Source organism: Hevea brasiliensis, chromosome 1 (genome assembly GCF_030052815.1).
Source record: "Hevea brasiliensis isolate MT/VB/25A 57/8 chromosome 1, ASM3005281v1, whole genome shotgun sequence".
Lineage (NCBI taxonomy): Eukaryota > Viridiplantae > Streptophyta > Magnoliopsida > Malpighiales > Euphorbiaceae > Hevea > Hevea brasiliensis.
This window is the reverse complement of record NC_079493.1, coordinates 26507669-26651847: the sequence shown is the minus strand read 5'-3', so window position 1 is coordinate 26651847 and position 144179 is coordinate 26507669. Positions and strand designations below refer to the sequence as shown.

General features: G+C 35.3%; 4 protein-coding genes, 1 long non-coding RNA gene, 1 other non-coding gene and 2 pseudogenes across 6 annotated transcripts in view; 1 reads left to right on the top strand and 7 right to left on the bottom strand.

Annotated features, from left to right (window-relative positions):
* The window catches only part of LOC110655073 (uncharacterized), a 3831-nt gene extending 2802 nt beyond the window's left edge, over positions 1–1029 (bottom strand). The window contains exon 1 of the long non-coding RNA XR_002494853.2: positions 913–1029. This is a non-coding gene — a long non-coding RNA (uncharacterized LOC110655073). The remainder of the gene's footprint in view (positions 1–912) is intronic.
* A 5313-nt stretch (positions 1030–6342) lies between these two features.
* LOC131177904 (non-specific lipid transfer protein GPI-anchored 5-like) lies at positions 6343–7430 on the bottom strand. The gene is made up of 3 exons (XM_058143092.1): positions 7035–7430; positions 6836–6946; positions 6343–6570 (listed from the first exon to the last, which is right to left on the bottom strand). Exons 1-3 carry the CDS (start codon positions 7351–7353, stop codon positions 6443–6445), a joined length of 558 nt encoding a protein of 185 aa, XP_057999075.1. The 5' UTR covers positions 7354–7430; the 3' UTR covers positions 6343–6442.
* Positions 7431–8513: 1083 nt separating this feature from the next.
* Positions 8514–10619, bottom strand: LOC110640988 (rust resistance kinase Lr10). Its single transcript, XM_058145136.1, is given in 3 exon segments — positions 8514–9551; positions 9553–9644; positions 9910–10619. Coding segments are annotated over 3 exon segments (1806 nt in total). The 5' UTR covers positions 10601–10619; the 3' UTR covers positions 8514–8528.
* A 24332-nt stretch (positions 10620–34951) lies between these two features.
* On the bottom strand, positions 34952–35058 carry LOC131169536 (small nucleolar RNA R71). The gene has a single exon (XR_009140471.1). It is a non-coding gene; the product is annotated as a small nucleolar RNA R71 (small nucleolar RNA).
* Positions 35059–42956: 7898 nt separating this feature from the next.
* On the bottom strand, positions 42957–100727 carry LOC131183111 (non-specific lipid transfer protein GPI-anchored 15-like). The gene is made up of 4 exons (XM_058153046.1): positions 100262–100727; positions 43554–43859; positions 43353–43466; positions 42957–43084 (listed from the first exon to the last, which is right to left on the bottom strand). Exons 1-4 carry the CDS (start codon positions 100725–100727, stop codon positions 42957–42959), a joined length of 1014 nt encoding a protein of 337 aa, XP_058009029.1.
* Positions 100728–104822: 4095 nt separating this feature from the next.
* LOC110670546 (rust resistance kinase Lr10-like) lies at positions 104823–105933 on the bottom strand (annotated as a pseudogene).
* Positions 105934–110914: 4981 nt separating this feature from the next.
* LOC110670545 (rust resistance kinase Lr10-like) lies at positions 110915–114723 on the bottom strand (annotated as a pseudogene).
* A 1319-nt stretch (positions 114724–116042) lies between these two features.
* LOC110670573 (rust resistance kinase Lr10) lies at positions 116043–120369 on the top strand. The gene is made up of 4 exons (XM_058145129.1): positions 116043–116800; positions 116932–116958; positions 117052–118180; positions 120151–120369. Exons 1-3 carry the CDS (start codon positions 116107–116109, stop codon positions 118164–118166), a joined length of 1836 nt encoding a protein of 611 aa, XP_058001112.1. The 5' UTR covers positions 116043–116106; the 3' UTR covers positions 118167–118180; positions 120151–120369.
* The last annotated feature ends 23810 nt before the right edge of the window (positions 120370–144179 follow it).

The window sequence follows — 144179 nt, the reverse complement described above, 5'->3', positions numbered from 1 at the left end:
GCTTTGAAATTTCCAAACTAGTGTTTAAACCCTTAATTCCACTTCACAAATTTTATAAATCCCATTGTAACCTAACTTTCAAGTGTCAGCCCCCAACAATGGTTTCATCCAACGGAGACAGATTGAAGTTCAAACTCAACACAGTAATGTTGTTAACAACTTTCCTAACCATGCACAAGTGATCTAAAAGCAGAAAGCAACAGCCTAAATATGTAGCCACAGAAATGTTTATATGTTGTGTGTGAAACTGACACGTGAATTATATAAGGCCTCTTAATTTCCCTCGTAATTGAATGCATATCTCCCTGATATAAGATGGCCAGAATCCAACAAGTGTATTGATGATAAAAATTCCACGCACAATTTTGACACAAATGATATCTTGAGCATTTGAGCTAACAATTTCAATAAAGGGAAAATCCAGCATGCAACACCACAAATCTCATATTCACAGACATACATCCAATTGCGAATTATGTCTTAAAGTCCTTATAAAATAACTTCATCAATATTGACCGGAGAAAGCCCAAAACCTCCACAGTTCAAAAAATGTACAAAGTCTAACACATGCAAATCATCATCAAAACAACTAGCTTTCTGGTAAAATCCAGATACATTTCCAAACATTCAACGGAAAAGCAAATTCCTTTCAATTAATTACAAAATCAAAACGAAATGGCACCAAATTGGAATCAGAACAAACATGCTCAACCCCAGGAACAAACACCACAACAACAAAAACCACCAAACTCAAGTTTTTTAACTTCCAACGCAAAACCCATCAGAATTCAGCACAAGTAATAATGGGTATTCAATAATTTGAAAATGTAATCAAAATTGGAAGCAATTGGCCATCAGAATTCGTGACAGCAGTCTTTCACCTTTGCCTTTGAACAGGAAGAGAGGGTTTACCTGAAACTCAAAGCAACTAGGATTAGCGGGGTTGTGTCGATAGGTAGAGTGTAGCTTAGAATTGCCCGCGAAAGAGAATTTACAGAGCTGATGGCGAAAAGGCGGTTTTGTACACTCTGTTTGGGTGGGGGTGAAGGAAGGATTAACTAAAAGAGGGCAAGTAACTATTGTAACCCTGCCCAACAACAGGTGAATTAGTAAATGGTAAGATAAGATTTATTCTTTTTTACCTCTCAAATTCTAATTTTTCTTATATCCTAAGTGTCTGTTTGGATGATCCTCTCTTACCCTTAATTAAATCCTAATTTTTCTTATACTCTAAGGGTCTGTTTAGATGAGAGTGAGGGAGAGGTAAATAAAGGTAATGAGGGATAATTAATTATTTTATCTTTATTTGAGAAGAAGTGAGTTAATGGAAGATAAGGGTAAGTAAGGGTAAGCCTTACCCTCCCTTACCCCTTAATTACGAATATTAAGGAGGGTAAGGAGGGAGAGAGTATAGTATAGTTACGAATATTTCTATTTCAACACCCCTTAATTTTGCCTCTCCTTTACCTCTTTCCAAACATAAAAAATATATATTATCTCTCCTTACCTTTCTATTAATTCACTCCTTCCTAAATATGAGTTTTTTTTTTATTGTAACTCTCTTTACTCTTCTCTTCCCCTTCCTTATCCTTTCTTATCCTTCCATTATTTACCCTTACCGCACGTCATCCAAACAGACTCTAAATTGGGATGGAGGAGGAGAGAGCTGAAAATTACTTTATTTTTTATTTTTCTATTGTATTCTTAATTTTTTATTAAAAATCTAATTATACTTATTAAAAATAAACTTAGTGTATCACTATAAATAAATATATTCTTTCTTAAGTGGCCATATATATTTTCTCCGCTATCAATTATTTATTTTTTAAATAGTTTATTGTAATTATTATACTTTAATTATTATTTTTTTATTTATTCTTTCAATAGTTTACTCCAATTATTATGTTTCAATAATTATTTTTTTTTCTAAATAATCTATTATTTATTCAATCTTTGTTAGATTTGTACATTATTATTTTGATTTATTAATTTTGTGATTTATTTATAGTGGACCATTATTATTTGTAAATTTAAGATTTATCATAATAAATTTACCATTTAATAAATTATCTAATAGAAAAGGATATTTTTGTACTTCTAATAATTATTTACCCTTTTTTCACTTCTTTTCAAACATAAAGAATACATATTACCTCTCATTGCCTTTCTATTAATTCACCTCTTTCCAAATATGAGATTTTTTTTATTGTAACCCTCCCCACTCTTTCCTTTCCTTACCCTCCCTTATCATTCCATTAGTTATTCTTCTCTCACCCCATCCAAACATAACTATAATCTCCCTCAGCCTAACACCATGCAAGGGAAAAGGAGGTTTTGTGAGGTTTTTAAATTTTCTTTTTAACTTCCTATTTTACCCCTGTCATAATTTGAAAACTGTTTAACCTGAGATTAGTGAAGGCAACGAGTAGGTATTCTTAAACGAGGCGATCAATCAAATCTAATAATTAATTAATTAATTATAAAATATATTTTTTATAATAATATTTATAAATTTTTATATATTAATTTTTAATAAATAAAAATTAAATATTTTATAAAATTATAAAATTTTTAAAATATAAATTATTAATAAAAAATATTTTTTATATAAATTATTAATTAAAATGCACAAAATTAAAAAGTTTAAATATTTTTAAATAATAATAATTAAAATCAGAAGATAGGGTTGAGCGTTTGGTTCAAATCAAACCGAATCAATAAAATCAAATTAATCAAATTATTATATTTTAAAAATTGAATTAAACCGATATAAAAAATCGAATCGAACCATTTTAATTCAGTTCGGTTCAGTTCGAATCGATTGGTTTTTAAATTTTGATTAGTTTTTTATTTAGACTTAATTTTTAAGTTATTTAATTTGATTTTAGCCTTGATTTGAACCTAATAACCATTAATCAATGAAATTAAATAATTTATATATATAATAATACATATAATACATAAATTTTCTATAAAAATAAAGTAATTTAAAAATTAATAAAATAATTTAGTTCGATTTGATTTAACTAATTTTTTTTGTCTTTAAAATCAAATCGAATCGAAATAACTGAAATTTTTAAAATTTAAAATTAAATTAAATCAAATTATTTTAAAAATCAAATTAAATTATCCAATTAAAATGATTCAATTTAATTTATTCAATTTAAACTGAAGAGTTCAGGTGATAAAGAATAAATTTCAATTAAGTGAAAGGAGTTCAGTATTATTATTATTATTTATATATATATTTTTTAGAGTTCAATATTAACCCTACCGTTTTGAAACCTAAAATCTTTCTTTGTTGCTTCCTATCTATCTTACGCTCTGCTGTCTTTATTTTCCCTCAGTCTCACTAATGAGCTTCCGCCATGAGAGAGAACTTCCACCAGGTATAAAATCTCTCTCTCTTTTACTCTCTATTTTTTTTTTCATTTTCTCCATTTTATTATTTTGCTTTTCCTTTTTTTATCTTCTTTCATAAAGTTATCGATTCTATGGCTTTGTTGAATTTAATTTCAAGATTGAATATTCCATGCATAAAAAAAATTAAAATCTATCATATTAATTAAAAACACTTTACAGCAAACATCCTTTCAGGTCTTCTGTTAGCCATTAGAATCTAAACACTAATGCCTTTGGGTTTGGATCATTCTATTCCTTATAACGTCAAAAATTCAACTCAGCCCCAACTTCAATGTGTTCCAAGAATTAATCTTTTTTTCTTAGTCTGGCCAGTGGCGAAATTTAGTAAAAAAATTTTCGGACTTAACATATAGACGAATGATATGATATATATTCATATAAAAGCAGTTAAATCTTAAATTTAGGAAGATGAGATTCATATTTTTTTAGATAAAGGTATACATACACTATAAATACACAATAATTAGTTTAATAAATACTAAAATAGGTTTTCCATTGAAAAAAAAAAGTTCAATACTTAAATTTATGAGAAGTCAATTTAAATCAATATATAAATATATAAATATATTGAAGTTCTAGTCCCACTCTCCAATATATATATATATATATATATATATATATATATATATATATATATATATATATATATATATATATATATCCCTTTATTTAACACTATCTAAGTCTATACTTATTATTATTAGTATAAGAAATTAGTGTTATATAATCATTAAGATGGTAATAAAAATAATTTAATTACAGAATTAGATGTGCAGCTACAACTCCTTGGAAGAAAACTGAAGTGCTGGCAGAATCAATATTATTGTCAGTCCAATTAGCCCAAGTAGTTAATGCAATCTTCAAAGTTTCCAAATGATCATCTCTTTAATTATGTTGTCTCCTACTTGAAAGTAGTCTCAAGTGCAACTCAAACCTATTCATATTCATCTTTTTTTTTTTTTAAAGTTTTGGTATGTAGTTTGAATTTTTATTATAGTATTGAAACTGTTAACATAATATTTTATTAGTGAAACTATATTATTATACTTATATGATTGTAGGAAATTCATTATTATTATTATTCATATCATCACATGCATAAATAACAACTACCTTATCAAACAATTTTATAAAACTACAAAGCAAACAAATTGCTTAATGATTATTAGTTTTTTTTTTCTTTTTTTATCATTTTTGTTTATGTAGTTCCATATTGAAATTTTAATTTTTTTTTAATTTTAAGGTTAAATTCGATGCTGCTAAATGGATGAACAAGTCTATTCGAAATTATGAGAAATTGTATGGTCAAGATAGGGCTATTGGAGAACATGCTGAAACTGCATCAGAAATAAGGAGAAGAAAAACAAACAAAAGGAGGGAACAATCTAATGCATTTCAATCGACAGATACCATAGATAGCATTGATTTAATGGTATCTCAACAACAGGTAAATTTAGAAAATCTTGAAAATTGTAATAATGATGTTGGAATTTTGACATCTCCTGAAGCAATTGTGAGATCTCAAGTTCATTTTGAGTCTGCAACTTCCCATATGCATAAGGCGGCCAAGAAAAAACATGTTGATGGGGCAGTATTGTTAATCAAGGAAGGACTTGATAAAATGTCTGAAGCAATTATGAATTCAGCTTCCGAGTTAGTAAAATCTAACCAACTTCCAATCCCAGAAAGTGATATGTGGAGTCTTTTAATAGAATTAGGGGTTGAACAAAATTGCATGTTCACTACTTATATTTTTCTTATTCAAAAACTTGAAATGTTGAGAGCATTGCTTGGATGTCCTTGGGAATATCGCAAAGACTTGTTGATCCACATGATTGGTGGTAATGTACTAGGAAATTAGTAAAGTTGAGAGTTGAATAAATGCAATGATATGTTTTTAGCTAATATTTTTATTTTTTGAGACATTTGTATATTTACATTATAATAATATTTTTAATTATGAATGTCATTTGGTTTAGTTAATCAATTTTACATAATATCGTAAAAAAAGAGGTTATACAAATTTGTCATGATAAATGATTTACTAATAAATAGATTCATTGTTTTATTTTGAGGTGATTAAAATTGCATTAATTTTTCTTGAATGGATGTGCTATGATCTACCGCGTGCAACCATAGAGCCAAGTGAACTTTCTAGTCCAAAAAAGGTGACTCCGAAATATTTCACACTTGTGAGTTTTGGAGACAATTGATGTATGCATCTTTATCCTGCACTGTAAAAAGGCTGTTTTGGTAACTCAAATTCGTGACTTTCATGTAACAAATAAGAGTAATTTCACCTTTATTCCAAAGCTACCTTCTAACATTCTGGTGTAAGCCATACCGAAGAGGTACCAACATTAAGGACCTCACGCCGGCACCGAGGCTGTGACCTGACCTGTTAGCTAGCTGTGTGCAACATTGTGAAGATGTGGTTGATTGATGGGTTTGTTGTTATGTACTCTAGGCATGGATACAAGCCTATGAGCACATTGGTGCACTTGATTGCGCCATAGACTCAGCCCCCCAAGTCCTTATTACAACGAAGGAAAGCATAATCTCCATTCTAATAGCTTCCATTGCCTTCTATAGCACTTTCTGGCTAATGAGGAGTATCGTTGATGTGTAACATTTTCTGCTGCTTCTAGGGAGATGAGAGGGGCTTTATTGTTCACCAACTTTTCCTATTTTATAACAGATTCGTAGTTAACCAACTCAACATTGAGTTTACACACACACACACACATATATATATATATAATTTATCATCTAACTGAATAAAGTCAGACTTCTATGACTCTCTGGTTCTGTGAGCTTTTGTTTAACTAGCCAAAAGCCACTAAATTGCATATATAACTTCACAGCTTTAAGAAAAAAAAAATGGAATAGAAGTAGCTTCTTATGCTGGCAACAATCTCACAAATCCATCAGAAACAATCCAATAACACTATTTGCACATGGTTACAAGTGATAATAGAGCTGCAAACAGCAGAATAAGCTCCAAATCTGCGAGGAAAGCTTAGAATCTAATGCCATTTGAAATACATGAAGCAATGAAAATGATAAATATGGTGAGGTGAAGTTGCATTCTTGTGAGGCTTGCAGCTGAAGTGCCACCTGCTGTTGGGACTGTCTTAGAACCGCTTCCTGGATGGAATAAATGATCATCAGAATGTTAAAATGGAGAAACAAATTTATGTATACAGTAATGCATTGATATTAATTTTTTCCTTTATCACACAGCTAATTTCTATTTTTTTTTTAATGTCAAAACTCAAAATAAGTATCCTGTCAACTTAAATTAGTGTTCTGTGAGGGGAAAATGCCATACAGAGCACTCGGAGTTTTGGAAATATTCAAATTCGATTTGCAAACTTGAAATTTGGCTTGTGCCTGAAGGGCTATTTCAAACCTGCAGGAATGCTTGGCAGTGATGGTGTATTTGGAGTTTTTGGAGAATCATCCGAAGAATCTGATGGCACTGGAGAACCTATCGGTGGAATTGCTGGACTATTATTGGCCGCTGATTGAAAAATAACCAAGTCAAATCAATATTGCTATATCAAATATTGTTATAAATTTTAAACTATGAAATGTCCAAGTTGACATACCATTGCACTGGCTAACCGGTGGTGTTTGCACATTACAAGCTCCAGGAAGTGACAGAGCTTGGGTTTGGTTAATGGTAATGCCCAGTGATGAGCCACCGCCATTAAGCATTGCGCAGAGACACTGCGGCTGAGATTGAACAACAGAAGCAAGCTGGGAGCAGCAGGAAGATGATGGGGTTGAGGAATTTCCTGTGACATAATTTAAGCATGGGGCTAAGCCCACTAACGCACTGGTGCAGCCTGATTGAGCAGTGGCTCCATGACAAAGCATCATCAAAAGGATCAGAAGTACACACATGTCAAGCCCTTTTGAAGCCATTTGGATTTGCTAGATTTTATGGCAGAAAAGAATGCTAGAAATATTGTTGGGAGAATGGGATCGCTATATGTCTGATTGTTGGCAGTTAACTCTTACTGGAGAGTTCTGTGTTCAGGAATTGAGTTGAGAGTGAAGCTCAAGAGCAGGATTTATAGTGGGAGCTAGTGAGGAAGAGAATCTAATTAGTTACGTTTGGATGGCCAACTTTTACTAATTTAGGAGGTTATATGGTAGAAATTAATATTCTGAAATAAGAAGCTCAACCATTCTTGCTACTTGGAAAGTCGAATTTCTTATTGTAGGCATAAATAAATATAAAGTTCAACATTGTCCAGCTCGTTTGTTTTAACAACCCATAATTTTATGATATAAGGGGTGATGAAGTGTTAATTTGACAATCCAACTCCAGGTTTATGAGTTTGAACTTACGATTGTTTGATTCTGACTTGAAGTCTGCAATAATTCTTATTTCTGGGTGTAACTAGTGCTTTTCTTACATTATCTATTGTCTACGATCAATTCAGAGTAGTAAAATTTTCAATTGATCATGGTGTGCTGATCATTGATCACTGAGCATGTACACATAAAGCAACGTCTATAAAATGTCAAATAGCAATGCAATATTGTATCCATCTCCCTTCTTAAAATAATAATAATAATAATAATAATAATAATCCATCTCACTTTCTTGGCATCTATATTGTAACCAAACTTTTGAGGTACCTTCACAGATAAAACACTGAGATTTATCATGAAAAATTGAATTTAATTTTCTGGGGTTAATGGAATAATTAATTCTTAAAGTAAACACAGTACAAAGGCCTTGAAATCCATTCAGCAAAATCTGAGTAACGGCCGTAGCGTCGCATATCAGTCTATTACTCAACAATTCCATAAGGTAACATCTGGGTGCAGCGCATTACCACTGAAACGTATGCATTAGCTTCATTTCAATCTATGAGCTCAGCTGGTAGACTGGTTACCAAAAATTCATTATCAACTTCCCAAAGCATGTGATGTAATTGCAATAAAGTAAGTAAAATATGTTAAATTGTTATTGTAATTTGTAAGCATTTATGATTTTGGATACTACTAGTTCTTATCATGTTACAGTACATAGGTAGATTAAGAAAGTGACAAACTAGTAAGCCAAAAGATGATCTCAATTTATGATTTTACTCTGCTTCTGAGATGACTTCCAACTCTTGGAGAAGTCGTTTCCCTGGTATTCTTGCCTTTGTTTTTGTTGGAACTGAAGAGCTAAAAGGATTGGGAGGTATTGGTAGATTCTCTCCTTCCCCCTCCAACATATGAACAGCAACTTTCATGGAGGGGCGATCTGTTGGGTTCCACTGAATGCACCAGAGTCCCACAATTGCAAGTTTCTTTGCAATTTCAGTGTCTCCCTCTTCCTCGATCTCGAACCTGAGGTCGTCTCCTTCTTCTAAAAGATTATAAATCCATTCTGGGAAGTATATTTGCTCTTCATTTTCTTCTGTTACATCAACAATTTTCCTTCCTCCAACCATTTCTAACACTAACATCCCAAAGCTATAAACATCTGACTTGTAGGAAACATTCCCAAAGTTCCTTGAGAACACTTCAGGTGCGATATAGCCAATGGTCCCTCTCGCCGTTGTCATGGACACCGCACTCTGATCCTTAGCACAGAACTTAGCCAATCCAAAATCTGAGATTTTGGGATTGAAGTCTTGATCAAGCAGGATGTTATGCGGTTTAATGTCGAAGTGGAGGATTCTCTGATCACACCCTTGATGAAGATATTCAATTCCTTTAGCGACGCCAAGAGCAATATCTTGCAGCCTTTTCCAGCCAAGGAAATGGTTCTTGGTGTCTGCTGAAGAGATGAATTTCTGTAGAGAATCATTTGGCAAGTACTCATAAACCAGAGCTCTTCTAAACCCGTCAGCACAGAATCCAATCAAGCGAACCACGTTGACATGGTGGATTTTGCCTATTGTTCCAACTTCATTGACGAACTCCTCTCCATTCCCTTTGAAGTTATTGAGGACTTTAACAGCTACCAAAATTTCATCAGATAGCTTTCCTCTGAACACAGTTCCATAAGCTCCTTCGCCCAATTCGTCTTTGAATTGGTTAGTCATCCTCTTAATATCATCATAGGAATATCTAGTAGGCTTGAAAGATTTGTAGTCATCCAAAAAATTTTTCAATCTTGGATTGATATTGTCTTTCTATTTTGTTGAACCTATACCTGCGGTGGAGTAGAATGGCTGCTACTACAAGAAGGATAGAACCTAGGATTACACCTGTGTATGTATAAAACATTCCTAGTCAGGAAAACCCATCTTCTAGATAACTAATGAATTATGTATAGAAGTGGAGATAGAGTAGACAGCTAACCTGTTTCTATAAATTTGGCTGCTATCCCTGCAAAAAATAAATAAATAATAAATAATAAAAAATATGGCATCATTAGATTTTTCCAGTTCAGAATTCATTTATAAAATAAATTCCGTGAAATTTTTTGTAATTTAATCTATATGAAGCAAAAACAAAGTAATACGTAATTACCTTTATGTGGCTTGAAAACGAGCATGCCGTAGCATTGAGTTTCAGATGCAGTGTTGTTGCTCTTCAATCTGCAGTACTTGCCTTTAACTTCACAATCTTTGCACTTGGGATTGTCCCAACTCAAACCAAGAATTCTTTGCTGGTAACGGAGATAATCATATGGAACCGGTGAAATATCACGTATCTTAGTGCAAGACAACAGGTCAAAGGCACCGATAGAACTCGCTGAATAAACGGCATAGACTTGATATTGTGGACTACTAAGGCAGAGGATTGGGTCAGAATCTCCCTTTGAAGAGCAATTGAATAAGGTGAGTTCATACGCGTAGTCCATAAAATGGAATGGAGAAACAGATAGACTGAAGTTCAAAAGCCTCCTTGGGAGGCAGCCTTCTGGATCATTAGCATAAATAACTTGAGATTTGTAGTCAATTTTTTGGATTAAGAGTTTCCATGAAGTCGTCAGCTCCAGAACAGTATCGTTCTTCTCTGAGCAAGAAAGATGAAACTCAGTTTGAGGATAGCCACAGTGGAGTGGTTGCCTGCCTTTGATTCGGAAGGGAAATCGGACGGCTGGGCCGTAGCTTCCACACGTTGATGTATTGCAATCAATAAGACATAATACATGATCTACAAGGAATATAATGAACCAAATCAAAGACATTTTCATTTCTTTTGAATTACTCACCATTGCTATCTACAATCTTATTTGCATATCCAGTAAAGTGAGCAAAGAGTATTTTTCTTTCCATTTATAATACTATATAAATATTTGGACGATAAAACTTCATTTTTTTGCTGTTTATTATTGAATATAAAACTAAATTATATAGAAACAGTAAATTGTGTCAACACCACTAGTGATAGATGATTGGAATGGCAATATAATTTTTTTTTTTGTTTTGGGCACTCAATCCCATCCTAATAAAAGATATTCAAGTAGTTTGGTATGGAGTTTGAGAGGAATGTGAATATATATATATATATATATATATAGAGAGAGAGAGAGAGAGAGAGAGAGAGAGAGAGAGAGAGAGAGAGAGAGAGAGAGAGACCCTGAATTTTAATTGACGCTACAAAAGAAAACGCAAATTTGCAACCAATTTTTGCAAACAACTAGAATTAATTGCTATTAGCAACTGATTTTGTAATCGATTTGTAATTTTGATTTTTTTTTAATAAAATAGTATGGAGCAAAATTTTAACAACAGATTCAAGATTCAATTACTATTAGCAACCAAAATATAATTGGTTGCTAAATTGACTGCAAATCGACACTATAAACAAACTTTGAATATACTATTAGCAACCGATGGCAAATTGCTATGTTTGCAACCAATTTGTCAAATCAATCGCTAATAATAACCGATTTTTAAATTGGTTATTAAATTTAGTAATCGATTTTAAAACGGTTGCTAAATTGTAGAGCCCTTTCTAACTGACTCCACAATTTAGTAACTAATTTTTGTAACTTACTAAAATCAGTTACTAATTAAGATAGGGAAAATTCCCACCAGTTTTTGAAAAAATAGCAACCGACTAAATCGATTATTAAAATCAGTTGCTAATTCGCTTATATAAACTATTACTTATTTTCTTTCATCACCTCATTTTCATTTCTTTTTCTCTCATTTCTCTCTTTCTTCTTATTTCTCTCATTTCTTCCTTATCTATTTTTTTTCATCTTTTCTTGTTTTCCATTAATCAATTTTGTTTCTCCTTTATTTTCTTCTTCATTATCTTTTTCTTTTTTATTTATTTTTTTATCATCTTTTTCTTTCACGTCTTTTTTCTTCCTCATCATCTCTTTCTTTCTTATCTTTTTTTATTTAACTTTTTTGTTAGTCATAAAATAGAAATTTTTGCACAAATGAACTTTTTGTTAGTAATTTATCTGTAGTAGTAGTTATTAGTAATAATTAATTGTTTTTATAATATATGTCCTTCAAAAATTGATATCTCAATCAGATGTTCCTCGGAAGAAATAATGAATATGTCCCAGTTATTACCCAGGTGGCGATTCTTGTCTATCTATGCCTTTGTGGTATAAATCCTTAGTACCGTGGCAGTGTTATGGGAAGACAATACTTACTAGTGGACTTGATTCTATTAAAATTATATAAATTACATGTCTAGGAAATGTTGTCTAAAGATGTGGTACTTAAGTGAGACCGATATGACTCTACCATTTTTTCTGGGTATTACCTGATGCACTTTATGCGATCCTAGTAAATGATCTTTTACCTCACGTCACGTGACCCCACAATTCCTTTGAAAAGCTTTCCAAGTATATGGTTGGGGAGGTTCTTTTTTGGGGATTAGAATTAAGATTAGACAGTTTGGATGGTTGTTAAGGGTGAGGAGCAGTGGAGGAGGAGGAGGAGGGAGGGGGGGGGGGGGGGGGGTTGTTACTCCACTGGGGAGGAGCCGAGGATGCCATCTCTATTAACCCTAACACAGTTTTTGTTAAATGTTTATTCATGTATTTGTAAAATTTTTTCATATATCAATAAGTTTATCAAATTGTCAATAAATGGTAGGATGATTGGTCATCTTTCATTTTTAAAAGGTGTATTTATCTTTAAAAGCTATAAAAATGAAGAGGTCTCGAGTTCGAATTTATTTACCTTCCAATTTGTGATTTTATCACTTTTATAATGAGAGTTGTTCAAGGGAAAAGACTACTAGCTATTGTACAATCCACTAATTATTATTTAATGCATCAAAGTTTCTATGAATAATAATAATAATAATAATAATAATAATAATAATAATAATAATAATAATAAATCAACACAATTAGCAGTGGTGGACATATATTACAATTAAATCTGAGAAATACAATTAAATTCTTTTAGTTATATAGTTGTTTTAACTTTTAACAGAATCAACCCACTTTTTCTCATGAAAAACTTAACGATTCATGGTGGTTCAACTGGTGGGTCAATTTGGGAATCACAAAAATAATTGCAACAAGTAATGAATTAATTATTAGGGCGACTTATCCTCTTGGAAAAACTGAAAATGACTTCATAGGCTCATAGCTTTCAAGACTTCATACAATGCATCCTCATCATAAAAACAAAAAAAAGAACCCACAGACTATGGGAATGAGATTGCGTATAAATTTGAAGGTAGCTAGGATGTAGACAGCAGTGATGGTAAAGAGCTTGATGACTTCTTGCAAGTGATCAGAGAGACTGCAAGTTTCCAACTGATGACTGCTGACTGAAGTTGAGTGGAGAAGAGCTTTTTTACTTTTTAGTTGTGCGCATCTAGTCGATTTATAAATATTATATCAATTAAAATTATGATAATTTCTATATATTTTTTTAATATTTAGTTTTCTAACAAGAATATTTACTAAAATTATTATAAGTTTTGTCTAGTCTAGCTTAGTCCAGTAACTGAAGACATATATTCATTTAGCAGTCTCAAATTTAAGTTCCCACTCCTCAATCCCCCAACTCAAAATAAATAAATAAACAAATAAAATTATGATAAGTTTTACATGATATAACAACTTTTTAGATTGGAACCATTATACATGCAACGGTTTTGATTATAATCGATAATCATGATCAGACTCACGTAAAACCCACTACAATCAATGACTACAATGAAATCTTTATACATACATCGATTTTATTGTATAATTTTTCCTCTCCTCCACCCTATACGAAGTCATCCCCATCCTGTAATTACTTCTCTACTCACCCTCATTTGGTGTTTAAAATTTTCAATTGCAATCTTTTGAAAAAAAAAAAAACCCATTAAGCAACAATAATACAATAGGCAGAGCCCAGAAGAATTGAAAATGAAGAATGAACACAGAGAAATGCTATCGATCTCTCTCTACTTGAATTCAATGATTGGAGAAAGGCTCATCTTTGTTTTGCTGTTTATCTCCCAAATGATTTGCAGTGCTACGAAAACAAATCAGTGCGCTCCTTCTTCATGTGGTAGTAACCACAACATTAGTTACCCTTTCCGATTACAAACTGATCCAAACCATTGCGGAAAACATGAATATGAGCTTTCTTGTGAAAATAATTTCACAGTGTTAAATCTATTCAGAGGAAGATACTGTTGATGCAGTGGGTGTAGAATAGGCTTTGAGACGTGATGAATCACTATCTTTAAGGTATTAATTGCCCCCACTAGATTGCTGCAAAGTTATGGCAATATACCTCTAGGATACAACAAAGCCTGAAATCTGCAGACAGCAACTCCTGAAGATTTCCTTTAAGAACTCTTTATACGAACTGAATTTAGAGAGACTAGAAGAAAAGAAGAAGAAGTAGAAGTAGTATGTATATCTGGATTGAAAAACTCATCCATATTTATAAAGAATGAAAAGTTATGTCACTTTTTCCAAATAGACACATCTATCTATCTCCAATAGATATAACTGTTTGTGTAAAAGACATGTCTGTTTATTAACAGACATCTATACAAATAGTTGTGACTATTTGTATAGAATAGATATGTTTGTTTATTAACAGACACCTATACAAATAGTTGTGACTGTTTATATAGAATAGACATGTCTGTTTATTAACAGACATATCTATTTGTTAATAAACACATTTATTCGTAATTTATTTATGAAAATTATAATAAGATAATTAATTTATTTCACGCATATATGTGCCAAGTACCATAATAGAATAATATATATTTATTTATATATATAATTCTATACACATTTCACTCTTGTCATTCCTTCACTTTCTTATATTTTAACAATATAGGAATTTTTTCTCTCTATACTATCTAATATACAAGCTATTTATAACAATCTCCCACTTAGCTTGTATTGTTAGATCCCATTGTTTCATGAATAATAAAAAGTATCTTTCGATTTAAACTTTTCCTTAGTGTAAATATTTCAAAGTTCTAAAGAAATCATGGTGGCCTTAGCTTAAACCTAGATTCCTATTAAATAGAACCAGAAATACTACACACACGAATCAATTAGTTCGACTTAAAAAGTTCACCAAAATTTTAGCACGAATATGGCCTTGTGCTACCTCCTGTTTTCATGGACATTTACAAAAGTTATTCTCACTTTTGTTGAAGCGGCACCACTTCCTATATTCATTTAGGTAAAGTTTCTTTTGTAATAATATTAAACTTCATTAAGAGTATAAATACTCATCCTCATTCCATTAACTTAGTACACTAAGTACTTAATTATAACATTTACTAATGACTTGTTGTTACCCTTTAAACTTTATTTAGTAATAATACTATAAAGTAGGGTTCCCATCAGTAGTAAATTTAATGGAATATTCTAAATCCTAATCAGCACATGTACTTATGATCATAACTCTCGAGAGCCCTTTTATTAAAGGATTTGCTAGATTTTTATAGGATTTAACATAAACATGGTAATAACACCATTAGAGACTAATTGTCTTACATTTTCATGTCTTAAGCTTATATGTATATACTTTCAATTGTATATTTTACTATAAGCTTTAGCCATCATGATTTGACTATCACAATATAAAGAAATAGATGGCACAGGTTGTGGTCACAACTTAATATTCGGTAACAAGTTTTTCAGCCATTCAACTTCTTTACCAACATTTGCCAAAGTTATAAATTCGGATTCCACCGTAGAATGAGTTATACAAGTTTGTTTCTTTGATGCCCAAGAAACAGAACCTCCACTTAAAGTGGACACCCAACCAAAGGTTGACTTATTATCCTTAGCACTACTTATCCAATTGACATTTGTATAACCCTAGGATCTCCACTATATTTGTTTCACTAGTCTATCATATAATCACATGTTTATAATATGAACTACATAAATAATTTACAGTCTAGATATGTACCTTATTTGCAGAAATAAATGGCTCCATAACTTGTTTAAAATGAGAGCCTCCAAAAATAAAGAACAAGACCAAACTTGCACACGCACAAATGCACACTCATTTGTCCTCTTGTCACTCCTTACAAATGACTTGTAAGGCTCTTATATTTACTACTCAAAATGTACCAACCTTTTGGCCAATAAATTCATCTCTTCATACATGTAACTATTAAGAAGAATTGCTTCTTTTCATTTAGTTACATCTTTTGGCCAAGGGACACAAATCTTTGCATGGATACAACTCTTTATATGGTTTTAGCACAATTGGAAATTTATCGCAGAATAATCTATAGTTTATAATTCTTTTTTTTTAAATATCCAAAAACCCTTGAAATTTCTTTCCAATATTCCACACTAGGATTATTAGTATATATTGACAATTTACATACTGCAAAAGCAATATCAGGAGTAGTGCAATGCATAGCATACATTAAGCTACCAATAGCACTAGCACACTCAATTTGAGCAATTATTCTATCAAAATTTCTAGTCAATTTGCAATAAATATCATATGGAGTATTTGCTTCCCTCAATATAATGAAATTGACAAAGAGTAAAACCCCCACTATGTTACAGCTAGGTAGTTTTAGGCAGATCCCTCAAGGATAATAACCAAAATATAAATCTAGACAGCAATTTTAAAATTCTCCCAAGAATAAATTAAGGAATAATAATATTGATTGTAGGTAAAAATGAAGAGAAGAGACAAAAAAGAAAAGTTAATAGATTTTTGTTCCAAACTGCTATTTATAAAGTATTTGCATCTCTTCGAACATATACAACAGTTCACTTTGTATCTATTAGAATAATTACATCTGTTCACTTACACCTTTTAGAATAAATACAATCGTTCACTTTGTATCTCTTAGAACAATTACATCTGTTCACTTATACCTTTTACAACAGATACAACCGTTCACTTTGTATCTCTTAGAATAATTACATCTGTTCACTTATGCCTCTTAGAACATATACAACCGTTCACTTATACCTCTTAGAACAGATACAACCATTCACTTATACCTCTTAGAACATATACAATCATTCACTTTGTATCTCTTAGAACAATTATATTTGTTCACTTATACTTTTTACAACAGATACAACCGTTCACTTTGTATCTCTTAGAACAATTATATCTGTTCACTTATACCTCTTAGAACATATACAACCGTTCACTTATACCTCTTAGAACAGATATAACTATCGGTAATAAATAGTTCATTTTGATGCCTTTTAATGAACATACATAACTCTTTCAAAATGAGACAAATTTTTCTATCACTAATATTTTTAACAATATCCCCACCTAGTTAGTGATAGACACAATCAATATGAATTAGGATTTATGCATACAAAAAGTGTTTTTCGACTTATGCACATAAATCTTATTACCTTCTTTAACACATTCACCATGAGTTTTAGCATCATAATATAACCTTATATTTCTTTTAATTATAAGCATGTCATCAACATAAAGACAAATTATCACATAAAAAACTTTTTAATGTGTAAGTATTTCTGAATCTGTTTAAGAGAAAAGTCGTATGTGGCATACAGTAATTTCTTCCTATAATCATTCAAACTAGAAGTATGATGTGCTATTATTCCTCTAATTGCAGTGATTTAGGAACTACCACTTTCAAATTCTTAAACTTTAAAACAAAGATACGCAACTCATGGACTTATCCATAACAGGCAGATTATCAAGTATTTAGAATTCAAAATATTTCATAATGAGAAATTTATCCATACCTTTTTTTTTATTGTATTCGAATTCTAATGAATTCCAGATTTCCTTTGGAGACTTGATAGAGGTAAACAAATCTTATAGCCTATCTGATGAGTTATTGAGAATATGACCTCTGCATGGTAATTCATATTCTTTTTCTGATCTGCTTTCACCTTCTCAGTGAGCATAATTTGTTCCTTAAAACGATCAAGTTTCACGAACTCTTGATTCATCATGGAAACAGCCTTAGACTCCATTGCGATTAATACCTTAAAATTGTTGATGCACTGGGTGTAGAATAGGCTTTAAGGCGTGATGAATCACTATCTTTAAGGTATTAATTGCCCCCACTAGATTGCTACAAGGTTATGGCAATATACCTCTAGGATACAACAAAGCCTGAAATCTGCAGACAGCAACTCCTGAAGATTTCCTTTAAGAACTCTTTATACGAACTGAATTTAGAGAGACTAGAAGAAAAGAAGAAGAAGTAGAAGTAGTATGTATATCTGGATTGAAAAACTCATCCATATTTATAAAGAATAAAAAGTTATGTCACCTTTTCCAGATAGACACATCTATCTATCTCTGATAGATACAACTGTTTGTGTAAAAGGCATGTCTATTTATTAACAGACATCTATACAAATAGTTGTGACTGTTTATATAGAATAGATATGTTTGTTTATTAACAGACACCTATACAAATAGTTGTGACTGTTTATATAGAATAGACATATCTGTTTATTAACAAACATATATATTTGTTAATAAATACATCTGTTCGTAATTTATTTACAAAAATTACAATAAGATAATTATTTTATTTCACGCATATACGTGCCAAGTACCATAATAGAATAATATATATTTATTTATATATATAATTCTATACACATTTCACTCTTGCCATTCCTTCACTTTCTTATATTTTAACAATATAGGAATTCTTTCTCTCTATACTATCTAATTTACAAGATATTTATAATAGATACTATGTGCAGGCCATCAACTACGATAACTTCATTATCCGACTGGTGGATGCCGGCGTCCATCAACATGATTGCTCCTCCTTTCCTCATTTTCCTTTAGCTTATTATGAGATTGGTCCATATAGCCAATATATGGATTAGTCAGAAAGATCACATTCCATGTTATTGGAGATGATTTTTTTCATTAAGTGCCCAACTCCAGTGTCCTCCTCTTTATGTGGACACCGATGCTTGCTTTTTACGTGGATTCAACTCTTCAGTATCCACGCACTACTCCTATGTGTATATAGGAGACATGGAGGCATTCGATTTGATGGAGATGTGCAATGTCGAGATGTTCTCTTTGTTTCCTGTTCTGGCAAAGAAGAATATGTCCTTTATTGAAATTCACAGGGAACTTGCATTTGGGTTTTAGCTTTTGTGGTTTAACATCAACTGCAAAAAATGTTATGCTGATAGTTGCTATCTGGACAGCAGCAACCACGTTTGATGCACAGGTAGCGCATGTTTTCATCGATTTTTTCATAATAATTAATTATTCATTTCATATAGTTAATGAATTTTCAACTCCATTTAATTAATTATATATTACGCATGTTTTAATTGATACAAATATTGTAATTTTAATACAAGTTTTCAACTTCACTAATTTTCAATTGAACAGGCAATATTTTAATTTAATTCTAATGCATAAATGAATTCCAAAGTAAGTAAACTATTTAAATAAAATATTTTATTTTAATAAATATGAATTTAAATAAAATGTTTTCTACCAATATGTAAGTTTCTGATGCAGTCACTAAGATTATATATATATATAGTACTAATTCATTCTTTTCTTAATGAAGGTAATCTCTTCTTGGTAATCATCTATGGAATCAGATGTAAGATCTCTCTCCACTCATATAATGTTAATTAATTTTTACTTCTTTTCTAAGAGTAGCAACATCAGTAAATTTCTCTACTTTAATTTCATGCAGGGATGCTCCCACCGATTTTGGTTATCCTTGGTAAGAACTCCTTCCATTAATGAATCTGGGGACAGAGTTGCCTATATATATATATATAGATAACAAGAAAACACATGACATATGAAACATATATAGCTAACAAAATCTTACGCTTCCGAAAGCATAACTCTTAACATTTTCTAAGTAAAATCTTAAGGGCGATAACTAATTGATGAGTTTGTCTTTGTTCCATAATTTCATCCAGGAATGTTTTTTGCTGCAAGAAACTTATGTGGGACTCCATGTGTGATAGCATTTTTCATTTATAAATGGCGAAGGAGACATTTATCAGGATACAATACCATTGAAGAATTCCTTCAGAGTCACAATAACCTTATGCCAATAAGATGTTCTTATTCAGACATTAGGAAGATTACTACAGATTTCAAGGACAAGTTAGGAGAAGGAGGCTTTGGTTTTGTGTATAAAGGAAAGCTTTGAAGTGGTCAATTTGCAGCTATAAAGATGTTGGGTAAATCTAAAGCCAATGGACAAGATTTTATCAACGACGTTGCTACTATTGGGAGGATCCACCATGCCAATATAGTACATGTTGGGAATATACAAGTGTGGAATTCCCACATTGAAAAAAGATGGGATGAGTGAGAGACATATAAGTGAGAAGGACCCATAGACTCATTACCATAAGGTTTTGAGTTGGATATGGTGTCAAGCCCATAAGTGTGTTCTTTTATAAGACTCATCAAGAAGGATTCTCTCCAGACGCTTTGGGCTCCCCAAATCTCTAACAAGTAGTATCAGAGCCTTGGTTTGGCAAGGAATGAGTATGAAAATGGTGGTCAGTGATTCTTGTGATGCTCTGACACGTGGATGAAAGAGTCAGGTTGTAACACCCCTCACTCGTCTACAGTGTAGCAGAGCAAGGAATGCACATTCGGTGCCGGAGCACCCTATCTTATGCTGTCCTGTTCACTGTTAATTTCAAAACTTTATTTGTTCAAAAATGGTTTAGGCACTAACGTTATTTATTAAAGTCTGACTAATGTGGTAAATACCATATGGTCTCAATAATCATAACCACAATCTCATTCATAATCACACTCAGCTCTTATATCGAAATTCTCAATTTCATCAATTTACATAATTTGCAACTAATTGCATAAAATCACAGTCTACATGTTATATAGTTTAATTAAATCACAGACTTATTTAATACAATTTCTTAGTTTGAATTACAACATAAGAAATAATTAAAATATACAAAATACATTATATGCTTAATGTGAGCCCTATCTACATGCATTGCTGAGGAGGTGACAACCTTGAACTCTTCTGACACTTCTGCAGATCTGGACTCCAAAAATCTCAGTCAACTGTCTACTGGTTTTACCTTCAGTACCTGTGCGAGGAAACAATTCCATCGCGCTAAGCATTTCTGCTTAGTGGTGCAATAATATAACAATGAAATAATATATACAAATAAAGAAAGAAATAAATCATAATTTGGATACTCAGGAATCAATTTAATTTGGTATGGTATTTCTAGTATCAACTATCTTATATACTAGTTTGTTCCTCTTTGGAAGTGCTAAGTTTATAACCTTTCAGTAATAATACCCAGTATACAAATTATTCTAACTGTATTGTATTTTAAGTTTCTAGGGTTCTGCAAATTGTATTTTTGTTATGTTTCTATTGCTAATCTCTTTTACTCATTTCATTCAATACTTAATTTAATTGTACTGAAATTTCATTATACTTAACTTAACTTAATTGCCTGAATGAAATAATGTTTTAATTGACTGCCTGTTTAGCCTATCCACTGACCAAACTGGATAAATGAATAAAATAGCACTGGGTACCTATTACCTCTAATCGTCACACCATCGATCACAAAGTATCTCCCAGTGTGCAAAAAGTGGATGAAATAGCACTGGGTACCTAGTACCTCGGGCGGTCACACCATCGGTCACAAAGTATCTTCCGATGTGCAAATAGTGGATGAAATAGCACTAGGTACACCGTCACACCATCGGTCACAAAGTATCTCCCGGTGTGCAAACCGTGGGGCTAAGAAGCCATATAATCAATCAAGCAATAAACCGAGTATAATAACACAATCAGTATAGCCATAGGCTATTAAAATCATAGTTCGGCATAATAAGCCATAAAACACAATATGGCATGATGCCATTTACAATACAGCTGTTAGAACCCTATTGGCATGCCAACCTATCCAAACTAGTCAACTAGGCAAACTAGAGCATATTACAAGATTACACCTTTAATTCTTTATTTTTAGGGTTTATACGTCATTATGCCTTTCACTGGTAACGAACATGTTGACCTTTTTATACATCATGGATAAGTTGATTCTAGTATCAACATATCACAATTTGCATTTCAATATGATATCAATATAGTAAATTGTACATTTCTCATAAGTTGGCATTTATTGCCAATTTATTTCTAGGCTTTATTTTATAGTATTGTCAAATTTTCAGTTTTGGTAAGCTAGATTAATCTAGCTAAATGTCCTATTTTCATTGGTTTTTAGCTTCTGGTCAAAAAAGTAAATTTGTAGCTCTATGTCTTATTAAACTTTTGGCACTAATTTCAGGTTATTCTGAGTTGTATAGACCAAGATATAGTCAATTTACTAAAGCTGGACAGATTGCATTTTCAATGCAATTTTACGTCAAATTCAATTATGGCTTTCCATTGATATAAGTTTCAGGTCATTTGGACTTGTTTACAGTGAGTTATGGCCAAATGAGTGACTACTGCTCATATGGTCAAATTCTGGGTTGTAATGGTTCTGAACAGTTTTGATATCTCAACTTATGCAAGCAAATTGACTTAGTAAATGGAATTTCTGGGTTCTATAATCTCCACCAAAATTGTAGCCCTATTTCTAAGCTTTCCATCCATATAAATTTCAAGTCATTTGGACCTGCTTTGAATGAGTTATGGTCATTTTAGTGACTACTGTTCATATGGTCAAAAATCTGGATTTCAATCTACCAATTCCGGATTAGGTCACTTTTTGAGTAACTTTCTAAATAGATTTTTAGTAAGGCTTCTACATGAAAGTTGGTTCATTATATGTCTAATTTTGCCTCCAATTGGCCTCATACCAATTGGGGTCATACATTTAGGTTTATAAGCTCAAATGTATACTGCCCTTAACAATTTCCCAAACACAAATCACATACACATTCAACTTGCTCTATATATGTTAACTTCTCTTACCTAATTCTGATTTTGTACCATACCATATTCATTCATCATTTCACATTATAGTCAATTTGGGCAGAATACAAACATCCTCAATGTACAATTACAATTCTAATTCACATAGTCCCAAAATCAACATAAAATACATAAATATACCTATCAATTACATGGAATTTTATCTAAAATTTACCATACACTTCCGTCAATCACCAATATCGTAATTCACCAATTTAATTCATGAAATCTCATACTCTTCTTAGTTCATCAAGGCTGCCAAAGATCACCACTTCCTTCAAACCCCAAATCACATGCCCAATCACCACTTATACATGAAATTAGTTCACTAACATAATCAATTACTTTAATTAACACTAATTCTCATTAAATACCATCAAATTCATGTAAGAACAATTCACTTACCTTCCCTTTCCATGGCTGCCAAATTTGCTCACATCCAATACTCAATTAATTCCTCAAATTTCTTAACCCAATTACTTACCATAACATCAATTCCAACTTTACCTAAGCAAAAGGAAGAAATTGAACACTTGCACATGAAATCAATTTACTAAACCATCTAATTACCACAATCAATGTCATTACCCATCCATTACATATCAAAATAAATTAAAACTCCTTAAATCCCATGGCTGCCGAATTTTTGACTTCCCAATACTCAACCATTTCTTCACTTTTTCTTAATCATTCAATTTGTTTCAACCTTAATACAAAGTTTAATTAAGGAAGATAAGAAAACTAGCACTAACCTTTTGTGGAGCTTGATCAAACCTCAACTATTCCTCTTCAAATTACCATCAATCTCTTCCTTGTGATGTGGGGATCAAAATTAGTGAAGTGAACCTTGGGTTTTAAGTTGAAAATGGTGGAGTTTAAGAAGGTTGCATGAAACGGCCATGGAAGGAAAGCTTGGGAGAGCATTCGGCCATGGAAGAGAATTTGAGGTTGAAGATGATGAAGTGCTGCCCTCTTTATCCTCAAGTGAGCTTTTATAGTCCACTAAATCCTCCACTAACTTAGATTAAATATTAAACTAATTCAAGGTTTCCCTTAATTGCAATTATGCCCTCATTTTTCACTATTTACATTATATGTCAATTTCTTATTTTCATGGCATTTTAAAAATTTAATACTACTTATTTTTAATAGACATTTAGGTCAAAAGCCCACTCTAGGTGTCAAATGACCAAAATGCCCCTCTTCGGGTTGCATTTCGAATTTTTCGGTGCTACCGATTAACTTATTGACCCGCCCATTTTTTTAATTTTCGTTTTTGTTTATATTGACTTACTAAATTTTCTTTGACATTTTCAATGTCAATTACACCTCTGTAGACCTTTAATTTAGTCCCAAAAATATTTTCCAGGGTTCCCTGTAGTCCAGGGCTAGTCAACGGTCTTCGCCGTAACTTCCCAGTGCGGTCACCCATCGCTACGGTGCCGGCTCGTTTAACCTAGTTTCACTTTCTCTCTTTTATTTTTCCTTAAATTTTCTTGTATTTTCTTATTATTTATTTCATCATTTTATGCCTGTTCACTATCACCGAAGTGTAGTTCCAGACATCCTGACTTGTCTGGACAGACATCAGTCGTCGAAATAGTAAAACGTATGGACTACCGATGGTGAGGGTGTTACAATTCTTCCCCTCTAAATAAAATTTTGTCCTCGAAATTTATCCAATGTAAATAATCGAGGAACCGCTATCTCTTAGTCTTTTCGCATTTTCATGTTATAATATTTTACTTTCTCTTTAATCTGTCTTACTCGTCTTAGTTTTACAATTTTTATCCTTATCTCTATTTACTATCGGAAATACATAGCTCTACACAATAGTCCTGAGTTGATACTGTAATCTGTAGCTTACAGCACAAACATTGAGAACATTGCGTAGTTACCACGGTATATCCCAATAGATCCTTTTCGAATTTATGACTTTCTGTGGATCGGAATCCATTCCTCAACCTAAAATAACCAGAGAAAACAGATCTGCATAGTGTCACCTCGACTCTTATGAATGCAATGCATGTATGCACACTAGTTATTTTTACTTATCTGTGCCTAGAAACGCCTAAACCGTGCTCTGATACCACTAAATATAACACCCGTCACCTGTCTACAGTGTAGCCGAGCAAGGAATGCACATTCGGTGCCGGAACACCTTATCTTATGCTGTCCTGTTCACTGTTAATTTTAAAACTTTATTTGTTCAAAAATTATTTAAGCACTAACGTTATTTATTAAAGTCTGACTAATGTGGTAAATACCATATGGTCTCAATAATCATAATCACAATCTCATTCATAATCACACTTAGCTCTTATATCGAAATTCTCAATTTCATCAATTTACATAATTTGCAACTAATTGCATAAAATCACAGTCTACATGTTATATAGTTTAATTAAATCACAGACTTGTTTAATACAATTTCTTAGTTTGAATTACAACATAAGAAATAATTAAAATATACAAAATACATTATATGCTTAATGTGAGCCCTGTCTACATGCATTACTGAGGAGGTGACAACCTTGAACTCTTCAGACTCCAAAAATCTCAGTCAACTGTCTACTGGTTTTACCTTCAGTACCTGCGCGAGGAAACAATTCCATTGCGCTAAGCATTTCTGCTTAGTGGTGCAATAATACAACAATGAAATAATATATACAAATAAAGAAAAAAATAAATCATAATTCTGATACTCAGGAATCAATTTAATTTGGTATGGTATTTCTAGTATCAAGTATCTTATATACTAGTTTGTTCCTCTTTGGAAGTGCTTTATAACCTTTTAGTAATAATACCCAGTATACAAATTATTCTAACTGTATTGTATTTTAAGTCTCTAAGGTTCTGCAAATTGTATTTTTTTTTTATGTTTCTATTGCTAATCTCTTTTACTCATTTCATTCAATACTTAATTTAATTGTACTGAAATTTCATTATACTTAACTTAACTTAACTGCCTGAATGAAATAATGTTTTAATTGACTGCCCGTGTAGCCTATACACTGACCAGACTGGATAAATGGATAAAATAGCACTGGGTACCTAGTACCTCGGGCCGTCACACCATCGGTCACAAAGTATCTCCCGGTGTGCAAATAGTGGATGAAATAGCACTGGGTACCTAGTACCTCGGGTCGTCACACCATCGGTCACAAAGTATCTCCCAGTGTGCAAACAGTGGATGAAATAGCACTGGGTACCTAGTACCTCGGGCCGTCACACCATCGGTCACAAAGTATCTCCCGGTGTGCAAACAGTGGGGCTAAGAAGCCATATAATCAATCAGGCAATAAGCCGAGTATAATAACACAATCCGTATAGCCATAGGCTATTAAAATCATAGTGCGGCATAATAAGCCATAAAACACAATATGGCACGATGCCATTTACAATACAGCTGTTAGAACCCTATTGGCATGCCAACCTATCCAAACTAGTCAACTAGGCAAACTAGGGCATATTACAAGATTACATATTTAATTCTTTATTTTTAGGGTTTATACGTCATTATGCCTTTCACTGGTCAACGAACATGTTGACCTTTTTATACATCATGGATAAGTTGATTCTAGTATCAACATGTCACAATTTGCATTTCAATATGATGCCAGTATAGTACATTGTACATTTCTCATAATGCAACACCCCTCACCCGTCTACAGTATAGCCGAGCAAGGCGTGCTACACGGCGTGCCGGAAGACCTAGTCTGTGATTATCTCATTTCTTGAGCTCAATTTGATTTTAAGAAGTCTTTTATGTAATATTCATATCATGCTGATACTATTTTCATACTTTAATAAAATCAGTATTTCAAAAATGGTAATAAAAATTTGGCAAGGTGCCGTCTGTATTTCAGACAAACTGTCCTTCCAAACCTGTTAACAACAGTTCAATATGATAATATCAAAATCTCAACTATTTCACAGTCTCAATATTTCAATACAGTCTATTGATTTTTACAATATGTAAATAGTTTTAAAATACAATCCATTATAACTTAAATATATTCAGATACTCTCCATGTTATTTAATATGTATAAAATATTACAAAATACAGGGCCAAATTTCAAATACAACAGAAGTACAAAATACAAGATATCCTAAGTCCTACCATGTATTTAATGCAGTGCAGATGACTCTGGACTCCTGTGTAGATCTGATGTCTCACCCGGTCATAGGTCTGCTGGGCTCCCCAGCTGTGTCTCCAATACCTACGCGTTACAAAAGCAACGTGCTAAGCAATTTTGCTTAGTGGTGCCAAATATAAAGAAATATACACTAAAATAAAGTAAATGAATCGTTTACGAATTTATAACATCGATATACTTTGCAATTGCTGATTCTACTTTTATTTGCTAACATTTCAATATTTGCTAATTTTTGGTAGTGCTGTATGTCAGTAGACTGGATTTAGCTATTTAAATTTAATAGTACTTGAATTACTGCCCGTGTAGCCTATATACTGACTAAACTGGATAAACGGATATACTGGCACTGGGTACCTAATACCTTGGGCCGTCACACTATCGGTCACAAAGTGTCTCCCGGTGTGCAACAGTGTGGCTAAAAAGCCATATAGTCAATCTGGCGATAAGCCAAGTATAAATACACAATATGTATAGCCGTAGGCTATTAAAGTCACAGTGCGGCATAATATGCCGTAAAAACACAGTATGGCATAAAGCCATTTCTGAGCATTGTCAAAATCCTATTGGCATGCCAACCTATCCAAACTAGTCAACTAGGCAAACTAGGGCACATTATAAATTAATTGTTTAATTCTTCAATTTTTAGAGTTTACTAGTTATTATGTAATTCATAAGTCAATGCATATGTTGACCTTTTTAGGTGCTATGGATAAGTTGTTTCTAGCATTAACATGTCACAAATTGTAATTCAATATGCTACCAATATAGTGCAATTTACCATTTTCATAAGTTGGCATTCATTGCCAAATTGCTTCAAGCATCATTATATGTAAATGTCAAATTCTCAATTTTTGTGTACTAGATTAGTCTAGCTTAAAGTCCTATTTCTCTTGGTTTTTAGCTTCTGGTCAAAGAAGAAAAATTGTAGCTCTATGTCTTATTGCACTCGGGGCAAAATTTCAGGTCATTCTGAGTTGTATAGACCAAGATATGGTCAATTTACTAAAGCTAGACAGATTGCACCTTTAGTGCAAAATTTGGTCAATTTTAGGTCACTTTTATTTCTAGCAGTTTTGGTACCCGAACTTGTGCAAGCTATTTGACTTGGTTCTGGCCATTTCTGGGCTTTGGTGTCTTCATAATAATTGTAGCTCTATGTCTAAGCTATCCATGGTAAAAATTGCAGGTTAATTGGACCTGTTTTGAGTGAGTTATGGACATCCTAATGATTACTATTCATATGGTCAAAAATCTGGGTTGCAAGGTTGCCATTCCGAATTTGGTCATTTTTAAGGTCAGTTTCAAAGCAGAATTTTGACAACATTTCTACATGAAAGTTGGCCTATTTGGTGTCTAGTTTCACCTCCCATTGGCCTCATACCAATTGGGTTCACAATTTTGCACTTATAACCTAATTTAAGTACTGCCAACAACATACAACCTGCACAAGACAATTACACTTCCAATTTGCCATTCCTCCTCCTCCTCATGACTTCATTATTCATTCATAGCACTTCTACAAATACTAACACAATTCCAGCAAGCATATTGGGTAGAACACTCAAGTGCTCAATGCACACAATTCACCATTAAAGTCCAACATACAATTCCACCGAAATACAACATACCTCAACACCAATTTTCACATACGCATCCATGAAAACTACACATGCTGCCCACTATTTAACACCATCACATTTCATTAATAATTCACATAAACTCACATACAATTTCATAGTATTATAGGCTGCCAAACATGGCAGTTTACCAAAGTATCACGATCTATTTTCAAACCTTTAATTCAAGCACTAACATGCACATCCTTGGATATTAACTTACTACATCTTCCATTTGAGTTAATCAACCTTAATTTTCATCTATTAGAGGTAAGAAAAACTCAAACACAATAAACCTTCATGGCTGCTGAAAATGGAGAATTTCATATCTCACTATTTTCTTCATTTCTCTTCACCAAAATACTCACCTCAACCTAAACAAAAGGTTTACTAAAGCAAGGGAGAGGATTTGGACACTTACCACTTTTGGAGCTTGTTAAACCTTCACCAAATCTCTTCCTTTTTGTTCCCTATAATCTGCCCAAGAGGTGTGGACCAACTTTAGTGAAGGAGCTTGAGAAAACTATGGCTTATTCATGGTGGATATGAAGCTTTTGCTTGGGACATTAATGGTGGTTTTGGGAGGAAATGGGATTTGGCCAAAGTGAGTCATAAGGAAGAAGAAAATGTTATGGGATTACACATGTCCATTTAGTTGTTTAAATACTCCCCTAGTGGTCCACTAACTTATAATATATATTAATATAATTAAACTTTTAATTATCCTAAGTTTACTCCCCATTTCTTTCACTATTCTTATAATGTATCACAATTTAATTTTTCATGACATTTTCTAAGTGCAATATCATTTACTTTTAATGGACATTGAGGTCAAAAGGCAACTCTAGGTGTCAAATGACCAAAATGCCCTTCTTCGGGTTATATTCCCGATTTTTCGATAACACCGATTTTTGTCTATTTTTCGATTTTTTGTTTTTCTTTGTACTAATTTATTAATTTTTCTTTGATAATTCTAGTGTCAATTTTATTTCAATAAACCTTTACTTACGTCTCGAAATTTAATTCCAAGGGTTCCTCGCGGTCCTGGGGTCGACAACGGCCTTCCCGGTGTGGTCACCCATCGCTGTAGTGCCGGCTCGTTTAACTTAGCTTCATTTTCTCTCTTTCATTTTTCTTTGATTTTTCTTGTATTTTCTTTTTATTTATTTCATCAATATATGTCTATTCACTATCACCGAAGTGTAGTTCCAGACATCCTGAATTACTTGGACTATTATTTGGCCACTGGAGCAACAGAACGGACAAAATACGTACAAGGAGGATGTTACACATAAGTTGGCATTTATTGCCAATTTATTTCTAGGCTTTATTGTATAGTATTGTCAATTTTTCAGTTTTGGTATGCTAGATTGATCTAGCTAAATGTCCTATTTTCATTGGTTTTTAGCTTCTGGTCAAAGAAGAAAATTTGTAGCTCTATGTCTTATTGAACTTTTGGCACTGATTTCAGGTCATTCTGAGTTGTATAGACCAAGATATAGTCAATTTACTCAAGCTGGATAGATTGCATTTTCAATGCAATTTTAGGTCAAATTCAATTCTGGCAGATTTAGTACCCTAACTTGGGCAAGCAATTTGACTTGATTCTGGTCATTTATGGGCTTTGGTGTCTTCATAAGAGTTGTAGCTCTATGTCTAAGCTTTCCATTGATATAAGTTTCAGGTCATTTGGACTTGTTTACAGTGAGTTATGGCCAAATGAGTGACTACTGCTCATATGGTCAAATTCTGGGTTGCAATGGTTCTGAACAGTTTTGATATCTCAAATTATGCAAGCAAATTGACTTAGTAAATGGCATTTTTGGGTTCTGTAATCTTCATCAAAATTGTAGCCCTATGTCTAAGCTTTCCATCGGTATAAATTTCAGGTCATTTGGACCTGTTTTGAGTGAGTTATGGTCATTTTAGTGACTACTGTTTATATGATCAAAAATCTGGGTTTCAATCTACCAATTCCGGATTAGGTCACTTTTTGAGTCACTTTCTGGATAGATTTTTGGTAAGGCTTCTACATGAAAGTTGGTTCATTATATGTCTAATTTTGCCTCCAATTGGCCTCATACCAATTGGGGTCATACATTTAGGTTTATAAGCTCAATTTCCCAAACACAAATCACATACACATTCAACTTGCTCTATGTTAACTTCTCATACCTAATTCTGATTTTGTACCATACCATATTCATTCATCATTTCACATTATAGTCAATTTGGGTAGAATACAAACATCCTCAATGTGCAATTACAATTCTAATTCACACAGTCCCAAAATCAACATAAAATACATAAATATACTTATCAATTACATGGAATTTCATCTAAAATTTTACCATACACTTCCATCAATCATCAATACCATAATTTACTAATTTAATTTATGAAATCTCACACTCTTCTTTGTTCATCAAGGCTGCCAAAGATCACCACTTCCTTCAAGCCCCAAATCACATGCCCAATCACCACTTATACACGAAATTAGTTCACTAACATAATTAATTACTTTAATTAACACTAATTCACATTAAATACCATCAAATTCATGTAAGAAAAATTCACTTACCTTCCCTTTCCATGGCTGCCAAATTTGCTCACATCTAATACTCAATTAATTCCTCAAATTCCTTTACCCAATTATTTACCATAACATCAATTCCAACTTTACCTAAACAAAAGGAAGAAATTGAACACTTGCACATGAAATCAATTTACTAAACCATCTAATTACCACAATCAATGTCTTTACCCATCCATTGCATATCAAAATAAATTAAAACTCTTTAAATCCCATGGCTGCCGAATTTTTAACTTCCCAATACTCAACCATTTCTTCACTTTTTCTTAACCATTCAATTTGTTTCAACCTTAATACAAAGTTTAATTAAGGAAGATAAGAAAACTAGCCCTAACCTTTTATGGAGCTTGATCAAACCTCAACTATTCCTCATCAAATTACCATCAATCTCTTCCTTGTGATGTGGGGATCAAAATTAGTGAAGTGAACCTTGGGTTTTAAGTTGAAAATGGTGGAGTTTAAGAAGGTTGCATGAAACGGCCATGGAAGGAAAGCTTGAGAGAGCATTCAGCCATGGAAGAGAATTTGAGGTTGAAGATGATGAAGTACTGCCCTCTTTATCCTTAAGTGAGCTTTTATAGTCCACTAAATCCTCCACTAACTTAGATTAAATATTAAACTAATTCAAGGTTTCCCTTAATTGCAATTGTGCCCTCATTTTTTGCTATTTACATTATATGTCAATTTCTTATTTTCATGGCATTTTCAAAATTTAATACTACTTATTTTTAATAAACATTTAGGTTAAAAGCTCACTCTCGGTGTCAAATGACCAAAATGCCCCTCTTCGGGTTGCATTTCAAATTTTTTGGTGCTACCGATTAACTTCTTGACCTGCCGATTTCTTTAATTTTCGTTTTTATTTATATTGACTTACTAAATTTTCTTTGACATTTTCCATGTCAATTACACCTCTGTAGACCTTTAATTTGGTCTCGAAAATATTTTTTAGGGTTCCCCGTAGTCCAGGGCTAGTCAACGGTCATTACCGTAACTTCCCGGTGCAATCACCTATCGCTACGGTGCCGGCTCGTTTAACCTAGTTTCACTTTCTCTCTTTTATTTTTTCTTAATTTTTCTTGTATTTTCTTATTGTTTATTTCATCATTTTATGCCTGTTCACTATCACTGAAGTGTAGTTCCAGATATCCTAACTTGTCCGGACAGACATCAGTCGTCGAAACAGTAGAATATATGGACTACCGACGGTGAGGGTGTTACACAGGTGACTCTTGGCCTGCCTAATGGAGCAGGAAGACACTCGATGGAGTGGGAACTCTCAGTACATGATAAGTGCATAATTTATTAATTTTACTCCCATCACATTTAGTGTTTTTAGTATGTTTTTATGTTTAATTCAGTTGATTAAAATATATTTATCATTTAGGCATATTTTTAGATAGTTGTGGAATAATTGTGTTAAATGTAGAAATTTTTAGCATTTGACCTTTGCTGTATTTTTCAGGTGTTTCTAAAGTTATGGGTCTCCAAATTGAGTGTTGTTTAATCCATTGAAAAGCTAAGATAGAGCACTTCAAATGATAAAGAGGGACCAAAGCCCAAATCAGTCTCCAAGGTTGACAAAATGAGCTATGGATCTATTGTAAAAGCCTAGACTTGATGTGTCACGACCAGTTTCAGTATTTATTTTGTATCTAGAGTTTTAGACATCCAAATGAAGCAAGCCCAAGCCCAATTGAACCTTAAGAGCCACCTCTACAACTTCTATGAAGGGCTAGACGCGAGATGAGGCCATTTTAATTGTCAAAAACGGCAATGAAGTCGTCACTATGGGCTGGACAGTCTGTCTGAACCAGTCCTAGTTTTTGGGCCATAACTTGGGCTGTAGACCTCGGATTTGGGCAAATGAATACCTATTGGAAAGATAAGAAATAGGGCTATAACTTTCCTGAAGAGGGTAGAGGCAGATTCGGAAAGGAAGTCGCTGAAAATCGGCCTTGATATCAGAGACGTGAATGCAGGCTGAAAATCTATCTTTTGAATTTCAAAACTTTTCCTAGTTTGGTTCCTATCTTTGGGATTAGGTTTTTTATTATAAATACGTCTTTGGGCAGCAGCTAAGAGCATCCCATTCAGACCTTCATTCTCCATAGAAGACATTCGTTCTCCATTCTCTTTTTAGATTTCTTCTTTATTTTTCTGTAAGCCATGAACATGAGTGGCTAAGTTTTTAATTCAGTTCAAGGGATTCAAGTTCTTTTGCTTGATTTGTGAGACCAGGTTCTTAATTTAATTTGTGTCTTTTTAAAATATCTATTGTTTTTTGATTTCATTGTCTTTGATCTATTGAATGATTTGCTAAAAAGGCCTATTAGTCAATTATTTGATGTGATCAATTGCTAGTTCATCTTCATAATCCGTAATTGTTGTGTAAGATTGGACATGAGTAGCAATTAGGTTTTATTGATTATGATCCCAGTTTTCGATAATAACCTAAGGAAACAATAGGGTGAATTAAATGATTTATGCTTCATAAATTATTGTTTAGCTTAACTACTTCCTATTCTTAATGCAGTTGTTAATTTGATGAGGATTGCTTAATACCAATTCAGTTAATAATTAGAGTCAACAAGAGTGCTGGGCTTGAATTGATGAGTATAGGGAAGTTAGGGGTTTACCTCGCTGTTTGGTAAATCTACGTTAAGTATTCAATAAGATATAATTGTATTTCTTTTGTCTATGATCGAATCAATGCATTGGAATATGAATTACCTTGGACTGAAGGTTGTTTAATTGGAGAGTTTCTTATTTTTAGATCTTAATTTTGGAATTTTTATTTCTTCTTTGGATTGTGAATTAACGCCCCCCAACCTTTGTTTCTTTTTTCATTACACAAGTGCACGAAATTTAATAATTCAGTCTCTAGGGTTCGACCTGGATTTACCACTTACTGCAGAAAATATTTCATATTTGCTGATATCAGTTAATTAAATTTCTGGTGGATTTGACAACCATCAAGAATTTTGGCACCGTTGTCGGGGACTGAAATTCATTGGATTTCGTGTTTTTAGTGTTTGGGTATTTTGTTATTAATTTTATTTGTGAAGTGTTGTTATTTTCAGGTTTTTGAAAAAATTACAGTGTTAATATTCATCAGTAGATTTTTGGTTGAATTTGGAGGGCGGCCCATACCTATTTTGAAGGAAACGATGCTCTGATCAAGACCAAGGGTTCCTTGGCCCCACCCTCTTGAGGCCAAATTTGATTTTTTTCTAGGGTTTTGAGGCATTTTTCTGTTTTTACTTTGATTTCGCTTTGTTTATGACAAGAATTTCTCAATCTGGTGAGTTGATCTTTGATCCAGAAGTAGAAAAAATAGCTAAACATTTGAGAAAATTGGATAAGCAAGCTAGGCAGATTTCGAGTACATCTGAAGGAGTCCAATCTCCAAAGGAGTTAAGTTCGGATTCGGAGTCAGAGTCAAATTATGAAAACGAAACCATGGCTGCTAGAACCTTGAAAGAGTTAGCTGCTCCTTATCTAAATCACTCTTGATCTAAATCAACAGCCTTTGTGTATCCAATACCCTGCTTTAAATGTTGCTTTCGAGTTGAAATCTGGACTAATCCATTTATTGCCTAACTTTCATGGTCTTGCAGGTGAGGATCTATATAAGCATCTAAATGAATTTCATGTTGTGTGTTCCAGCATGAAACCTCAAGGAGTTTCAGAGGATCAGATCAAGCTTTGGGCTTTCCCTTTCTCACTGGAGGGCACAGCTAAGGATTGGTTGTATTACCTTCCTTCTGGATCTGTCAACTCATGGAATGGGATGAAGCAGATATTTCTGGAGAAGTATTTTCCTGCTTCTCGTGCTGCCAACATAAGAAAAGAAATTTATGGCATTCGACAGTACAATGGAGAGAGCTTGTATGAGTACCGGGAGAGATTTAAGAAGTTGTGTGTAAGCTGTCCCCATCATTAAATAAGTGAGCAGCTTTTGATTCAGTATTTCTATGAGGGACTTCTACTAATGGATCGCAGTATGATAGATGCTACTAGTGGAGGAGCTTTGGTTGACAAGACACTAGAAGAGGCAAGGAGGCTAATTGCTAACATGGCAGCAAATTCTCAGCAGTTTGGAATGAGAATGGATCACTCACCCGTGAAGGTTAATAAGTACATCTAACCTTGAGAAACAGATTTCTGATTTAATCTTTAGTGAGGCAATTAGCTATAGGAAAAATGCAAACTGTTAAGGTATGTGGAATTTGTTCAGGTTCGGGTCATGTTACTGACATGTGTCCTACATTACAAGAGGATGAATCAATGCAACATGTTAATGCAGTAGGAAATTATGGACAACGACAACATAGGTATGATCCCTTTTCCAATACTTATAATCTAGGATGGCGAGATCATCCCAATCTGAGTTTTGGGAATCAACCGGTGCAAAACTGATACCAGCAGCAGAGACAAGTGAATCTACCATCTCCACCTCCCTCAAATCAAGGCATGTCACTTGATGAAATTGTTAAGGCTTTGGCTAACAATACCCAACAGTTTCAACAGGAAACCAGAAATAGCATTCAAAATATAGAGAGGCAAATTGGTCAGTTAGCCTCATCTGTGAGTAAGCTGGAAGCTGAAGGATCTGGAAAGCTTCCATCACAAACAGTCATGAACCCCAGAGAAAATGCGAGTGAGATACTGTTGCGGAATGGGAAAGAAGTTGATAATCAGACTCCACATGAGCCAATGAAAAAGAAAAAGCAAGGAGCAAAAGAGTCTGAAGTTCCTGAAGTTGAGGTAAATACTGAACCTAACTTAAATAAGGTTAATAATTCTGTTCTTCCTCCATTCCCATACAGGTTGGCTAAGACTAAGAAAGAAGAACAAGAGAAAGAAATTTTGGAGACTTTCAGAAAGGTGGAGGTGAATATACCTTTACTTGATGCGATCAAACAAGTTCCCAAGTATGCTAAATTCCTTAAGGAGTTATGCACTACAAAGTGCAAGTTGGGGAATAATGAGAAGATCAGTGTGAGGGAAAATGTGTCAGCACTAATTCAGCGAAAATTACCACCTAAGTGTAAGGATCCATGTTCGTTTTCTATTCCCTACAGAATAGGTGATTTTAAATTTGAAAGTGCAATGGCAGATTTAGGAGCATCTATTAATGTTATGTCAAATTCAGTTTTTCAAACTTTAAATTTGGGTCTTTTAAAAGAAACCACTGTCATTTTTCAGTTAGCTGATCGTTCTAATGCTTACCCATTGGGAGTCGTTGAGGATATGTTGGTGCAGGTTGGAGGATTGATTTTTCCTGCAGATTTTTACATTCTGGATATGGAGGATGATAGTGCTCTCTCATTAAATTCAGCTTTGATTTTGTTTGGAAGACCTTTCCTAAAAACTACCAAGACAAAAATTGATGTGAATGAGGGTACCTTAAATATGGAGTTTGATGGAGAGACTGTCAAATTTAATATCTTTGATGTCATAAAGTATCCTGCTGATGATCATTCTGTCTTTTCTATTAATGTTATTGATACATTTGTGCAGGTTGTTTTTGAGAATGAGTTAGAAAGAAAATCACAATTGTATGAATTAAAGGAAATTCGCCTTAAGGCTTATGAGAATTCTAGGATCTATAAAGAAAAGACAAAGGCATTCTATGATAAACTAAGGAAGCAGTTTGTGATTGGGCAAAAAGTTCTATTGTATAATTCCATATTGAAGCTGATGATTGGTAAGTTGCATTCTCGTTGGATTGGACATTTTGTTGTTACTAATGTGTTTCCTTATAGTGCAGTTGAAATTCAAAGTTTAGGAACTAACAAAGTGTTTAAGGTCAACGGTCATGAACTCAAGCCATTTTATAAGGGGTTTCAGGAGAATTCAGTGGATTAAGGAGCTTTGTCATGTCGAGCTAACGATGATAAACAAAAGCGCTTCTTGGGAGCCAACCCATGGGTGGCTTGTTAGCCATAATCAGATTTATTTTCTTTCCCTTATTTTATTTTATTTTCTAGCATTTTTTTTTCTTTTCTTTTGCATTTGGGCTTTACATTGGGGACAATGTAAGTTTTAAGTGTGGGGGAGGAGAAATTTGTTGCTACAATCTTTTTTTTTTAATTATTAAAAAAATAAAAAAAATAAAAAATAAAAAAATAAAAAAAAATAAAATAAAATTTGTTCTCATAAGCTTGATTCATGATTCTTCATTAACTCTCGGAGAGAAGTGCTTTGTCCTTGAAATGACTTTTCTATTTTAGATTGAATTTTTGAGATTTTAGGCAAGGTAATAGTAACTTTAATGATGGATTTTCCCTCTTCTCCATACCATAAAGCAATTTTTTCCTGCATAAATCATTTAGGCTTGATTTAATGGTGAAATGATTAGTTATGTGTGCTTTAAACTAGTGTCATGCATATTTCAGAATTTTGTTTAATCTATCAGGGCACTTTATAATATGTAGATGCATAAATTGGGGGAAATAAAAGGTTGAACTTGAAAATTGCTCCACTATTTTAGTTAAGCAAACTAACCAAGGGTCTTCATGAATCCCATGTCGATTCTCAGGCCAAAAGCTAGCTAGGATATGAGCAAGTTACTTTTCTGAAGGTGACGGTTGGAAAAAAAAAGTGATAACTGTGACAAGAGAGAAGTACCAATTTCAAATAAAAAAAAGAGGAGCATTTCTATCTCCCATAAGATTTGCAAAGAGCTATAATTGTTGTGCCTTGATAAATTAGCCTTATGTTTTGATGTGTATTGACTTAAAATTTTATGAAACTTTAATTGTGTGAGCTTAATTAATTTCAAGCCTTTTGTTTTATGTTGGAAAAATTGTTAATATATTGGTATGGTATTGATGGAATTTGTTGTGATGGTTATTACCTTACTTGCCTATTCTTTCAAACTTTTAATCTTTTGTTAGAGAATGTTGTGATATGATGAAGTTAAGGAACTTCTAAGTGGAGTTGATTGAGAGTTTAAGTCATGCTTGAGGACAAGCAGTACACGTGATGGTGGAACACATGATGGCTCTGGCATAACTCTTAGAGATGCATGCTTGAGTGGGTTTGGTGGAGTAATTGGGGCTCTTGGTGACAGCGTAATACTTGAGTTAAGAAAAAGGCTTTCATTTAAGGGGGAGCAGGCTCTAGCATGACTCTTAGAGATGCATGCTTGAGTGGGTTTGGTGGAGCAATTGGGCCTCTTGGTGACACCGTAATACTTGAGTTAAGAAAAATGCTTTCGTTTAAGGGGGAGCAGGCCTAGTAAGCTCAATGTAGAAGAAATTCACACTTGAGAGGACTCATTGCCTTAAGGTTTTGGATTGGATATAGTGTCAAGCCCATAAGTGTGTTCTTTCACAAGACTCATTAAGAAGGAAAATTTTTTAAAATCATAAATAAAATTATAAATTAAATGTTTTATAAAAATTAAATAAAAATTAAATGTTTTATAAAATCATAAAATTTTTAAAATATAAATTATTATTAAAAAATATTTTTTTATGTAAATTATTAATTAAAATGCACAAAATTAAAAAACTTTAAATATTTTTTAATAATAATAATTAAAATCAGAAGATAGGGCTGAGCATTCGGTTCAAATCAAATCGAATTAAACCGAATCGATAAAATCGAATTAATTAAATTATTATATTTTGAAAACTGAATCGAACCAAACTATATAAAAAACTAAACCGAATTGTCCTAATTCAGTTCGGTTGGGTTCGAACCGATCGGTTTTTAGATTTTGATTAGTTTTTTCTATTTAGACTTAATTTTTCAACTTATTTGATTTGATTTTGGCCTTGATTTAAACCTAATAATCATTAATCAATGAAATTAAATAATTTATATATATAATAATACATATAATACATAAATTTTCTATAAAAATAAAGTAATTTAAAAATTAATAAAATAATTCAGTTCAGTTTGATTCAACGAATTTTTTTTTCTAAAATCGAATCGAACCGAAATAACTGAAATTTTTAAAATTTAAAATCAAACCGAACCGAATTACTTTAAGAACCAAATCGAATTACCTAATTAAAGTCGTTCGATTTGATTTAAACTGAATAGTACTTACTCCTATCAAAAGAGTTCACATAATAAAGAATAAATTTCAATTAGGTCAAAGGAGTTCAATATTATTATTATTATTATTATTATTATTATTATTATTATTATTATTATTATAAATTTTTTTAGAGTTCAATATTAATTAGGTAGGGTGACTTTGGGGGCACCCTACCGTTTTGAAACCTAAAATCTTTCTTTGTTACTTCTATCTATCTTACGCTCTGCTATCTTTATTTTCCCTCAGTCTCACTAATGAGCTTCCGCCATGAGAGAGAACTTCCACCAGGTATAAAATCTCTCTCTCTTTTACTCTCTATTTTTTTTTTCATTTTCTCCATTTTATTATTTTGCTTTTCCTTTTTTTTATCTTCTTTCATAAAGTTATTGATTCTATGGCTTTGTTGAATTTTATTTCAAGATTGACTATCCAATGCAAAAAAAAAAAAAAGAAAAATCTATCATATTAATTAAAAACACTTTAAAGCAAATATCCTTTCAGGTCTTCTGTTAGCCATTAGAATCTAAACACTAATGCCTTTGCCTGCCTTTGGGTTTGGATCATTCCATTCTTTTGCACTGAAAGTAGGGAAAAAAAAAAGTGAATTAAAACAGAAGAATTAACTTATGACGTCATAAATTCAGCTCAGCCCCAACTTCAATGCGTTACAAGAATTAATCTCTTTTTCTTAGTCTGGCAAGCGGCGAAATTTAGTAAAATATTTTTCCGACTCAATATATAGACGAATTATATGATATATATTCATATAAAAGCAGTTAAATCTTAAATTTAGGAAGATGAGATTTATATTTTTTTAGATAAAGGTACCCATACACTACAATACACAATAATTAGTTCAATACATAGGGGTTAATTAATTTTCTATTACTAAAATAGGTTTTCCATTGAAAAAAAAGGTTCAATACTTAAATTTATGAGCGATTAATTTAAATCAATATATAAATATATAAGGGTGAATTATAAAAAAAAAAAAAAAAAGAGCGATCAATTGACTCCTCTTTTATAAGAATAAATCCGCCTTTGAGTTTGACTCAGTTTAGTGGATAAAAGCAAGCAACTCACTAACACATTGAAGTTCAAGTCTCACTTTCCGATCTCTACTTTAAAAAAAAAAATCCCTTTATTTTGCACTATCTAAGTTTATACTTATTATTATTAGTATAAGAAATTAGTTGTATATAATCATTAAGATGGTAATAAAAATAATTTAATTACAGAATTAGATGTGCAGCTACAACTCCTTGGAAGAAAACTGAAATGCTGGAAGAATCAATATTATTGTCAGTCCAATTAGCCCAAGTAGTTAATGCAATCTTCAAAGCTTTCAAATGATCTCTCTTTAATTATGTTGTCTCCTACTTGAAAGTAGTCTCAAGTGCAACTCAAACCTATTCATATTCATCCATTTTTATTTAAGTTTTGGTATGTAGTTTGAATTTTTATTGTAGTATTGAAACTGTTAACATAATATTTTATTAGTGAAACTATATTATTATAATTATATGATTGTAGGAAATTCATTATTATTATTATTCATATCATCACATGCATAAATAACAACTACCTTATCAAACAATTTTATAAAACTACAAAGCAAACTAATTGCTTAATGATTATTAGTTTTTTTTTCTTTATTTAATATTTTTATTTATGTAGTTCCCTATTAAAATTTTAAGTTTCTTATTTTATTTTAAGGTTAAATCCGATGCTGCTAAATGGATGAACAAGCCTATTTGAAATTATGAGAAATTAATTCAATTGTATGGTCAAGATAGGGCTACTGGAGAAAATGTTGAAACTGCATCAGAAATGAAGTGAAGGAAAACAAAACAGAAAGAGAGAACAATCTAATGCATTTCAATCAACGAATACCATAGATAGCATTGATTTCATAGTATCTCAACAACAGATAAATTAAGAAAATCTTGAAAATTGTAATAATGATATTGAAATTTTGACATCTCTTGAAGCAATTGTGAGATCTTAAGCATATTTTGAGTCTGCAACTCCCCATATGCATAAGATGGCCAAGAAAAAACATGTTGATGATGCAGCATTGTTAATCAAGGAAGGACTTGATAAAATGTCTGAAGCAATTATGAATTTAGCATCTGAGTTAGTAAAATCTAACCAACTTTCAATCCTAGAAAGTGATGTGTGGAGTCTTTTAATAGAATTGGGAGTTGAACAAAATTGCATGTTCACTACTTATATTTTTCTTATTCAATAATCTAAAATGTTGAGAGCATTGCTTGGATGTCCTTGGGAAAATCGCAAACTTGTTGATGAACATGATTGGGGTAATGTATCAGGAAATTAGTGAAGTTGAGAGTTGAATAAATGCAATGATATGTTTGTAGCTAATATTTTATTTTTTGAGATATTTTGTAATTAGGATAATAAATTTACGTTATAATAATATTTTTAATTATGAATGTCATTTGATTTACAATTTTACATGATATCGTAAAAAAGAGGTTATACAAATTTGTCATAATAAATAATTTATTAATTTATAGATTCATTGTTTTATTTTAAGGTGATTTAAAATTGTATTAATTTTTCTTATGCATGTATATAAACAGTAAATAATAATAAAATATTGACTTTATTTAATAAATTCTTATTTAATAATCATAAAACATTCTTTTACTTTACCTTCCTCCCAATCCTCCCAATCAATAAAAAGTTATAAAGTTTTAAAACCTTCTAAAACTTTACTTTAAAAACTTTTAATTTAATCCCAAACAGAGTGTTAGTAGAATTTCCATTTGATGTTCCATTACTAGTTGATGGTACCGTCTTGGATCTACCTCGTGCAACCATAGAGCCAAGTGAACATTCTAGTCTAAAAAAGGAGATTCCGAAATATTTCACAATTGCGAGTTCTAGAGACAATTGATGTACGCATCTCTCTCTTACTTTATAAAGAGGTTGTTTCGTAACTCAAATTCATGACTTCCGTGTAACAAATAGAGTAATTTTACCATTATACCAAAGCTGCCTTCTAACATTCTGGTGTAAGCCATACTGAAGAGGCACCAACATTAAGGATGTCACATAGGCACTCAGACTCTGACCTAACCTGTTAGCTAGCTACGTGCAACAATGTGAAGATGTGGTGGCTGATGGGTTTGTTGTTATGGACTCTAGGCATGGAGACAAGCTTATGAGCACATTGGTGCAACTTGATTGCGCCGTAGCCTCTGCCTACCAAGTCCTTATTACAGCAAAGGTAAGTATAATCTCCATCCTCATAGTTTCCATTGCCTTCTATAGCACTTTCTGGCTAAGGCGTTCGTGAAATGTAGAATGAGGAGTATCGTTGATGTGTAACTTTTTCTGCTGCTTCTAGGGAGATGAGAGGGGCTATATTATTCACCAACTTTTCCTACTTTATAACAGATTCTTAGTTAAACAACTCACCTTTGAGATTATATATATATATATATATATATATATATATATATATATATATATATATATATATATATATATATATAATTTATCATCTTACTAATTAAAGTTAGACTTATGTGGCTCTCTGGTTCTGTCAGCTTTTGTTCAACTAGGCCAAAAGCCACTAAATTGCATATTTAACTTCACAACTTTCAGAAAAAAATGGAACAGAAGTAGCTTCTTATGGTGGCAACAATCTTATAAATGATACATCAGAAACAATCCCATAACACCATTTGCACATGGTTACAAGTGATAATATAGCTGCAAACAGCAGAATAAGCTCCAAATCTGGAAAGAAAGCTTAGAATCTATTGCCATTTGAAATGCATGAAGCAATGAAAATGATAAATATGGTGAGGTGAAGTTGCATTCTTGCCAGGCTTGCAGCTGAAGTGCCACCTGCTGTTGGAACTGTCTTAGAACCACTTCCTGGATGGAGTAAATGATCATCAGAATGTTAAAATGGAGAAACAAATTTATGTATACAGTAACGTATTGGTATTAATTTTTTCTTTTGCCACACAGTTAATTTTTTTTTCTTTTTTAAAATGTCAAAACTCAAAACAAGTATCCTGTCAACTTAAAATAGTGTTCTGTGAGGGGAAAATGCCATATAGAGCACTTGGAATTTTGGAAAATATTCAAATTCGATTTGTAAACTTGAAATTTGGCTTGTGCCTGAAGTGCTATTTCTAACCTGCGGGAATGCTTGGCAGTGATGATGTATTTGGAGTTTTTGGAGTATCATCCGAAGAATCTGATGGAGGACTCACTGGAGAACCTATCGGTGGAATTGCGGGACTATTATTGGCTGCAGATTGAAACATAACCAAGTCAAATCAATATTGCTATATCATTGTTATAAATTTTGAACAAAGAAATTACCAAGTTGACTTACCATTGCACTGGCTAACTGGTGGTGTTTGCACATTGCAAGCTTCAGGGAGTGACAGAGCTTGGGTTTGGTTAATGGTAATGCCCAGTGATGACCCACCACCATTAAGCATTGCGCAGAGACACTGCGGCTGAGATTGAACAACAGAAGCAAGCTGGGAGCAGCAGGAAGATGATGGGGTTGAGGAATTTCCTGTGACATAACTTAGGCATGGGGCTAAGCCTACTAACGCACTGGTGCAGCCTGATTGAGCAGTGGCTCTATGACAAAGCATCATCAAAAGAACCAGAAGAACACACATGTCAAGCGCTTGAATTCATTTGGATTTGCTAGAATTTATGGCAGAAAAGAAGGCTAGAAATTTTGTTGGGAGAATGGGATCTTTGTAAGTGTGATTGTTAGCACCTCACTCTCACTGGGGAGTTCTGTGTTTTAGGAATTGAGTGCAGAGTGAAGCTCAAGAGCAGGATTTATAGTGGAGGCTAGTGAGGAAGAGAATCTAATTAGTTATATTTGGATGGCCAACTTTTACTAAATTAGGGGGTTATATGGTAGAAATTAATATTCTGAAATGAGAAGCTCAACCATTCTTGCTACTTGGAAAGTCAAGTTTCTTATTGTAGGCATAAATAAATATAAAGTTCAACATTGTCTAGCGCGTTTGTTTTAACAAACCATAATTTTATCTCATGAGGAGTGATGAAGTGTTAGTTTTGACAATCCAACTCCAAGTTTATGAGTTTGAACTTAGGGTTGTTTGATTCTGACTTGAATTCTGCAATAATTCATATTTCTGGGTACGCTAGTGCTTTTCTTATATTATCTATTGTATACAAGCAATTCAGAAGAGCAAAATTTTCAATTGATCTTGGCGTCCCGATTATTGATCGCTAGGCATGTACACATAAAGCAACGTCTATAAAATGTCAGAGCAATGCATTATTGTATCCATTTCACTTCTTAAAAAAAATAATAATAATAAATAATCCATCTCACTTTCATGGCATCTGTATTGTAACCGGAAAGAACAACGCAATAAAAGGAAATTGCATAAAAATGTTCTGATATTTTTTATACATGAAGATAGTAAACGTTGTGTACAATTGACAGCTCCTATAATCAAGAATATAAATTCCTATAATCAACCATTGACTACAACAAGAAAGGCAGTAAACTTAAAACACAAATTAAAATCAAATTTACACCCAAATCTAAAGAAGGAAACATAATAGATTAAAATTAAACATACACCCACATCTCAGGTGGAAACGTAGCAGAAATCACTGCAAAAAATACAAGCTCTAATACTCCCCCTCAAGTTGGAGCGTGAATGTCAAGAATACCCAACTTGGATACAGTTTATAAAATGAATCACCACCAAGAGGTTTGGTGAAGATGTCAGCAAGTTGATGGGTAGTGGGAATATAAGAGGGTAAATAAGGTTAACTTGTATTTTCTCATGAATGAGGTAACAATCTATATCAATATGCTTGGTTCACTCATAAAAAATAGGGTTAGCAGCAATATAAAGTGCCGCTTGATTATCACAGTAAAGTTGGATGCACCATTGGAATATTTAAGTTAGCTAATAGATAATTTAGCCATTGGATTTCATAGGTTGTGGTTGCCATGGAGCGATATTCCGCTTCTACAGAAGAGTGAGAAGCAATGGTTTGTTTCTTCGACTTCCATGAAATTGGGCTATCTCCTAAGAAAATGCAATATCCAGTCAAAGACCGATGAGAAATAGGACAACTAACCCAATCAAAATCACAAAAAGCTCGAAGTTGAAGAGAGCTTGTGGAGGAAAGAAGAATTCCTTGACCAGGAGCAGAATTCAAATATCTAAGAACCCTTAAAGCTGGGATAAATTTTAACAACTATCCTTAAACTTATATGATTGTAATATTATAGTCCTTCAACTTTAAAATGCAACATAAAATCCCCTAAACTTTCAAATTTTGCACAGTAAAATCCCTCTGACTTTCAATTATTAATTTTTCAGTGAGAAACTAATGTGAATAGCTCCCACATTGTATTTTGTCAACATTTCTTTCTCATCTCTTATGCAAAGTGTAAAATTATTCTCTTTACACGTGAAAAATTATTTTGTCTATAGAGAGGAGAATGATTCAATTTACATATGGCTTGAGAGAGAAAAGCAAAATACTGATTGTCTAGGTCAGTGTTTAAGTAAAAAATCGATAATTAGAGTTTAGAAGGATTTTACTATGCAAAATATGAAAGTTGATGGGGTTTTATGTTACATTTTCAAATTGAGGGACTGTAATGTTACAACTAGATAAGTTCAGGACAGTTGTTAAAATTTATCCTTTACAGCTGCTTGCAAATGAGGCTCTAGAGGATTATTCATAAACTGACTTAAAATTTACATAGAAACCACAATATCAGAGTGAGTGATAGTCAAATATATTAGCCGGGCAACTAAACGGCAGTTTTGGGATGCATCACTCAAGGTTTTGCCTTCATTTGGTAAAAGTTTCAAATTTTACTCCAATGGAGGAAAAAAAAGAAAAAAAAGTGTAGTACAAGCACCAAGCATTCCCATGTCTTTAAGAATCTCAAGAGTATACTTACACTGACATAAGTGAATTCCTTTAGAAGAGCGGGCCACTTCAATGCCTAAAAAGTACTTCAAATCTCCTAAGTCTTTGATGTGAACATGTGAATAAAGATATTGCTTGAGATTAGAGATAATAGAGTGGGAAGTGCTTGTAATCACAATATCGTCGACATATACTAGAACAACAATGAATGTATCACCTTATTTCATGGTGAACAATGAATAATCAGATTTAGATTGATGAAAACTAGCATCACATAAGGCAGCAGAAAATTTAGAGAACCAGTTTCTGGATGCTTGTTTGAGGCCATAAGTGACTTGTTTGAGGCCAATTTTGGATAGCAGCAATTGCTAGTAAGACTCAAACTATGACTAACTTAGTCACCTATGGAAAAGTCTTATAGTAATCAAGGCCCTCCATTTGTGTATACCCTTTTGCAACAAGCCATGCCTTATAACAGTCCACTGAACCACCAGATTTATATTTAGTTTTATATGCTCATTTGCAACCAGTTGGTTTCTTTCCATGAGGCAACTTGGTGATGGTCCAAGTGTGATTTTGCTCAAGGGCCGCAATTTCAACATTCATAGCTTCATGCTAATGAGAATCATTAATAGCCTCAATAAAATTAGGGGGTTCTATAAAAGAGGAAATATCTATAACAAAGTGTTTGTGAGAAGGAGACAAATTCTTATAAGAAATAAAATGAGAGAGAGGAAAGTATGTACTTTTCACATTACCTGTCAAGGAATCTGATGTTGGACTTGGTTGAGAAACCATGGTATTGACAATATGGTCTTTTAGATATTTTGGCTGTGTATGATCTCTTGTGGAATGACATAGTGGTATAGTGTCTAGAGGAGTTGGTGTAGGAATGGAATTTAAGGGATCACTTAAGTGTATCGCAGGCACATCTTTAGTAGTTAAGGAAGGTAAAGAAGGTGTTTTCGCATTTGGAGACTCAAAAAATGCAGTATCAAATGTTTGGTGGTTAGGAAAAATGGACTACAATATGTCTTGAGCTGGTTAAGGAAAAATTATAGATAGAGAAGATGGAGTGAAGGATGTTTTAGAATTCTTAAAAGGGAAAATAGTTTCATAAAATATCACATCCCTACTTACAAAATATTTTTCTCAGCAAGATCAAAAAGTCTATAGCCACGCTATCCATAAGAATATCCAACAAAAATACAGGCTCATGCTCTAGGGCCAAACTTATTATGATGCAAATGCCTAATAGATGCATAACAAAGACAACCAAAAACTCATAAATGATCATATTTAGGAGTCTAATTAAGAAGATGCTCATGTGGTGTAAGATTGTCTAGAATTGGTGAGGGCATACTATTTATGAGATAAGTGGCTGTGAGAACACAATCACCCCAAAAAGATAATGGCAACCCATCTTGATAGCAAAATGCACGAGGCACTTCTAATAAGTGGCAGTGCTTATGTTCTACAACACCATTTTATTGTGATGTGGAAACACAACTAGGTTGATGAATGACTCCATTTTCTTTAAAGAATTTTGTCATTAAATTTGAAAAAAATTCAGTTCCATTGTCAGATTGAACCCGTGAAACTTGGCTATGAAATTGAGGTTTTACATAGGAGAAAAAAATATTTGATTAACTCTTCTGTTTCAGACTTGAATTTCATGAGGAAAACCCAAGTGCTGTAGGAAAAATCATCAACAATGGATAAAAAATAGTGAGCATTAAAAATAGAAGCAGTCGAATAAAATGAACAAAGTAGAAAGGAGGAGTAGTATTAATAGAACTAATAGTAAATGGAAGTCTAGTTTGCTTTGCAAGAGGACAAACATCACAATGACTAGCTGAATCATTTGAAACACAAGGAGAAAGCTTAGCTATTTTATTAATTCTAGCAAATGAAGGATGACTAAGTCTCCAATGCCAAAGAGTTTGTTTGGGGGCCAAAAAATTAAAACTTGAACCATGTGAAGGTTGAGGTGTAAAGAAATAAAGTTCACCATGTTCCTCACCTAGTCCAATCACTATCTTCGTTAACAGGTTCTGAAAAACACAATAGTCAGGATAAAAAATAACACAACAGTTTAAGGTTTGAGTGATCTTACTAATAGAGAGAATATTATATTTGAAAGAGGGAACATAAAGAACAACATTTAATGTAATAAATGTAGCACCCCTCATCGTTCTACAGTGTAGCCGAGCAAGGCATATCACACTCGGTGCCGGAGTGCCCTATCTTATCTTACTTTATTCCCTTAATAATTTGGTTTCATTATATTTTAAAAATAAATTATATTTCTAAAGGAGAAACTAACGGAGTTTTCCCTATTATATTACTGTTTGGCGTATTTTACTACTCACATACTTGGAATTTTCAATAATATTTTATAATAAAAATCTCATCCATGCTCATCATAATCATTTCACATTCAATTCTTGCAACTCATTTCCATGTTCAATTCATATATCAAAATTCTCAAAATCCCATTAATTACATAATTTATAAACTAATTACATAAATTCATAATTTACATGATATACAAATTAATTATAATTCCATAATTTATATTTCAGCATAATAACTAATTATAATGCACAAAATACATAATATGACTTTTATAAACCCTATCTACATGCATTGCTGAGGAGGTGACAACCTTGAACACTTCTGACACTTCTACAGATCCGGACTCCAAAAATCCCAATCTAATATCTACTGGGTTTTATCTTCAGTACCTACGCGAAGGAAACAATCCATCGCACTAAGCATTTTCTGCTTAGTAGTGCAATAATATAACAAGAAAATAATATATATAAATAAAGAAAGTAATGAATCATAATTTGGATACTTAGGAATTTAATTTAATTTAGTATGATATTTCTAGTATTAACTATCTTCTATTCTAATTTGTTCCTCTTTGGAAGCATTTAATACCTAGATTCCCAGTAATAATATACAATATACAAAATTAATAAAAATACTAAGTTTATATTCCTATGATTATAGAAGGTACATTTGTGATATTTATTTAGGTTATACCTATTTTTGCTAATCTTTCATCAATTTACTTAACAATTTTTATGTGGTTTGGATCATTTCATAATAACTAATGTTCTTAATTTTAACTACTTCTTTTCAATTCTTTCTAACCCATTTATTTAATTTCTAATATTTTTAATTTCTAATATTCTTAATTTATTTCACTGCCGAAGTAACTTATGACAGGCTGACTAAACTGTATAAGAGGGTCACAGGGCACTGGACACTGTGGTGTTTCGGGCCGTCATACCATGGAACATGAAATACGAAACGTCAACCACGTAAGCAATCAATATGGCTAAAAAGCCATGATAATAGATAATCGGACATATAAGCCATGAAGGCGGGCATAAAGCCATAAATACAGGCATAAAGCCTTACGCAGTACTGCTCAAAGAATACCCTATTGGCATACCAAACTATCCAATCTGACATATGTGTCTAGACAATACATGGGCACACTAGTACCATTAAATGTTCATAAGTTTTATTATTTCATTATATATTCCAATTATAGTTCATAGTATTTTAGTTTTATTTATAGTAGAACCATAATTCTATAAATCTCATTTTTTTTACACAACTTATGCATTCATCATACCATTCACGTTAATTGCAGTTCACATCATAATCATCTCATCATTTCAAATATCATCTATACATTTCTATTTCATATTCACTTCCATTCATTACAATACTTATATGAATTACTATTCACAATGCAAAAAGTGTTTCACATACTAAGTATTTGAAATTCACATTATTTCCACTCTTGTACCATTTATTGTACAAGGTATCCTCATTATTCTATTTACAATGGGAACATAAGTCCTAAGTATGGCTTTACTTTATTTATACATTTAACGTTTCCTTTATGTTAAGAAATGTTCATATTTTAAGTTGTATTGCTAATATATTATAAGTTCCATTTGTGATGGGAATATAAGTCCCAACTACTTATTCACATGATTTACGTATTCATTAAGTCATTAAAGTGGGTACCATTCATATTCAAGGTTATTCCTATTCATTTTCATAAATTTTAGATTTATGCCTTAATTTTCCTCTAATTATTCCTCTAACTATTTGGCCAAGATGCATAATCTATTTGGCCATGCTTCCTTCATGGAAGTTGTTTCTTTATATGTTAACTTTAATTTCCCTTTTTTATCATTCAATTTGAAGTTATATAACTCTAGTTATAGTCAATTTACTAAGACTGGTTCTTGATCAGTGAATCAGGCAGATTCTTAAATCTAAGTTTGTCCAGATAGATAGGACATGTTACAGTCATATTTAGGACTAATGTCCTTCATGTCATTCGTTCCCTTATGTGTCCTAGTCATACTGGTTCAAAATTACAAATTTTTAAGCTATATAAGAGAAGTTATGGCAGTTTAACTAACCTGGACCCTTAAACCCTGTACATCCAGAATTTTAGGTTCAGGTCAGTCTTTGTAAACTACATTTGGGGCTCTTACACTCAAAATTTGAGTGAGGTTTCTAAACCAAAATTGTAGTTCTATTTCTTACGTTTCTAGATCAATTTGGCTCATCTCAATTAGATTTTTCTACTAAAAGTTATGGCTCAATTAATATTTGGGTGTTAAATGGTCAATTTGTCTAAGTGCAGAGTAGGAAGTCCTGAATTCTCCTAGCAATTTTCTAGAGTAGGAAGTCCTGAATTCTCCTAGCAATTTTCCTAAGTTGCATTCATTTATGGGTTTTAGTCAAACCATTAAAATTATAGTTCTAGGTCTTATAAAAATTTTGGCTTTGGTTTCATTACATTTGCAGTTTTGCAGAGTAAGTTATGGCATTTTTACCATAACTGGTCGGATAGTCAATATCCAGGATTTTCTGGGCAGTTTTGTTGGGCTAACTTTGGTTAGCAATTTGATTAGGTTAGGGTTAGAACGGGACTTCTAAGTTCTCCATAGAAAATGTTCTCCTATATCTAAGCTTTCCAATGGTTTAAAAATTAGGTCATTCTGACCTTCCTAGAGTGAGTTATGGCCATTTGAATATTTACTGTTCATATGGTTATTTTTCTAGCTCCAAAACATGGTTACCCGGATTTAGGGGTTGCCACGGTCTGATTTTGAACCGGAACTGAATCGGAACTGGTTTAGTCAAAACCAGACCAAGATCGATCAAAACAGAAATCGGCTTTGAACCGGACCGAAACCGTCCTTCTGCCGTTTAGTTCAGGTTCATATCTTTTAGGAACCGTGAACCAGCGGTTCCGAACCAGATTGAACCGACGGTTCTGAACCGGACTAAACCGGTGATTTAAATACAAAAAAATTTAATAAATATCTTACCTCACTCCTAATTCATTTATATATATCATTAATTCTCTACACAATTATTCTCTACACTCTCTTTAATTCTTAATACTTTTTCAATTTCTCTCAAATTCTCTAAATAATTATTTTCTACACTCCTTTTAATTTCTAGTACTCTCTAATTTTTCCTACTTTATTATTTTATATACTCACCGAAATTTTTAATACTATCTCAATTACTTTGTTATTAGTTTATATCCCCAATAAAATTTTCAATACCATCTATTTTAATTTTTTTTCTCTTTTATACTTTTTTAATTATCAATTATCATATAATATTTAAAAAAAGGCAAGCAATAAAACTAAAAATTTTAATTCCTCTAAATCCTAAAAGGATACATAGACAAAATTAAGTTCATACACTTTTTGCTAATTTTTTTTTTTAAATTAATTTTAATTAGGTTCAAGTCTTTACTTCTTAAATTTTTCTTAAAGATAAATTATTTTCTTTTTCTTTTCTTATTTTAGTTTAATTGAAAGATTTCTAAGAAAAATTAAAATATTTTTACAAATATAACTTAAATTCTAAATCAATAAAATTTTTCTCTAATTTTTTTTTTTTTTGTCTAAGCTACCCTTAAACCGCCCCTAAACCGCTCCTAAACCATCCTCCAAACCGTCTTGAACCGTTCCTTTTCGAACAGCCCTTCAAATCGTTTTAAAGCGGGGCTGGAACTGGAACTGGAACCGGAACCAGCGGTTCAGAACCCGTCTTTCAAACTGTCCTCTAGTGGTTTGGTTCAGGTTCATGATTTCATTGAATCTAAGCCAGCGGTTTAGGAACCGTAACCGGCGGTTCCTGAACCGTGGCCGCCCCTACCCGGATTCAAGCCAATTTTTGGTCATTTTGGGTTTGGTTTCTGGACATGGTTTCTTCATGAAAAATGTGGCAAATTGTCATAGGTTTCACCTCCAATTAGCCTCACACCAATTGGAGTAACCTAACTCTACTTATGGCTGTCTAACCTTGCTGGACTCATAAGTCCAGAAATCCTGCAATGAAGCAACACTCCCAATTTTCAATTCCACCTAACTTCCAAACTTCAATTCACATTCATAGCACTTCTAATAGTTATTCATCAACCTCAACAACATCAAATAGACATCAATTCACAAAACCCTAATTTTTGGGTCAAAACCCTAACTTCAAATTCCTAGTTCATGCATAATACCATGCAATTCAACTTCTACCACATTCAAACTCATCAATAACACCACAAATCAAATTAATTCCATCAAAAACATAAATTTCTCACATGTTCTCATGGCTGCCGAAATTCTAGTCTTTCAATTCCTCATCATATTCTTTCAATTCCATGTGATTTCAACTTAGTTTAGCATGCTTATAACACTTAGAAAAGAAAGAGAACTTGGATAGTGCACTAACCTTGTGAGCAGAATTTTCCCTTAGCCAACTTCAATTTTTTCTTCACTTTCTAGGCAGCCAATCACCTTAGCAAGGTTCTAGGACAATTTTTAGTGTTGGGACCAAGGGATAATATGGTGGGAATTAAAGAAAATTAAGCTTGAAATGAAGTGAAAATGGAGGAAGAGGGAATTCCATGGGGTTCGGCCAACCTAAGGTAAAAGGAAGAAAATGACTTTTTTTTTTTCCAATTTTTTTTAACTCATTTATCTTTTATTTTGTCCCTCGTTTAGATGTTGTCCAATTATAATTGGTTGAAAGTTTTAATTGCATCACTCTTATATCATAATTAGGATTTTAATTTTTTTTATTTGAATTTTCTTTTCCTTGCTTTTTCTTTTACTCATTTTTAATTAAATTTTTAGCAATATTTGATCATATTTTAGGACATAGACCTCACTCACTTAAATGGACAAGTTGGTCAAAAATTATCTCTGGAGGTGAAATGACCAAAATGCCCTTCGTTTTGCTTATCGAGTTAAAATTGTCTGTACTGATTGATAAAATTTTCTTAGCATTTTCTTGCTATTCTTTTATCATCGAAGACTCAATAACTCTTCACTGGAGTCCCAAAAATTATTTCACTGGGTTTCCCTCGGGTCTAGGGTTGCTAACTGTCTTCACAGTCGCTTCTCGTTAGGTCACCCATCACTGAAGCTCCGGCTCGTTTAACCTTAGTGCATTTCATTGCTTAAAATTTTCCTTAATTTTTTTTATCATTATTTGAGTTATTTATGATTTCTCACTCTAGTTTATTTATAGTTTCAGATATTCTGACTGTCCGAACAGATATTGGTTACGTGAACAGTAGAATGTATGAACTATCTAAAGTGAGAGCGTTACAACTCTTTCCCTCTAACAAAAATTTCATCCTCGAAATTTACCTGATGTACGTAGTCGAAGATCTACTACCTCCTTGCTTCTTCATTTCCCTGTGTTACCTTTTCATTGTCTGGACCTGACTCCTCTCGAGCCTCCATAGCATATAGCTTCCTTTGAGGGCAATCCTTCATAAAATGGTCCATGGCCCCACATCTATAACAGGCTTCAGTCAACCCCCTACATTCACCTCTATGCCACTTTTTGCAATGGCCACATTTTTTTGGGATAGAACTTCTCACTACTAGTCCCGGTGTATTCACTACTAGTGTCTCTGGTTGACCTCTTATGGATATGGGCCTGGGCCTTTGTCTCCTACTCAGATAAGATGTCTGTCTTAATGGTTCTCTAGGCCTCTTGTTACTAGACTATCCTAATACCCTCTTTTGCTGATCACCACTCCTATTCTGTTCCTCTTCATGGCCAAAGGTAATATATTTCTTTCTGAACTCTATCAGAAAGAAATCCCAAGTCACCTTGGCTAGCGGCACTACCTTGGGTACAATATCCCACCAACGATATGTAGCTTCTTGTAGCAGTGAAACTGTATACTCCAAACTCTATTCTGGGGTACAACGGAGCTACTGCAGGACTCTTTCACTCCTTTCTAACCAATACTCCATAGTTAAAGAATCATCTTCCTTTCTGCCATTGAAATCTACAGCTCCATATTTTCTAATTTTTCCCAAAGGTGACTTCTGTTGTGGTTGGGGTTGAGGAACTACCTCTAACACTGGCACAGCAGGACCTCTCCTGCCTCCAATATCACTCTCAGCTGGAGGATGATTTTCTACTTCTTCTTCTACTACCTTCTGCGACTCAGGGTCCATACTGTAACACCCTCACTTTAGCTAGTCCGTACATTCTAATGTTTCGAAGACCAATATCTGTCCGGACAGCTAGAATGACTGCAACTATATGTAAACTAGAGTGAGGAGTCATAAATAACTCAAATAATTGTAACACCCTAGGCAAATCCCACATCGACAAAACACGGGAGAGATGCTGGGTTTATAAGTTGATGGTTCTTAACCCCTATTGACGCGTTTTAAAACCGTGAGGGCTTCGGCCCAGACAAATGTAATGGCCCAGCCCACTAGTGATCAGCCCTCACGGTTTTAAAACGCGTCAATAGGGGTTACAACTATCAACTTATGAACCGACATCTCTCCCGTGTTTTGTCGATGTGGATTTGCCTAGGTGTTACAATCCACCCCTTATGGGACTCGGCGTCCTCGGAGGTTTGCCCCACCATCGTTCAAGGTTGCACGCGGCTCCGATACCACAAATGTAACCCACTAGTGATATTGTCCGCTCTGAACCGCAGCCCTCACGGTTTTAAAACGCGTCAATAGGGGTTAAGAACCATCAACTTATAAACCCAGCATCTCTCCCGTGTTTTGTCGATGTGGGATTTGCCTAGGGTGTTACAATCCACCCCCCTTATGGGACTCAACGTCCTCGCTGAGGTTTGCCCCACCATCGCTCAAGTTTGCACGCGGAGCAGCTCTGATACCACAAATGTAATGGCCTAACCCACTAGTGATATTGTCCGCTCTGGGCCGAAGCCCTCACGGTTTTAAAACGCGTCAATAGGGGTTAAGAACCATCAACTTATAAACCCAGCATCTCTCCCGTGTTTTGTCGATGTGGGATTTGCCTAGGGTGTTACAATAATGGTAAGAAAAATTTAAGAAAAATTTTAGAAATAAAATATAACTAAGTTAAATGAGTCGATGCCCTAGCGATGGGTAACCTAGTGGGAAGTTGTGGTCTTCGCAGCTAGGAGCCCTAAACTCGGGAGAAAATTCATAAAATAATTTTTGAGACTCCAAAGAAGAGTCATTGAGGTTTCTATGGGAAAAATTTTTCAATCGGTACAAACGATTTTGGCTCAATAAGCCAAACAGAGGGCATTTTGGTCATTTCGTCTTCAGAGATGATTTTTGGCCGACTTGTCCAGTTAAGTAAATAATTATTATGATCTAAAATATGAATAAATATTGCTAAAAATTAAATTAAAAATGAGTGGTAAAGAAAAGGAAAAGAAAATGAAAGAAAAGTGAAATTATGACATCACATGTTGTCATTAGTGAGGTCTCCACCAATCCAATGTCAACAAGCACACTTAAACCAATTAAAAAGGATAAAATAAAACAACAATCTGCTATCCATCACTTTCTTCTCGTTAAAACACACCTCCCTCACTCTTCCTCCATTAAAGCATCACCTAAGCTCCATTTCTCACTCAACTACACCATAAAACCTCATAACCTCTTCATGAAAAATTGATCTTACACCTTGGGAGAGTTAGAGGCAGCAATTTGAAGAGGAAAAAGTGAAGGAAAAATTGAAGTTAGCTAAGGGAAAATTCTTCTCATAAGGTTAGTGCCATATTCTTTGTTTTTACATCTTTCTAAACATGAATTTAAGCTAAGTTAAGTTGAAAATTTGATAAAAATTGAATTAATGAGGCATGATTATGTTCCATGAAATTTTGGCAGCCTTGACATGAGTTAGGGTTAGGAGAATTCTTTGATTTAAAGTGACATATTAGCTACCCCTAGTATAAATTATATGATTAGTATAGCAAATTAGGAGTAAGATGCATGAATTGGAGGCTTGGTCAATTAGGGTTAGGGTTTTGAAATTAAAATTTGGGAGTGGATGAAAATGAACATAAACTAAAGTTGTAATGGTCAATTAGTGACCATTTGGCTATGATTGATGAGGAATTGAAGTGATTTGTGCCAATGGAATTGAGGTTGGGTGTGCTGCCTTGAGTACCCTGCAGGTCTGGATGAGAGTCCAGCAAGGTTGGACAGCTATAACTTGAGTTTTGTAGGTTTAATTGGTGCAAGGCTAATTGGACATAAAATTAGACACATAATGGCACAACTTTGATGAAGGAACTCTATCCAGAAAACACTTAGGATGCCCTAAAAATTGATCAAATCCGGGTAGCACCAATTCTGCCTGGACAAAATAACTAAATGAACAGTGTTCATTCATTTGGTCATAACTCAGTGTAGAAAGGTCCAATTGACCTAAAATTTATATCAATGAAAAGCTTACACAATTTAGAAAAACTTTTATGTTGAACACAAACTCTAATTCTGGACTTAACCAAATGAAATGATTGGCCAAATTTGAACTACCAAATCTGGCAGAATGTATTCTACCCAGAATTTTTGGGTAGATACCAATCCGGCCAGCCTTGTTCAAAGTGGCATATCTTGAGTTAGAAAACTCCAAATGGGGTGATTTAAAAAACGAAATATAACTAGACACAATAGAGAACAACTTTGATCAAGAATACTTGGCCAAATTCTCACTGTAGAATAGCCTAATGGAACAGTGAACTCTAGCACTCAAAAACTGAAAATTTGGATTTATTCTCCATTGATTAGAAGTATGGATTGGCAACTAATGCCAACACTTTTGGGAACCAAAATGTGCTAATCTATGTGATTAAAACTCATGTAACTATTATATATGAGAAAGTCAATATTTTGACTTACATGACTAAATGAATAGTAACCTTACATGTTAAGTATAAATATTCAAGAAATAACTTTGTAATATGCCCTAGTAGGCCTAATGTGATTGGTTTGGATAGGTTGGCATGCCAATAGGGTTCTGATAGCAGTACTGCGTATGATGTATGGCTCCATGCCATTCTGTGATATGATAGCCTATGGCTATACTGATTATGTGTTATACTTGGCTTTATGCCTTATTATTTTTATGGCTTATTTGTGACGCCCCTTACCCGTCTACTGTATAGCCGAGCAAGAAGTGCCACATTCGGTGCCGGAGCACCCTATCTTGTTTTATCATATCTATTGTAAACTTTTAATGTCATTTAAAACATGTATTCAATGTGTAGAATTTTTTTTTTTTCTGTGGAGACCCGGACAGAGCCTCCCCTGTTTTATTAGCATCTGTCGGGTTCCACTATCACCTGTTAACATATTCATAGTCATCTCACATATTTTCATATCATATTCTCTTTTATCATATCATTCACAACTATTTATGAGATCTCAAAATGAAGTGTCATCTATTGCATTCATATGGAAATTCATAGATAATACATTATAAGTTTTCATTTGAAGTCCAAAATGAAATGCATCATAACTAGTAATTACATCATGACTAAACATAATGAACCAAAATACTAGTCTATACATGGGCCCTACCAAAATACAAAAGACTGATGAGGTGACTCTGGACTGTGGCAGATCTGGTCGAAACTCTGTCCGAATACTACTGTGGCGGCTGCTGATCTTCAATACCTACGCGATGGAAAACCAACGCGCTAAGCATAACGCTTAGTGGTGCATAATTTATAATAACAATAATTAAACAATTGAATTAATATTTTCAAATCATAAATTTTGGACATTTTTTTATTACACTTTGGAAACAATTAAAATTATTGGGATCTTTCCTGTTTACTTATTGTATATTCAGTATTAATTAATTATTATCAATGCCCAAGAAACCTATAACAAATTATAAAAGCTGGATACACGGGAGTATACGGGTTAGACAGCCATATGTCTACCCTGTATGCATCTGTCAGGCACGAGGCCAGCTGTCGGGCACGAGACCCGCTGTCAGGCTTGTAAAGCCAAAAATAAAGTAGGCACAATGGCCAGTAAGTAGGCATATAGCCTGTAGAACAATCACACCAGACATATATTGTCAGTTCATGATTTGCTCAGAAGCGATCGCTATCTGTGGTCCCTAATTGGTATACCAATTTATCCAAACTAAATAAATAAGTCTAGGTATACTATGGGCAATTAAACATTTTTAATTATTTTAGCACTATTCACTGTTACTATTTTCTGGTACTGTTCATTGGTACCATTAATTTCATATTAATAGGACATTAGTCCCAATTTACATATTCATATCATTTTTAATATTTAATTATCCTTATGAGTATTTTAATTATCATATATAGCATTTTTCCCATGAACCTTTCTTTAGGTTCATGTTGATGTGTTATCTTTATCTAGGAATTTGACTAGGTTAGGATGTCTATTTAGTCACACTTCCTTCATAACAATTGCTCCTCTATGTTTAAACTTGAATTTCAGTTTTTGAATCACTGAATTTGGGGTTATAGAACTCAAGTTATGGTCAAAATACCATAACTGGTCCGTTTGCCTCTAAGCTGTCCAGAATTTACAATTCCTGGTCAATAAACTTTGACCAGTCATTTGATCATTTTATGGTCATTTTTAGACTTAGGTTCCTTCACAGGATATGTTCCTCTATGTCTTAGGGACTCCCAGGTAGAATTTCATAATTTTTTTAAGCTTGGTATAGTGAGTTATGGTCAAATGAACACACAGGTATCAAATGGCATTCTGGGTTCAACTTAACATTTTCTAGATTTCAATTCCTAACTTTGGCTAATATTTTCCCTAGGATGCAATGGTTTCTAGAGCTTGGTGAAAACATAAAAATTGTTGTGCTATGTCTTATAAAACTTTTGGCACTAGTTTCACTCAATTTGCAGCTTTGGAGACCAAGTTATGGCATTTTTGCCAAAACTGGTCAAGCATACCAAAGGAACAGTATTTTTGGACAATTTCTGGGTTGGCAGTTTTAGTGACTCAACTTTTGCTAACAATTTGATTTGGTTAAAAGCAAAAATGGGTCAAGTGGTCTTCATGAAAAGTGTAGCCCTATGTCTAAACTTTCCATTGGTAAAATTTTAGGTCATTTGGACCAGTATAGAGAGAGTTATGACCAAATGAACACGTATTGTTCATTTGGTCATTTTCTGGGTTGGCAGTTTCAGTGACCCAACTTGTGCTAACAATTTGAATTGGTTAAAGGCAAAACTGGGTTAAGTGGTCTTCATGAAAAGTGTATCCCTATGTCTAAACTTTCTATTGGTAAAATTTTAGGTCATTTGGACCAGTATAGAGAGAGTTATGACCAAATGAACACGTACTGTTCATTTGGTCATTTTCTGGGTTGGCAGTTTCAGTGACCCAACTTGTGCTAACAATTTGAATTGGTTAAAGGCAAAACTGGGTTAAGTGGTTTTCATGAAAAGTGTAGCCCTATGTCTAAACTTTCCATTGGTAACATTTTAAGTCATTTGGACCAGTATAGAGAGTGTTATGACCAAATGAACACGTACTGTTCATTTGGTCATTTTCTGGGTTGGCAGTTTCAGTGACCCAAATTGTGCTAACAATTTGAATTGGTTAAAGGCAAAACTGGATTAAGTGGTCCTCATGAAAAGTGTAGCCCTATGTCTAAACTTTCCATGGGTAAAATTTTAGGTCATTTGGACCAGTATAGAGAGAGTTATGACCAAATGAACATGTACTGTTCATTTGGTCATTTTCTGGGTTTGGTGCAGGGTAATCCGGATTTGGGCAGTATTTAGGTCAAGTTTTGGACAGAATTTGGGCATGGTTTCTTCATGGAAAATGGGCTATGTTGAGTCTAATTTCACCTCCAATTGGCCTCATACCAATTGGAGTCACATATTTTCAGTTATGGGTCAATAAACCCACTGGACTCATTGAGTCCAAACCTGCAGAAAATTGACACTTCCAAAACTCAATCTCCTCCAACTTCCTTACTTCAATTTGCATGCAATACACTTCTATAAGCAACAATCTCATCCCAATTAGGTCAAATTTCAAGCATTTACACAAAATCTCCAAGTCATGTACACAAACCCTAATTTCCAAGTTTCAAACTCAATCAATTCAATCCCTTTTCACTTCTCATACATATAATCATATCAATCATCGTCTCTAAACTCATTTACATTATTTGAACACAATAAAGCCCAACACATTTCATGGCTGCCAAAATTTGGGGACATCATGGGTTCATGAATTTCTTGTTAATTTCTTGAAATTTCCACTTATCTCAAGTCACTTTCAAGTATTAAAAGAAGGAAGGGAGAAAAGCACTAACCTCTTGTGACCCAACTTGAAAATTTTCCCAAAACTTCAACTTTCCTTCTCCCTATGGGTACCTAGAGCTTCCTTATGATGTGGGCTAAATTTTTAATGAAGGGGACCATGGGTTTTGGTGGATAAATGAAGAGAAACTCAAGCTCAAAGCTTGAGCAAAAATGGTGGAGGGGAGAGAACATGGAGACGGCAAGGAGAGAGAGAAGAGGAAATGAAGAAGACTTGTGGTTAGTGAATTTTTGTCTCTTGTGTCTTATATATATATATTCTATAATTATTGTACTTTATTTTTTTTTTAATGCCATAAGTCTATTTCCTTTCTTTTCTTTTCTTTCCTTTTCTTTTCTTTTCTTTTCTTCTTCTTTCTCTTCTCATTTTCCAAATTCAAATTCATAAATTTAATTTATGTTAATTATTTTATTTCCTAATTTTAATTTGATATTTAAGTCAAAATTCACCTCTAGGGGTAAAATGACCAAAATGCATTTCATGGTGCTCATCGGGTTATTTTTATTATTTTATACCAATTTATAAATTCTCTACTTTAATTTATTTTTCTCAAAATTTTTCCTTTTTTTTTTATATTTATTTCATTAATTTATGTCTCCTCACTATAGCTTTAGTGTAGTTCCAGACATCCTGACTATCCGAACAGACATTAGTCATCGGAACAGTAAATGTACGGACTGCCTACGGTGAGGGCGTTACAATTCTTCCCCTCTAAATAAAATTTTGTCCTCGAAATTTACACAGTGTAATTAATCGAGGGACCGCTATCTCCTTGTCTTTTCACCTTTTTGTGTTATAATACTTTACCTTTTTTTTTTTTTTTTTAGTCTGTCTTATTAATCCTTGTTCTACAATCTTATCCTTATCTCGATTTACTATTGAAAATACGTAGCTCTACACAATAGTCCCAAGTCGGTACTGTAATCTGCAGCTTACAGCACAAACATCAAGAGCATTGCATAGTTACTACGGTATATCCCAATAAACTAACTCTTTTTTTTTTTTCAACCAGTTCTATACTCATATTCTTTCATCTCATAGACAGCCTCCTTCTCATTTCCATCTATTATCTTTAACACGATCCTTTTCGGTTGATAATCTACAATCACCCGGTGACCTAAAGGGTTGGTGACAAGTATGTCATCTTCTGACCCATCTATCGGTATCCTATTTCAACAGGAGGTACAATGCATATATAGGGGTGAACATAGTTAGAGTCTATCAATACATACTTAAAGGTATTATAATTAGGAAATATACCTCTGATAACGTCTACCGGATTTGGCTCCTCTCGAGCCATAGAGTACACGTGGGATGCTACTTTAGCCTCGGGGTGTTCTATAGTCTTAGAAGCTCTCTGTGATGTACCAGCTATCTCTGGTCTCATCGGTCTTCTACCCCTCTGTACTGTCGGGGCAGACTTCTGAGTCTGTAGTGGAGCTGTGGGAGCACTCCTTCGTGGGCAATCTCTCAAAAAAAAAAAAGCTCTATGGACCCACATCTGAAACATCCACCCGTTAGCAATCTACACTTTCCTCCGTGGTTCTTCCTACAATCTGTACAAACTGGCATCGGGGTTAATCTCCGTGCTATAAGACCCGCAAAATTGCCAACTGATACAACCGTCTGACCTCCTCTCCTCGGGGCAAATCAGAACCTCTGCCTCTGTTCTCTGCTCTGAATCTGACCCTGATACCCCCTAGGTCTCTTGCGCTCTATAGCGGTGTCTTTGGATCAAGCTAGGTCTGCACCCTCTCTCTTGCCTGTCCCTCCTGAACTGCTCATCATTTCTAACTCTCTCTACTGGGGTCCTATATACTGGCTGGGGAGGTGGTGGCATAGCTCCGGTGACCTGACGGAGCAATTGAGTCATTTGCTCTAGGAAGGCCTGCTGTGTCCTTACTAAAGTACTCAACGATGGTTCTGCTCTACTGCTACTGTGCCCCTGACTAAATGCAGGTGCAGGTGCGTGACTCTCTACCTCTTCCTCTATCAGTTTTGGAGACCCGTGCTCTGATGGATCGGACGCCATCGATCCTATAAAATAGACAAAGAACAGATCTGGATTAATGTCACCTCGACTCTATCTAAAGGCCAATGCATGTGATGCAACTATTTCTTTCTATCTATCTAGGTCTAGGACCGCCTAAACCTCTGCTCTGATACCACTAAATGTGACGCCTTACCCGCTCTTGTATAGCCGAGCAAGAAGTGCCACATTCGATCTGAGCACCCTATCTTGTTTTATCATATCTATTGTAAACTTTTAATGTCATTTAAAACATGTATTCAATGTGTAGAATTTTTTTTTTTTCTGTGGAGACCCGGACAGAGCCTCCCCTGTTTTATTAGCATCTGTCGGGTTCCACTATCACCTGTTAACATATTCATAGTCATCTCACATATTTTCATATCATATTCTCTTTTATCATATCATTCATAACTATTTATGAGATCTCAAAATGAAGTGTCATCTATTGCATTCATATAGAAATTCATAGATAATACATTATAAGTTTTCATTTGAAGTCCAAAATGAAATGCATCATAACTAGTAATTACATCATGACTAGACATAATGAACCAAAATACTAGTGTACACATGGGCCCTACCAAAATACAAAAGACTGGTGAGGTGACTCTGGACAGTGGCAGATCTGGTCGAAACTCTGTCCGAATACTACTGTAGCGGCTGCTGATCTTCAATACCTACGCGATGGAAAACCAACGCGCTAAGCATAACGCTTAGTGGTGCATAATTTATAATAACAATAATTAAACAATTGAATTAATATTTTCAAATCATAAATTTTGGACATTTTTTTATTACACTTTGGAAACAATTAAAATTATTGGGATCTTTCCTGTTTACTTATTGTATATTCAGTATTAATTAATTATTATCAATGCCCAATGTCGCAATGGATTTTGGGTCGCCTGGACGATCACTCACCGAAGTGGGAAAGAGTGAGGAGTCGCCACCTTAGTTTTGGGGGAAACTAAGGAAAACCATTTGAGAAGTTAAATTAAAATGAAACCACTTCAAGACAGAGATTCTAGGTTCAGGGTCCGTAAATGGGTGGGGAAGGTGTTAGGCACCCCACCTCGTCCCTTAATAAGGGTAAGTAGATTTAACTTTGCATTAGTTAGGAGGGCTTGAAGGGACATGTTAATCCTTTTGACAAAAGGAATATTTGATTTTTCACTAATTCGGATTACCCAGATACATAAGTAAATGAGACAACCTTAGTGAGTTGACGTCGCGAATCATTTATGATTTTGAGATTATTTTGCGTACAGGTTAAGATTTGGTGTGAGAACCAGATAAGAACTCTCCTCCGATCTCTTTTAAAATTTTAGGTGGAGACCGGATAAGAACTCTCCTCCGATCTCTTTTAAATCATTAAAAATTTCGAGTTGAGACCGGATAAGAACTCTCCTCCGATCTCTATTTAATGTTTATTAAAATTTTGAGTTGAGACCGGATAAGAACTCTCCTCCGACCTCTATTTAACGTTTATAAAATTTCGAGTTGAGACCTGATAAGAACTCTCCTCCGATCTCTATTTAATATTTATTAAAATTTTGAGTTGAGACCGGATAAGAACTCTCCTCCGATCTCTTTTAGATTAACAGGAGCCTGAAAGGGACTTTTCCAATCTCCCGAATTTTAATTTCAGCTACATGTCATAAGAGCCTAAAACTAAGGACTCTGGCATTCAAAGATGCAGGGGATAAGGCTTCTTGATACCTTATGACTAAACGGGGGATACTAGACTTGATTTACCGACCTTCCATGTAGTCCTCGTACTAATACCTATTAATGTCCGATCTATTCTGTTTCGTTTACTTTGGTTTTATTCCACTTTATAGCATCTTGCCAAATCACCGTCAGCCTAATAATTTGGCTATTTTCCTGACGTGTCATTCAGGCTCTCTCTTTTAAAAGAGACCCTTAAGTTGCAGTTACCTACGTTTTACCCAACCACTTACACGCTACTAGGAGCTAGAAAACTTGCATTCAGAAATGACGAAGATTAATAAAATGATGGACTAATCACTAAAGAGATAACTCGAGAGTAACATTCTTTGGGGTCCTTTTGCACTAAACGGACTTGGAGAAAATCGCATACGTAAGAAGAACAAAGAAAGTGCGAAAAGTAAACGTAAACACTTAATAAAACTGCAATATGAGTTCTTACCTGTAAGGAGCCAAATCTATTGAAATAACTACGGGGTGACAAATAGTGATAAGACAGCGGACTGATTAGCCTGAGGGCTGATGTTTGTCGTGAACTGAAGGGTGCTTAGCTAAAATGCAATCAGATTAAGATAAAAACCGAGTGGAAGGGAGTTTAGCTTGGACAATGGGGATGAAAACAGAGATGATAAAGGGCTGAAAGTGAGAGTGTGACCAGATAATGAACAAACTGAAAATGTAGAGTTTCAGTATTCAGAATCCTTTTCAAGAAAACACTTCAGAAAACTAGTTTCAAAAGTCTTTCTAATCAACACTTCTAAGTAGCAGAGTAACAAATTGAATGAAATTTCAGAGTTCTTCCGCTATAATAACTACCTCTCTTTTTTGCCCGTCTTTCTTGAACAGTTTTTCATGCAGGTATTTATAGGGACCGGGTGCTTCCCCCTGAAGGGTCAGGATCTATTTTGAGGGAGATGGAGGGTCAGGATTTCAAAGGACATGATCGGATGCTTGAGAATTAAAGCGAATCAAAATGAACGGACGAGATCATTCTCAAGATACCTGTCCTTTTCTTCTTTCAATCTGACGGTCTAAAATCCTCTTGTCCGGAGCGATCTGAGGGTTAAGAGCGAAAAACACTGGTCTTGTCGTCTTCTCTCTTGATCCAAGGGTTCCGGGTTCGTCCTTACAAGTGAGATCAACGGTGGAGATTGGGGTGTACAGGACTGTCATGACATACCCTGGCACCTGTCAGCATTGCGGGCGATTCTTAGGCGTGCGGTGGAGATCTCGTCTGCCACGCTTTAACTACCTCGGCTCTGATTCTGACGACGGTTATTTGGGATTTGTCTTATTCTGTTTGCCTTCCGATCCCTCCCCCTTTTCGATCTCCTTGACACGTTCTTATTCCGATCTCTCATGCTGATCTCCGATCTATTATTCCGATCTTTCCCTTTCTCAGGTCCGGTCTGGTCAAAGCATTAATTTCCCCTCGATTTTCGAAGCGTTCGCTTCATTTTCTGCTTAGCAATAAATGCTCTTTTTCCCCTATATATACCCCTGACGAAAGAGACTTCCCTTCATCCGATTTTCCTCTCTTCCTCCTTATTTTCCAGTTCTAGCTGCTCCGGCGGTTGTTCCGGCCATGATTGTGGTTTTTGATCCCTTTCCGATGGACTTCCTTACTCCTCGACCGAAAATTTACGACCCTGGTGATCGCATAACCTTGTTTGATGATGGTGAGAGAACTGGATCAATTGACCGATCTGGATTGCGGACCTTGATCGTGCCGATCTCGAGTCGCTCAACTGAGTTTATTCGGCTTCTCACCACATTGAGTGTTCCGACAGCGGTTTCCTTCCACATTGGGTGTTCCGATAGCGGATTAAGCTCCGGTCGGCGACACCCTTGGGATCAGTTATAAACATGGGCCTCTTTAGATAGGATGTTCCGCTGATCCTTAGATCGGCCTTTTGATGTAATCATATCTCTAATGTAATCCGATCCCTAGAGATTGCCCAAATGATGTAGTTAGACCTTTATTGTAATCCGATCCCTAGAGATCGCCCAAATGATGTAATCTGACCTTTTGGAAATAAAAATCTTGTTTCTCCAATTATTATCTTATTGATTATTTTCCGATCTCTAATACATTTGTCCGATCTGGTTCCTAACAAAAGTATTACCCTGACCTGCTTTGAGGACGTCCCCCGTAGCTGGTGGCACCAGGGGCCTTTGATTCTGAAGCGTATTACCCTGAACCAGGAGGAAAGCTTAATAGTGATGGAACTGAAGAGTCTGGCTGCCACTCAAAAGTATTCCTGTTTAGATGCGGTGACCGCCGAGCTGCACCATTGGACCATACAACTGCTCACCGGCCAAGATCGCGCACTTCCGCTCTCTGACCTCGGCATCAGTATTTTCTAAATCTCAGATCTCAGGACCTTAGCGATCTCACTGACCCTTTCTTTGTGCAGGTATGGCGGGTGGTGAGGGTTCCAGGAAGCGGAAGAAAGATAAAGAGATCTCCCGGAAAATAAAGGAGATGAAGCGCTCGGCACTGCTTCAAACACCCGGGCATGAACCCGGAGAGATACAAGGAGGCCCACCCCAACCTTCGGGGCCACCGATCGCAGAAGCTGTCCGATCTCCTCCTCAACGAGAAGAGCAGCCTCGACCTCCTCCAGCCGCTCCAAGCACAGAAAGGGGTCCTTCTCAAACTTCTGGGAGGGCCTCTTCTCGTGGCGCCCAAACGCTGATCGACTCCCTGAAGAATAATCGAACTGTTCGGGAGAACCCCGGTTTCGCCAAAGTCTTGGGGTCTTCCATCTGCCTTCGGGAGGATCGGGACAGACTGTCTCCAGACAACCTTGACGATATCCTGACCCGATCCATGAGTCTGAATGTAGAGTGTCTGGTGAACCAGCACATAGTTCGGGAAAAGGCTCATCGCCTGGGTAAGGAGGTCGAGAAGAAGAATCAAGAAGTGGCTTCCCTCCGATCCCAACTCTCATCCTCTCAGGATTATATATCTCAAGTTGAGGGGCGGGCGAAGTTCTATGAAGACAGGCTGGCCGAACAGAATCAGGTTCTGGCTGAAAGGGATCGTGCTCTCGGGGAAGTCCGGGCGCTCCGGGCCAACGAAGCTTCTCAGGTCACTCAACTTATTGAGGAGCTCAAGGCAAAAGATGAAGAGATGGTGACATGAATAGCCAGCGCTTATGTGAACGCTCACAAAGATCTCTTGGCCGAGCTCCAAAAGCGTTACCCAGAGGAGGACTTCTCTTGGATGGCCCACCTGGCTCCCGGGGGCGATGGTGAGGATAGTGAGGAGGAGGGAGAGGGTGAGCAAAATGTAGATCAGGCTGGGGGTGATCCCCCAGCTGAATAACTTGTACAAATTTTACAATGAAATGAAATAGAATGCCCTTTTGTTCGATGAATGGTTGTGATAGGAAAATTTCTAAACCCTTGTTTGTCTGAGTATATTGAAATAACTGGAAGCGATTATTATCCTAAGTGTGAGAGATCGGAAAACACAATATGCATGAACTTGGCAAGGAACCAACGCTAAACGAAACTTAATTGAAAATTTGGCTTGAACATTTAAGGTCGGGATCTTCATTAAACCGAATTGGAACCTTAACTTGATTTATTCTTAAACTTTAAAAGGGGTCGACCATGAGCACTGGCAGCAAGGATCTAGCGTTAGTTTAATTTCGTCTGATAAGAGAGATCGGGAATGTAGTTAACTGGTCAGGATATTTGATAATTGGCTTGAGAGATCGGTGAATGATCTGAGAGACCGGTAAGGCTTTAATGGATGCGAGAGCTTAACATTGACTCCATTCTTTGTGAAGAGAGATCGGAACTGTGGTTAAATGGCAAGGAGAGACTTAGTGCTAGGGATCGGTTTCAAAGTTTGTTAACTCTGAGGATCGGCCAAAATATGGTGTCGACAGCTGCCCCTCTTTACATAATTTTTATCAAAGGGAAAAGAATTTCCCGTGTAAGAATTATGTAAAGATTCAGACCCATATTTTGGACGATTAAGTGCTCGAAGTTAGGGAACCAAAGCATACCTAAATCAGTGACCTAGAGATAGGCAACAGAAATTAAAAGACTAGAAAATTAAAATCAACTTGGATCAAGGAACCAGAGGTTGATAACAGAAAATGTAAATGCAGGAAATTAAAATCAACTTGGATCAAGGAAACAGAGGTTGATAACAGAAAATTTAAATTGCAGGAAATTAAAATCAACTTAGATCAAGGAACCAAAGGTTGATAACAGGAAATGTAAATTGCAGGAAATTAAAATCAACTTAGATCAAGGAACTAGAGGTTGATAACAGGAAATGTAAATTGCAGGAAATTAAAATCAACTTAGATCAAGGAACGAGAGGTTGATAACAGGAAATTTAAATTGCAGGAAATTAAAATCAACTTAGATCAAGGAACCAGATGTTGATAACAGGAAATGTAAATTGCAGGAAATTAAAATCAACTTAGATCAAGGAACCAGAGGTTGATAACAGGAAATGTAAATTGCAGGAAATTAAAATCAATTTAGATCAAGGAACCAGAGGTTGATAACAGGAAATTTAAATTGCAGGAAATTAAAATCAACTTAGATCAAGGAACCAGAGGTTGATAACAGGAAATGTAAATTGCAGGAAATTAAAATCAACTTAGATCAAGTAACCAGAGGTTGATAACAGGAAATTTAAATTGCAGGAAATTTAAAATCAACTTAGATCAAGGAACCAGAGGTTGATAACAGGAAATGTAAATTGCAGGAAATTAAAAATCAACTTAGATCAAGGAACCAGAGGTTGATAACAGGAAATGTAAATTGCAGGAAATTAAAATCAACTTAGATCAAGGAACCAGAGGTTGATAACAGGAAATTTAAATTGCAGGAAATTTAAAATCAACTTAGATCAAGGAACCAGAGGTTGATAACAGGAAATTTAAATTGCAGGAAATTTAAAATCAACTTAGATCAAGGAACCAGAGGTTGATAACAGGAAATTTAAATTGCAGGAAATTAAAATCAACTTAGATCAAGGAACCAGAGGTTGATAACAGGAAATTTAAATTGCATGAAATTAAAATCAACTTACAAAGCAAGTCTAACCCTGACACATGAAGTTCTTCCCCGATGAAGTATACTTAACAAGATACTAAAGGCCGATGATTAACGGAAAAGGAGTTGCAAGACTTGACCTATGACCCCATTTCTTCAAATGCCCCTCTTCTGTTTTTCTTTCTTCTTATTTTACGAAAAGCTCCCTTGCGGGTTTTCACTTTCCTTTTCATCCATTTGACTAGATGCGCCCTTCCGGGTTTTCGCCTCTAGCCCCCCCCCCCCCCCCTTTTTTTTTTTTTGAACAAAAGGAGGCTATTCCCTGCAAATCTCATAGTAAAGTACGTGAGGTTATCAATTTTCAAATTCTAATCTCATGGCGAAAATTTTAACTAATCAATAGCGCATTAAACAAAGAGAAAGGATAGTGTTAAAAAGTGAGTAAACAGGAAAATAAAAGTAGAAGGAATAAAGTATAACTTTATTATGGTTTTAATAAAAACAAAGATAGAGTTTCAAAGAAGAAGGGTACAAGGATAGATCTCACTTATTCCTTGTGGCTGGCTTTGAAATCCCTTAACTGCCATTATTTCAAGTTCTCTGAAGCCTCATGTCACGACGGTTTATTTCCCTTCTCGGTTTCATACCCCGTTCCTTATTTCTCCATTTTGATTTTTGGAGCGCCCTTTCGGGTTTTCACCCCAAGCCTTCCTCTTTTTTTTTTTTTTTTTTTTTTTGGACTTTCTCTTTCAGGACGCCCTTTCGGGTTTTCATCCCTCACTCATTTTACAGAAAGCGTCCCTTCAGGGTTTTCGCCTTCTTTCACACATTTTGCTAGGAGCGCCCTTTCGGGTTTTCACTCCTTTTTTTTTTTTTTTTTTCAGGCATAGTATCTCTTGACGGTGTCAGCATTCACAGGTCTCGGAAATTCTTCGCCGTCCATGTGGGTCAAGATCAAGGCTCCTCCAGAAAATGCTTTTTTAACCACATAGGGTCCTTCGTAGGTTGGTGACCATTTGCCCCGGGGATCGTTTTGATTCGGCAGCACTTTCTTCAAAACTAGGTCCCCGGGTTGGAATTCGCGTGGGCGAACGCTTTTGTCAAATGCCCTAGCCATTCTCCTCTGGTATAACTGCCCATGGCACGCCGCTGTTAACCTTTTCTCATCCAGCAAGTTCAACTGATCCAACCTTGACTGGATCCATTCTGATTCATCAATTCCTGACTCCTTCAGAATCCTTAGGGAAGGAATTTCAACTTCAATAGGGAATACTGCTTCCATCCCATAAACCAGCGAGTATGGAGTTGCCCCAGTTGAGGTTCTTACGGAAGTCCGGTATGCGTGAAGAGCGTAGGGAAGCATATCATGCCAATCCCTATATGTGACCGTCATTTTCCGGATTATCCTCTTTAGATTTTTGTTCGCGGCTTCCACTGCTCCATTCATCTGGGGACGGTATGGGGAGGAATTGAGATGTCGGATTCTGTATTGATCACATAATTCCTGAATCTTCGGACCATTCAAGTTCTTGGCATTATCAGTGACAATTTCATTCGGGAGACCATGCCGGCAGATGATATTGCCTCTGAGGAATTTGAGAAACGTGTTCTGTGTGATGTGAGCATAGGATGTCGCCTCGACCCACTTGGAGAAATAGTCGATGGCCACTAGGATAAATCTGTGCCCATTAGATGCTTTGGGGTTGATGGGACCAATCACATCGATGCCCCACATTGCGAAAGGCCACGGTGAGACGAGGTTGAACAACTTGTGAGGTGGCACATTTATCGGATCGGCATAAATCTGACACTTATGGCACTTTCGGAAATACTCGATACAATCCTTTTCCATTGTGGTCCAAAAATACCCACGTCGCATGATTTGCTTAGCCATCATGTGTCCATTGGCATGGGTTGCACAATTTCCCTCATGAGTCTCAAAAAGGATTCTCTTTGCCTCTTTTGCATCCACACATCTCAACAATTCGCCGTTGGAGCTCCTCTTGTATAGGGTTTCTCCACTGGGGAAGTATCCCAATGCTAATCTCCGAATCATCCTCTTTTCGTTTTTGCTTGCCCCTGAAGGGAATTCTCCGGTTCTGCAGTAGACCAGGATGTCATGATACCAAGGCTTACCATCGGGCTCTTCTTCAATCATGAAGCAATAAGCTGGCTCATTCCTTGCCTTAATCTTCAATATCTGAGTCATCTGCCCTTCTTCGATTTGAGCCATAACAGCTAGAGTAGCTAAGGCATCAGCAAATTGATTCTTGTCTCTACTAAGATGAGTGAAAGAGATTTCTTCGAATTTCTTAATCAGCTCCAGTAAGTACTTCTGATATGGGATTAGCTTCGGATCCTTGGTTTGCCATTCTCCCTTGACTTGATAAATAATCAGGGCCGAGTCCCCGTATACCTCCAACTTCCTGATTTTCATTTCGATGGCAGCCTGTAGACCCATCACACAAGCTTCGTATTCCGTGACGTTGTTGGTGCAGTCAAACCTCAACTTGACAGCTATCGGGAAGTGTTTTCCATCTGGGGATATCAATACAGCTCCAACTCCATTACCGGACAGATTGACAGCTCCGTCGAAATACATTTCCCATACATCAGCTGGCCTCTCTTCTTCGCAGTCTACTTCATTAATATGCTCATCAGGGAACTCAAAATCCAGAGCTTCATAATCCTGAATAGGATTTTCTGCTAGGAGGTTAGCGATTGCGCTGCCTTTGACTGCTTTCCGGGTTATATAGACTATGTCGTACTGGGAGAGTATAACCTGCCACTTGGCTATCCTACCTGGCACGAATGGGCTTTCGAACAAATATTTGATAGGATCCATCCTGGAGATGAGCCATGTCTTGTGATTCAACATGTAGTGCTTGAGGCGATTTGCTGTCCAGGCTGACGCGCAGCAAGTCTTTTCTAAGAAAGAGTACCTTGATTCACATTTGTTGAATTTCTTGCTCAGGTAATAAATGGCCCTCTCCCTTCGGCCGGTATCATCATATTGTCCTAAAACACATCCCATCGAATTCTGTTGGACCGCCATATACAGGATAAGAGGCCTCCCTGCCACGGGTGGAACCAACACTGGTGGGTTTGACAGATACTGCTTGATTGTCTCAAACGCCTCTTGACAAACTGAATCCCATTGGGTGGGGTTGTTCTTCCAGAGTAGTCTGAAAATAGGCTCAGCTTTGGGAGTGAGATTAGAAATAAATCTTGATATGTAGTTCAACTTTCCCAGAAAACTGCGCACCTCCCTTTCTGTTTTTGGGGATGGCATTTCTTGAATAGCTCGAACTTTGTCTGGATCTACTTCTATTCCTTTCTCGCTTACTATGAATCCCAACAACTTTTCCGATCTAGCTCCGAATATGCATTTGGCAGGGTTCAGTTTCAGCTGGTATTTCCTGAGCCTTTCGAATACCTTCCTCAGTACCTGCACATGGCTCTCTTCTCCCCTGGATTTAATGATCATATCATCCACATATACCTCCACTTCTTTATGCATCATATCATGGAATAATGTGACCATCGCGCGCTGGTAAGTAGCCCCGGCATTCTTTAACCCGAAAGGCATGACCTGATAGCAAAATACTCCCCATTGAGTGATGAAAGCAGTTTTATCCTTGTCTTCCTCGTCCATTGGGATCTGATTGTACCCTGATGCCCCATCGATACACGAACACCTGCCCAATCCCGCAGCATTGTCAACTAACACATCAATGTGGGGGAGAGGGAAATCGTCTTTCAAGCTTGCTTTATTAAGATCCCTGTAGTCAACGCACACCCTGACTCTCCCGTCCTTCTTCATTACCGGGACGACGTTAGCCACCCATTGGGGATATTTGACCACTTCCAGGAACCCAGCGTCATACTGTTTCTTGACTTCATCCCGAACTTTGAGCAGTGTGTCGGGATTCATTCTCCTTAACTTCTGCTTTACCGGGACTGTCCCTGGAATTAGGGGAATTTTGTGCGTCACTATCTGGGGGTCCAAACCAACCATATCATCATAGCTCCAGGAAAATACGTCGAGGAATTCTTTAAGCAGACTGATCATATCTCCCAATTCTTCACTCACCACTACCCTAAGTTCCCTTTTTACTTCCTCCGTGCCTAAGTTTACGGTGCGCGTTTCGTCTCCACAAGGCACGAGGGAGGGCTCATCCTTTTCACTGTCTTCTTGTGTAAGGTCTTCCTCAGAATCACTTGAAGTAATGGCAGTTATGGGGATTTCAAAATTAACCAGAGGAATTTCTGAATCTATTGGATTATTAGGTGTTAATTGATGAATGGTCCTGAATGAATGAAAAAAAAAAAATAGAATGTATTATAAGGATGGAATTCAAAAGGAAAGAAAGAGAGGATTTGATTTAAAAATGCGCTATCAATCCATTAATATTTATGCCATAAGAAAAGGTCCATTTACAGTATTACACTTGTCACCATGGACAAAATGATCAAGTGTAGATAACCAAAGGTACTTTACTCGAAATTGAGTACAGGGATGTCCTCTGTTGTCCAGTTGTTCAGCTCTTGCCCCTCAGTCATTGGCGAGACTAGGGCCTCATACAAGGAATCTGGTTGGATGACATCAATGGATGGTTCATCAGGTGATTCTTCCGCATTCGCCGGATTTTCAATGACCGGCTTAGTGAAGATCTCCGTGATTCTCGGGAATACTTTCATTCTCCCGATTTTCTGATCGAACCTCTGATCGCAAAGTCTGTTCCTCATCCAGAATCGCCCATCCGTGAAGGCATCTTCCTCATAACCCAAACCGTAACGGCCTACCTTCTGAATAGCCGGTATGGGTTCCACAATTCCCTGTAATGTAGCGCCCAAGCCTTTGCCCTCTTCGTATCCTCCCCTTGTCATTATTTTGGCTACCATGGCCATAGCCCCTCCATTGCCTGAGATGGTTTCTTGTAACTCGAGGGCTTGGAAGGAGCTTTCCAATGACTCCTTAGCTGCCTCCACATAGGGAAGTGATTGTGGCTTGGTGACTAGTAAGGCCTCCTCTCCTTTCACTGTGATGATTTTGCCGCCCATAATATATTTGATCCTTTGGTGCAAAGTTGAAGGGATAGCATTTGCTGAATGAATCCAAGGTCTCCCCAAAAGCATAGTATATGCGGGCTCAATGTTCATCACCTGAAACGTGACGTTGAAAGTACATGCACCGACTTGGATTGGCAGATCAATGTCTCCCAGCACTTCTCTCCTTGTACCGTCGAAGGCTCTCACCACCATAGCACTCTGACGTATATCAGATTGGTCAACCGGCAGCCTAGCCAAGGTGGTATTAGGCAGTACATTAAGAGCTGACCCGTTATCAATTAGTACCTTGGCTACTATACAACCCTTACACTTCACTGTTACATGCAGAGCCTTAGTGTGCCTTAAACCCGCAGGGTCGATCTCGTCCTCCGAGAAAGTAACAAAACCGGATGCCTGGATTTGTCCCACTATCTTCTCAAACTGCCCCGGAGTGATGTCAGGGTTTACAAAGGCCTGATCCAGGATTCTCTGCAAGGCTTGTCGGTGCACTTCCGAACTCAAGATCAGCGATAACAGCGAAATTCGGGCAGGTGTTTTTCTCAACTGCTCCACCACATCATACTCGCTCTGTTTCATTATTTGGAGCAGCAATTCCTCCTCTTCTTTATGCTCAGCAGGCTCTACTTTCTCTGTCTCCTCTTCCGTGTTCTTCAGTGACTCTCCCATTTTTACTTTCCCTTTTCTCTTTTCTTTTTCTTCGTTACTGTAACACCTCCCACTTCGAGTTATGAACTCGACCTCTTGCTCAAGGGAGGAGGGCTTTGTGGCAGCGACGGATTGGGGATCGATCTGGGGAGTAGTACTGGTGGCAGGTCCAGCATAAGTCATCTGAAAGTGTGCATGAGGAGTGAAACATGGCTTAGGAGGTGCTAGGGGTGGAGCAAGGCTAGGAGCCGGTGTACTGCTCGACGCTCCTCGGGTGAAGACTTGGAAATTGTAGTTCCAAGGTATGGCATGGGTGTTGGTAATAGGGAGCTGAGATGGGGCTCGGATAACTGTTACTGGCGGCGAGGCTACTGGGGGTGAGAAGGTGATTCTGGGTTTGGAGGTAGAAGCATTCCGGCTGTATCTAGTCGTGTTCACTCCCTCTTCCGTCTTCGACTTTGTCTAGCATCTCAGAACCTTGAGGGATAACAAGTTTTGGACCTCTTGTTTGAATCCCTCACAATCTCGCAGCTCATGGTCAGCTGCCCCTCCATGGTAAGGACATCCCGCATCTTTTCCCAGCCCTGATATCCGGGGGCAAAGGTGGCCTTCTCTTACTGCCATGGCAAAAATTTCTTTAAAGTAAGGAACCAGCTTGTCCACTTCCGGTGTTGATCCTTCACCCTCAGACTCAATCATATTTACACCATTGCCCGCATTATGGTTAGGCAGTGGGTTTGAGGTAACATTGGGGAGGGAACCATTTCCCTCGATCTTCAACCACCCATTTCGGATTAAAGCGTGCACTCTCCCTCTGAGTGCCCCGCAGTTATCAGTTGAATGCCCTTGTGCCCCTCCATGGTACTCACAACGGGCAGTGGCATCATACCACCTGGGATATGGCGGCTGGATTGGGTCTAAAGGGACTGGTACAATTTGGTTTATACCGACAAAGTATCGGTATATTTCACTGAGAGGGAGGGGAAGAGGTGGATCAGGGTTCCTTGGGGGCCTTGGGTTGTTTTGTGGTGGTCTTGGTTGAACAGGAGGAGGAGGAGGTGGTCTCGGTTGGTAATTTGTAGGTGGGGGATATTGTGGGCGCGGGTGTGGATGATTTGGGAAAGGAGGTGGAATGTTTGCGACTGTTTGGCCATGAGGGGGAGGATATGGCCGATAATTGTTTTGAGGAAATGGGGAATAATTGTTTTGACGGGTGACAGAATGCACATCACCCTCCTTCTTCTTGCCAAAATTGGCAGTCTTCTTTGCAGGGTTCTTAGCTGACTCCTGCAGTCGTCCCATTCTTAGATTGGCCTCAATTCTCTCACCCGCCTGGATGATGTCGGAAAAGCTGTTGGAAGTGTTTCCAATCATTAAGTTGAAGTATGGGGCCTTCAAAGTCTCAATGAACAGAGAGCACAGCTCATTGTCAGTCACCGGAGGGTGTACTTCCGCCGCCTTTTCTCTCCATCTCTGGGCGTACTCTTTGAAGCTTTCCCTGTCTTTCTGCACCAGGTTCTGAAGGTCCCTCCTTGTGGGGACCACATCGCAGTTAAATTTATACTGCTTTAAGAAGGCATCAGCTAAATCCTTCCAGAAGCGCAGTTTGCTCCTGTCCAACTGAATACACCACCTCAAAGCAGCCCCGGAGAGGCTTTCATGAAAGAAGTGGATCAATAGTCTGTCATCATCTGTCATAGAGGACATCTTGGCAATATAGGTGGCCAGATGAATGCGAGGATCTGAATTCCCTGTGTATTTGTCGAAATCAGGGACCTTGAATTTGGGTGGCACCACCACATCAGGAACCAATCTAAGCGATGCCACGTCGACTGAACCATACATATTCAGCCCTTCAATTGCTCTCAATCTCTCCTCTAGAGCAGATAGTTTCTCACTTTCTTTTGACTTATTTTCCCCTCCCACTGCATGGAATAGTCCCCTAGTTGGGAGATGAGGGGTGAAGTGAATTGGATGGATTATATTTGAAGGGTATGGGTCGGTGTTTGGAACGGTTGGGTAATGAGAGTAAGGTAGGTCATTATTTGTGGTAACCGGATTGACAGTGATTGTCGGGTCCGGGATGGGAGACTGAAAGGTAAAAGAAGTTGAAGCTTGGTGAGGATCATTTGTTGTAGGAGGTGGAGGAGGTAGTGGTAGGCTAGGCTCTGAAGTGGGTTTATTCTGGGACATTTCCCTCATCAGCTTCATAAGTTCTGAAACCTGGTCTTTTAGTTCAGACACTTGCCCCTGTAGGTTCTGTACTTGTTCCTGATCTTCCATTAGTTTTCTTGTTCGAGATCTTGTTAAGTACACTCGCTGGGGTTGAATCGCGTGCTTGGTCAGACTTGCCTTGTTCGAAGCAATGTTGTTTTTCTGTAAGGGGATAAAAAAGAAAATTTTAAATGAATTTGAATTTTGCAAAGAAACTAAAAGTCCTGGTCTGGACGAAGGATACAGTGGCATTTGAGAGCCAGATTGAAATCTGCAAAAGGATAATCGCATCAACTTTATCATGGCATCGTTCGATAGTCTGACTGTGAATGACTGGATTGAATGCGCATTTATGATACCTGTCCATATAGCGCATTCAATTTTTCACATAACCCTAGCGAGGGAGTTCCTACGGGAGTCATACTATTCATTCACAAATTTGCTAAACAATGGTCCAAAAATCATTTCATTAACTAAATAATTTGTACACCGTATTCTTTACATCGGCCTAGGCTCCGGAACGTTCTTTATAATAAGATGACATCTTCTGAGATACTCATATAACCATTCTTCTTGCTTGGCAGGGTCGAATGCTTTGAGAGCATATTCGGATTCAGGTAATAGTTCTTGTTTTCCTTGTGCTATCGTTCTTTCCAGCTGGTCAACATTCTCTTTCAGCTCTTGATAGAGAGCAGCTTGTCTTTCCTTCTCCTTTCTTTCCTTAGCACATTCTTTCAAGATATCGTTGATGAGTAGTGCCTGTTCTTTTAATTCAAGCTTCTTCTTTTTGTTTTCTTGCTTATATTCTTCAACGATTATTTCTTGGTATTTCATTTTTTCCTGAAGCTTAGTATTCTGTACTTTCATTTCTTTGACCTCAGATTGGAGAGAGTCTTTTTCCTTTTCCCACTGTTCCTCTTGCTCTTCGAACCCCATCTTTTCGGCCCTTGCTTCTTCCTTGAGCCTTCTTACCTTTCTTTTAAGTTTCTGCTGTTGGTCTCCCAAATGTTTTATTTGTTCTTGCAGTTGTGAGTTTTCGGTGTTTGCTTTTTGTAACGAGTCAACCAGACGATTATCAGCTTCTTCTAATAGGACGTTTTGGTGAGGGTCGCTGTCCTCGAGTCCTGTAGTTGAGTGTTCTCAGTCCCTGTCAGCTCTCCATTTAAGATAATCGCCCGAGGCACTTGGGCCTTTTGGTGATCTCTCCATCAGAGTGATGTTTTCCCAAGACTTGCGAGCCATTTTCAACCCTTCCTCTTCCTTGAGCTCATGGTAGAAATGACCTTGGTGGTACTCTTCAATATTGATCATGGACTGTGTTGAGCCAAACTGCTTCATTACCAATGTCGGAGTGTAACTTGTGTATCCGGTCACTCCGATTAGGGATACCGACTGATTACCCCGCATCGATCGTAACGAGTTGGCACGGCGTCCACGGCTTCCTCCAACGATGTCGTGGCTATTGAAACTCAAAATCCGTTCCCACCACTGCTGTTCATTCTTCGGACTGATTACTAACCGGGTCATCTTCTCGATGGGAGGCTGGTCAAGGTACCAAGTCAATCCCTTTGTCTCCACGGGACACATGTGACTGATAATCTAGAGCTATAACAATTGAGAACAACACTTAATGGACCCTTTGCCCTGTTTTCTGCAGTAGGTAAGGGTTAATAAGGTCTCCGCAAGAATTGCCGGTATCGGATTGATCCCCTGCCTTTCTATCGTCCAAAATACTTCCACCGCGCTGCAAGTTATGATTCCTAATGGCCCCGGGAACAAAATCAGACCATAGATTCCCAAAGCAAGTGCCACTGAAGCTTGACCCCACTGTTTCTCTCGGAGGTACTGATCTAACCACTTCTGGAGATATGTCCAATACCATCCATGCGTGTTTCCTTTGATAGTTTCTTTTAACTTTGCCTCCTCCGAAGGAATACCCAACAAATGTGTTAATTGTTTCCAGGTCTGCCTATGCTCGAGGTGTAGGTAGATCCGGTTCTGCGATGAGTAAGGAATCCCTAGTAATGCCTGATATTCTTCAATAGTGGGAACCGTATCAATGTCATTGAAAGAGAATACCCCGTACTTAGGATTCCAAACTGACAGCATGGCCTTTAATGCCGAGATTTGGACCTTGACTCGCATTAAGGTTGCAATCAAATCGTGCCTTGACCTAATCAGGAAGCGACCTCCATCCATTAGACAGACCCTCGAGGCTGTTCATTCTGACCTCAATTTTATTCGGATCTAATGAAGGTAGTAGGCTAGCATGTGCCTTGGAGACATCATTTTGCGAGGGTACTGGACTATGAGCTGATTTGGGCCAAAGTTTAGCATTCTGAACCTTTTCTGCTGACTGACTCGAGGATGCCATGATAAAAATGATGCCTATCCTTTTTACAGATTCTTGGTTTGGTAATGCCTGCGGAAAAACTCGTTAGCAAGATAAATTAGGGTAATTTTGAATCATACTATTGACAGGGTGACACGTACACATTTATCAAAGTAGGAAAATGTGTAGGTGTTTTAGTAGAATTCAAGATTACACTCACAAAAATGAACAAAAGGAAATCAAAGCAGAACAGGGTAAGAGTAAGTATGCCCCTTTTGTCCTATAATAGGGAGACTCCTGATACCGAATGAGTGCTACCTATTCGGATAGTTCTATCTTATAGGGTAGTTCATTACGGCTTTCAGCTATTGTGATAGTTTAGATCAAGGTCTAATTTTCTAAAAGCCACAGGTTCCCAAATTGCCCCTACTGTAAACAGTAGAGCCCCATTCTACCCCCATGATATTATCGGGAAAATTCCATGAGTATCACAGTGGATAGAATGAGTTTCAATCTGAGCAGAAGCCTTCACGGATACTAACGGGGTAAAACCCACGGGTACCGCTACATGACCCCCTCCTACTTTCCTAAAAGGGTAAGAAAGCCCGGGTATAGGACCAAAGTGTGTGAGGACATCGTGTGAGTGTTCAGTGTGTGAAGGGACACCTTTACCTCTTCCCAATTCAGGGGGATTTTATTTTTCCATTTTTCCCTTTTCCTTTTTTTGAAACGAAGAGCACTGTAGGAAATAAAACAGGCAAAACAAGCAAAATAGTTAGCAGCAATAACAATAATTAACGTATAAAACATCGCCGAATGAGCCCATCTAACTATAATTTGATCGGACAAAATTAAATCTACTTTTGGACCACTAGACCGGGGTTAAGTCAGTCTTTGTACAATCACGTCCCCAGCGGAGTCGCCAAGCTGTCGCAATGGATTTTGCGGTCGCCTAGACGATCACTCACCGAAGTGGGAAAGAGTGAGGAGTCGCCACCTTAGTTTTGGGGGAAACTAAGGAAAACCATTTGAGAAGTTAAATTAAAATGAAACCACTTCAAGACAGAGATTCTAGGTTCGGGGTCCGTAAACGGGTGGGGAAGGTGTTAGGCACCCCACCTCGTCCCTTAATAAGGGTAAGTAGATTTAACTTTGCATTAGTTAGGAGGGCTTGAAGGGACATGTTAATCCTTTTGACAAAAGGAATATTTGATTTTTCACTAATTCGGATTACCCAGATACATAAGTAAATGAGACAACCTTAGTGAGTTGACGTCGCGAATCATTTATGATTTTGAGATTATTTTGCGTACAGGTTAAGATTTGGTGTGAGAATCGGATAAGAACTCTCCTCCGATCTCTTTTAAAATTTTGGGTGGAGACCGGATAAGAACTCTCCTCCGATCTCTTTTAAATCATTAAAAATTTTGAGTTGAGACTGGATAAGAACTCTCCTCCGATCTCTATTTAATGTTTATTAAAATTTTGAGTTGAGACCGGATAAGAACTCTCCTCCGACCTCTATTTAACGTTTATAAAATTTCAAGTTGAGACCGGATAAGAACTCTCCTCCGATCTCTATTTAATATTTATTAAAATTTTGAGTTGAGACCAGATAAGAACTCTCCTCCGATCTCTTTTAGATTAACAGGAGCCTGAAAGGGACTTTTCCAATCTCCCGAATTTTAATTTCAGCTACATGTCATAATAGCCTAAAACTAAGGACTCTGGCATTCAAAGATGCAGGGGATAAGGCTTCTTGATACCTTGTGACTAAACGGGGGATACTAGACTTGATTTACCGACCTTCCATGTAGTCCTCTTACTAATACCTATTAATGTCCGATCTATTCTGTTTCGTTTACTTTGGTTTTATTCCACTTTATAGCATCTTGCCAAATCGCCGTCAGCCTAATAATTTGGCTATTTTCCTGACGTGTCATTCAGGCTCTCTCTTTTAAAAGAGACCCTTAAGTTGCAGTTACCTACGTTTTACCCAACCACTTACACGCTACTAGGAGCTAGAAAACTTGCATTCAGAAATGACGAAGATTAATAAAATGATGGACTAATCACTAAAGAGATAACTCGAGAGTAACATTCTTTGGGGTCCTTTTGCACTAAACGGACTTGGAGAAAATCACATACGTAAGAAGAACAAAGAAAGTGCGAAAAGTAAACGTAAACACTAAATAAAACTGCAATATGAGTTCTTACCTGTAAGGAGCCAAATCTATTGAAATAACTACGGGGTGACAAATAGTGATAAGACAGCGGACTGATTAGCCTGAGGGCTGATGTTTGTCGTGAACTGAAGGGTGCTTAGCTAAAATGCAATCAGATTAAGATAAAAACCGAGTGGAAGGGAGTTGAGCTTGGACAATGGGGACGAAAACAGAGATGATAAAGGGCTGAAAGTGAGAGTGTGACCAGATAATGAACAAACTGAAAATGTAGAGTTTCAGTATTCAGAATCCTTTTCAAGAAAACACTTCAGAAAACTAGTTTCAAAAGTCTTTCTAATCAACACTTCTAAGTAGCAGAGTAACAAACTGAATGAAATTTCAGAGTTCTTCCGCTATAATAACTACCTCTCTTTTTTGCCCGTCTTTCTTGAACAGTTTTTCATGCAGGTATTTATAGGGACCGAGTGCTTCCCCCTGAAGGGTCAGGATCTATTTTGAGGGAGATGGAGGGTCAGGATTTCAAAGGACATGATCGGATGCTTGAGAATTAAAGCGAATCAAAATGAACGGCCGAGATCATTCTCAGGATACCTGTCCTTTTCTTCTTTCAATCTGACGGTCTAAAATCCTCTTGTCCGGAGCGATCTGAGGGTTAAGAGCGAAAGACGCTGGTCTTGTCGTCTTCTCTCTTGATCCAAGGGTTCCGGGTTCGTCCTTACAAGTGAGATCAACGGTGGAGATTGGGGTGTACAGGACTGTCATGACATACCCCGCACTGTCAAGATTATGCGGGTGATTCTTAGGAGTGCGGTGGAGATCTCGTCTGCCACGCTTTAACTACCTCGGCTCTGATTCTGACGACGGTTATTTGGGATTTGTCTTATTCTTTTTGCCTTCCGATCCCTCCCCCATTTCGATCTTCTCGACACGTTCTTATTCCGATCTCTCATGCTGATCTCCGATCTATTATTCCCATCTTTCCCTTTCTCAGGTCCGGTCTGGTCAAAGCATTAATTTCCCCTCGATTTTCGAAGCGTTCGCTTCGTTTTCTGCTTAGCAATAAATGCTCTTTTTCCCCTATATATACCCCTGACGAAAGAGACTTCCCTTCATCTGATTTTCCTCTCTTCCTCCTTATTTTCCAGTTCTAGCTGCTCCGGCGGTTGTTCCGGCCATGATTGTGGTTTTTGATCCCTTTCCGATGGACTTCCTTACTCCTCGACCGAAAATTTACGACCCTGGTGATCGCATAACCTTGTCTGATGATGGTGAGAGAACTGGATCAATTGACCGATCTAGATTGCGGACCTTGATCGTGCCGATCTCGAGTCGCTCAACTGAGTTTATTCGGCTTCTCACCACATTGAGTGTTCCGACAGCGGTTTCCTTCCACATTGGGTGTTCCGACAGCGGATTAAGCTCCGGTCGGCGACACCCTTGGGATCAGTTATAAACATGGGCCTCTTTAGATAGGATGTTTCGCTGATCCTTAGATCGGCCTTTTGATGTAATCAGATCTCTAATGTAATCCGATCCCTAGAGATCGCCCAAATGATGTAGTTAGACCTTTATTGTAATCCGATCCCTAGAGATCGCCCAAATGATGTAATCCGACCTTTTGGAAATAAAAATCTTATTTCTCCAATTACTATCTTATTGATTATTTTCCGATCTCTAATACATTTGTCCGATCTGGTTCCTAACAAAACGACTCTTAACTAATCCTTTATTCAAAATATTCAACTTATTATGCCGATCTCTAGTTAACCGATCTCTTAGAAATGTTCGAGGGACGTGTCAGAACAGCTGGCGAGTCCCGTTAACTGATGCACTGCCTAGAAACTCGTGAGCATTAAATGCTCGGACGAGTATAAATAGGGGTGGGGGGGTTAGCCATTTTCTCCTGTATGCCATTTCGGTCTCTCGCAAGCAATTCCAAAACTCTCTCAATTTTTCAAGCTCTTCCGACACCGATCAAGCTCCGGTAAGGGTTTTGATCCTCCTTTTTCTTTAAGTTCTTTATTTTCCTCGAAAATGAGCGGCGCCGAAGGTCAGAGAGCGACGAGCCCTCTTTCCATTCAATTCTCGTGGTCGTCTGATGAAGAAGAGGTAGTCGGGCTAAGCGTACAACAAGAACCTCCCAGGGTCTCCGTTCCAGCTCGAGGGCGAATCGCATCATCAAGGCATGTACCTTCTTCAGGGAGGGAGAATCTCCCTATGGACGAGCTGCCATCGATCTTACAAGAATCCGATCTGCAATCGTTTAGCCAGGAGTAGAATATTCGTCCTGATTCGTACGAACTTATCCGGTGTCACGGCGATCACCGAGCCGATCACTTCTTTGAAGAGAATGACATGGTTATGGTATACAAGGAACAGTTAAAGGCCGGTCTGCGGTTCCCTCTAGATGACTTCTTCAAGGAGGTCCTAAAATTTCACCGAGTGTGCATTGCTCAAGTTCACCCTAACCTGTGGCGGATCTTAGTAGCCTTCCGAGGCTTGTGCCGAGCTAAGGGAATCAGACCTACGGCTAAGGTGCTCGCCGATCTGCACAGGCTAACTCGCCGAAAGGACGACGAGCACTGGTTCTTTCAGGCGAAGCCTCATTGTGGGCTCTTTACCGATCTGCCCTCCTCCCTTAAGAATTGGAAGAACCGCTTCTTCATTTTGAGGAGCAAGAATCCGACCTGCTTTGAGGACTCCCCCCGTAGCTGGTGGCACCAGGGGCCTTTGATTCCGAAGCATATTACCCTGAACCAGGAGGAAAGCTTAATAGTGATGGAACTGAAGAGTCTGGCTGCCACTCAAAAGTATTCCTGCTTAGATGCGGTGACTGCCGAGCTGCACCATTGGACCATACAACTGCTCACCGGCCAAGATCGCGCACTTCCGCTCTCTGACCTCGGCATCGGTATTTCCTATATCTCTGATCTTAGGACCTTAGCGATCTCACTGACCTCTTCTTTGTGCAGGTATGGCGGGTGGTGAGGGTTCCAGGAAGCGGAAGAAAGATAGAGAGATCTCCCGAAAAATAAAGGAGATGAAGCGTTCGGCACTGCTTCAAACACCCGGGCATGAACCCGGAGAGATACAAGGAAGCCCGCCCCAACCTTCGGGGCCGCCGATCGCAGAAGCTGTCCGATCTCCTTCTCAACGAGAAGAGCAGCCTCGACCTCCTCCAGCTGCTCCAAGCACAGAAAGGGGTCCTTCTCAAACTTCTGGGAGGGCCTCTTCTCGTGGTGCTCAAACGCTGATCGACTCCCTGAAGAATAACCGGACTGTTCGGGAGAACCCCGGTTTCGCCAAAGTCTTGGGGTCTTCCATCTGCCTTCGGGAGGATCGGGACAGACTGTCTCCGGACAACCTTGACGATATCCTGACCCGATCCATGAGTCTGAATGTAGAGTGTCTGGTGAACCAGCACATAGTTCGGGAAAAGGCTCATCGCCTGGGTAAGGAGGTCGAGAAGAAGAATCAAGAAGTGGCTTCCCTCCGATCCCAACTCTCATCCTCTCAGGATTACATATCTCAAGTTGAGGGGCGGGCGAAGTTCTATGAAGACAGTGGCCGAGAATCGAGTTACGGTGAAAGGGATCGTGCTCTCGGGGAAGTCCAGGCGCTTCGGGCCAACGAAGCTTCTCAGGTCGCTCAACTTATTGAGGAGCTTAAGGCGAAAGATGAAGAGATGGTGACAGGAATAGCCAGCGCTTATGTGAACGCTCACAAAGATCTCTTGGCCGAGCTCCAGAAGCGTTACCCAGAGGAGGACTTCTCTTGGATGGCCGACCTGGCTCCCGGGGGCGATGGTGAGGATAGTGAGGAGGAGGGAGAGGGTGAGCAAAATGTAGATCAGGCTGGGGGCGATCCCCCAGCTGAATAACTTGTACAAATTTTACAATGAAATGAAATAGAATGCCCTTTTGTTCGATGAATGGTTGTGATAGGAAAATTTCTAAACCCTTGTTTGTCTGAGTATATTGAAATAACTGGAAGCGATTATTATCCTAAGTGTGAGAGATCGGAAAACACAATATGCATGAACTTGGCAAGGAACCAACGCTAAACGGAACTTAATTGAAAATTTGGCTTAAACATTTAAGGTCGAGATCTTCATTAAACCGAATTGGAACCTTAACTTGATTTATTCCTAAACTTTAAAAGGGGTCGACCATGAGCACTGGCAGCAAGGATCTAGCGTTAGTTCAATTTCGTCTGATAAGAGAGATCGGGAATGTAGTTAACTGGTCAGGATATTTGACAATTGGCTTGAGAGATCGGTGAATGATCTGAGAGACCGGTAAGGCTTTAATGGTGCGAGAGCTTAACATTGACTCCATTCTTTGTGAAGAGAGATCATAACTGTGGTTAAATGGCAAGGAGAGACTTAGTGCTAGGGATCGGTTTCGAAGTTTGTTGACTCTGAGGATCGGCCAAAATATGGTGTTGATACCCAAGAAACCTATAACAAATTATAAAAGCTGGATACACGGGAGTATACGGGTTAGACAGCCATATGTCTACCCTGTATGCATCATGTGCACGAGGCCACCGTCGCACGAGACCATTGTCGAGCTTGTAAAGCCAAAAATAAAGTAGGCACAATGGCCAGTAAGTAGGCATATAGCCTGTAGAACAATCACACCAGACATATATTGTCAGTTCATGATTTGCTCAGAAGCGATCGCTATTTGTGGTCCCTAATTAGTATACCAATTTATCCAAACTAAATAAATAAGTCTAGGTATACTATGGGCAATTAAACATTTTTAATTATTTTAGCACTATTCACTGTTACTATTTTCTGGTACTGTTCATTGGTACCATTAATTTCATATTAATAGGACATTAGTCCCAATTTACATATTCATATCATTTTTAATATTTAATTATCCTTATGAGTATTTTAATTATCATAATAGCATTTTTCCCATGAACCTTTCTTTAGGTTCATGTTGATGTGTTATCTTTATCTAGGAATTTGACTAGGTTAGGATGTCTATTTAGTCACACTTCCTTCATAACAATTGCTCCTCTATGTTTAAACTTGAATTTCAGTTTTGAATCACTGAATTTGGGGTTATAGAACTCAAGTTATGGTCAAAATACCATAACTGGTCCGTTTGCCTCTAAGCTGTCCAGAATTTACAATTCCTGGTCAATAAACTTTGACCAGTCATTTGATCATTTTATGATCATTTTTAGACTTAGGTTCCTTCACAGGATATGTTCCTCTATGTCTTAGGGACTCTCAGGTACAATTTCATAATTTTTTTAAGCTTGGTATAGTGAGTTATGGTCAAATGAACACACAGGTATCAAATGGCATTCTGGGTTCAACTTAACATTTTCTAGATTTCAATTCCTAACTTTGGCTAATATTTTCCCTAGGATGCAATGGTTTCTAGAGCTTGGTGAAAACATAAAAATTGTTGTGCTATTTCTTATAAAACTTTTGGCACTAGTTTCACTCAATTTGCAGCTTTGGAGACCAAGTTATGGCATTTTTGCCAAAACTGGTCAAGCATACCAAAGGAACAGTATTTTTGGACAATTTCTGGGTTGGCAGTTTTAGTGACTCAACTTTTGCTAACAATTTGATTTGGTTAAAAGCAAAACTGGGTCAAGTGGTCTTCATGAAAAGTGTAGCCATATGTCTAAACTTTCCATTGGTAAAATTTTAGGTCATTTGGACCAGTATAGAGAGAGTTATGACCAAATGAACACGTACTGTTCATTTGGTCATTTTCTGGGTTGGCAGTTTCAGTGACCCAACTTGTGCTAACAATTTGAATTGGTTAAAGGCAAAACTGGGTTAAGTGGTCTTCATGAAAAGTGTAGCCCTATGTCTAAACTTTCAATTGGTAAAATTTTAGGTCATTTGGACCACTATAGAGAGAGTTATGACCAAATGAACACGTACTGTTCATTTGGTCATTTTCTGGGTTGGCAGTTTCAGTGACCCAACTTGTGCTAACAATTTGAATTGGTTAAAGGCAAAACTGGGTTAAGTGGTCTTCATGAAAAGTGTAGCCCTATGTCTAAAATTTCCATTGGTAAAATTTTAGGTCATTTGGACCAGTATAGAGAGAGTTATGACCAAATGAACACGTACTGTTCATTTGGTCATTTTCTGGGTTGGCAGTTTCAGTGACCCAAATTGTGCTAACAATTTGAATTGGTTAAAGGCAAAACTGGGTTAAGTGGTCTTCATGAAAAGTGTAGCCCTATGTCTAAACTTTCCATGGGTAAAATTTTAGGTCATTTGGACCAGTATAGAGAGAGTTATGACCAAATGAACACGTACTGTTCATTTGGTCATTTTCTGGGTTTGGTGCAGGGTAATCCGGATTTGGGCAGTATTTAGGTCAAGTTTTGGACAGAATTTGGGCATGGTTTCTTCATGGAAAATGGGCTATGTTGAGTCTAATTTCACCTCCAATTAGCCTCATACCAATTAGAGTCACATATTTTCAGTTATGGGTCAATAAACCCATTGGACTCATTGAGTCCAAACCTGCAGAAAATTAACACTTCCAAAACTCAATCTCCTCCAACTTCCTTACTTCAATTTGCATGCAATACACTTCTATAAGCAACAATCTCATCCCAATTAGGTCAAATTTCAAGCATTTACACAAAATCTCCAAGTCATGTACACAAACCCTAATTTCCAAGTTTCAAACTCAATCAATTCAATCCCTTTTCACTTCTCATACATATAATCATATCAATCATCATCTCTAAACTCATTTACATTATTTGAACACAATAAAGCCCAACACATTTCATGGCTGCCAAAATTTGGGGACATCATGGGTTCATGAATTTCTTGTTAATTTCTTGAAATTTCCACTTATCTCAAGTCACTTTCAAGTATTAAAAGAAGAAGGAAGGGAGAAAAGCACTAACCTCTTGTGACCCAACTTGAAAATTTTCCCAAAACTTCAACTTTCCTTCTCCCTATGGGTACCTAGAGCTTCCTTATGATGTGGGCTAAATTTTTAATGAAGGGGACCATGGGTTTTGGTGGATAAATGAAGAGAAACTCAAGCTCAAAGCTTGAGCAAAAATGGTGGAGGGGAGAGAACATGGAGACGGCAAGGAGAGAGAGAAGAGGAAATGAAGAAGACTTGTGGTTGGTGAATTTTTGTCTCTTGTGTCTTATATATATATATTCTATAATTATTGTACTTTATTTTTTTTTAAATGCCATAAGTCTATTTCCTTTCTTTTCTTTTCTTTCCTTTTCTTTTCTTTTCTTTTCTTCTTCTTTCTCTTCTCATTTTCCAAATTCAAATTCATAAATTTAATTTATGTTAATTATTTTATTTCCTAATTTTAATTTGACATTTAAGTCAAAATTCACCTCTAGGGGTAAAATGACCAAAATGCCTTTCATGGTGCTCATCGGGTTATTTTTATTATTTTATACCAATTTATAAATTCTCTAAACTTTAATTTATTTTTCTCAAAATTTTTCCTATTTTTTTTTTATATTTATTTCATTAATTTATGTCTCCTCACTATAGTTTAAGTGTAGTTCCAGACATCCCGATCGTCCAATGACATTAGTCACGAACGAAGAAATGTACTGATCGCCTACGGTGAGGGCGTTACATTATTAGCCATTCTGTTTGCACACCGGGAGACACATTGTGACCGATGGTGTGATGGCCCGAGGTACCTGGTACCCAGTGCTAGTTTACCTGTTTATCCAGTCCGGTCAATTTGTATAGGTTAATTGGGCATGAAAAAGTATAAATGTAATTGAATTGATTATTAAAGGAAGTAAGGAAATTAAATATCAAGATAAAGAACAAGTATGATTACAATAAAAAAAAGGCTCAAAATCATCAAGAAAATGCTTAATAAAATGCTAGAAAGAGTTAATATCTTAAGATGTAATTAGCTTTCGACTAAACAATAAGTTAAGAATATTAGCAACTGAAAATATTAGCAATTAAATAAATGATTAAGAGTATTTAAAAAAAATTAGATTAGTTATTTAGCAGAAAGAATTGAAATGAATTGGAACGATATTAATATTTAATTATTATGAAAGAATTGAGCACTTCTGAAGAGGAATAAATTAGAACAAAGGATAGTTAATACTAGAAGTATTATATGAAATTAGATTAAATTCCAGAGTATCCAAATTTTGATCCATTTCTATTTTTTTTTATTGTATATTATTTTCTTGTTATATTATTGTACCACTAAGCAGCAATACTTAGCGCAATGGAATTGTTTCCTAGCGCAATGGAATTGTTTCCTCGTGCAGGTACTGAAGGTAAAGCCCAGCAAATATTAAACAGAGATTTTGGAGTTTTGATCTGCAAAAGTGTCTGAAGTATTTAAGGTTATCACCTCCTCAGCAATGCATGTAGATAGGGCTCACATTAGTCGTATTATGTAATTTGTGCATTATAATTATTTATTATGTTGTAATGAAACTTAGGAAATTGCATGTAATATGCACCTGATGTAAATTATGAATTTATACAACTAGTTTGCAAATTATGTAAACTGATGAAATTGAGAATTTTGATATATGTAATAAGCATGAATGAATTTGTACAAATGAGTATGGATTTGAATTACATAATGTTTTTTGGAATGATGATATGAATATGGATGAAGTATTGTATGGAAAATATTGTTGAAATTTCAAGCAGGTGAATACTAAAATACGCCAAATGTTAATAGAAACAGGGGAAACTCCACTGGTTTCTCTATAAAAAAATAATTGACATTAAAATATAATGAGAACAAAATTATTAAAGGAATAAAGTAAGATAAGATAGGGTACTCCGGTACCAAATGTAGCACACCTTGCTCGGCTACACTATAGTCTGGTGAGGGGTGTCACATTTATTGGTATCAGAGCACGGTTTTGGCGTTCCTAGGAATAGATAGATGGAAAGGGATAGTGTGCATAACATGCATTGCATTCATATGAGTCGAGGTGACACTAATGCAGATCTATTTTCTGTGGTAAGGTGAAGAAATAAGGAGGTAGTAGCTCCTCGACAATTTATACTGGGTAAATTCCGAGGATGAAATTTAAATTAGAGGGGAAGAATTGTAACACTCTCACTTTAGCTAGTTCGTACATTCTACTGTTTCGGTGACCAATGTCTGTCCGGACAGCTAGAATGACTGAAACTATATGTAAAATAGAGTGAGGAGTTATAAATAACTCAAATAATGGTAAGAAAAATTTAGGAAAAATTTTAGAAATAAAATATAACCATGTTAAATGAGCCGGTGCCCTAGCAATGGGTAACCTATTGGGAAGTTGTGGTCTTCGCAGCTAGGAGCCCTAAACTCGGGAGAAAATTCATAAAATAATTTTTGGGACTCCAGAGAAGATTCATTGAGGTTTCTATGGCATTAGAATGCCATGAAAAGGCTTAGAAAAATTTTTCAATCGATACAAACGATTTTGGCTCAATAAGCCAAACGGAGGGCATTTTGGTCATTTCGTCTTCAGATATGATTTTTGGCCAACTTGTCCAGTTAAGTTAATAATTATTATGACCTAAAATATGAATAAATATTGCTAAAAATTAAATTAAAAATGAGTAGTAAAGAAAAGGAAAAGAAAATGAAAGAAAAGTGGAATTATGACACACATGATGTCATTAGTGAGGTCTCCACCAATCCAATGTCAACAAGCACACTTAAACCAATTAAAAAGGATAAAATGAGTTAAAATGTAAAACAACAATATGCTATCCATCACCTTCTTCCCATTAAAACACACCTCCCTCTCTCTTCCTCCATTAAAGCATCACCTAAGCTCCATTTCTTACTCAACTACACCATAAAATCTCATAACCTCTTCATGAAAAATTGGTCTTACACCTTGGGCAAGTTAGAGGCAGCAATTTGAAGAGGAAAAAGTGAAGGAAAAATTGAAGTTAGCTAAGGAAAAATTCTGCTCATAAGGTTAGTGCCATATTCTTTGCTTTTACATCTTTCTAAAAATGAATTTAAGCCAAGTTAAGTTGAAAATTTGATAAAAATTGAATTAATGAGGCATGATTATGTTCCATGAAATTTTGGTAGCCTTGACATGAGTTAGGGTTAGGAGAATTCTTTGATTTAAAGTGACATATTAGCTACCCCTAGTATAAATTATATGATTAGTATAGCAAATTAGGAGTAAGATGCATGAATTGGAGGCTTGGTCAATTAGGGTTAGAGTTTTGAAATTAAATTTTGGGAGTGGATGAAAATGGACATAAACTAAAGTTGTAATGGTCAATTAGTGACCATTTGGCTATGATTGATGAGGAATTGAAGTGATTTGTGCCAATGGAATTGAGGTTGGGTGTGCTGCCTTGAGTACCCTGCAGGTCTGAATGAGAGTCCAGCAAGGTTAGACAGCTATAACTTGAGTTGTGTAGGTTCAATTGGTACAAGGCTAATTGGACATGAAATTAGACACATAATGGCACAACTTTGATGAAGGAACTCTGTCCAGAAAACAAACTTAGGATGCCCTAAAAATTGACCAAATCCGAGTAGCACCAATTCTGCCTGGACAAAATAACCAAATGAACAGTGTTCATTCATTTGGTCATAACTCAGTGTAGAAAGGTCCAATTGACCTGAAATTTATATCAATGAAAAGCTTAGACAATTTAGAACAACTTTTATGTTGAACACAAACTCTAATTCTGGACTTAACCAAATGAAATGATTGGCCAAATTTGAACTACCAAATCTAGCAGAATGGTATTCTGCCCAGAATTTCTGGGTAGATACCAATCCGGCCAGCCTTGCTCAAAGTGGCATATCTTGAGCTAGAAAACTCCAAATAGGGTGATTCAAAAAATGAAATGTAACTAGACACAATAAAGAACAACTTTGATCAAGAACACTTGGTCAAATTCTCACTGTAGAATGGCCTAATAGAACAGTGAACTCTAGCACCCAAAAACTGAAAATTTGGATTTATTCTCAATTGGTTAGAAGTATGGATTGGCAACTAATGCTAACACTTTTGGGAACCAAAATGTGGTAAATCTATGTGATTAAAACTGATGTAACTATTATATATGAGAAAGTCAATATTTTGACTTAAATGACTAAATGAATAGTAACCTTACATGTTAAGTATAAATATTCAAGAAATAACTTTGTAATATGCCCTAGTAGGCCCAATGTGATTGGTTTGGATAGGTTGGCATGCCAATAGGGTTCTGATAGCAGTACTGCGTATGATGTATGGCTCCATGCCATTCTGTGATATGATAGCCTATGGCTATACTGATTATGATGTTATACTTGGCTTTATGCCTTATTGCTTTTACGGCTTATTAGCCATTCTGTTTGCACACCGGGAGACACATTGTGACCGATGGTGTGACGGTCGGAGGTACCTGGTACCCAGTGCTAGTTTACCCATTTATCCAGTCCGGTCAATTTGTATAGGTTACTTAGGCATGGAAAAGTATAAATGTAATTGAATTAATTATTAAAGGAAGTAAGGAAATTAATATCAAGATAAATAACAAGTATGATTACAATAAAAATAAAGGCTCAAAATCATCAAGAAAACGATTAATAAAATGCTAGAAAGAGTTAATATCATAAGATGTAATTAGCCTTCGACTAAACAATAAGTTAAGAATATTAGCAACTGAAAATATTAGCAATTAAATAAATGAGTAAGAATATTTAAAATGAATTAGATTAGTTATTTAGCAGAAAGAATTGAAATAAATTGGAACGATATTAAAATTTAATTATTATAAAAGAATTGAGCACTTCTGAAGAGGAATAAATTAAAACAAATGATAGTTAATACTAGAAGTATTATATAAAATCAGATTAAATTCCAGAGTATCCAAATTTTGATCCATTTCTTTTTTTTTATTGTATATTATTTTCTTGTTATATTATTGCACCACTAAGCAGCAATGCTTAGCGCGATGGAATTGTTTCCTCGTGCAAGTACTGAAGGTAAAGCCCAGCAAATATTAAACAGAGATTTTGGAGTTCTGATCTGCAGAAGTGTCTGAAGTATTCAAGGTTGTCACCTCCTCAGTAATGCATATAGATAGGGCTCACATTAGTCATATTATCTAATTTATGCATTATAATTATTTATTATGTTGTAATGAAACTTAGGAAATTGCATGTAATATGCACCTGATTTAAATTACGAATTTATGCAACTAGTTTGCAAATTATGTAAACTAATGAAATTGAGAATTTTGATATATGTAATAAGCATGAATGAATTTGTACAAATGAGTATGGATTTGAATTACATAATGATTTTTGAAATGATGATATGAGTATGGATGAATTATTATATGGAAAATATTGTTGAAATTTCAAGCAGGTGAATAGTAAAATACGCCAAATGGTAATAGAAGCAGGGGAAACAATGCTGGTTTCTCCATAAAAAAATAATTGACATTAAAATATAATGAGAACAAAATTATTAAAGGAATAAAGTAAGATATGATAGGGTATTTCGGCACTGAATGTACCAGGCCTTGCTCGGCTACACTGTAGTCTGGTGAGGGTGTCACACATACCTTAACCTAAAATAACCAGAGAAAATAGATCTGCATTAGTGTCACCTCGACTCTTATGAATGCAATGTATGTTATGCACACAATCTTATTCTATCTATCGATGCCTAGGAATGCCTAAACCGTGCTCTGATACCAATAAATGTAACACCCCTCATCTGTCTACAGTGTAGCCGAGTAAGGCATGTCACACTCGGTGCCGGAGTATCCTATCTTATCTTACTTTATTTCTTTAATAATTTGGTTTCATTATATTTTAAAAATAAATTATATTTCTAAAGGAGAAACTAACAGAGTTTCCCCTATTATATTACTGTTTGGCGTATTTCACTACTCACTTGCTTGGAATTTTCAATAATATTTTACAATAAAAATCTCATCCATGCTCATCATAATCATTTCACATTCAATTCTTGCAACTCATTTCCATGTTCAATTCATATATCAAAATTCTCAAATTCCCATTAATTACATAATTTATAAACTAATTACATAAATTCACAATTTACATGATATACAAATTAATTACGATTCCATAATTTATATTTCAGCATAATAACTAATTATAATGCACAAAATACATAATATGACTTTTGTGAGCCCTATCTACATGCATTGCTGAGGAGGTGGCAACCTTGAATACTTCTGACACTTCTGCAGATCCGGACTCCAAAAATCCCAGTCTAATATCCACTGGGTTTTAGCTTCAGTACCTGCGCGAAGGAAACAATCCATCGCGCTAAGCATTTCTGCTTAGTGGTGCGATAATATAACAAGAAAATAATATATACAAATAAAGAAAGTAATAAAGTATAATTTGGATACTTAGGAATTTAATTTAATTTAGTATGATATTTCTAGTATTAACTATCTTCTATTATAATTTGTTCCTCTTTGGAAGCGCTTAATTCCTAGATTCTCAGTAATAATATACAATATACAAAATTAATAAAAATACTAAGTTTATATTCATATGGTTATAGAAGGTACATTTGTGATATTTATTTATGTTATACCTAGTTTTGCTAATCTTTCATCAATTTACTTAATAATTTTTATGTGGTTTGGATCATTTCATAATAACTAATGTTCATAATTTTAACTAATTCTTTTCAAGTCTTTCTAACCCATTTATTTAATTTTTAACATTTTTAATTTCTAATATTCTTAATTTATTTCACTGCCCAAGTAACCTATGACAAGCTGACTAAACTGGATAAGCGGGTCACTGGGCACTGGACACCGTGGTGTCTCGGCTGTCATACCATGGGACATGAAATACGGAACGTCAACCACGTATGCAATCAATATGGCTAAAAAGCCATGATAACAGATAATCGGACATATAAGCCATGAAGGCGGGCATAAAGCCATAAATACAGGCATAAAGCCTTACGCAGTACTGCTCAAATAATACCCTATTGGCATACCAAACTATCCAATCTGACACACATGTCTAGGCAATACATGGGCACACTAGTACCATTAAATATTCATAAGTTTTATTATTTCATTATATATTCTAATTATAGTTCATAGTATTTTAGTTTTATTTATAGTAGAAGCATAATTCTCTAAATCTCATTTTTTTACATAACTTATGCATTCATCATACCATTCACGTTAATTGCAGTTCACATCATAATCATCTAATCATTTCGAATATCATCTATATATTTCTATTTCATATTCACTTTCATTCATTACAATACTTATATGAATTACTATTCACAATGGAAAAAGTGTTTCACATACTAAGTATTTGAAATTCACATTATTTCCACTCTTGTACCATTTATTGTACAAGGTATCCTCATTATTCTATTTACAATGGGAACATAAGTCCTAAGTATGGCTTTACTTTATTTATACATTTAACGTTTCCTTTATGTTAAGAAATTTTCATATTTTAAGTTGTATTGCTAATATATTATAAGTTCCATTTGTGATGGGAATACAAGTCCCAACTACCTATTCACATGATTTAGGTATTCATTAAGTCATTAAAGTGGGTACCATTCATATTCTAGGTTATTCCTATCCATTTTCATAAATTTCAGATTTATGCCTTAATTTTCCTCTAACTATTTGGCCAAGATGCATAATCCATTTGGCCATGCTTCCTTCATGGAAGTTGTTTCTTTATGTGTTAACTTTAATTTCCCTTTTGTAACATTCAATTTGAAGTTATATAACTCTAGTTATAGTCAATTTACTAAGACTAGTTCTTGATCAGTGAATCAGGCAGATTCTTAAATCTCACTTTGTCCAGATAGCTGGACATATTGCAGTAGTATTTAGGCCTAATGTCCTTCATGTGATTTGTTCCCTTATGTGTCCTGGTCATACTGGTTCAAAATTACAAATTTTTAAGCTATATAGGAGAAGTTATGGCAGTTTAACTAACCTGGACCCTTAAACCCTGTACATCCAGAATTTCAGGTTCAGGTCGGTCTTTGCAAACCATATTTGGGGTTCTTACACTCAAAATTTGAGTGATGTTTCTAAACCAAAATTGTAGTTCTATTTCTTAAGTTTCTAGATCAATTTGGCTCATCTCAATTGGAGTTTTCTACTAAAAGTTATGGCTCAATTACTATTCGGGTGTCAAATGGTCAATTTGTCTAAGTGCAGGAATTTCCATATTAGGAAGTCCTGAATTCTCCTAGCAATTTTCCTAAGTTGCATTCATTTCTGGGTTTTGGTCAAAACATTAAAATTATAGTTCTAGGTCTTATAAAGATTTTGGCTTTAGTTTCACTACATTTTCAATTTTGTAGAGTAAGTTATGGCATTTTTACCACAACTGGTCGGATGGTCAATATCTAGTATTTTCTGGGCAGTTTTGGTTCTGGCAGTTTTGTTGGGCTAACTTTGGTTAGCAATTTGATTTGGTTAAGGTCAGAACTGGGCCTCTAAGTTCTTCATAGGAAATGTTCTCCTATGTCTAAGCTTTCCAATAGTTCAAAAATCAGGTCATTCTGACCTTCCTAGAGTGAGTTATGGCCATTTGAACATTTACTGTTCATATGGTCATTTTTCCAGGTCTAGCATATAGTTACCCGGATTCAAGCCAATTTTTGGTCATTTTGGGTTTAGATTCTGGACATGGTTTCTCCATGAAAAATATGGCAAATTGTCCTAGGTTTCATCTTCAATTGGCTTTACACCAATTGGAGTAACCTAACTCTACTTATGGCTGTCTAACCTTGCTGGACTCATAAGTCCAGAAATCCAACAATGAAGCAACACTCCCCATTTTCAATTCCACCTAACTTCCAAACTTCAATTCACATTCATAGCACTTCTAACAGTCATTCATCAACCTTAACAACATCAAATAGACATCAATTCACAAAACCCTAATTTTTGGGTCAAAACCCTAACTTCAAATTCCTAGTTCATGCATAATACCATGCAATTCAACTTCTACCACATTCAAACTCATCAATAACACCACAAATCAATTTAATTCCATCAAAAACATAAATTTCTCACATGTTCTCATGGCTACCGAAATTCTAGTCTTTCAATTCCTCATCATATTCTTTCAATTCCATGTGATTTCAACTTAGTTTAGCATGCTTATAACACTTAGAAAAGAAAGAGAACTTGGATAGTGCACTAACCTTGTCAGTAGAATTTTCCCTTAGGCAATTTCAATTTTTTCTTCACTTTCTTGGCAACTAATCACCTTAGCAAGGTTCTAGGACAATTTTTAGTATTGAGACTTAGGGATAATGTGGTGGGAATTAAAGAAAATTAAGCTTGAAATGAAGTGAAAATGGAGGAGGAGGGAATTCCATGGGGTTCGGCCAACCTAAGGTAAAAGGAAGAAGATGACTTTTTTTTTCGAATTTTTTTAACTCATTTATCTCTTATTTTGTTCCTTGTTTAGATGTTGTCCAATTATAATTGGTTGAAAGTTTTAATTGCATCACTCTTATATCATAATTAGGATTTAATTTTTTTATTTGATTTTTCTTTTCCTTTCTTTTTCTTTCAGTCATTTTTAATTAAATTTTTAGTAATATTTGTTCATATTTTAGGACATAAAGCTCACTCACTTAAATGAACAAGTTGGTCAAAAATCATTTTTGGAGTGAAATAACCAAAATGCCCTTCGTTTTGCCTATCGAGCTAAAATTGTCTTTACCGATTGATAAAATTTTCTTAGATTTTTTTTTGCTTTCTTTTGTCATCAAAGACTTAAAAAATCTTCACTGGTGTAACGGTCCGGCCCACTAGTGATATTGTCCGCTCTGAGCCGAAGCCCTCACGGTTTTAAAACGCGTCACTAGGGGTTACGAACCACTAACTTATAAACCCAACATCTCTCCCGTGTTTTGCCGATGTGGGATTTGCCTAGGGCCCTAGGCAAATCCCACATCGGCAAAACACGGGAGAGATGTTGGGTTTATAAGTTAGTGGTTCGTAACCCCTAGTGACGCGTTTTAAAACCGTGAGGGCTTCGGCTCAGAGCGGACAATATCACTAGTGGGCCAGGCCATTACATTTGTGGTATCAGAGCGGCTCCGCGTGCAACCTTGAACGATGGTGGGGCAAACCTCAGCGAGGACGCTGAGTCCCATAAGGGGGGTGGATTGTAACACCCTAGGCAAATCCCACATCGGCAAAACACGGGAGAGATGCTGGGTTTATAAGTTGATGGTTCATAACCCCTAGTGACGCGTTTTAAAACCGTGAGGGCTTCGGCTCAGAGCTGACAATATCACTAGTGGGCCAGATCGTTACATTTGAGAGCGGACAATATCACTAGTGGGCCGGGCCATTACAATCAGAGCCGCTCCGCGTGCAACCTTGAACGATGGTGGGGCAAACCTCAGCGAGGACGCTGAGTCCCATAAGGGGGGTGGATTGTAACACCCTAGGCAAATCCCACATCGGCAAAACACGGGAGAGATGCTGGGTTTATAAGTTGATGGTTCATAACCCCTAGTGACGCGTTTTAAAACTGTGAGGGCTTCAGCCCAGAGCGGACAATATCACTAGTGGGCCGGGCCATTACAACTGGAGTCCCAAAAATTATTTCACAGGGTTCTCCTCGGGTCTAGGGTTGCTAACTGTCTTCACAGTCGCTTCCCGTTAGGTCACCCATCGCTGAAGCTCCGGCTCGTTTAACCTTAGTGCATTTCATTGCTTAAAATTTTCCTTAATTTTTTTTTTATCATTATTTGAGTTATTTATGATTTCTCACTCTAGTTTAAATATAGTTCCAGACATTCTGGCTATCTGGATAGATATTAGTCACCGAAATAGTAAAACGTACGAACTATCTAAAGTGAGGGCGTTACAATATAGGAGTTTAATTGGCAAGATCCTATATGTGAAATAGGCATATTCAAACCATTAGGAAGGCAGATGAAAGATGAATGAGTGGAAATTGTACTTTTTAAGTTTTCCAAAGAAGATGTGATGTGATCACTAGTACCACTATCAAGAATCCATGGTTCAAAAAATTCAAATAAGGAAGATAGGCATATAGGATTACCTGCTAAATTTATTATAGGCTATTGTGGATTATTTGATTGAATGAGGCTTAGATTTTACTAATATTGCTCAGAAGTAAATTGTAAAGAACAGCTACTGTCCTCAAGATTAGTCATGTTTACAATGTGGGTAGCGTTTTGGCTAGACCCTCTAGTGTTTTGCTTACCATGATGATTATTTGATTTGTTGCACCCTTTGTAATTTGCTGGGTAGCCATTAAGCTTAAAACAAGTAGCCTTTGTGTGCCCCTCTCTCTTACAGTGACTACAAAATAAAGAGTGGTGAGGAAGAGATACATTAGTAAAATTATGTGTTGCAACTAAGGCTGCAACTTCTATTGGAGTGGGTAGCAAGGCTTGAAGACCTCTCTGAGTTTCTTCTTGTAACACAAGAGAATAAGCTTTTGTCACACTAGGCAATGGATCCATTAGGAGAATATGACTTCTCACAGCACTATATGAGTCATGGATTCCAATTAAGAATTGTGTAAATTGTTGTTGGTCATAAAAGGAAAGAATATGTTGTTTTACCACACATGAGCAAGCAGGTAAAGGAAAATACGTTAAGAGCTCATCCCAATGGCTCTTCAAACGATTCAAGGGCAAGGTCACAGAATCTACTTCTTTCTCCATGGCATTAACGGTTCTTTGCAGGTGAAAAATCCTTAGACCATTGCTTGGTGAGAAACAATCTTAAAGGTCTTTCCAAATGGAAAGTGCTGTATCAGAATATATAATACTTGGTGCTATATCTTTATGAATTGAATTTAGCAGCCAAGAAAGCACCATGTCATTGCCGAGCTTCCAAGGAGAAAAAAGAGGATCTGTTGTCTGAGGGATAAATTTTAACAAATATTCTTGAAGTTATATGGTTGTAACACTACAGTCCTTCAACTTTAAAATGTAACATAAAACCCCCTAAACTTTCAAATTTTACATAATAAAATCCCTCTGATGTTCAATTATTAATTTTTCAGTTAAAAACTAACGTGAACAGCTCTCACATGGTGTTTAGTCAATATTTCTCTCTCCTCTCTTATACAAAATGTAAAATTATTCTCTCTACACGTAAAAAATTATTCTGTCTATAAAGAGGAGAAGGATTCAATTTACATATGGTTTAAGAAAGAAAAGATAAATACTGACTAAATTTCACGCTGGAACTGTCAAAGTCAGCATCTAACTGAAAAACTGATAATTAGATGTTAGAATGATTTTACTATGTAAAATGTGAAATTTGATGGGGTTTTATGTTACACTTTTAAGTTGGAGGACTGTAATGTTACAACTAGATAAGTTCAAGGATAGTCGTTAAAATTTATCCGTTGTCTCATGCTTTGGAGTGGTGCCATCAATAAAATCCAACTTGTTCTTTGCAGATAGAGCCATGGTCATAGCTCTTCTCCATATGATATAATTGTCTCCAGCTAGTGGAAAAGAGACAAGCACAGCTCCAGGATTTTCAGAATGAGGAAGATGGAAAGGGTTGTTAGGATTTAGGAGGTTAGCAGAATCATGGTCTTGGGAAGAGAAATCAGCATTTGAATTGGTGGAGGTAGAAGGAAGTGTGCTGTTAGACATGACTTAAAGAGCAGAAGGAAAGGAAGAAGATTTATGGCTTTGATACCATGAGAAGAACAACGCAATGATAGGAAATTGCATAAAAATGTTCTGATATTTTATTCATGAAGATATTAAACTTTATATACAATTGACAGGTCCTATAATTAACAATAAATATTCCTATAATCAAGCATTAACTACAACAAGAAAGGCAGTAAAATTAAAATACAAATTAAAATCAAATATACATCCAAATCTCAGGAGGAAACATAGCAGAAAATACAATCTCCAATAGTAACCAAACTTTGAGGTACGTTTAGAGATTAAAAAACTGAAATTGCTCAAGAAAAATTGAACTTAATTTTCTGGGGTTAATAGAATAATTAATTCTTAAAGTAAACAAAGAGTACAAAGGCCTTGAAATCCATTCATCAAAATCTTAGTAACGACCGTAGTGTCGCATATCAGTTGATGGGATTTGAGATTGCATGATAAATTTATGGTCCATTACTCAAAAATTCGAAAAGGTAACATATGTGTACACTGTGCAGCGCATTACCACTGAAACTAAAGCATTAGCTTAAGTTCAATCTATGAACTCAACTGGTAGACTGGTTACCAAAAATTCATTATCAACTTCCCAAAGCATGCGATGTAATTGCAAAAAATTAAGCAAAATATATGTTAAATTGTTATTGCAAGCAATTATGATTTTGGATACCATACTAATTCTTATCATGTTACAGTGCATAGGTAGATTAAAAACACTGAAAGAGATGACCTCAATTTATGATTTTACTCTGCTTCTGAGATGGCCTCCAACTCTTGGTGAAGTCGTCTCTATGTTTTTCTTGCATTCATTCTTGTTGGAACGGCAGAGCCAAAAGGATTGGAAGGTATTGGTAGATTTTCTCCTTCCCCTTCCAACATATGAACTGCAACTTTCATGAAGGGACGATCTGTTGGGTTCCACTGAATGCACCAGAGTCCCACAATTGCGAGTTTCTTTACAATTTTAGTATCTCCCTCTTCCTCAATCTGGAACCCAAGAACTTCTCCTTCTTTTAAAAGATTATAAATCCATTCTGGGAAGTATATTTGTTGGCTTAAATTCAGGACTTTCAAGTAACAAATTTTACCATAAAAAGCGAGTAATTTTACTAATATACTAAAGCTACCTTATATTATTCTGGTGTAAGTCATCCTAAAATCATAATTCAGAATTTTCGGTTGTTGAGAATTCACGTAAATTTTATTTTTATTTATTTATTTCTTTTTTATTTTTAGTCTCAAGAGTGTCAAGTTGATTTAGTACCTGAAGGAGAATCCGGTAATCCGTTTGGAGAACCAGCAAAGACGAGGCTGTTCATATATTAATTGTAATGGAATATTTTAGTTTTTCCCATTCCCAAGTGGAAAAGCCTTTATCGTGCACAGATTATAAACTACAAAAATAACCTAAAAAAAAAAAAGTATTAGCCAGCCATGCTTGCGACATTGTGAAGACTGAAGAGGCATCAACATTTAAGGACCTCACAAAAGCAGGATAAATTTTTACAATTGTCCCTAAACTTATCTAGTTGTAACATTATAGTCGCTCAACTTAAAAATGTAACATAAAACCCCATCAACTTTCAAATTTTGCATAGTAAAATTCCTCTAACCTCCAATTACTAGTTTTTCAGTAGGACGCTGACCTGGACAGTTTCAACATGGAGCTTAGTCAGCATTTCTCTTTTCTCTCTCAAGCAATGTGTAAAATGAATCCTTTTTTTCTCTATAGATAGAATAATTTTTCATGCATAAAGAGAATAATTTTACACTTTGCATAAGAGAGGAGAGAGAAATGTTGACTAAGTGCCATGCAGGAGCTATTTATATCAGTTTCTAACTGAAAAATCAGTAATTAAAAGCCAGATAAATTTTACTGTGTAAAATTTAAAAGTTTAGGGGGTTTTATGTTATATTTTAAAGTTAAAGGACTGTAGTGTTACAACTATATAAGTTCAGGGATAGTTATTAAAATTTATCCCACAAAAGCACTAAAGCTCTTATCTGACCTGTTATAGCTAGCTGTGTGCAACATTGTGAAGATGTTATTGATGAATTTCTTGTTATGTAGTCTAGGCATGGAGACATGCTTGTGAGCACAATGGTACAACTTGATTGCGCCATAGCCTCTGCCCGCCAAATTGCTATTGCAGCAAATGTAAGTGTAAGTTTGTTAAATACATTGTTTAATTAATATAATAGTTTATGAGATAAATTTCAACCACTATCTCCGAACTTATATAGTTGTACCACTATAATTCTTCAACTTTAAAATGTAACATAAAACTCTTAAACTTTCAAATTTTGCATAATAAAATCCCTTTGATTTTTAATTACTGATTTTTCAGTTAGAAATTAATGTGAACAGCTCTCGCATGGCGTTTAGTCAACATTTCTCTCTCATTTCTTATGCAAAGTATAAAATTATTCTCTCTACACATGAAAGGTTATTCCGTTTACAGAGAAAATAAGGATTCAATTTATACATGGCTTGAGAAAAAAAAAAAAGAAATACTGACTAAGTTCCATGCTGAAACAATCTAGGTCAGCGTCTAACCGATAAATCGGTAATTGGGGATTAGAGGGATTTTACTGTGCAAAATTTGAAAGTTGATGAGGTTTTATGTTACATTTTTAAGTTAAGGAACTATAATTTTATAACTAGATAAGTTCATTGACAATTGTCAAAATTTATCCATAATTTATGCTTTATTGCAATAAATGAGGTCAGATGACCTGTTTTAGAAATGACAATGGAAAGCTTATTAAACTTATAGCTTAAGATGCATTTGCTAGAAGGATTGTGAAAACCGATAAATAGTGATAAAAGTGAATGTTTTGTGTCATCATTAAAAGAGCAACTTAATAAGCTTCAGTTTTAGCTAATGAAAATCCATTCCCACATTCAAGCTAATGAAAATACATTGTTTAAAAGACAATCATTACAAACTACCATAAAGTCATTAGCTAGCTTTATTCTTAATCCAGAGCATTTTAAAAGGACAAGTAAAGAACATGCATGTTCTGTTATTGAAGGATAAAGACTGGCTATTTCTATGAGTAGGGATGTTAGCCTTCCCCTGCACCAAGCAGACCCATTTTATATGGTGTCGCTTAACGTGGATTTTCAATCAAGCTGCTTGATTCTGCAATTGACGTCAATGATGATTCTCCTCCATCTATAGTCATTGATTCCGCAGGATATGGAACAGGCCTAGGAGGCAACTCTAGGCTTTGCAAATCTCCTTCAAGCATCTTTACAACTTTGTTCATTGGAGGACGATTGCAAGATTGCATCTGCATGCAACATAATCCCGCTATAATCATTTTCCTAGCTATTGTATTTTCCTTCTCCGTTGCATCTTCTATTTCTAACGTTCCTTGAGAAAGTTGGTCATATACCCAAAATGAATAGTAAATTTGACTCAAATTTTCAGCCAATGTACTTAAGTTTTTCCTTTCGCCTGCGATTTCTAGTAACAACATTTCAAAACTATACACATCTGCTTTGTATGAGACACATCCAATATTTTTGTAGAACAACTTTGGTGCCATATATCCTATTGTTTCCTTTGCAGTGGTAAGAGATGCAATGCTCCCTTTGGTTGCATAAAGTTTAGCCAGCCCAAAATCAGAAATTTTTGGTGTGAAATTTCGTCAAGAAGAAAGTTATGAGGCTTGATGTCAAAATGGAGGATTTGAATGTCACAACCTTGATGTAGGTATTCAATGCCATGTGCCACTCCAAGAGATATATAATTTTTCCCAACTTAAAGAAATAGGTCTTTGTTGACAAAAAATATAATTATCAAGAGATCCATTGGACATGAATTCATATATAAGAGCATGATTTCATCTCTTAGCACAGAAACCAATTAATTGTACTACATTAGCAGGGTGGATCCTCCCAATCGTAGCAACCTGGTTGATAAAATCTTGTCCATTGGCTTTAGATTTACCCAATATCTTTATTGCTGCAAATTGACCACTTCGAAGCTTTCCTTTATACACAAAACCAAAGCCTCCTTCACCTAACTTTTCCTTAAAACCTCTAGCGATCTTCCTAATGTTTGAATAAGAATATCTTATTGGCATTAAGGTTATTGTAACTCTGGAGAAATTCTTCAATAGTTTCATATCCTGATTGATGCCTTCTTCTCCATTTATAAAAAAGAAATGCAATTGCATATGGAGCCCAACATAAAACTCTTGCAACAAAAAGCATTCCTGATCAAATTATGGAAACATATTCAACAAACACAAACTCATTAATTAGTTATTGCTCTTAAAATTTTGCCTAGTAAATGCAAGAGAAATATGCTTTCGAAAGCGTAAGCTTAAGTTAGCTAGCTGCGTTTCATGTATCACATGTTTTCATGTTGTCTCTGCATATTTATTAATGGAAGGACTTCTTACCAAGGATAATTGAAATCCATTTGAGCATCACTGCATGAAATTAATGTAGAGAAATTTACTGACATTGCTGCTCTTAGAAGAAGTAATAATAAATTAAACATGATCACATATTATATAAGTGAAGATAGAGATCTTACATCTGATTTCCCAGTAGAGATTCCCTTCATTAAATAAGAAAACAAGAAGTCAGTATCATACACATCTCTAATTGATTGCATCAGATGCATAATGATAGTACAGAGGTATTGTATAATACTGATTTGCAGCACTTAAATTCCATACGCATAGATTTATTAAAATTTTTCACGGATTATATAAAGAAAGGAGCTTAATTAATCAATAAGTTGCCATAATATTATTGGAAAAAAAACTGATTAATAAGTAGGAGAATTTTTATTGAATAACTAAAGGTGTGTTTATATAACATTTAAAAGCTTATGACTGTTGAATTCAAATAGGACTATTACTAATTAATTAAAATAAAATTCAATGTAAATTTCAATAAATAGTCGATAGTTGGTAATGGATAGGATACCTGTGAAAATCACTCTATCTAAATCCCATTAAAATTTATTTTTAATTATCCAAATCCAATTATTATTACTTGAAAAATATCTAAACCAGACATGTGTATTATTTTTTAAACCTGAATCCAATTATATAATAATCAAATTTGTCTTATTAGGATTTGGTCAATTCAGGCATATGCAAATACTTGACCATTTCCCGTCCCTAGTCAATATCATGAACACTATTTCAAAACTGAACGGTTTAAAGCTCAATTACATCCCTGTACTTATTAGAAAATTTTAATTTAGCCCATTAACTTTTGTTCAATTTAGCTCAAAAGTTTTAATTTAGGCTCAATTTAGCACAAAAATTAAGAAAATCAAGAAATTAAACTTTTTTATTTTTGGGCTTAAATCAAGAAATTTTGTTCTAAAATTAAGAATTTAAACTTCTTGATTTTTTTTAAATCAATAAATTTAGCCCATAAATTTTAATTTTTTTGTGAAATTGAGCTTAAGTTGAAACTTTTAGCAGATTTAAAATAGTTTATTTATGACTTATTAATGGCCTTGCATAGAGGAATAATTAGTTGAAGCACCATGAAGGGGGTGAAGCTCTAAGCAGGTAGCTGTTGAGGTCTTTATGCCTTGAAAATGGGAATTAGTATGAAGGTTGAAGAGTGTCCAATTATGTGCAAGTTAAGTTTTTTTTGTTATGTTTCTAAGTACCCCAATGAGTTTTTATAAAGTTTTATTTTGCTTGAGGAAAAGCAAAGGTTCGAGTTTGGGGGTTTTTTATTACATCAAATTATATAGACATTTAAAGTTAACATTTATTGCATTTTGTTAGCATCTAGTCTCCTTTTATGTTTATTTTTATGTGTCTTCATTATTATTTTAGAAAACATGTTAATCCAACTCAATTTATTGATTTTTATATTTTATCAGGTGTTTTTATGTGGTTCTAGAATCAAAGACGAGTTTGGAAGAGATTTGGAGGTCAAAACATGAAGAATACAGTGCCAAAAACATTATACGGGCCGTGTAACTTGCCCCGTGTAACTTCCTGGACCCCGTGCAACCTTCTGGACAAAGAAAACTTAAAAAACAAGAGTGGCAGAAAGTTACATGGGGCAGGGGCGTGTAACACTACACGGGCCGTGTAAAGTACCCTGTCAGCAATTCTGATGCGACTTTTCTTCATTCCAACCCGACCCGGATGGACTTCTAATGCTTCTAGGACTCTGAAATTAGGGTTTTTACACCAGATATAAATATAACAAGTTAGGAATTGAGGGAAAGAAGGAGAATTAACATTCAAGAGCCGATTTACATTCAAGGAGGCACATCAACCTCAAGGGAGGCAAGGGAGAAACAAGATCTGCAAGATTGCTAGAAAGGATTTTCAGCTGAAGTTCCAAAAGCCCAAGGCTGTAACTCTCTTTCTGGGTTCTTTCACTCTATTTTCTTCTCATGTCTTCTTTTTATCTTTTTATAAACCTGATTGTAAAACTCACCATGGGTGAGTAGGTTCTTTATTCTAGGGTTAGGGTGTAGCACTCTCAATTTCATTATGGATCTGGTTTGATTTTATGTAATACATTGGGTATTTTATTCTTTGATTCAATCTCTTGTAATCTTAATACATGCTATGTGTTAGTACCCACTTAGTATTGATTACATATATTAATTGAAGGACTGAAAGATGAAGGTTAATATTAGAAAATCGGGATTTTGAACCTAGGAAATCTGACCTAGAGATAGGCTGATGACCTTTGTGGAGTTTCAAAATTAATCAAGGATCTTAAAGGGTTTTAATTAATTTAATCACCATGAAAGTAGGGTTTATGTTAATTAAAATACACCTTGAGTGCCTTGAGAGAGGACTTAAGATAACTTAAGATTAATTTCCATCAAAGTAATAATCTCCCATTTGTTGAATGAATCAGATTGATTCTATAATTGATTGAAGTATGAACCCCTAGCTCTAGAATGATTTTGTCCATTAGTATTTTATTTTAGTTAATTATTTAGATTTTATTTCAGTTAATTATTTAGATTTTATTTCTTTCAATTTAGATATAATCATTATTTCTCTACAATTCGATCGTCTAGATAATTAAAATCACTATAGTTTGGTACTCAATATAGTCCTCGTGGGAATAATACTCTACCTATCACTTTATTACTTGTTAGCGATCCGTGCACTAGCGGTGGTTGTAAAACCAACAAACAATAGCTCCAGGATTTTCAGAATGAGTAAGATGGAAAGGGTTGTTAGGATTTAGGAGGTTTGCAGAATCATGGTCTTTGGAAGAGAAATCAACATTTGAGTTGGTGGAGGTAGAAGGAGGTGTGCCGTCAGACATGACTTAAAGAGCATAAAAAAAGGAAGAAGATTTATGGCTTTGATACCATGAGAAGAACAACTCCATGATAGGATATTGCATAAAAATGTTCTGATATTTTATTCATGAAGATAGCAAACTTTATATACAATTGACAGCTCCTATAATTAATAATACAAATTCCTATAATCAAGCATTGACTACAACAAGAAAGGCAGTAAACTTAAAATACAAAATAAAATCAAATATACACTCAAATCTCAGGAGGAAACATAGCAGAAATTACTGCAGAAAATATAATTTCCAATAGTAACCAAACTTTGAGGTACGTTCACAGATAAAAAAATTGAGATTGCTTATGAAAAATTGAATTTAATTTTTTGGGGTTAATAGAATAATTAATTCTTAAAGTAAACAAAGAGTACAAAGGCCTTGAAATCCATTCAGCAAAATCTTAGTAACGACTGTAGTGTCGCGCATCAATTGATAGGATTTGAGATTGCATGATAAATTTATGGTCTCTTACTCGAAAATTCCAATTGTAACATATGTGTGCACTGTGCAGCGCATTACCATTGAAACTAATGCATTCGCTTCAGTTCAATTTATGAGCTCAACTGGTAGACTGGTTATCAAAAATTCATTATCAACTTCCCAAAGCATGTGATGTAATTGCAAAAAATTAGGTAAAATACGTTAAATTGTTATTGTAATTAATTTTGGATACCATACTAATTCTTATCATGTTACAGCACATAGGTAGATTAAGAAAGTGACAAGCTAGTAAGTCAAACACTAAAAAAGATGACCTCAATTTATGATTTTACTATGCTTCTGAGATGACTTCCAACTTGTTTCCCTGGTATTCTTGCCTTTGTTTTGGTTGGAACTGAAGAACTAAAAGGATTGGGAGGTATTGGTGGATTCTCTCCTTCCCCTTCCAACATATGAACAGCAAATTTCATGGAGGGGCAATCTGTTGGGTTCCACTGAATGCACCAGAGTCCCACAATTGCAAGTTTCTTTGCAATTTTAGTATCTCCCTCTTCCTCAATCTGGAACCTAAATCTTCTACTTCTTCTAAAAGATTATAAATCCATTCTGGGAAGTATATTTGTTTTCGACTTTATAGCTCAAATTCATGACTTACAAGTAACAAATAGAGTAATTTTACCATTATATCAAGGTAAGTAATTTTACTATTATACCAAAGCTGCCTTATATTATTCTGGTGTAAGTCATCCTAAAATCATAATTCAGAATTTTCAGTTGTTGAGAATTCACGTAATCCCCCTTTTTGTTTTCTTAGTCTCAAGTGTGTCAAGTTGATTTAGTACCTGAAGGAGAATCCGGTGATCCGTTTGGAGAACCAGCAAAGACGTGGCTGTTCATATATTAATTGTAATGGAATACATTAGTTTTTCCCATTTCCAAGTGGAAAAGCCTTTATCGTGCACAGATTATATACTACAAAAATAACTAAAAAAAAAATGTACTAGCCAGCCTTGCGTGCAACATTGTGAAGACTGAAGAGGCATCAACATAAAGGACCTCACACAAGCACTAAAGCTCTGACCTGACCTGTTATAGCTAGCTGTGTGCAACATTGTGAAGATGTGATTAATGAATTTCTTGTTATGTGGTCTAGGCATGGAGACATGCTTATGAGCACAATGGTGCAACTTGATTGCGCCATAGCCTCTGCCTCCCAAATTGCTATTACAGCAAATGTAAGTGTAAGTTTGTTAAATACATTGTTTAATTAATGTAATAGTTTATGCTTTATTGCAATAAGTGAGGTCAGATGACCTGTTTTAGAAATGATGATGGAAAGCTTATTAAACTTATAGCTTAAGATGCATTTGCTAGAAGGATTGTGAAAACCGATAAATAGTGATACAAGTGAATGTTTTGTGTCATCATTAAAAGAACAACTTAATAAGCTTCAGTTTTAGCTAATGAAAATACATTGTTTGAAAGACAATCATTACAAACTACCATAAAGTCATTAGCTAGCTTTATTCTTAATCCAGAGCACTTTAAAAGGATAAGGAAAGAACATGCATGTTCTGTTATTTAAGTTTAAAGACTATTTCTATGAGTAGGGATGTTAGCCTTCCCCTGCACCAAGCAGACCCATTTTATATTGTGTCGCTTAAAGTGGATTTTCAATCAAGCTGCTTGACTCTGCAATTGACGTCAATGATGATTCTCCTCCATCTATAGTCATTGATTCCGCAGGATATGGAACAGGCCTAGGAGGCAATTCTAGGCTTTGCAAATCTCCTTCAAGCATCTTTACAACTTTGTTCACTGGAGGACGATTGCAAGATTGCATCTGTATGTGCCATAATCCCGCCATAATCAATTTCCTAGCTATTGTATTTTCCTTCTCCAATAAGTCTTCTATTTCTAACGTTCCTTGAGAAAGTTGGTCATATACCCAAAATGGATAGTAAATTTGACTCAAATTTTCAGCCAATGTATTTAAGTTTTTCCTTTTGCCTGCGATTTCCAGTAACAACATTTCAAAACCATACACATCTGCTTTTTATGAGACGCATCCAATATTTTTGTAGAATAACTCTGGTGCCATATATCCTATTGTTTCCCTTGCAGTGGTAAGAGATGCAATGCTCCCTTTGGTTGGATAAAGTTTAGCCAGCCCAAAATCAGAAATTTTTGGTGTGAAATTTTCGTCAAGAAGAATGTTGTGAGGGTTGATGTCAAAATGGAAGATTTGCATGTCACAACCTTGATGTAGGTGCTCAATACCACGTGCCACTCCAAGAGATATCTCATATAATTTTTCCCAACTTAAAGAAATAGGTCTTTCTTGACAAAAATAATAATTATCAAGAGATCCATTGGACATGAATTCATATATAACAGCATGATTTGATCTCTTAGCACAGAAACCAATTAATTGTACTACATTAGCAGGGTGGATCCTCCCAATCGTAGCAACCTCGTTGATAAAATCTTGTCCATTATCTTTAGATTTACCCAATATCTTTATTGCTGCAAATTGACCACTTCGAAGCTTTCCTTCATACACAAAACCAAAGCCTTCTTCACCCAACTTTTCCTTAAACCCTCTAGTGATCTTCCTAATGTCTGAATAAGAATATCTTATTGGCACAAGGTTATTGTGACTCTGGAGAAATTCTTCAATAGTTTCATACCCTGATTGATGCCTTCTTCTCCATTTATAAAAAAGAAATGCAATTGCACATGGAGCCCCACATAAAACTCTTGCAACAAGAAGCATTCCTGATCAAATTATGGAATCATATTCAACAAACACAAACTCATTAATCAGTTATTGCTCTTAAAATTTTGCCTAGGAAATGCGAAAGAGGTATGCTTTCGAAAGCGTAAGCTTAAGTTATCTAGCTGCGTTTCATATATCACATGTTTTCATGTTGTCTCTGCATATTTATTAATGGAAGGACTTCTTACCAAGGATAATCGAAATCCATTTGAGCATCACTGCATGAAATTAATGTAGAGAAATTTACTGACATTGCTGCTCTTAAAAGAAGTAATAATAAATTAAACATGATCACATATTATATAAGTGAAGATAGAGATCTTACATCTGATTTCCCAGCAGGGATTCCCTTCATTAAATAAGAAAACAAGAAGTCAGTATCATACACATATCTAATTGATTGCATCAGATACATAATGATAGTACAGATGTATTGTATAATACTGATTTGTAGCACTTAAATTCCATACGCATAGATGTATTAAAATTTTTCACGGATTATATAAAGGAAGGAGCTTAATTAATTAATAAGTTGCCATAATATTATTGGAAAAAAAACTGATTAATAAGTAGGAGAATTTTTATTGAATAACTAAAGGTGTGTTTATATAACATTTAAAAGCTTATGACTGTTGCATTCAAATAGGACTATTACTAATTAATTAAAATAAAATTCCATATAAATTTTAATAACTAGTCGATAGTTTGTAACGGATAGAATACCTGTGAAAATCACTCTATCTAATTTCGATTAAAATTTATCTTTAATAACCCAAATCCAATTATTATTACTTGAAAAATATCTGAACCAGGTATATGTATTATTTTTCAAACCTGAATCCAATTATATAATAATCAAAATTGTCTTATTAGGATTTAGTGAATTCAGGCACCTGCAAATACTCGACCATTTCCCTTCCCTAGTCAATATCATGAACACTATTATAAAACTGAACGGTTTAAAGCTCAATTACACCCCTGTACTTATTAAGAAAGTTTAATTTAGCCCATTAACTTTTATCTAATTTGGAGCAAAAATTTTAATTTAAGCTCAATTTAGTTCAAAAATTAAGAAAATCAAAAAATTAACTTTTTTTATTTTTGGGCTTAAATGAAGAAATTTTGTTCCAAAATTAAGAATTTAAACTTCTTGATTTTCTTATTTTAAATCAAAAAATCAAGAAATTTAGCTCATAAATTTTAATTTTTGGGTGAAATTGAGTTTAAGTTGAAACTTTTAGCTACTTTAGATAAAAAGTTGAAAGTGAAATAAATTAAACTTTGTCAATAAATACAAGGGCTAAATTGAACATTTTTACTAAAACTGAAATGAAAAAAATCTATAAATATAATTCTAAAAATCTTATAGTATAAAAAGACAAATTATCAAATAATAAAAATAATAATATGAAGACAAAGTCAGCCACGATTGAATTAGATTCCAATTATATTATTGAATTAAAGTTATACATTCAGTACTATGAGTGTTGGTCCGGTAATGCGAATTTGTGTGAAATGAATAATTAATTATTATGAAAAAATTTGATGAAAGCATTACCTGTGCATCGAACAATATATATTATGTATTTATCTCATAATAATAATAGTAATAATAAACCGGAAAGTCTGCTTTTTCTTCCTAATGGTGTGATTTATGAATCGAACGAATTTCTGTGTGAAAGTGAACAATTATTATATATGATAAGAAAATGGATGAAAGCATTCCGTACTCGGCCGCTCTCCAAACATGCATCGAACACGATTTCTGCTGTCCAGATAGCAACCATCATCATAACATTTTTCACAATTGATGTTGTGCTTGTGCCAGGAAAGCTGAAACCCAAATACAAGTTCCCTGTGAATTTCAATTAATGACATATTCTTCTTTGCCGAAACCGGAAACAAACTCACCATCTCCACGCTGCACAACCCCTTCAAAACAGATGCATTCATGCCTCCTATATTTACATAAGAGTAGTGCGTTGATAGAGAAGAGTTGAATCTACTTAAAACGCAAGGAGGGATGTCCACGTAAAGGGGAGAGTACACTGACTCTTCCCATTTGTATTCTTCTGACTCTGACCATTGGTATTTATAATTGGAATATGGGTCAATCTCATAATAAGGTAAAGGAAAAGGAGGAAAGGAGGAGCAATCATCTTGATGGACGCCGGTATCCACCAGTCGGATAGTGAAGTTATCGTAATTGATGGCCTGAACATAGTATCCTCCTCCCAATAGATTTAAGACAGTCATTATTTTCACATGAAAGCTCAAATCTATGGCATCCGCAATTGTTTGGATCAGTTTGTAATCGGAAAGGGCAACTAATGTTGTGGTTATTGCCACATGAAGGAGGAGAAGATTGATTTGTTTCCGTAGCATTGCAAATCATTTGGGAGATAATCAGGAAAACAAAGATGAGCCTTTTGTCAGTCATTGATGGATAGACTGTCTGTGTTTATTCTTCATTTTCAATTCTGGGCTCTGCCTATCTTATCATGACATAGTCTAAAAAATAAATAAATAAATAAAATTAATTAATAACTTAAAATAAAAATATTCAATAACCATGCAAAAAATTAATATTAAGAATTCTTGCTATATCATGTGAAACTTGTAACATTAAAATTAATATTAAAAAATTAACTACCATAGTATATATATATATATATATATATATATATATATATATATATATATATATATATATATATATATATATATATATGAGATACATAACTAAATGAACTGAGTTTATGCAGAAAAGAAGAATTGAATTTGAGTCTCTTAGATTCAATAGTTTTGCCCTATCGTGTTGATTTATAGTTGAACTAAAATTAAGGTTTCAAGTTAGCAGTCAAAGTATAAACCATATTTTTTTTTTTTACTTTTTCAACTTTATTTAATTAATAATTTTAAGATTATATTTACATAAGAAATTTTAGATATACTATGTGGACTAAACTTTAAATAAATCAAAATTTCATCTTGATATAATACCTTATTCTTTATAATTAATGAGCCTAACTCAAATTTAATTTTAAAAAATTCATTTAATGAATCAAATTTTAATCAACGAAAACTTGATTCATATGGACCAGTGAATTAATTAATAAATCGACATTTGAATTGATTTATATATTTATAGGATCATGAGACAACTTAATTATAAATCTATATATTATTATAAATCTATATATTATTATATATATAAAATTATGTTTAATTATTTATTACAAAATAAATATATGGAATAATCTTTTAATTTTTGTAAGTATATCCTTAGAATATAATGGTAATATTTGCATAATTTGTCATATAAATATTATTAAAAAAATAATACATATTACTAAAGCTCTATTTTATTTATGAAAAATAAAAAATATCTTTATTAAAATAATCAATATATTTTCCTATTAAAACATTAAATTATTATTATTATTATACAACTACAACGGTAGGTAGTTTTTCCCTTACAGTATTCTCATTATGAAAGTGAAAATCACAATTGGCAAGCAGACTCAAACTTATGATCTGTTTACTTTTAAAGCTTTTAAAAATAAGATAAACTTTTTAAAAATAAAAATGACCAATGACGTTACTAGATAATTTGATAAACTAGTTGATATATGAAAATATATTTTATTAATAATGCATCTGTCACCAGTGACGTTGCCACAATTTACTATTTTCGTATAATTTATTTTATAGTCAATAATAAAAGGTTAAAAAAAGAAATTTTGTAGCCTAGATATTTATGTAGTATTGTAAATAGGAAGAAAAATATTCGTTGCTCACTTTACTGGAGAGGAAGCAAAAGTTATACAAATAATTTCGTGGATATAGCAATGGCTAGTAATTCAAAAGAAATGAATGTATCTTTGATTTGCTTCTTCTGGTTCGTTATATTCATTGTAGATCATGGATTATGTGTTAATGACTGCAATACATCAACATGTGGGAGCTACGGCCCAGCCGTTCGATTTCCCTTCCGAATCAAAGGCAGGCAACCACTCCACTGTGGATATCCTCAATCTGAGTTTCATCTTTCTTGCTCAGAGAAGAACGATACTGTTCTGGAGCTTACGACTTCATGGAAACTCTTCATCCAAAAAATTGACTATAAATCTCAAGTTATTTATGCCAACGATCCAGAAGGGTGCCTTCCAAGAAGGCTTTTGAACTTCAATGTCTCTGTTTCTCCCTTCTTTCTTAAGGGGGATTTTGCCTACGAAAACACCTTATTCAATTGCTCTTCAAAGGGAGGTTATCGCCCAATCCCCTGCCTTAGTAGTTCACAATATCAAGTCTATGCCGTTGACTCAGATAGTACTATTGGTTACCATTGGTTGTCTTGCACTAAGATACATGATATTTCACCAGTGCCATATCATTCTCTCTATTCCGAGGAAACAATTCTTGGTTTGAGTTGGTACAATCCCAAGTGTAAACATTGTGAAGTAAAAGGCAAGTACTGCAGATTGAAGAGCAACGACACTAGATCTGAAACTCAGTGCTACGGCATGCTCAAGCCACATAAAGGTAATTATGTATTACTTTGTTTTTGCTTGATATAAATGAATTACATAAAATTTCATGGAATTTATTTTATAAATGAATTCTGAACAGGAAAATCTAATGATGCCATAATTTTTTTTTTTTTTTTTTTTAAGGGGCAACAACCAAATTTATAGAAACAGGTTAGCTTTCTACTCTATCTGCACTTTTATAAATGGTTCATTAGTTATGTAGACGATGGGTTTTCTTAACTAGGAATGTTTATATGTTCACAGGTGTAAGTTTAGGTTCAATCCTTCTTGCAGTAGCAGCCATCCTACTCTATGGCAGATGTAGGTTCAACAAAATGGAAAGACAATATCAGTCTAAGATTGAAAAATTTTTGGATGACTATAAATCTTTCAAGCCTACTAGATATTCCTATGATGATATTAAGAGGATGACTAACCAATTCAAAGACGAATTGGGCCAAGGAGCTTATGGAACTGTGTTCAGAGGAAAGCTATCTGACGAAATTTTGGTAGCTGTTAAAGTCCTCAACAGCTCCAAAGGAAATGGTGAGGAGTTCATAAATGAAGTTGGAACAATAGGTAAAATCCACCATGTCAATGTGGTTCGTTTGATTGGATTCTGCGCTGACGGGTTTAGAAGAGCTCTAGTTTATGAGTACTTGCCAAATGATTCTCTACAGAAGTTCATCTCTTCAGCAGACACCAAGAACCGTTTCCTTGGCTGGAAAAGGCTGGAAGACATTGCTCTCTGCATCGCTAAAGGAATTGAATATCTTCATCAGGGGTGTGATCAGAGAATCCTCCACTTCGATATAAAACCGCATAACATCCTGCTTGATCACGACTTCAATCCCAAAATCTCAGATTTTGGATTGGCTAAGTTTTGTGCTAAGGATCAGAGTGCAGTGTCCATGACAACGGTTAGAGGGACCATTGGCTATATCGCACCTGAAGTGTTCTCAAGGAACTTTGGGAATGTTTCCTACAAGTCGGATGTTTATAGCTTTGGGATGTTAGTGCTAGAATTGGTTGGAGGAAGGAAAATTGTTGATGTAGCAGAAGAAAATGATCAGCAAATATACTTCCCAGAATGGATTTATAATCTTTTAGAAGAAGGAGAAGACCTTAGGTTTGAAATTGAGGAAGAGGGAGATACTAAAATTGCAAAGAAACTGGCATCTGTGGGGCTCTGGTGCATTCAGTGGAACCCAGCGGATCGCCCCTCAATGAAAGTTGCTGTTCATATGTTGGAAGGGGAAGGAGAGAATATACCAACACCTCCCAATCCTTTTAGCTCTTCAGTTCCAACAAAAACAAAGAAAAGAACACCAGGAAAACGACTTCTCCAAGAGTTGGAGGTCATCTCAGAAGCAGAGTAAAATCATAAATTGAGGTAATCTGTTTTAGTGTTTGGCTAACTAGTTGTCACTTTCTTAATCTACCTATGTACTGTAACATGAGAATAATTAGTATGTTATGCAAAACCACACTGATTGCGATTACAATAATTGTTTTTACCTAAAATTTTGCAATTACATCTCATTCCTTGGTAAGTTGCTGATGAGGTTTTGATAACCTGTCTACCAGCAGAGCTCATAGATCGAACTGAAGCTAATGCATACGTTTTAGTGTTAATGTGCTGCACACATGTATTGCCTCTAGGAAATTTTTGAGTAAATTTAGCATGCAATCTCAAATCCCATCAACTGATATGGGACACTGCAGTCGTTATTGAGATTTTGCTGAATGGATTTCAAAGCCTTTCTACTCTGTTTACTTTAAGAATTAGTTTTTTCATTTAGATATCAAAATCCCAGAACTTAAATTCAATTTTTTCATGAGCACTCTCACTGGTTTAGCTGTGAAGGTACCTTAAAGTTTGGTTACAATATAGATGCCATGTGAGTGAGATGGTTATTTTATTTTATTTTATTTTTTAAATAAAGGGAGACATTTTATAGAAGTTGGTTTATGTGTACTTGCTCAGTGATCAATGATCAGCACACCATGATCAATTGAAAATTTTATTATTCTGAATGCTTCTGGACAATAGATAATGCAAGAAAAGCTTTAGTGTACCCAGAAACAGAATTATTGCACACCTAAAATCAGAATCAAACAATCCTAAGTTCAAAATCATAAACTTGGAAGGAGATTGTCAAATTAACTCTTCATCACTCCTCATATCATAAAATTATGGGTTGTTAAAACAAAGGAGCTGCACAATGTTGACCTTTTTATTTATATATGCCTATAACAAGAAATTTGACTTTCCAAGTAGCAAGAATGGTTGAGCTTCTCAGAATGTTAATTTCTACCACATAACACCACCCCCACCCAACCCCTCCCCACCCCCCCCCCCAAAAAAAAAAAAAAAAAAAATTAGTAAAAGTTGGCCATCCAAACTTAACTAATACTAGCTTCCACTATATATCCTCTTGAGATTCACTCTGTACTCAATTCCTAAACACAGAACTCTCCAGTGAGAGTGAACTGCCAAACAATCAGACATATGGAGATCCCATTATCCCAACAATATTTCTAGCCTTCTGTTCTGCCATAAATTTTAGCAAATCCAAATGGCTTCAAAAGGGCTTGACAAGTGTGTGCCTCTGGTCCTTCTGATGATGCTCTGTCATGGATCCACTGCTCAATCAGGCTGCACCAGTGCGCTAGTAGGCTTAGCCCCATGCCTAAATTATGTCACAGGAAATTCCTCTATCCCATCATCTTCCTGCTGCTCCCAGCTTTCTTCTGTTGTTCAATCTCAGCCGCAGTGTCTCTGCGCACTGCTTAATGGTGGTGGCTCATCACTGGGCATTACCATTAACCAAACCCAAGCTGTGTCGCTCCCTGGAGCGTGTAATGTGCAAACACCACCAGTTAGCCAGTGCAATGGTATGTCAACTTGGACATGTCATAGTTTATAAGTTAAAACAATATTTATTATAGCAATATTGGTTTAACTTGGTTATGTTTCAATCAGCAGCCAATAATAGTCCAGCAATTCCACCGACATATTCTCCAACTAGTCCTCCATCAGATTCTTCGGATGAAATGCCTAAAACTCCAAATACACCATCACTGCCAAGCATTCCTGCAGGTTTGAAATAGAACTTCAGGCGCAAGCCAAATTTCAAGTTTGCAAATCGAATTTGCATATTTTCCAAAATTCCGAGTGCTCTGTATGGCATTTTTCCTTCACAGAATACTAATTTAAGTTGACAGGATACTTGTTTTGACATTGAAAAAAAAATAGAAGTTAGCTGTGTGGCAAGGGAAAAAAATTAATACCAATACATTGCTGTGTACATAATTTTGTTTCTCCATTTTAACATTCTGATGATCGTTTATTCCATCCAGGCGGCAGTTCTAAGACAGTCCCAACAGCAGGTGGCACGTCAGCTGCAAGCCTCACAAGAATGCGACTTCATCTCACCATAATTTTCATTTTCATTGCCTCACATATTTCAAATGGCATTAGATTCTAAGCTTTCTTTGCAGACTTGGAGCTTATGCTGCTGTGTGCAGTTATGTTATACTTGTAACCATATGCAAATAGTGTTATTGGATTGTTTCTGACGTATCATTTGTAAGATTGTTGCAAGCATAAGAAGCCACTTCAATTTCATTCCTTTTTTTTTTTTTTTTGAAAGTTGTGAAGTTCAATATGCAATTGGTGCCATGCCTAGCTTGATCCAGTTCAAGCCCCCACATCCTTATTCCCCTCCTAAAAAAAAAAGAAAAAAAAGAAAAAAAAAATAGTGGCTTTAATTTTGGCCTAATTAAACCGAGTCATTGCAAACCCTAGCTCCAATATGGTATTTATTTCATATTATCTCATATTGTATACAATAAACCATATCCATTAAAGATTTTTCTCACACTATGTACTTAACATATAAATATGTGAGATTCAAGTATTTAATAAATAGGTTGACCATACATTTTGTGTATTAGATCCATAGTGGATTGAATCTTGACAATAATTTCCTATTTGTTAAATTTGTCCGTAGGGTAGCTTCTTTAAACTTTCCTTTTAACTTGCACATAAAGAAAATTGGTTCCTTTCAAACCAGCATCAACATTGTTCTTAGTCATTATACATCTATAATATATATAAAAGTGGGAAGGAGGGGAATTGAGATTGTCAAAAATACCCTTCATTAGTTATATTATTTATAAAAATACTAATAAAAATATATTTATAGTGATAGATTGATACATGCATTTTGCATAGTCATTTAGGTTTAATTTCATGGCCATTTCATTTATTTGTTAGTCATTTTTAGCTAATTTTATTAGTTATTTAGATAGTTTTTCATAATTATCAATTTTTGAGTTAATTTGTAATTTTGCTTTGTTTTGTAGGTAAAATTGTATTTTTGAGGAACTAAAAGAAATTATGCCAGTGAGGAGTGATTCCTATAGCCAAAGATATCAAAAATAAAGCTTGAAAGTTGAAGAATACAAAATGAATGAAATGTGCATAACTTGCTGCACAAGTTGAGCAGTTTTGCACAGAGAAAAGAAGCAAATTCTTAAACTTGCCGAAATCTGCATAACTTACTGCGTTCACGCCCTGCTTATGCAATTTCACGAAGGAGACAATTACTTTGGTCGAAACTTGCATAAGTTACTGCATAACTTATGCAGATTCACTCCTTGCTTATGCAGCTTTATAGAATTCTGCATGACTTGCTGCATAACTTATGCAGTTCTATTTCCCACTTATGCAGCTTCACGGGAAGAGCTCCCAAATCTGCCGAAAACTGCATAAGAGCCTGCATAACTTATGCAGTTCACTTATGCAATTTCATAGAAGACTCCAAAGCTTGAAAAAAACCAACATGACCAACCTGCATAACTTATGCAACATCACGAGAAGCACTTGGAACCACCAATTTTACATGGAACCTGCATAAGAAGCTTGCACAACTTGTGCAACCCGTCATAATGAGCTAGCAGAAAGATTCTCTCACATGAACTTCACCTCAAACACATCATTTTAGGGTTACTTGTCAGAAGCATATATATATATATATATATATATATATATATATATATATATATATATATATATATATATATATATATATATATATGTCCTTATCTCATTTTGAAAATGAGGAAAGGAAGGAAGAAAGAGGATAAGCAGAGGAAACATAGAAAAATACCAGAGCAAGAGGGGCATCACTTCTCTTTTTCTGCATCAGATTTGGATTCTTCCTCTTTTCTTCACTATTTTCTATCTTTTTTGTACTAGGCTTCTTAATTCTTAATATAGTTTCAAGTTTTATTTCCGTATTTACTCAAAATTTCTTGTAATTATTATGGATAGTGAGTAGTTTTTCATAGATTCTAGAGTTGGGATGTAATATTTGAGATATTTTGTAGATTTTGATTGGGTAATCTATATTTTGTGGTTTTAATGAGGTTTTATCTATTTCTTGTGTGCTTAATGACATGCTTAGTGTAGGATCTCATTAAGTATTGTTCTTAATCCATGGTTGAAACACCGAAAGGAGAAAACCCTGTGATAGATAATAAAAAAACTAGACTTAATTAACTTAGATCTAGAAATATACTAAGGATTAAGAGGATTTATAGATTAATTAAGGAACCTAATGAATCTTGATTAATTTTAACTCCACAAAAGTAGGATTAGGTTAATTAAGGCATTCTTTGTTTCACTCGAAAGAGTGTTCAAAGGATTTAAGAATTAATTTCCTTAAAACCCATAATTTTCATGAGATTGGATAACCAATTTAAAAATCCCAAAATAGCTTGAATATGAATTCCCAAACTCCGGAATCGTCCTTTTATCATTGTTAATTTCTAATCAAATTTAATTGCTTATCATTTTAAATCTTGTCATATTTTAATTTGCTCATTTTAATTTACCGCAAATTTAGTTGAATCTTCATATTGGTGATTAGATTATTAATTTTGCATATATAGATTTTACACCTTAATTTCTATCAATCTATTGCTTGAATTTCAAAATTAGTTTAAATTAGTCAATTTTTATATAAAAAATTCAATCATTAACATAACTCTTTGTGGGAATGATATTTTTTCTATATTACTTGTACGACCCGTGCACTTGTGATTGAGCTACACCATAGATATATAAATTTATCACTAATAATATACTTTGACGAAACTATATTTTAACTAATTCATTCAATGTTGTCACCAATAACTTTTAGTGACAAGAGATCCACTGTTAATACTTTAGCAACAAGAGGCATATCTATACTAATTCGTCACTAATACATTTAGCGATGTTTTATCTGTCGCTAAATATGTAAATAATTTTAATTTCTAAATATTATTATAATTAATATAAATTAAAATTTTATTTTAATTGTAATTTTAATCATACCAAGGATCTTTTTATAATTTCTAATATAATTTTCATCCTATTGGTATTATTAAATCGTTAAAAATTATTTAATTTATTATTATAAAATTAATGAAAAAACTTTAAATACCGAATTTTTATTAATATTAATTTAATTTTTTTAATTGTTCAAAATATTTACAAACTTATAATATATATATATATATATATATATATATATATATATATATATATATATATATATATATATATATATATATATAAAGAGGGGAGATAATTATTCAATAGACAAAAGTACCCTTGACGTAAATATAAAATATACTGATACAACTATTATTAAAAATTTACATTTATATCAATAAATATGAAATTCTAATCTATTCAATGAGAATTATTATATTTATTATAAATTTACAACTATTTTTTTAATTAGTAATCAATAAATTTTAATTAACTATTAAAATTAAGAATTTAAATTTTTAATCCAATTCAAGTATAACAACTACTTTATTGATTACAAATTTATAATAATTTTCTAAAAAAAAATTATTTATATCATTAAAAATATAATATTAACTAAATTTATTTAGAATTTATTTTTATATATAATTAAATTTTCATTTATCTGTTTCATTAAAAAAATAATTTTTATCAAAAACATGAATAAAATTATTGGAATTTCATTTGAATTTTGACTAATTTAAATAAATAGAATAAAATTAACCCTAATTTTACAATTTTGATAAAATTAATCAAATTAAAAACTTAAATTGTCACGACCCAACCTATGGGCCAGACCGGCACTAGGACCTAGGCTAGCCTAAAGCCCCCGAGGCCCGTAGTAAGTCTAACTATTCCTCAACCCAACTCTAAGGCCCATTTGGGCTCAATTTCAAGAATTCAACCGGACAGAGTCCAGCCATAAAGTGGACCTTTCAACGGGAAGTTTTTGACTCACCCGACCAATAAACATGATATATAATCAATTGGGGAGCTCAGCTCACCCTCCACATACTCATAACAACATAAAAATAAATGGGAGCTCAGCTCCCTCATCCAGTCTAACATACATGCATATAATAACAAGTTTATAGGTCCAACATGGCAATTTATATTACAGACCCAAATCAAATAAATATGTCTAACACATGCGGAAATTCTAGAAGTTAACAGAATTATACAAACATGAATAGACGACCTGCGAGGGAGAAAAGCAGGTTAACCATAACAATAATCCTCCTATAGCCTGGAAAATTATTAAACAGGAGTGAGCGTTCGATTCAGAGAGTAAAATATCAATTTTAAGCATAATCTCTATAGTTATCTAAAGCTAATGTACCCTGTAGAGTGAAATGCAACATCGGCAATATTTTCACTCATAACAGTAAAAAGGTAATTTGGAGTGCTCACACACCCAATAATGTCAAACAATACATATATAGGAGCTGATCCCCTATACAGCTCTCTTAATCCAACCTGTACCAGCGAAGAACTCAAGCTCGGACTTCCACTTAATAAATCAAATCGGGGTCCCAGTGAAGAACTCAAGCTGTGTCTACCCCGAAGGATCGGGTCCCAGCGAAGATCTCAAACCGAGTCTACCCGTCCTGTCCATAGCGAACACCACATCACACGCACGCCAACGCACGCACACTGCTCCAAATTACCACAACAACATCCATGGCACTTTAACAGTTGTGAATGCAACATAAAATGTGCCTAGAGTTTAACTACATAGATATATACATATAAGTGATGCATGGGCATGCTTGAACATATAATAATATCAAAATTACAATTAAAATTAATATTTTACTCATAAAATAATAAATTTAAAAATGCCATTTTGGACACATCCCCATTCCTGATTCTCAAACAGATCATCGATCCTAGGAAGTGGATACTTATTCGTCACAGTTACCTTGTTCAGCTGTCTATAATCAATACACAACCTCAAGGACCAATCTTTCTTTCTCACAAATAGAACAGGAGCACCCCAAGGTGAAGTGCTCGGACGTATAAAACCCTTGTCCAAAAGCTCCTGTAGTTGCTCCTTTAGCTCTTTCAATTTTGCTGGTGCCATCCTATAAGGCGGCATTGATATGGGGTTTGTACCCGGCACAACATCAATGCAGAACTCTATTTCCCTTCCTGGTGGCAACCCTGGAAGCTCCTCAGGGAAGACATCCATGAATTCTCTGACAACAAGAATATTTTCCATGTTGACACCTTCTACAGATGTATCTCTCACCAATGCCAAATACCCTTGACATCCACACCTCAACATTTTTCTAGCACTAATTGCTGACACCAAATTATATGGAGCCACGCTCTTGTCACCATCAAAACTAAACTCTTCCACACCAGGTATGTGGAAATATACCTTTTTGTTTCTGTAGTCTAAAGTGGCATAATGAGTTGCCAACTAATCCATCCCCAAAATTACATCAAAAACTATTACTGGTAGAGGAACTAAGTCTGCTGGGAGGATCTTTCCATCCACTACTACTGGGCTGCCCGGAAAAATCATATCTACATCTATATTGTCACTAAGGGGGGTAGCTACAGACAAAGGGCATTCTAAAGTTGTAGGATTTCTAACCAATCTCATGGCAAACACTAGGGAGACAAATGAGTCCGTAGCACCCAGATCTATCAAAACACGAGCCTCATAGGAACAGACTAGAAGAATACGTGCCACAACTGCATTGGAAGCCTGAGCATCCTGGTGGGTCAGGGTGAAAACCTGAGCTTGACCCCTACCCTGGGTTGAAGAACCCTAGTACTGACTTCTACCTCCTGATCTGCCTCCAAATCCACGTCCTCCTTATCCTCGACCCTGTTGGCCACTGAACTGACTGCCTGCCATACTAGAAGCACCAGGATATAACTGACGAGGAACATTTGTAACAGAATCCTGTGACCCCATCTGTGGCTCGCTGAACACGGGGCATTCCTTAGCAAAGTAGCCTGGTTGGCCACACCTAAAGCATACTCCTAAACCCATCATACAAGGTCCTGAATGTCCTCTTCCACACTGTGCACAAGGTGCAAAGGAGGAACCTGAACCAGACCCAAAACTGCTATACCCCAAACTGTGACCACTGCTGGATCCATACCCTGGTCTGAATCCTCGAGATTTGTGTCTAAAACCACTCCTCTTATTCCTGCTTCTTCCTCTGTAATTAGTTTGGCCACCACTATCCGTAGTACCCATGTGGGAAACACCTAAAGAACCCTCTGCTTTATTTTTCTTTGCCCTTCCGCGGTCATCCATAGCATAGCTAATCTCAATCTATCTGGCTCGATCAACTATCACATCAAAAGACTGATCAGACATCATGGCCAGGTTTGCATACCTCCTGTCAAGCCCTTTTAGGAACCTCTTCACCTTTATAGTTTTCTGTAGCTACTGCTGTAGGGGCATATCTGCTCAATTCTAGAAATTTTGTAGCATATTCATCTACAGACCTGCCATTCTGCCTTAAGGCCTCAAAGGCCCACTACTTTTGGTCTCTAAAACTTTCTGGTACAAACCGGTTGACAAACAATTCCACAAACTGGGTCCATAACAAACCTTCCACCCGAGGTAATATGTAGTCATTCATCCATTGTCTAGGCATAGGCCCCATGACATGCTGCATACACTCTATAAGTCTCCTATCAGTCAACTACAACTCCGTCCCTGCCTGTCTGCAGGAATCCAAAAACCGATAAGCATCATTTGACACATCATAAATACCCGGCACTAACTTCTTGAAATTAATTATTTGTTTGTAAGGTTCTTCTCTTGGTGCGGTGGACTGCTATTGTTGGGGAGGGTGGACCATATACTGTGCCATCATATCGATGGTTCTCTGTAAACTAGCTAGAGTAGCTGCCATTAGGTCCATGGGATCCTGTGCCATAAAAGACTGATCCTGAACTGGTGGCAGCTGCTCTTCTACTTGAACAGCTCTAGGCCTCCTACCCCACCTCCTCAGGGCAGGCGCCTCATCCTGTGCTGACACCTCGTCAGGCACATCTGGTTCTGGTGCAGTGACAGCTCTCCTGCTTCTATGTATTTTCCTGAAATTGAGCAGCATTAGCCCACAAAATTCAAAACAATATGTTACACAGCTCTATAGACTCATATTTATACATAATTATATGAAGCAGAAACTAGAAGCAAAGATAACAATGCAAGACGAATGTGGACCCTATTTTTCGCATGTGACTCCTAGTAGACTCTTTCCAACACTTTAGACAAATATTCCCTATGAATTTGGAGCCTAAGCTCTGACACCACATTTGTCACGACCCAACCTATGGGCCAGACCGGCACTAGGACCTAGGCCAGCCTAAAGCCCCCGAGGCTCGTAGTAAGCCTAACTATTCCTCAACCCAACTCTAAGGCCCATTTGGGCCCAATTTCAAGAATTCAACCGGACAGAGTCCATCCATAAAGTGAACCTTTCAACGGGGAGTTTTTGACTCACCCGACCTGTAAACATGATATATAATCAATTGGGGAGCTCAGCTCACCCTCCACATACTCATAACAACATAAAAATAAATGGGAGCTCAGCTCTCTCTTCCAGTCTAACATACATGCATATAATAATAAGTTTATAGGTCCAACATAGTAATTTATATTACAGACCCAAATCAAATAAATATGTCTAACACATGCGAAAATTCTAGAAGTTAACAGAATTATACAAACATGAATAGACGACCAGCGAGGGAAAAAAGCAGGTTAACCACAACAATAATCCTTCTGTAGCCTGGAAAAATATTGAACAGGAGTGAGCGTTCGACTCAGAGAGTAAAATATCAATTTTAGCTATAATCTCTATAGCTATCTAAAGCTAATGCACCCCGTAGAGTGAAATGCAACATCGGCAATATTTTCACTCATAACAGCAAAAAGGTAATTTAGAGCACTCACACACCCGATAATGTCAAACAATACATATATGGGAGCTGATCCCCTATACAGCTCTCTTAATCCAACCTGTGCCAACGAAGATCTCAAGCTCGGACTTCCACTTAATAAACCAAATCGGGGTCCCAGCGAAGAACTCAAGCTGTGTCTACCCCGAAGGATCAGGTCCCAGCGAAGATCTCAAGCCGTGTCTACCCGTTATATCCATAGCCAACACCACATCACACGCACGCCAACACACGCACACTGCTCCAAATTACCACAACAACATCCACGGCACTTTAACAGTTGTGAATGCAACATAAAATGTGCCTAGAGTTTAACTACATAGATATATACATATAAGTGATGCATGGGCATGCTTGAACATATAATAATATCGAAATTACAATTAAAATTAATATTTTACTCACAAAATAATAAATTTAAAAATGTGGGGTGTTACATAAATAAAATTGAAAAAAATACTTAGAGTTTTTTTGTTATTAATTAGGTCTATTTTAAAATATATTCTAATTTTTTTATGTGAACAAAATATTTAATTTATAAATTTATTAAAAAAATTTTTTAAAAAATACTATTCATAAGACTCATTTATGTGATAATTAATCAGTTATATAAAAAAAATAATTTTTTATTTTTTTATCAAAATATAATAAATATCATATTGTCAAACTTAAATGCTCATTCATTTCAAATTTTCATCTATTTAAAAAATATAATATTATCATATAATTATTAAAATATTTTAAGTTAGATTAAAAAATAAAATTAATATATAATCACAACAGTATATTTATAAATTATAAAATTTAAGTTTTTGATATATACTTTTTTATTATACATATTTCAATTTAATAAATTTTTTAATTTATATTAGATAGAACTAATAATGATTATGATGATGAAATTATAAAATTTATTCAAATATTAATCAAACTTTACGTTTATAGTTTTTCATTTTTTTAATAATTAATTAATAAATAAAAAAATATAAATTGAACAATTTATGAATTGTTTAGCTATTTTTATAATTTTTTAATTTATAATAAACAATAATTATTATATTAAAATTTTAATCTTATTATAGATGCCATTTTTCAACACATGAACAACTTTTTTCATAAAGGTGCGATCTGTTGGGTTCCACTGAATGCACCAAAGTCCCACAAGTGCGAGTTTCTTTGCAATTTTAGCATCTCCTTCCTCAATCTCGAACCTGAGGTCTTCTGCTTCTAAAAGATTATAGATCGATTCTAGGAAGTAAATTTGCTCATCATTTTCTTCTATTACATCAACAATTTTCCTTCTTGATACAATCATTTCTAATATTAACATCCCAAAGCTGTAAACACTTGTGTTAAAAACAGGCACACAAATTTAAAAAATATAAAAAAATTATACAATCATACAATATAAAAAAGAGAAAAAAATAATATAAAATTTATATATTCGACCGTAAAATTTACGTTTACAAGTAAAATGAAAGAAAAAATTTTACAATAATAAAAAATAATAAAATATAATTACTTAAAACTTTCAAACTTAGGATGCTTATAATATACATTACTCTATGATACAACTAGTAGATTTATCGGTAAAGAGAAAAAGTTACTTTATATTATTTTATTATTACAATCGGTTTCTTTTCATTTAGGAGGTGAAAGGACTCTAAAAAAATAACTATTCAAGTATCCACATGACACCCATGGTACAACAATATCATTCTTAAAGATGCACTTAGGGTTTATTTAATTTAATTATTAGTAGATTTAATTTCATTATTAGATATAATCAATAGTTGATTGATAACGGCTTTTATTAGCTTGTTAGCTAATAGCAATAGCTGATAATTGATAAAGTTACAAGCGATGAAGGAAATTGGAAGGGCCAGTTTGGACACAAATCGTGGTATGAGGAAAGAGGATTAAATATTTGACACAATAAAGAAAATTGGATTGGAAGGCATAATGCTCTCGGATGCAGTGGATTGGCTTGTGAGGCATTCTAATCTCATGGGAACTTTCTTTGGATTTTCTGAGGAATTAAGCATGCAATTACGTGTGCAATGGTTATTTAGAAAAAAATGAAAAGTTAATAGGAATTGTGATTTTCAAAGTTTCTAACAAATTTGATTCTCAACTTTGCATATGCAATTGTTCTGAGAATCGATTAATATCTGTTTAGACAAGATTTGAAAAAGACAATTGATTGGATTTGATGATGCTGGAGATGATATATTAATTTTTCCAATCACTTGTTAGCTAATGAGAAGTACTCCTGCAAAATTTTCATTTCGCCCATGGCAGAAAATTTAATTTATTCACTTTTGGGCAACAGTAGAAACAGGCACCGGCACCCGCATCGGCATCGGCACGGGCACCGGAGTCATATTGATCGTTAACTTTTACTCTAACATTAAATAAATTGGTTGGAGGATCAAATTTGGTTAGTAGAACAATTATACGTGACAATGAAAAAAAATTAGCAAAAATTTATATAATTAAAATAATAATTAATTATCACGTCACTTTTATTTATTTGTTAAGTTTACTTAACATATACAAATATATAATAATTATATATTATGTATAGAGAGAGAGAGAAAGTAAAAAAAAAAAAAAAAATCATATCAAGAGTTCCACTCCTGTCTAAGACACTTAAATTTGATTTCTCTCTTTCTTAGATATGTAATTAAAAAAAATCAATATAATTAACTAACTCAAGTCTTTTACTGATATAGTTGTTTTAACTTTTAAGAGAATCAATCCACTTTTTTCTCATGAATAACTTAACTACTCAACAAAGTTACTGGCGAGTCAAACTGGAAATCACAATAATAATTGGAAGAAGTAATGAATTATTCGGCCAAATTATACTCTTGGAACAACAGAAAATGACTTTATTGGATCGACGTTTTCAGGAATTTAACAATGCATCCTCATAAAAAGAGAAAGAAAGAAAGAAAGAACCCACAGGTTATGGGATTGCGTATACGTAAAAGAAAATTTTGAAGTTAGCTTAGACGTAAACAGCAGTGGTGATAAAAGCTTTCTTGTAAGTGATGAGAGAGACTGCACGTTTGAAACGTCAAGTCCCGGGTTAATTGCAATGTCCGTCCCTAAACTTTAGCGGTATTTTCAATTTTATCCCTAAACTTTAATTTATTAAAATAAAATCATTTAACTTCGTTTTAATTGTAATAACAGTCCTTTAAAACAGAATCCGGTGTGAGCTCCGATGACTTGCTTATGTGTCAGTCCAAGGGGTCATTTTTAAATGAAAATAAATCCACGTCACCCAAATCCCCTCTCTTATCTTCCACTCCTGTATTATCTTCCCGATGAGATTTCAGTCAATCTTCGTGAATCTGCCTATCTCTGTCAAACTTTTTCTTCGTCTCCTTCCTATCACTCACCTTTCACTAGTTTATCATCTCCGTCAGCGATATAGGCGCGAAACAAAACCCTAATTTGAGCAAAGTGAAAAGGTAAGTTTTATTTGTAGAAAATATTTTTCATCTCTCTTTTGTCGGGTGTGAGTGTTGGTTTCTTGACTTTTTCATGGAAAGTATTATTTTGTCATATCTTTTCTAATAGACAAATATAATATAGGTAGGACCACATTGAAAGGGAAGAAGGTGCAGTGGAGGACAGATAGTCAAATATTTGCAAAGGTTGGAAGCCCCACAAGAATATGGCTACCCCCTCGACAAGTAAACCCATTAAAATACTTCGTGAGTGTAAAAGCTTGTGTTTTGACAATAGTTGTGGACTGTAAAAAAAAAGAAATTTTTATGTACAGTTCAAAAGTCAGGGTTTTATAATTGTGGACTGTAAAAAATTTAGAGTTTTGTACTAATGGTAGATAAGTATTAAATTTGGTTTGTTTATTGTGGCCAAATTATTGCATGTTGCAGGACCTAGTGGTTCTAGGTTTTTTACTATAATATTGCATGTTAAGGGGGTTAAGGGAGAGTGGGGCTATTATGATGAAGTTACTTGGACAGTTCCTTTCTGTCAAGATGATGAAATGTCATTAGTAAGGATAGATAAATTATGTCAGGGCTTGAAGTTACATGGTTTATTGAGGTATTATTGGAGGGTTCCGGGTGCTGATTATAAGGGTAGTTTAATGACATTAGGTTCTGACAGTGATGTAGTAACAATGTGTGAGCATGCTGTTGAACATAGTGAGGTGGATATTTATGTTGAGCATTTGACAATTTAAGACTTAAAAAGAGAATTTCAAATTGATGAAAGACTACCAAAACAATCTAGTTTAGTTATTGAAGAGATTGAGGAAGAAACAGTAGCACATACTGACATCCCAATGCAGCCTTTAGCTAAAACAATTGAACTTGGGGAGTGTAGTTGGACCACTAATCATGCTAATTTACTATGTGATAGGGAAGCTAATGTTGATTCTAATATAGAGATTGTAAATGATGTGCAATGTGAAGCAAGTATCAGTGAACATGGTGTAAATGAAGAGAATAGTGATGGTAGTGTAAGGGCAAAAGAAGTAAATGTCGATGATGGATTTAATGAGTATATTGATGCTTTAATAGGGAGTGATAGACTTGATGATTATATTAATCCCATTATGGAAGACAATATGGGGAATTTTGGGAATAATAGTCAAGATGTGCCATGTGAAGAATTAAATATTTGTCAGAATGGGGGGGATCATGCAATGAATGCAAGAGAAAGAGTGAATGTTGAAGAGGGAAATCCCAATAGGTTAGGGCTAAATGCTCAGGCAGATGATGAATTACATGATAATGAGTATGAAATGGAAGAAGGAGATGAAGATGTTCAAGATGTTCTTCATGGAATTAATACTGAAATTAATAATGATAGTAATAATCAAAAGCAAAATCAGAAGGGTAAGCCTAAAGCAACTAAGGAAAGAATGAGGAATGAAGGTTTTGGGCTAGTTTGAGGTTTGACACAGTTGATACTGATTCTGAATATGGTGATTCAGATGAGTTGCATTCTAATTCAGATTCTGAGGGTGATGGTGAAAAGGTTAGATTTTCAGAGTTTAATATGGATAGGGATATTGATGATCCTACATTCAAGGTTGGTATGATATTCTCAACTAGAGATGAGTTTAAAGATGTATGCAAGGCTTATGGGATTAAGCATAGATTTGAACTTTTTTTTCCAAAAAATGACTTCCAACGGGTACAAGCTAGATGTAAGAAGGAATGTGGCTAGAAGATTTGGGCAAGTAAACTACACCCTAAAGACCCCAATGATCAAACCATGCAAATAAAGACAGCTTTATTGAACCATAGTTGTGGAAAGAGTTTTACAAACTACCATGTCACTACTACTTAGAGACCTACAGAAATGATCCAGACTTGACTTTAACAGGGTTAATTGGGAGGATCAAGGATGATTACAGCATATGTATTAGCATGGCCAAAGCTTGGAGAGCAAAAAATCATGCTTTACAAAGGATTCATGGGGATGAGGCTACCCAGTATGGTAGATTGCATGATTACAAGTGTGAAATTTTAAGAACTAATCCTGGGAGTACAGTGACATTTAGAGAAGAGAAGGGAGAGTTTGCTGGGATGTACATCTATTTGTCAGCTTTAAAAGAGGCATTTAAAGATGGTTGTAGGAAACTCATTTTTCTGGATGGATGTTGGTTAAAAGGGACTTATGGGGGACAACTATTCTCAGTAGTAGGGATAGATCCAAATGATTGTATGCTCCCTTTAGCATATGCTGTTATGCGTGTGGGCAATAAAGAAAATTGGCAATGGTTCCTAGAGCAGCTTAAAGAAGATATGCACATGTACAACAGTCACCAGTGGTGTTTCATGTCAGACAGGCAAAAGGTAAACTTTTTGTTTAAAGTATTTTTCATATTAAATACATAACTAGTTATTATAATTTTTATATTTACCAACTCAAATCTTTTTCTTTTTGTCCAACCACTTGTGCATGTATCTAAATTGGGTGGATTCAGGGACTTGTTAATGTGGTCAGTGAGATGTTCCCAAATTCAGAACACAGGTTATGTGTTAGACACATGTACATAAACTTTAGGGGTAGATTTAAATGGAAGGAACTTAAAGACCTTGTGTGGAATGCAGCTAGGGCCACATACCAAGCCAAATTGGACTTTTGGTTAGAAAAGATTGAGAATAAAAATAGTGAACCTAGGGAGTGGTTAAGGGAAAGACCTTGTGAAAATTGGTCTAGAGCTTGTTTCAAAACCACTGCAGTCTGTGATATGTTAACAAATAATTTGTGTGAGTGCTTCAATAGGTACATCTTAGATGCAAGGGACAAACCAATCATTACCATGCTGGAAATGATTAGAACAAAATTAATGAGGAGACTGTTTAGAAAGAGAGAAGAAATGCATAAAATTCAGAGTGCAATTTGTCCAAAGATATTGAAAAAATTGGAAGAATTGAAAAACTTATCAAATTTGTTTCAACCTCAATTTTCAGGTGGTCCACAAGTCCAAGTTTTTTTTTGCCAGGGGGGGGGGGTATGGGTGAAGTCAGTTTGTTGTTAACATGGTGGAGAAGACATTCACTCGTCGTAGGTGGGAATTAAATGGCATTCCTTGTGCTCATGCTTGTGCAGTTATATTTGGAAATAATGAAGAACCTGAGGATTATGTGCATGACTGTTATTCAATGAGAACCTATTTAAGGGTTTATAGTCATGTAATCCATCCCATTAATGGTCATGATATGTGGCCAAAGGCATCAAAAGATTATATTATCACCCCTAATGAAGCAATTAAGAGAAAGAGAGGAGGAAAGCAGATGGCAAGGAAGAAAATAGTTGAAGAACTTGAAATGGTAGGAGCTAAAGGGAGACTATCTAGGAAAGGAATGGTAAAAATGAGATGCCAAATATGTGGGCAGATTGGACACAATAAAAGGTTACACAAAGGCCATCATGTGTCACAATCACATGAGGAAGCCCTTCCTGCTTCAACTCAAATTTCTTCTAATGCTGTAAGAACCTTATTCAATGTAATTACTTCTTTGCTATTCATTTATTCTGTTTGCAATATAACTGAACATTTAAACAAAGTTTTCTTTTTTGTTTGCCAGTGTATAAGGAAGACATCAACTAGAGGGCAATCATCAAGACAGGAGCAAATCCCAACTGCCTATGTAAGAAATCAAAAGATTCAATCCATATTTTGTTAGGAATGGTAATTTTTTTTCATTTGGATATTTGATACTGTTTATTTATTGATTATAGAGAACAAAAAAAATCATATACAAAGGCAAGCAAAACAGGAACAACTGATACAAATGCAAAGGCTGCACCTATTTCATCGCCTACCACAGTGCAATGGATGATGGATGTAAGTCCTAGAGTACAAATTGTTTGTGTATTTTAATTAAAATGAGAAAAGTCACTTAATGTAATAATATTAATATTTGTATCAGGGTTCAAGTCAGAGACCTACAAGGGTGCTCAACAATGTGGAAGACACCATGGCTGATGCAAATGTATTTAGATCACTGCAGACCTCATCTTCACAGCAAACCACAACTGATGCAACTAAAAATGGGCCAATCAAAGGCAACTCAAAGAAACAACAATCAACTGTGGTGGGGAAGGAAAAAGGGAAATTACCAGCAGATAAAGGGAACAAAGGAAATGTACACTCTAAGAAGAAGCCATGGAAATGATAGCAGCTAAAGGGAACTTTTTTGAATGTAGATTGTGTATGGAAATGTGTTTTGTGGACAAAACATTAGGAAACTTTTTGGTTTTTGGATGTTGTTTTTGATAATTTGTTCATGTCATTTTAGTTATGTCCATCTTTTTGGGTTTTTGATTTTGTATGTGGCAATTGCAGTTTATGGACATATTTTAGGTAATTGTCACTTACTTACTCACAAGATATGGTATGGTCACAGGATATGAGGAGTAATTAAGAGTGCTTCAATTGTGAATCATTGTACATGCCACAAATGTTTCAAGTGTGAAGCATTTTTTGACACAGACAATATTATTATTAATGAAGTTATCGATTTTATGTTTTGAACATTACTTCTTTTGGCTTGTTATTTTGAATATCAATTTTTGCATTTATAATAAAAAGGCAAATGGTACCTAATTGCAAATGTAGCTTATTTCCTATAAAGCCAAAAACATCAATTCAAGCTTTTGTTTACCATTTATAATTTTCAAACTAATGTTTACATACAATTCAACACAATTCAATCATTTCATAAAATACCATAAATTATTAAGCCAAATTTTTCATTGCATATTTTGTATTGCACCATCAGTAGCACATTTAACCTTTGCATAATACAAGTTTCACAAACTTAAAATCAAGGTAAATACAACTTTTAGCTTCCAAAACATTTTGCTGCTAATGGCAAAAAACACTTAACTAACAAATCACTACCTCTCTAACACTACAACTTCACCTCACAGCAAAGACATGCACCAAAGGCTCACTTTCCCCATCTAAATTTCTCAACTAGGATATACACTATCAAACACCAAGCAACCAACTTCCATTTTCTTCCTTTTCTCTTAGCAGCTTTAACTTCTCTCGGTTTTTTATCAATCCTTTTCAGTAGTCCAGAAATAATTTAGCTTAATTGAAGTGGGATTGGATCATCAAACCACTGGAAAAACCCACAATGATCTCTACTCTAAACAAATAAAATGCCATTACCATTTCCCCTAATTAACCCAAAACAAAAAACCCAAAATATCTCATAAAATCAAAATTACTTACTCCATAATTTCTGCAATCATAAAAACGTCTCCCAGGGTTACCTCCTGACCAAGAAGTATGCAACTCAGCTTCCATGTTGCAAGTGCATCTTGGAGCTCCTAGATTCATCATTGCAGATCCTTAAGAATGGACAAAGGGATTAAAAATAGCAAGGGACAGATGAGGAAGGGATTCAAAATTTGAAAGAAAGAAATTTATTAGCTATAGGAGAAATCAGAAGAAAGGTGTAAATGAGTTGCATGTTTCAATGTACAAAAGATTTTCTATATCTTTCTACTGTCAGAGTGAAAGAGGAGAGAGGATTTGGGTGACATGGATTTATTTTCATTTAAAAATGACCCCTTGGACTGACACGTAAGCAAGTCACTAGAGCTCACACTGGATTCTATTTTAAAGGACTGTTATTACAATTAAAATGAAGTTAAATGATTTTATTTTAATAAATTAAAGTTCAGGGATGGAATTGAAAATACCCCTAAAGTTCAGGGACTGACGGTGTAATTAACCCATCAAGTCCAAGTTTGCAACTTTTTGGTGAATCTATCTAATCTACTCATTCCTCTATTCTTAACTTGTAATTCAAGTGCATAAACTTTGAGTTTAGGACTTCATGATTTTTTTTTTTTTTTTCAGTTTATAGAGGACAGAAAGGGGAACATAAAAGATTGAGAGATACACTTATTAATATTTTTGTCTTTCAAAAAATAAAAGACATGCTTGATTTGTTAGACCTGAGATTTTCAAGTAATTATTTTGTTATAATAGGCACGTAAATCTAAGGCACATACACAAATTATACAATTATACAGTATAGAAAATAGAAGAAGAATAAAGCAAGACTTAACGTGGTTTAACCGTAAGATCTACGTTCGTGAGCAAAATAAAAGAAAAAGTTCCATTATGATGAAAAGAGCAAGATACAATCACTCAGAACTCTCAAACCCTAACCCCACTGTATTCCTAAATATCTCACAACTCTATTGCAAAAGAAAAAATATTACAATATTTATACTGGTCCATAGCACCACAGATTTCACTTTTTATCCCAATCGAGTTGCAACGCGAAACTTTTGCGTCGGGTCACAATTCGGGTCCATAAAGACATATCCAAAATTCAAGCCACAAAAGATAACAATTCTTCTTCTTGGCTTGAATTCCCTTCATCATCAACAAAATAACCATAAACACTCTGTCTTGCCATATGCCCTCGAAAGGGCACTACTGAGCACTACAAACACTAACCAAATCCAGGCAATGCCTAAACTTGCTAACTGGGACTCTCTTGGTCATCATATCTGTTAGATTATCATGTGTAGAGAAGTCCCCTGAGATACAATGTCCCAAATGAAGTGATATCTGATATCAATATGCTTTGCTCATGGTACATCTGATTCTTTGTGAGATGTATTGCACTCTGGCTGTCGCAAAACACTGTTGGCTTGCTCTATATCAACCCAAGATCACCCACCAAATCCTGTAACTATAAAGCTTCCTTTACTGCCTCTGCTAAAGCTATATATTCAACCTCTGTGGTAGACAAAGTAACTATAGCTTCTAATGTTGCCTTCTAACTGATAGCACTTCTAGAGAGAGTAATCAAATAACTTGTCAGAGATCTCCTATTGTCCAAGTTCCCTGTAAAATCTAACTCCACATAGCCAATAATTGAATCACTCATCTTAGCCCTATCGAATGTCAGACCAACATCTATAGTACCCTTCAAATACCTTAGAATCCATTTCATAGACAAAGTAACTATAGCTTCTAATGTTGCCTTCTAACTGATAGCACTTCTAGAGAGAGTAATCAAATAACTTGTCAGAGATCTCCTATTGTCCAAGTTCCCTGTAAAATCTGACTCCACATAGCCAATAATTGAATCACTCATCTTAGCCCTATCGAATGTCAGACCAACATCTATAGTACCCTTCAAATACCTTAGAATCCATTTCATTGCCTACCAATACTCTTTCCTAGGACACGCTATGTATCTACTCACAATACTGACTGCATGTGAAATGTCAGGTCGGGTGCAAACCATAGCATACATGATGCTACCAATAGCACTCAAATAGGGAACATTAGACATGTGCTCCATCTTCTCATCTGTTTTCGGTGACATGTCTGCAGATAACTTGAAATGGGCAGCAAATGGAACAGTCACAGGCTTAGCGTTATTCATGTTGAAATGCTTAAGCACTTTCTCAACATTGGCCTACTGAGATAAGAAAAGCTTCCCAAAACTTCTATCCCTAGTAATTTCCATTCCCAAAATCTTCTTTGCAACACCCAAATCCTTCATCTCAACTTCATCACTTAACTACATTTTTAGAATGTCAATTTGTGACATGTTTTTAATAGTAATAAGCATGTCATCCATGTACAATAGTAAATAGACAAAGGAATCATTTGAAATCTTCCTATGATACACACAACTATCATATGAACTACGAATAAAGCCATTACGAACCATGAATGTATCAAATCTTTTGTACCATTGCCTAAGAGACTATTTCAGACCATATAAAGACTTCTTAAGCAAGCAAACATGGTTTTCCATACCTAGAATGACAAATCCCTAAAGTAGACTCATATAAATTTTCTCCTCTAGCTCACCATGCAAAAATGCTATCTTCACATCTAGTTGCTCAAGCTCTAGATCATGAAGAGCAACCATAGCAAGTAAAACCCTGATAGAACTGTGCTTCACAACTGGAGAAAATACTTCATTAAAGTCAATTCCCTCCCTTTAAATAAAGCATTTTGCAACCAACCATGCCTTATATCAAGGTGTTCCTTTTTTTTAAATGCCCATTTGCAACCTACTTGTGACACCCCTTACCCGTCTACAGTATAGCCAAGTAAGATATGTCACACAGTGTACCGAAACACCCTATTTTATTTCAATCATTTTTATTCTTTCTTAATTTATTTTTTCATAGTTATGAAGTATAATTTGTGAAATATAATTTATTTCGGTCATTTATTGAAATCATAAATTTATTTGAGGTTCCGCAAATTTTATAGAAAATCCGGCAGAGTACCAGCTAAAAATGGAGAAAACAGTTCTTCGGAACCTGTGAAAAACACTTCCAATATGTTGTCAATCATTCCCAAACTCCAATTTATCAATAAAATCTCAATATTTTTGAACAATAATTCCATTTCTCATTCATTCATTTCTCATGATATTCATATACAAGTCATCAATAATTACTTAATTTTTCATTCATAAACACAATTTTCACTATTTACATTAATATCAAAATATATTACATAAGTCTCAATTACGCATGAGAACATAAAAGTTAATTACAAAATACCAAAATGAAACCTAGTGTCCTACTAATGCACTGAAAACGGTGAGGTGACACGGACACTATGCAGAGCTGTAGATGGTCTCACCATGTTTGTGGTCTACTGGGCTCTCTATCGGTCTCTCCAGAACCTACGCGTGGCAAAAAGCAACGCGTTAAGCAATAATACTTAGTGGTACCAATAATTGAATAAAAAGAAATAACAGAAAATAAATATGCAGTGAATGTATTGATGTCTTATGCAGACAATTTTTCGATAATTATTTATAGTCTTATTTGTTTTGTACTTGTTATATTCATTAAATTTATCAATTTCTAGTTTTGATTTCCCAAGTAATCTATACTGGATGACTAGACTGGATAAATGAGTAAACTGGCACTAGGTATCAAGTACCTCGGGCCGTCACACCATCGGTCACATATGTATCTCCTGGTGTGCTACAGAACAGCTACTGAGCTATAATAAATATTAGGCATAAGGCCAAGTATCATCACAATGTCAGAATGGCTAAAAGCCATGAAATCACATAATGGCATAATGCCATGTGTAGTATTGCTAACTGAACCCTATTGGCATGCCAACCTATCCAAACCAATCTTGCTAGGTGTACTAGGGCATGTTACACTTTTAAATTTTACAATTCTTGAAATTTAAGTTTAGGTGTTACTATTCATTTCATTAGTCAATTAAAATGTTAACTTTTGCATAGACAATAGGTACATTGGTTTTAATACTCCCAACATACCACATTTTGCATTCTAAAGTTGTTGGTATTGGTTGCCAATACCATTTCTAAGCTTAGTGTTAGTTATTCAAAATTTTTAGATTTCAAGCATTGTATTTACTATTCCATTGGTCATTTGCACAGTAGGAATTTGGCAAAGTTGTCTACATGAAAGTTGTACCTTATTGTGTCTAGTTACATTTCTTTTTTTGAATCACTCCATTTGGAGTTTTGTAACTCAAGTTATGGCCTAAACACCATAACTGGCCAGATTGTAAACTTTTCAGATTTTTTGGACAGAACCAAATCTATAGTGTTTGGTGCATTGACTGCAGGTCAATTTTTGAATATGTTATGATCAAAATTTGAGTTAGGTTTCCACATGAAAATTGTAGGTCTATGTCTCAGCTTTCTGATGGTAAAATTTCAAGTCAATTGGACCTTTCTACACTGAGTTATGACCAAATGAATAGATACTGTTCATTTCATCATTTTGCCCAGGCAGAATGTAAGTCACCCGGATTAGGGCAATTTTTTGGTCAATTTGGTTTGGTTTTCTAGGCGGGGTTTCTTCACCAAATTTATGCCATTATGTGTCTAGTTTCATTTACGATTAGCCTTGCACCAATTGAACCTCTACAACTCCATTTATAGCTGCCCAAACCTACTGGACTCACAACCAGTCCTGCAGGTCACCAAGGGCAGCATGCCTAAACTCAACTCTAACATTCTTACTCACTTCAATTCCTCCTCACACACATTCAAATGGCCACTAATTGACCATTACAATGTTAACATACCATTACATGAGCAAACCCTAATGCTGTTCAAGTGTCCACATTTTCAAGTTTCATTCATGCATCACACTTGCATTTCACTTATTCTTACATGTTCAATCACTCATCTCATGCTATGGGCAGCTCATAAACACTTTACTTCAAGAAAATTCATCAAACCCTAACCATCCCTAGGCTGCCCAAATTGTAGGGATGAATATACATAAGTTTTATTTTGTTTTTCTTACACTTTTCCACTTATCTCATGCCAATAAACATGAATTAAGTAAAAGAGATAGGAGATTGAACACTAACCTTGATTTAGCTAATTCCCAAAGCTTGAGAACTCCTCTTTTCTCTTTCTTTTTGCTGCCCAAGACTTTCTCTAGGTGTAAGGGTAAATATTTGTGAAGGGAAGCTAGGGTTTTGGGGTGATTTGGGTGGTGAACTCAAGCTTGGTGAAGCTTTAATGGTGGAAGGGAGAAGGGAGGGCTTCGGATGGAAGAAGAAAGGAAAAAGAAATCTGATTTTTTTTTCTTTCATTTCTGCCCATTTAACTCATTTTAAGTGAGTTATAGCCATGTGTCACCATGTGATTGGGTGGAGGCACACTAATGACATCATGTGATGTCATAATTTCCTATTTAATTCATTTTCTTTTTCTTTTCTTTTCTACTCAATTTAAATTTAATTTGTAGCAATATTTATTCATATTTTATGTCATAATAATTATTTACTTAACTGGACAAGTCGGCCAAAAATCATCTCTGAAGACGAAATGACCAAAATGCCCTCCGTTTGGCTTATTGAGCCAAAATCGTCTGTACCCATCTAAAAATTTTTCTAAGCATTTTCTTGGCATTCTAATGCCATAAAAACCTCAATGACTCTTCTCTAGAGTCTCAAAAATTATTTTATGAATTTTCTCCCAGGTTTAGGGCTCCTAGTTGCGAAGACCGCAACTTCCCTCTAGGTTACCCATCGCTAGGGCACCGGCTCATTTAACTTGGTTGTATTTTATTTCTAAAATTTTTTCTAAATTTTTCTTATTAATATTTGAGTTAATTGTAGATCCTCACTTTAGTTTAAATATTTTTTCTAGACGTTCTAGTTGTCCGGACCGACACGGGCCACCGGAACAGTAGAATGTACGGAGTTGCTACAGGGAGGGTGTTACAACTCTTCCCCTCTAATTTAAATTTCATTCTCGAAATTTACCTGATGCAAACAGTTGAGGGAACTGTTTGCCTCATTGTCTCTTCGCTTTCCCAAGTTACCTCCTCAGTGTTGTGGTTCCTCTAAAGCACTTTCACCAGTGGAATCTGCTTATTCCTCAACTCTTTCACTTCCCAAGCCAGGATCCGTATGGGTTCTTCTTCATATGTCAAATCTGGTTGTACTTCAATTTCTTCCATAGAGATGACATGTGAAGGATCTGAGCGGTATCTTCTTAGCATAGACACGTGGAACACATTGTGGTTCTTGTCCAGCTCTGGTGGTAAAGCTAGCCTGTAGGCCACTGGGCCCACACGTTCAATGACTTCATATGAGCCAATGAACCTAGGGCTCAACTAACCTTTTCTTTCAAACCTCAGTACCTTCTTCCACGGTGACACCTTGAGGAACACTTTGTCGCCAACCATATATTCTATTTCTTTTCTCTTCAGGTCGGCATAGGATTTTTGTCTGTTTGAGGCAACCTTCAGATTGGCTTTGATTAGCTTTACCTTCTCCTCAGTCTATTTCACCAGGTTTGGCCCTACCAGTTTATCTTCACCCAATTCAGACCAGCACACTAGAGTTCTACATTTCCTCCCATACAGTGCTTCATACGGGGCCATTTGGATGCTAGCTTGGTAGCTATTGTTGTATGCAAATTTTGCCAGTGGGAGGTATCTATCCCAACTTCCCTCAAACTCAATGATACAACTCCTCAGCATATCCTCAAGGACCTAACATATATTTTACGTTATTATTATCATTTCAGTTCAATATTTGTATTAGTTCAATTAGTTTCAATTGTTTACCTGGATTACTCTTTCTGATTGCCCATCCGTCTGAGGATGGAAAGCTGTGCTGAAGTGGAGTTGTGTACCCAAGGATTCATACAATTTCTTCTAAGATCTCGATGTAAACCTTGGGTCTCGATCAGATATGATGGAAAGTGGAATTCCATGCAGTCTAACTATCTCACTGATATATAATTCTGCTAACTTCTCCAGTACTGTCAGTCCTAACTGGTAGAAAATGTGCTGACTTCGTCAATCTATCTACTATCACCCATACTGCATCATGTTTCTTCTGGGTGAGAGGTAGACCACTTACAAAATCCATGGTGACCCGATCCCATTTCCATTCAAGTATGCATGTAGGCTGTAGCAAACCCGATGGAACTTGATGTTCTGCCTTGACTTGCTGACAGGTCAAGCATTTAGTCACATAGTCGACTATGTCCTTCTTCATACCAGGCCACCAATACTGAAGCTTCAGATCATGATACATTTTTGTACTTCCTGGGTGCATAGCATA

Coding starts and splice junctions, on each gene's coding strand:
- LOC110670573 (XM_058145129.1), top strand. CDS start 116,107: ATGGCTAGTAATTCAAAAGAAATGAATGTATCTTTGATTTGCTTCTTC. Junction 116,801..116,931: donor CATGCTCAAGCCACATAAAG/GTAATTATGTAT, acceptor TTTTTTTTTAAG/GGGCAACAACCAAATTTATA. Junction 116,959..117,051: donor AACCAAATTTATAGAAACAG/GTTAGCTTTCTA, acceptor ATATGTTCACAG/GTGTAAGTTTAGGTTCAATC.
- LOC131177904 (XM_058143092.1), bottom strand. CDS start 7,353: ATGGCTTCAAAAGGGCTTGACATGTGTGTACTTCTGATCCTTTTGATG. Junction 6,947..7,034: donor ACCGGTTAGCCAGTGCAATG/GTATGTCAACTT, acceptor TTTTTCAATCAG/CGGCCAATAATAGTCCAGCA. Junction 6,571..6,835: donor ACTGCCAAGCATTCCTGCAG/GTTTGAAATAGC, acceptor TATTCCATCCAG/GAAGCGGTTCTAAGACAGTC.
- LOC131183111 (XM_058153046.1), bottom strand. CDS start 100,727: ATGGAGAAAGAAGTAGATTCTGTGACCTTGCCCTTGAATCGTTTGAAG. Junction 43,467..43,553: donor ACCAGTTAGCCAGTGCAATG/GTAAGTCAACTT, acceptor TTCAATCTGCAG/CCAATAATAGTCCCGCAATT. Junction 43,085..43,352: donor ACTGCCAAGCATTCCCGCAG/GTTAGAAATAGC, acceptor TACTCCATCCAG/GAAGTGGTTCTAAGACAGTT.